Genomic DNA, 144,179 nt, shown 5'->3' with positions numbered 1-144,179 from the left:
CGTAGAAATTGTGAGAAAGTGCCATCTTTCTTGCATGGTATGCCCCCACTTTTTGCTAAATTGCTGAATGTACTTTGACTGAGTGTACCCTGGGTTCCTGCCAATCAGGTGCCCCGGGGCCTATGTTCCTTCCTTAAACCACACAAACTCCAAATTGGCAAACCCTAGCCACATGTCAGCCCCTAGTAAATGGTACCCTAGGTACCCAGGGCCTTGTGGCCAGGGAAGGTCTATAAGGGCTGCAGCACTCATTGTGCCACCCTCAGAGGCCCTGTACCCTTACACACACACACACACACACACACACACACACACACTGCCCTTGCATGCTGAGTGTCTGGGTGCGGGACAAAACAAAAAGTCGACATGGCACACATCACTGTGTACCATGCCCATCACCTACACTGCCAAGGCATATGTCAGCCACCCCTCTAGCTGGGTGCATTACGCCTATGGTGTGGGCACAGGAGCAGGAGCCCTGTGCCCCTACAGTACCCGGGTCCATTCCTGGGCGCTGTAAGTGCAGTACTGTCATTTAAGAGTACATGGTGCTGAGAGCTCGTCAAACACGAGCTCCACAGCACCATAATGGCAACACTAAAGCCTGGGAAGTTTGGTATCAAACTTCTCAGCACATTGAACCCACACTGATGCCAGTATGGGATTTAATGTACTAAGCACCCCAGAGGGCATCTTAGAGATGCCCCCTTACAGCTAACTTACAATCCACGTCTGCTCTGAGGCTGCCCAGGCTGCCACACAGCAGACACGTTGCTGGACCCCTGGGTGGGAGAGCTCCTGCTCTCCCGGGCCTGCAACAATGCACATCCTGGGTGAGGTGAGAAATTTCCTCCCCCAGGACGAGCAAAGGGAAGCTTCAAAGGCCTTCCGCCATTTGGAGTTTCCCCAGGCCACTGCAACCCCCCACTCTGGCGGGAAGCTTGGCCGGAAACCCCATACAAGGACAGGGGATGTGCCAGCCTGCCCACCCCACCCCTCAGGTGGGGGAGGCGAGGTGAAGCACATCTCCGGGCTCTCGCCATCTTGAAGATGGGAGGCCCTACCCTATCAGGATTAGGCTACTGCCCCCCTCCCACAGGAGAGAGGCAGGATAGGGGGTGTACCCACCCCAGGGCAAGGACCCATTGGTCCCTGGCCTTCACCTACCTGTAACGCCCCTAAATCTAGTATTTAGGGGCACCCTGAACCTTCCTTCCTCAGATTCCAGATAGAAAACTACAAGAAGAGCAAGAAGAACAAGGACCTGCCCTGCAGCTGCTAAAAAGAGAAGAAGACACCAACTGCTTTGGCCCCAGCCCTACCGGCCTGTCGACTCTCGAACCTGCACCAGCGCGGCATCTCTCGTGGCCAGCAACCTCACCAACCCCGGAGGACCTGGCTACCTTTTGGCTCTAAGCCCCTGGGACTCCCATGAGTAGAGGCTCTACTCAAGAAACCTATTTTTAACCCCTGGCAGCAGCCCGGAACCGCGGACCCAACACACTCTGCACCAGCCAAGCCTGGCCGGTGCCGGAGTGGACAAAGACCCTGAAGACGACCCCACGGTGACTGTGACCCCGAGTCTGGCACCCAAGGACCCCCCTCGACATTCCGGAAGAAGCCTGCAGCCTCAGAACAGAGTGCCACCCCAACCGCGATCAACCAGAGGGTAAGATTTCCGACATCAAAAGGCACCCCTGCACCCGTCGCCCTGCGGCCCCCTGTGCCCAATCCCGGGGTACCCACCTAACCTACAACTATCCAACTTACCCCTCGAAGTGGTGGTGGCACCTGAAGCATCCTCGTCCCCGAGCTTGCAGCCTTTTTCCAAACCGGAACATTCCCATTGATTTCCATTGAGCGCCCGAAGGCTCAAAAGCACCCTGCACCCAGCCGCCCGAGTGGCCCTGGCAGGGCACTCTCTACACTAACCTACTTCCCCACTTGCCCTGAGTAAGTGACCAGGAGCCCAGCTCCCACAGCCGCGTGGCTTGCCAGACAGCAGCCACCAACCAAGGCCCCCCTATCCCTCATAGGATAACATTGGGCCTAACTCTCTCTGCACCCGGCCGTCCTGAAACCGCTGAGGGTGAACCAACTGTACCTACCTGACACTGGGGGACCCCTGAGTCTATGCCCGGAATTTCAACTCTGCCAGACGAGTACTTACCCTTAAACCGCTAACTTCATTTTCCTCATAGGGTAACATTGACTGGCTTTTTCTTCAAAAATCTTCTGTGAACTTTTCAAAACTGCAAATATTCACCAAAAATCAGCCAAGTGACAAAAACGAATTTACTCACCTGCTCCTAGGTGAGCTCCCAGTGCTGGATCTTGGTGCCCAGCCCTGACTCTGAAAAGTGTCCACAACTATACTTACCTCTAACTCATTTTTCTCCCATAGGAAACCATTGTCTGCTTTTCTGTGAAATTTCTTCTAAGTGTCTACTTTTGCAAATTTGAAATATTCTTTTAAAATCGTACCATTTCTGCAAACGAAATTACTTACCTGTTTTTGATAAGGACCCCAGTCCTGGGTCTAGGTACCCAGTCCTGGATTACTAAAGTAACGATAAAGTACTCTACCTGTAATTTGAATTTCTTGCCATAGAGATCCATTGAATGTTTTCCTTGAAATATTTTCTAAGTGCTAACTTTTGAAATAGCTAAATATTATTTAAAAATCATTACAGTTATTAAGTCGACTTTCATCACTTGATTCTGAATACTGACCCAGGGCTGGATCTAGGAGCCAGACCTGGAATTCCAAAAGTAATCTGAAAAGTAAATTATTACAAATAACCTGAATTTACCATTGAGCTCAATGCATTGTTATGTTTAGGAAATAGGATTGTTTATTGCAACCAACTGTGACTGTTTACAACAATTTATTGCTCAAGACACAAGTATTTATATTCAACCTCTCATTCTGAGAAAGTATATTTTTATCCCCTTTGTGGTTCTAAAAATAAAACAAGCATATATTTTATATATATAAACCATTGGCCTAGAGTTCAGTTATTGAGTGTGTGAAACCATTTGCTGACTGAGTGTGTACAATAAATGCTTTACACTGTCCTCTGGTACTGCCTTACTGCTCGACCAAGCTACCACTTTTGAGAGTAAGGTCATACCTAACTTTGACCTCTATCAGCCTCTGGGGGACTGTGGACTCTGTACACCCTGTACCTATTAGGGAACAGTATATACAGAGCCACTTTCTCACAGAAATGTATTGCTGTAATCGTTTAACATAGGGGTGATTAGAAATGTAATAATGCTTTTGTGAAGAGTAACGTTGCAAGCTATCGTGAATGTATTTAGTAAATGCATAATGATTAGTTTTTGTGCAATGCAATGTATTAGGTTAAACGGGTGCTATGTTAAAATTACACACGTAGGTTGCTTATTTACTTATATGCAAATAATGAACTAATGCTTAGAGTGTGATTTAGCTGTGTGTTTAACAGTGTAAAGGCCTGATCGCATATACGGTTGAAGAGAAAGGCCTGTTCATTTTCTTATGTTAGCTAAACGTTGTAGGCCGAAAATGATTTCCCTTGGTAAAGGCTTTGGGTTGCAGGGAGATGTAAAATCTTGGAGACGTGAAATGTTTTTCGTTCCCATGCTTCTGTTGCAGGTGCAAGGACATTTAGCTCATTAGTGAGACTAGGTCTTTGTTTTAGGAGTTAGGATGCTGCGAGAAGCCAACAGGGGAGTACATTGGAATGTGAGGATGATACTTTCAGCGGAGAACGTGCCTGGGACCTAAGGTCAAGCTAACCGTCGTTGGACGCCAGACAAAGTTGTAGGAAAAGTACTGGACGAAGACCTGGCTGAAGAGGTGTGCTGAAGGGCGTGTTCTATGATTTTGGGGTTTTGTTTTAGGGACAGTGCCCCGTGGGTTGAGCAGTTGAGGTTTTGACAGGAAGCTAGAAAGAGCATCTTAGAACGAGCTCTGACTAAGTCAATGTACTTCTTAGGGAGTCTTCACTCCTGACACCTTTATACTCCTTGCCTGGGAAGGGAAACGTTAAGTAGGGATGTCACCTTAGAGTTAGAGTAGGAATAGACAAACTGTTTTTCTTTTTAGACTAATGATATTGGCTTAACCATTGCTTTCTTGATGATCTTAGAATCAGTGATTCTTTTTGTTTTGAGTTGGATGAGAATCCTCCGTAGACTTGCCTTTGTATTAGAGCCCATTTATCTCTTACACCTTGTATTGAGGTGTCTGTATGTTCAGTTATTTTTGGTTGTAATAAAATCCTATACATTTTAGATTCAGAGTCAGTGGTCCTTTCTCAATGAAATCTAATTTTGGCGATTATGTGTTGATTATTGTTTTTCCTCCCCTCTACACCATTTAGCAGATAAAATGATCCTGGCGACCTGAGAGGATTCTTGGAAATAATGAGGTAGTCAAGAATCCGGCCCTATCAGTTGGTAGCAGAGTAGGATGGTTATCTCTGATAGTGAGGGGAGATCTAGATCAGGATAAGAGATTCTTGAGGCCCATAGAAGTCAAGTCGGTTGATGGAGATTGATTGAGAGTAGCAGTGCGGAGGAAAGCAGCAGTTTGTGGAGGAGTGAGTATGAATAGGGTAAGATGTTTGTAGATTGCGGTGTTGATTTATTGTGTGATGTCTTGCGGAGTTGGAGTGAGTGTTGAGTGATTGTGAGATCAGGCTGTGAGTGCGCGCAGCTCGGGAAAATCTTAGGCTCGACGAGTAGCTTAAGTGATTGTGGTGTAGAAGACATCCAAGGTAGATTTTGTTGACCACCAAAAGGGGATCGTGAGATGTCATCGATTGCCCGGACTGAGATAGGGGGAGCGAATGTGTGAGTGCGTGAGGAACCGACGCTGGTCGTGGGTTGTTGTACATGGAATTGAGTATTTGTAACCTATCAGAGGTGATTGTCTGGTCATTCGCGGACAGACAGTTGCCAGCCGAGGTCGACAATTTAGAGAGCCTGTGGAGGGACAGTCAGAGAAGTAACTTGTTTGGGACAAACGGTTATTTCAGCATATGAATGGGACGAATGCAAGGGTGAGACGTGAATTGTGAAGGAGGGGAATTGCTGCGAGCAGGGGAAGAGTGATGTCAGAAGGTGCCACGCTGCGATAGGTCGGTTGGGGTGAGTCGCGCTGCTATTGGTGGGTTTGACATCAGGAAGTGAACGAAAACATTGTGTGCAATCGAAAATTGCTCATCATGAAATGTTTTAAAGTTTTCCGAGACTTATGTAGAGGTGACAAACATGTGGTTACTCGGGGGGAGAGGAAGCCCCTCCCGAGGATACTCCGGCACATTATATGGCAAGAAATGTGGGATTGCATACCATAATTTGGATTGAAAATTGGCAGGGTGAATTGGTTTTCACGTGATATGGCTCCTTCAGGTCGGAAGTGTTGTACCAGTTGAAATCTGTGATGGCGGCTTTACGACCTTTGCCAAGAGCTACACAATTTGAGGCGTTGCATGCATGGATTAGAGCAGCGCATGATAGGAAAAGAGACCGAAGTCAGGAAAGGGTGAAGAAATCAATTAAGGCATTTCAGGATGCAAGATGGGACGCAGAAGAGAAAAGGTGGAGAGTGCAAACAATAGAGGGAGACAGGTTGTATCCATTACTGGTAAGGACTGATGGCTCGAAGGTAAAGAGTGCGGATGATGATGATGACAGCAATATGGATCACAGTTTACTAGAGAGGTTGTTGTCTGAGAAACCACCACCATATAATCCAGGCTCCTATGAAGGGAAATCAGCTCCAGCAGAAGGGACTAGTGGATTACAGACTCAGTCAGAGGTGAGAGTAGAAGGGAAAATCTCGACAGGGACAGAGGATATGAAAAATCAGTCTGTAGCAAACACTGAGGTTGGACGAGGTGTGAGGTTACCGGACGCATTAAAGGTACCGGTTACCATTGGACCCATTGTTTCTGTTTACGACCAGATCAGGAGAAGGTTGGGAGTTCAGTACAGTCAGCTGTAGGAGCGAGGAGTATGGTCGAGGGAAATGGATCAGTGAGCGGAATGGAGCACACACCAAAGCCTATAGAATGGAGTACGCCATTACCAGCTACAGCAGATTCCTCTAGGGGACAGGCAGAGGCGAGACCAGTGAGGCCGAGGTCTTTGGCCGAGTCAAGATCAGATTTGCGGATGTGGGCACCGCCAGTGAGAAATCAGAATCAGAGTGAGAGGACGGTAGAAAGTGAACGAGGCACGATAGTAAAGCGTTCTGTTCCTATGAGCATGTCAGAAGAAAGTAGGTCTAAGGAAAGGGAATGCGATTATGATGAACGAGATGGAGCAGTCTGTCGAGAAATATTGAAGGGAGCTTTGAAAGGAAGAATGTTGGATGTTGTGAGGCTGAAAGCAGAAGTAGATGAGATAATAAGCGGAAACTTGCCTCTGGAGAGAACGTACATGTACGAACAAGATGAGTTACTCTTTGTAGCGAAGGATGTGTCTCGCAAGACAAGAAGTATGATGTGGACCTGTCTAAAACAAAATCATTGCAGGGAAGCCATAGATTGCAGTATAGCAGAAATTGGAAGAGAAGAGGGTCATGGGATTGAGAACCCATATCAAGGATTTGATTATAGCAATGCGTGCATGGCTGATGCTTGATAAGTGGGAAGAAAGGTGGTCCAAGAAGAAGAGTTCTAGAAGAACGATAGGAGAGACGCCACCTCCAGGTGGCGGGATGACGGGGGTAGGGAATTTCCCTTTACGAGAGGTGACTTGGCCGCATTTACGAATGACTTTCCCCATCTAAGGGAAAAGCCTGTGGAGTGGTATAAGCAGTGGTATAAGCAGGTCAATCGGTTTGTTAAGATTTCGAAGGTGTTGTGGGTCGACTTGAATACATTGTTTGACATTGTGGTTGACTTATGGTCGGCATGCAAAACTGTCGTTGAGTGGCCAACTTCAGAGCCAGACAGGGATCCAATTTCAAATGGTCCGTCACCTATAGTCATGAAGAAGTTTGAACAGGTGATCACATGGTTGAAGTCGAAAATTTCACTGCAGGATATTGATTGGGTCAAGATAGATCGGACAGTGCAAGAGCCAAAGGAGACGTGCATGCGTTTTATGAGAGACTTTTGCAGGCTTTTAAGCAGTACAGTGGACTGTATGTGTTAGATACAAAAGACATGGGACAGTTTGTTTCAAAGTTTGTGTTGGGATTGAGACCAGAGGTTAGTCTCATGATACAACAGCATTTGATTTGTTGGCAGAACAAGCCTGTGGATGAGATCTTACGGTATGCCAGGTACTGTAGTGATGAGATAGAATCGAAACACAGGAAGTTGAAAGACAAATTGATGATCGTTCTGATGCAAACGGCTCAGGGACAGCCTAATGGAGGAACGTTAGGAAGGAAGCAGGGAAATAACCAAGGAGGAAACCAGAATTTCCAAGGTCAGAGAAGACCAAAGTCAATTGATCCTAAGACAGGAATGGATGTAGCGACATTGAAGAAGACCACTGCGTGTCATCTTTGTCACCAGATTGGACACTGAAAACGTGAGTGTCCTTTGAACCCGATGAATTAAGTGCAGCAGGAAGGAGAGATAGTTCAGGTACCTGTACCTGAAATGGTTCCCACTGTGACTAGACCTAGGATGGTCAAAGGGGGGGCTAATAGCCCACAAGTGCAAGTCCCTCAACCTACTAGGGTTCAGAACATGCAACAAGGAGTCCGAACTTACATGCAGATGCCCATGTTCGAGGGAAGTGAGTAGTTTGGTCCGGATCCGTTGGCATGATGGTGCCTGAGAGGGGAGGAAGACTGTACACTTGGAGCAGTCTTAGAGGTAGACCAGAGGGGACCATTTGTGGAGGCAGACATTGATGGTCACCCTACCACCTTTTTGGTTGACACTGGTGCTACCCGGTCTACTGTAAGATCAGCAGTAGTTCCCAACCTACCCCTCTCGGGACAATACATCCAAGTTGTAGGTGTAGCAAATAAGAAACTGACCAGCCCACTGATTGAGCCAATTCCAGTGAGAATAGGAACCTTCAAGGTTCGACACCAGTTTGTGGTGTGCGATTCGAGTCCAGTTTGCCTGTTAAGAATTGCACCATCTATTGCACGCCAAAGGGAGTGGAAGTACAGACAAAGGATGACGATGCGACCTTTAAGGTTGCAAATCAGCGTGTTTGTATAGAAATGTATCCAGCGCTGACAGTGGAAGAACTTCCACTAGATCTGAGGGATTCTGTGTCAATTGATGTGTGGGACCTTAGTGGAGAAGAGATCGGATTGGTCAAAGGTGTAGATCCAGTAAAGATACAGGTCAAGCCGAATGTAGAATTCCCTAGGATGCCCCAGTACAATGTGTCACCTGAGACAATTGCAGGGATCAAGCCTGTAATTGAATCTATGATTAAGCAGGGAATTCTGAAAGAGATCATGGGTTGCCCATGTAATTCACCTATCATGGGACTACAGAAACCGAGTGGGAAATTCAGGATTGTCCAAGACCTGCGAAAAATCAATGAGATAGTTGTTCCATGTTGTCCGGTGGTACCGAATCCATCTGTCATCCTGTTTCAGATCCCATGTGAAGCTGAGTGGTTTACAGTGATCGATTTGTGTCAAGCATTCTTTTCGATCCCACTCCATGAGGAAAGCCAATTTCTTTTTTCTTTCCGGCTGGAGAACTGTGTGTTAACATGGTGTCGTATCCCACAGGGGTACACAGAGAGTCCATCGATTTTTAATCAGATTTTGAAGAAGAGTCTTGAAGGTCTTGTGTTGCCGCAGAACTCCGTTCTGGTGCAATACATTGATGATTTGCTCGTAGCGTCAGAAACTGAAGACGCTTGCAGGATCGATACTGTTGCCTTACTGAATTATTTGGCAGAGAATGGACACAAGGTGCCTCTGAGGAAATTGCAGTGCTGTTTGAGTGAAGTGCAGTATTTGGGTCACAGAATTGAGAAAGGCAAGAGAGAGGTGTCACCAGATCGTATTGAGGCTATTATGAATATGCCTGAGCCTACCAATCAGAGAGAAGTCAGAATGTTCTTGGGGATGGTTGGCTATTGTCGCCAATGGATTCCCAATTTCTCCTTTGAAGCGAAGCCCTTGCAACGGCTGACGCACAAAGATGTGAGGGATCCGGTACCATGGGACGAAGACTGTTTGAGATAATTTTTGAGGCTAAGAGAAGCCCTGTGTTGCGCTCCAGCCTTGGGGATGCCTGATTACAACAAGGAATTCACATTGTTCTGTTGCAAGAGAGAAGGTTGCGCATTGGCAGTTCTGACTCAGAATCATTGAGGTGTCCGTAGACCAGTTGCCTACTTTTCCGCTACTTTAGATCCAGTAGCTTCTGCGTTGCCCGGATGTCTTAAATCTGTTGCTGCAACAGGTGTCAGTATTGAAAGATGTGAGAGTATTGTTATGGGACATCCACTTACAGTTTATGTGCCACACTCTGTTGAACTGTTGATGACAAGGACTAAAACACAGCACCTCACGAACAACAGGTTGACACGTTACGAGCAAGTTATACTTGCTGCAGAAAATGTGACTTTGAAGAGGTGTTCTATTTTAAATCCTGTGACATTGATGCCTATTCCAAATGTAGATGACGAAGATTGTGAGGACCACGACTGTCTCGACGTGAATGAACTGTGCACCAGACCGAGACCAGACATTGTTGATGAACCGCTCCTTGACCCTGATGACATTTTCTTTGTGGTCGGTTCTTGTCTAAGAGACAATGTCGGTCGATTGAGGGCAGCGTTTGCTGTGTGTACCATCACAGGGGTGGTGGAAGCTGCTTGCTTAGAGGGAGTACACTCCGCACAGGTAGCTGAAATCATTGCCTTGACCCGTGCCTGCTTGGCTGCTGATCAGATTCGGATAACGATTTATACCGATAGTCAGTACGGGTTTGGTGTCGTTCACGACTTCGGACAGTTATGGTCACAGAGAGGGTTCATGACATCTTCTGGTTTGCCCATTAGAAATGGGGAATATGTAAGACAATTGTTGGAAGCATTGCAATGTCCGAAAGAGATTGCTGTTGTCAAATGTTCAGCCCATTCTAAGGGAAGCTACTTTGTATCTATGGGGAATAGCTATGCTGACGAAGTCGCCCGGTTTTGTGCAGAACAAGGATGCATATTTACTGGAGGGTATACTGGAGAAAGCCAAGAAAGAACCGATCTCAGCATGATGTTGGCCATGGCGATACATGGGAGGAGCTAAAGCGACTGCAGGATGAGGTTGCCCATCAGGAATGAGATAGCTGGATACGAGCAGGATGTGAGAAGGGAGATGTAGATGTGTGGGTTTCGAGTGATGGACGAGCTGTGCTACCAGAATGTCTGTTGAGTCAGATGGCAAGATTGATACATGGTGCAGTAAATCTTGGTAGAGATGCGATGGTGCAATCCGAAGTTTTGTGCAGTAGCTGAAGCTGTGTGTCAGAGGTGTGTTACCTGTCAGCAGATGAATGCAGGAAAGAGGACTGCTGTGACATTAAGCCACATTGGGAGGTCAGGAGGGCCTTTTATTAGGATGCAGATGGATTTTATTGAGATGCCTAAGTGCAATGGGCTGAGGTACATCTTAGTTGTGGTATGTGTCTTTTTAAGATGGGTGGAGGCCTACCCAACACGCAGGTGTGACACACTCACTGTAGCTAAACTGTTGCTAAGGGAGCTTATCCCGAGGTTTGGTTTCCCGACCTCTTTGGAGTCAGATAGAGGGACACATTTCCATAGCGAGATCATGAAATTGCTCTGTGCTGCCTTGAATGTGGACCAAAGACTACATTGCAGTTACTGACCAGAGGCTTCTGGGATAGTGGAACAAGTTAACGGGACATTAAAAGCACGGATGGCAAAAGTGTGTTCTTCGACATCCCTGAAATGGCCTGACGCACTGCCCTTAGTTCTCATGAGCCTTCGTAGTGTTCCTGATAGGAGGACTGAGTTGTCACCTCATGAGATACTGATGGGGAGGTCAATGCGAGTACCAGTGATACCTGCCACTGCTTTGATTAACATCACTGATGACTTGATTCTCGACTACTGTAAGGGACTGGCTGACGTAGTCCGTTCTGTGTCCCAGCAGGTGCAAGTGGTGCAGATCAGGGCATATAAATTCTCCCTACTCATACACACTCCTTTTATACTAGGAATATATCCCTAATAGTAACACACGACGATGTCACTGATTCCGAACCCAGACAATGTGACGCGCAACTTCAATTGTCACACGTTTTTCCTGCATACGTACAGGTAATTCCAACAATCCCGTCTTTCCCGAGAGCAGTATATACTTCCCTCTGCCCTACTACGGAACTGCTACCAGCTCCCAAATTCCAGAAGCACTACATAAAACTCAACACGACGATTCCAACATATAGTATTAGTACATATACCAACATCAATCAATAATCAATAAATCAAAAAGCCAATGTACAAGCAATCTAATCAGATCAAGACAATAATAAATAACCATCAAATTCTGCTACCAGATAATTGGTGCAGATCAGGGCATATAAATTCTCCCTACTTCCACGGATAGAGTAATTTCACAGATACACGCACATACACTCACCATACGCTTGGGCCCATTTCACTAACATATACTCAGATTACTCTATCAGTACCAACCATGGGAGAGGAAACCTCCTAAACACCCTACATCTACAACGAGGTCAATGAGACCTAATTGATACTGTCTTGAGTCATGATTTAAACAACAATAATCACAATAGAGTACTCAATAATTGACAAGAAATAACCACCAACACTGAATTTAAAATTATGGTACTTTATCTAAAATTAGTTCAAATGGAAAGGCAATCAAAATAAAATCATTATTCTCATAGTTACCTATTCTAGCTAAATGTCATAAATGGGTTAGGACAGGTCTCTTAGTAGAAGTCTCCCAAGTCGCCGTCCTCACAGCATCGATCCTCACCAACGCAAGTTCGGGAAGAAGTGGCCTCAAAAATCCAAATGCAATGACCACGGACCCTCTCTAGTCTAGTATATTTATAATAAAAATTACAAAATAATAGCAACATAAAATGTTCTGAATTTCCGTTGAGCCGCTGAGCAGAGCGAGCAGGAAAGGATGTAGCATCGCTACATTTGGAAAATCTCCGCTCAGGAAAAAAATCACAAAAATAAAAAGACGGAAGAAGGAAACTCGAGTTTACAAATGTTTCTTTCGAAGCCGCTCTTCCTTAATATCTCTAGCAGAGCCACCGCAGCATTGTCATTGTTCATTGTGGCCTTATCCTTGTCCAAGGCACTTGGACTTACGCCCAGAACTGCTGTCCTCACGGAAAACTTTTAAACCAGGCGAAGGCTGTGGTCAGGTGACTCTCGACCATGTTCAGCAAGGCCCTCTCATCAAAATTCGATCACTCGAATACAGGCTGTAAACGGCAGCCATTTTCGTTTAGGCCAAAACGAACCATCTTAATCGAAAGAAATACAAACAACGTTACTACATCATCGCAATGATTAAACAGTGTTAATTCCCACTAATACCCTTATGTGTATGTAATTAACTAGCCATCTGCAACATATTTAAGCATTAGTACACGTTATTTCAAAAGCGTTTTGTGCTTTAAAACAAACAACACTTCGCAACATTCATTTAATAAAACCTGCACATTATTATTAAGCAACATGTATGCTTTCCCACGTGTAATTTCTCTTGTTAATCAGGTTGGTTAATTAGAATTTTCACACAAAACAAATAATTAATAATTATGGATTAATATTTTTAATCACGACTTATAGACAAAACTGGAGCTTAAAAACCCGATAAATTTTCAACAGAAAACTCTGCTCCAGCACAAGCAGCAACTGTTCCAGCCGCAAGTGACCTGTGCCACGACTTGTGCCCGGGAGATTGGGTGCTCGTGCATAAACACGTGGGGAAGGGTTGTCTGGATATTCGTTGGCGTGGTCCGTACCAGGTAATACTGGTCACGAACACGGCAGTGAAGTGTGGGGGACTGCCGAACTGGGTGCATGTCTTACCCGCATAGTTCCAGCCCCCTTGGAAGATACAGCCCCTCTCGTAAATGAAAATCCAGCTGAGGTGGCAGGGCCATCTGAGAGGGCAAGTCAAGCTGTGAGGGTTGCTGATGAAGTTGGTTGTGCACTAGACCGAGCAGAAAGGAGTTGTGCAAATCGAAGCCCCGAATTTGACTCAGACGGAGAAAGTGTTGCTGTGGGTGGAGTAGAGTCAAATTCTGTTGAAGAAGGAAGTAGTGCACAGGGTATTTGAAGGGAGAGCAGAAGTGCCACAGAAGCAGAAAGAGTTTGGCCCGTGAGTCAGAGGCGGCTGAACTTGAAGTTGGCACCTGAAAGAAACCTTGCCCCAGTTTCTGAAATGTCTGAATCTGAGCAAAGTGACGGAGAGCAAGCTCGAGTCAATTTGAGAAGGTCCAGGAGAACAAGAGTGCTGTGTCAAAAGTACGCCTCACCTGAGTTGAGTGGACTTACGTTGTGACTGATGCCAGGCGTATTGAGCACGGGGAGGCTGAGGTCCTTGACGCTGATCAGCAATTCTCCGAACCTGAAAATAGACAAGTTGTTACTGGTTCCAGGGGTGGAGATCGAAGGAATACCGACTTTTGGTATTGTACCACCGCATCAGGAGTTAGTGATACTTCGTCTTGAAATTCTGCAAGGTGTCTTAGAGATTTTGGGGGCTGATCTTATTCTGGACTGAAGGTAAAACCTCTGTTGTACATAAAGGTCTAAAGAAGAAGATAATCTAGGCCTGAGTATAAGAAGAATAATGTTAGGAACTTTCCATCGAAACGATGAAAGAGGGCTAGGGAAGTCTTTTTGTGGACTGTGTAAATAAGGAACTGAAAATTGCAAGGGGATTTCCAGCTTTGAGGCGTTGTTTGAACTGGTTGACAAGCAGTACCCAGAGGAGATAAAGACTCTTACTTGTTTCTGTCAAGCCAAGAACTTTGAGAACGTTGCAAAGATGGCAGATGCTGGAAATACTCACTGTAGGGCTAAATTAATGATAGGTACACTCTAAGGGGTAGTGATAGTCACTACAGTTGCGATAGTTGTAGCCTCATATATGGTTTCACATGAGCAGGAGGGGGAGGTACAGGGGACACCTACACCTACCACCTCTAGCCAGAAAGAGGTTACTATAGGAGCTCAAAGAGCTTTGTTACTTGAGGAGAGTTGTAGATTTCACATAGATCTGTTTTGAGGTGACTTTAAGCTTAATGCTTATGCAAAGCTGTTGTATGAGTACGTGGATGCAATGGATGCGAAAGACTGCCATGTGTGCATGCAGTTACCTGTCTCAGTGGACGAGGGTATTAGATATCACCATCTTCCACTGACGTATGGAATTTCATGTAGTTTGTTGCTTAGTATCTTTTATGAGAGAAGACAATTTGAGTATTTCTTTTCCAATTACGATGCAGTACTTCATGAAGTTCCAGCTTATAAGCATTTGAACAAATACGACTAGTACAAGTCAGAAGACAGACTTCGGAAGTATTTCATACCGACTTTGGAATTGGATACGGCTTACGCTCACCGACATAATTTGACATGTTCATTGTCAGACACAGAGAAGAAGTTCATAGGTCAAGTAGATGATAGATATAGAAAACTAACACAGACACGAAATACAGGAGAGAATCCAGTGGATTGGACAGATGAGGAGAGATTGCATAGATCCAAGGAGAGATATGGACCCATAGCGTTAGATCAGGTGCAAAAGGGGAAGTTGTGTGTGAGATGTCCTCAGACCTATTATGAAAAGGTTTTGGTAGGACAAAGTACGTGTGACCATATCTTTACCATGGAGGACTCTGCTAAGAACTTTTTGCAAGGTCCGGTGCAAGTGATTCCAACTGTTTATTATGTGTGCGGAAGGAATGCCTATGTGAGGTTGCCTGCAAATTGGTATAGTACATGTTACTTGGCCATTATTTTTCTGAAAATCTATCATGCAGAAGATTTAAATCTTCTGGAGACTGGACATCATTCAAAAGTACGGAGAGCGGCAAGTGCAGGAGCAGTGATTGGTGATATCTTTGGAGCGATGATACCAAGTTTGGGTGTGATTTTAAATGATTTGAAGATTAGAAGGTTGGCGACTGTGGTTGATGAGTTGTCGATGAATACTGCAAGGTCTTTGATACTGGTGGATGGAGAGATGTTGTCGATAAGGACAACGGTTTTGCAGAAACGCCTTGCTTTAGATGTATTATTGGCAAAGGAGGGCGGAGTCTGTAAATTATTGAAAGTTCAGGAATGTTGCCCGTATATTCCAGACAATAGCAGGATCTGGAGAAATATATAGACAACATTACCACGATTCATCAAGAGATTGCGGATCTGACTGAAGAGGGCGTGTGGGAAAGGATTGGTAAAGGATTTGGTCGTGTGGGAAGTTGGTTTGCGAGTCTGGGAAAGGGGTTCCTTGGATTCGTGCTGAAGCCTCTTATTATTGTTGTGGTTTGTGTGATCTGCTTGTGGGGTCTCATCAGAGCTTATAAGTGGTACAGAGGAAACAGAATTGAGAGAGCTCTCAGAGCGAGTGAGAGGTGAATGGCTAGACTGCAGGACAGTCAATATCAGAATCTCAAGAATATGGAGAGGTTCCTACGGGGGAGGATGGCAACAAGCACTGTTTAGGTCGGTTCTTTCTCCAAGGGAAGTAATTGTGTGATGGTGTGATGACATTTGTCATCAACGGGGGGAACTGATAGAGTGTCATGTGATTCTGAAATTTGTAGGGGTGCATCATATTCACCGTTAGTCAGCACCCGCATATTATTCCATGTAGGTTAAGAAGTGCCGTAGAAATGTATTGCTGTAATCGTTTAACATAGGGGTGATTAGAAATGTAATAATGCTTTTGTGAAGAGTAACGTTGCAAGCTATCGTGAATGTATTTAGTAAATGCATAATGATTAGTTTTCGTGCAATACAATGCATTAGGTTAAACGGGTGCTATGTTAAAATTACACATGTAGGTTGCTTATTTACTTATATGCGAATAATGAACTAATGCTTAGAGTGTGATTAAGCAGTGTGTTTAACAGTGTAAAGGCCTGATCGCATATACGGTTGAAGAGAAAGGCCTGTTCATTTTCTTATGTTAGCTAAACGTTGTAGGCCGAAAATGATTTCCCTTGGTAAAGGCTTTGGGTTGCAGGGAGATGTAAAATCTTGGAGACGTGAAATGTTTTTCGTTCCCATGTTTCTGTTGCAGGTGCAAGGACATTTAGCTAATTAGTGAGACTAGGTCTTTGTTTTAGGAGTTAGGATGCTGCGAGAAGCCAACAGGGGAGTACATTGGAATGTGAGGATGATACTTTCAGCGGAGAAGGTGCCTGGGACCTAAGGTCAAGCTAACCGTTGTTGGACGCCAGACAACGTTGTAGGAAAAGTACTGGACGAAGGCCTGGCTGAAGAGGTGTGCCGAAGGGCGTATTCTATGATTTTGGGGTTTTGTATTAGGGACAGTGCCCCGCGGGTTGAGCAGTTGAGGTTTAGACGGGAAGCTAGAAAGAGCATCTTAGAACGAGCTCTGACTGAGTGAATGTACTTCTTAGGGAGTCTTTACTCCTGACACCTTTATTCTCCTTGCCTGGGAAGGGAAACGTTAAGTAGGGATGTCACCTTAGAGTTAGAGTAGGGATAGACTAACTGTTTTTCTTTTTAGACTAATGACTCCTAATTTGGATATTGGCTTAACCATTGCTTTCTTGATGATCTTAGAATCAGTGATTCTTTTTGTTTTGAGTCGGATGAGAATCCTCCATAGAATTGCCTTTGTATTAGTGCCCATTTATCTCTTACACCTTGTATTGAGGTGTCTGTATGTTCAGCTAATTTTGGTTGTAATAAAATCCTATAAATTTTAGATTCGGATTCAGTGGTCCTTTCTCAATGAAATCTAATTTTGGCGATTATGTGTTGATAATTGTTTTTCCTCCCCTCTACACTATTTAGCAGATAAAAAGATCCTGGCGACCTGAAAGGATTCTTGGAAATAATCAGGTAGTCAAGAATCCGGCCCTATCACGGTGATAGACAGAAAAAAGCCCCATCCCACTGTCCACTCTAAGTAAGGCGGATGCAGGGATGGCCCTCTCCATCGGGCCATTGCTTGAAGGTTTCTGTCGATGGAATCAATTTCCCTCTGCAAACAGAAAGCTGATGGCCTGCTCATCCCTAAATGGGCTGGGCAGGACACCAATCTGGTGGACTCTAAATCTGCTCCTAAGTCCTCAGCTTAGTTTAAGTTTAGTCTCTGGGTTAGCATCCTTTTCAAGCCAACTCCATGATAGAGCGCTCTGGCAGATCACACTTTTGCCCACTACAACAGACTAGCATTTTTTTTACTTTACATCTCACAGTCTCTAGATATGGGTCTCCTGCTCATAGCACTGGTCCCAAATTTCTGAGTCCTCTGCCCCCTCATCATATGCTTGACCATGGTAGGGCCCTATTCCCCTTATATTTGTTTCTGCTGCCAAATTAGGTCCCTCTGCCCCATAACGACCACTTGCCCTGTAGAAGATATCGGGTGTCCCACACATTGGCCTCTGCCAGTTTAGGAACCCCTGCCCTCCGTATTAGTCACTGCCCATGGTTTTAGAGCCCTCAGCCACTTATATCCAGCAATACCCCAATTGCGGTCCTATGCCCCCAGCATAAGAAATTCCCGGGATGCTTCCTGGCTTCGGAGCCTGGCATACTGTAGTGTGCAATCTGAAATATATGCTACACTTCAAATCCCAACCTCCAGGGCCCAGGACATCTGGTGCGTTTACCGCACACATGTGCAGCGAACACTCCTCATGCCACAGGCTATTTCCGCTCCGACAGCCTCGCCGACTGTTGGGTGAGCGATAGACTAGTCGTCACCGCCATCAGTCAGGTCCTGTACTCCCATTGCACATCCCTCCATGGGCAAGAATGCTACAACACAGCCATCCCATATATCATATTTTGTCACAGCTAGTCATGGCTCACAATCCAAGTATTGGAACTCACTTATTTTCCTTTTTTCGTTTATATATATTGTGGTAATTGTTTTATGTGATTTATGGTCTTTGTAAAGTAATGATGTACCGTCTTTATTTTATTATAATTTTTTGGATTTTTGGATTGATTTATGATGTTTTTTGGACAATATGCAATTTTTTTCCCGTGCTATTATGGTTTTGATGTTAATGGTGTTATTGTATTATGTGTTTATCTTTTCAATAGAAATTTAAAAAAAACATTTTTTAAAAGAATTTCCCGTCCTGGGATAAAAGGCCTCTAAGCTTTTGTATCAAATTCTTCCCTAGTCTAAGGCCCACTGTCTACACTAGAGCACTCTACCCTTCATCAGTCTTCCCCCAGATCATGACCCTCTCTGTTATATATCATTGAATGTCCTTCCAAAAAAAACAAAATACAGCCGTCATCCATCATTTTGGTAGTTTCCATCAAAAGTCAGGAAGCTGCCCAGATGGGGTGAGCAGCTATCTCTAAACTGTTGTTTTTTTTTTAATAAAGTTGTGTATAGTGTGGACAAGACACAAGCGGGTATCAGAGCACTTGACATTTAGGGTAGGTAGGATACAGTAGTAGGAAAAGAACATTCAGGACATACATGTGCATAGCATGCTAGCGCTGGGATTCCCAGGAGTACAACAATGTAGTAGTCAATCAGGGCATCATAATAGAGGGCAGGTTAGTAAGCAGTAGAGCTAAGGCCTTTTAGGGCAGAAGCTTGTTCATTAGGATTTTTTGCACTTCCTTTTTTAAAGAATCGTGGATGAGATTCCACGGAATTCCGGTGGAAGGGAGTTCCAAATCTTCAGGGTAATGCCTGAGAATGCTCTGTGACTCGTTCTCTTTTTGTGGAAAATTTGTGGTTTCAGAAGCAGTGACTTGCACTTCATAACTGCCTGCAACCCTCAGATAATTCTAGCTTTTGAGCCATATAAATGGGGTTCTTGAAATGTAGGGCTTTGTGATTCATGCAGGCAATCTTGAGCCGTATTCCTGCTTCATATGGCAGCCAGTTTAGGGATTTTAGGGCTGGGTATATGTGATAATTTCATTTTGTACCAGTAAATAATCTGTCTGCGGCATTAATGGAAGCCCTTAGTGGGGCCAAGTTATGTTTGGAAAGACCACACAACGTGGAGCCACACTAGTTTAGCCTAGGCAGAACAAGAGCTTGTACCGCCAGCTTAAAGTCTTCATGTGGAAGGAATGGTTTGAAATTCCTTAGTATACTCATCTGAAGTTTAGCTCCCTTGGTTGCATTGCTTATATGATTCTGCATGTTCAAGTGCCTGTCTAGTGTAATTTCAAGGGATTTAGCTGACTCAATAATGTGGGGAGAGCAGTTAAAGGTTGTAAGATGTTTCATCAAGAGGTCGATCTTGGGAGTGTGATTAGGGGAGGCGATGAGAAGGAATTACGTTTTGGGGATGTTGAGCATGAGGCGGTTCTCAGTGAGACAGTTTTGAGTGTTCGTCAAAGTAGAGTTGAGTGAAATGAAGTCTTCTGGGGAGGTGATTTTCAGATATAGTTGATTGTCATCCGCATACATGCAAAAAAGAATGTTCGCGGAGTTCAAAGCATTAGCTAGTGGTTCCAAGAATAAATTGAAGAGTATGGGTGAGAGGGCAGACCCTTGAGGACTCTCCATAGCTACTGTAGAGGGCTGAGATAGTGATTGATTCACCTTGACTTGTTGGGATCTGTTGTGGAGCAAAGACATAAACAATTGCAATACCAGCCCTGAAAGGCCCATCCTGCGTCCTAGAATGGATAGTAGTTTGATGTGATTAACAGTGTCAAAGTCTGATGATAGGTCAAGGAGAATCAGGAGGCATGATTAATTTTGGTCTAGCATTTTTAAAATGTCATCCATAATGTGAATGAGTGCCGATTCCACGCTGTGACCTCTGCGAAAGCCTGATTAATGTCGATCCAAAAGTTGGAATTTCTCAATGTTTTTTGATTTTTGAGTTTAGAATCTAAGTATGAAGCAGTCTGTGAGTGACATCTCTCCACTCAGCACATGCCCTGTGCTCTCTTGGCAAAATCCAAATAACCATGATTCCAGATACCAGAACAGAGCCAGAAGATTCCGGGTCAAGAGCCCATCTTGATCATGTTATCATCCTGCTCTGTGCCCAACATCCTCCTTTTGCTTGCACTTATCTGAATTACAAATGTTCATGAAAGACTAATAATGCATTTGTGAGACGTGTCAAATAACACTGGTACAATGCCGAAATCTGCCTGCCTTATAATGTAATGGTTTATTTTGCATTGCATACTGATTGACAGATGAATGAAGAGGGAGTATTGAACCTGATGAGCGCCTTCTGAGCAAAAAATGATGGGCAAGGGAGTTAGCAAAGGAGTGAGTGGTGAATGACGATTGACTGAGGAGCAAATAATAAATGAGTGAGAGCTGACTTAGGATGCAATAAAAGATGAAAACGAAGCAAGACAAAAGTAAGTGAACACTTTGGGAATGCAGTATGAGTGAGAATAGTTGTGAAAGAGGAAGGAGTAAGCAAGAGAAGATTTTATGTGGAAGAAGTAAGCGAGACAGAGGTGTGTGCTGTATGTATGTATGTGTGATGAGCAAGTACATTATCTGTGACTTTTGAGTGACTGAGGACTGATTTAGGAGACAGTGAGTATTAAGTAAGGATAAGTATAGATTGTCACTGTGGGGTGAGTGAATGGATATGTGAAGAGCAGAATTGCCAACTGGCGCAATGTCATCAGTTACCTAAAGACACTTGAGTTGTTTTAAACAATACCATTTTGAATTATAGTTCTTGTCCTATATATCATAATTTGGGCAAGGAACATCAAAGGTAGTAGAATTTTGTTAGCTAAAAAGGCAGGACTTGTCTGGAATGACTGGTGGTTTGGAGCTAATTGACAACTCTGATGCCCTGTGTGTATGTTAAAGGAGTGAGTAGGGAGCAATGAGTGAGTGAGTACTTACAGAAGATTAAGAGATGGACTTAGTAAATCTGTGAGAGATTCAGTGAGTGGGCAGAGAGACTTGCAAGTGTGTCAATGCACGAGTGGGCGAGCTAGGAATAAGAACTGAGAGCAGACAAGTGAACAGTGAGCTAATAGTGAAAAGCAAATGAGTGGGTGATTGCCATGGGCATGTGTTGGTGTATGGACCAAAGGGTGGCACTTGTATGTGGCCATGCTCCATCACTTCTGGGGCGGGGCGGGGCAAAGCCAACACAGAGTCACATTGCGCCACATAGCAGCCTGCGGAAGCACTGTTGAAAACATTTCCAGATCCAGTCTGGTGCTTCCAAAAGTGAGGAATCTACGGTTAGAAGTATCCATCAGAAATATATATTTTTTATTTTGTACTTCTTAACTCATTCCTTGGTCATCATATCTGCCTCATAGGCCAGCCCCTCTCTCCATTAGGAAAAGGCTGATAAGGTTGCACAGTCTCCTCAGAGAAGGATCTATTATTCTTAAGATGTCTGTCCCCAGGTTAGAGCTCTCTGCACACAGTAAAGGTTATATATACCTAGTGGTTAAAGACTTCTGCCCCTTATATCAGGCATTACGTCTATCTAGGGTTTCCTGCCCCTTACATCAGGATCTAGCACCTACATTCTGTACCCTGCAAATAACTAAACTCTGCCTTTCATATCAAGATCTGCCCCTATAGGTTCCCTGGTAAGAGTTCTCTTCCCAGATTGAGCCACTCTGCATGTCCCATCCGGATCTCACTATGAGTTAGAGGTTTCTCTCCATTATTCTATGTTACGCCTTCATATTTGGTGCCCTATATATTAAGATCAGCCTCCAGGTTAGGGTCATCTGACCCACATATTGGGATCTATCCTAATGGCCCTTTCTCCTTGCAGCTGCTTGCAGTCCCTGGTTCTGGTCCCCTACCTTTTATTTCAGGTTCTTTCTCAGGTTACAGCTCTCAGTACCATGTTTGTTACATATATTTTGCTCCCAGGTGAGGACTCTCTGCATCAGACATGAGTGTCTGACCTAAGGTTAGGTGTTTCTACCTCTTGTTCCAGGTTCTGCTCCAAAGATTAGGGGTTTCTGTCCTTCATATTAGGATCAGCTATAGGTAAGGGATCTATGACTTAATATTACAATCTGACTTTGTGCCTCTGGTCTTTACATCAGAGTCTGCCTCCAGATTAGGGCTCGCTGGCCCTTATACAGAGTCATTTAACAACACGAGGGCATTCTGGTTTTTTTATTATAACACTTTTATTAAACATAAAGCACAGAATCACCATTACATTATCACAGTACGAATCAGAGGTTATACATCATAGTATATTGACGTTTGTTACTACAAATACTAAGGATGTAGGGGGTCACCAAGTTCAGTCCTTCTCATCGCCATATCTTCTGTGGGAGAAGTACAAATTTCCCCTCTGAAGGCGTCCAACCTCCACATTGTTTATCCCGCTTTTTAGGGCAGCCTCTGTGTTTATAGACCTCCTTCTCTCGATCATACATCTGTCCATCTCTGCCACCCACCCGATCGTCAGCGACGGTCTGTTGGACCCCCAGTGCCTCGCTATAGCCCGTTTCACCAATAAGTATCCTAGTGCCACCCATTGCTGCTCCACTTCCGCCAAGTAGGTAGGTTCCCATATATTTAAAATCCCCATTCGCGGTGGGGCATTCTGTTTTTAAACGAGATGTTGCCCTCAGGTTATGTCTTTCTTTAGACTTGTACATAAATAACCTTACGTCTAGTTATACTTAATGTTATAGTGTTAACCTCAACCTGTATTGCTGCAGAATAAGATATTAATTACTGAAGGATGTGGTGGGAATTGGCTACTAATATCTGTAATCTAATGCACACACAGGTCATCTCATTTATGAGATGCAAAGTCTACAGCCCTATATTCAAACCAAGGCCACTGAAATTATGTGATTCTGTAGCCCCAGCATATTTTGCATAGTTATGGATTTGAAGCTTTTGTACATAATCCACCATCTACTGCATATTTGCAGATTTTAACAAAAAAATGTATCTCAAATGAAACTTTGCACATTGGAAGTCCTGCTGCAAAGACTGGTCACCTTTCAGTTGCTAACTGCTGTTTTATAGTAATAAATATGTACTACTGAGATTAAAACTTTCGCGCAAGACTGGTAAAATTTATAAAAATGACAAAAAAATGAAAATAAAACTGCCACAATATGCAACATAATTTGTATTTTCTTGCCACATAATTTAGCCAACTCTGCCAGATAATTTGGCTTCTCCCTGCCACAGAATTTCAGTGCCCTGATTAAAATTTAACAGAGGTTGGAAAATTATGCATATTAAACACTTTGTGGGTTAATGTTCTTGGGCCCGATTCACAGAACTAACTTAAGACAAAATCCTAAACTTACTACCATTTTGGTATTCACAGAAGGCACTTACTCATTTCGGTATTCACAGAAGTTAGGAGTCCTAACTTTAGGACTCCTAAATGCCTTCTGTGAATACCGAAAGTCTTAAAGTTAGGATTTTTCTCAGTTTAGGAGTAGTAAAGTTAGGACTCCTAACTTTAGGACTCCTAAATGCCTTCTGTGAATACCGAAACTCTTAAAGTTAGGATTTTTCTCAGTTTAGGAGTAGTAAAGTTAGGACTCCTAACTTTAGGACTCCTAAATGTCTTCTGTGAATACCGAAAGTCCTAAAGTTAGGATTTTTCTCAGTTTAGGAGTAGTAAAGTTAGGACTCCTAACTTTAGGACTCCTAAATGCCTTCTGTGAATACCGAAACTCTTAAAGTTAGGATTTTTCTCAGTTTAGGAGTAGTAAAGTTAGGACTCCTAACTTTAGGACTCCTAAATGTCTTCTGTGAATACCGAAAGTCCTAAAGTTAGGATTTTTCTCAGTTTAGGAGTAGTAAAGTTAGGACTCCTAACTTTAGGACTCCTAAATGCCTTCTGTGAATACTGAAACTCTTAAAGTTAGGATTTTTCTCAGTTTAGGAGCAGTACAGTTAGGACTTCTAGTTACATTATGAAAAGTTGTTTGCTTAAGGAAAATGTTTATTGAAAATAGTTAGTCAACTTTATTGTTTGATTGGTCTGCAGCAAAAGAAACAAATAAATATTAATATATAGATAAGAATGTGGCATTTTAGAAATAAACGCATTATGTTGTTGAAAAATTCATTCTGTTTGGTATAAGGGATAGATTGTTGAAGCTGTTCTGTTCAATTTACAGCTATTAATGAACACTGAATTAAATATAGGATATATTTACGTTTACTAAATAAATTATTATAAAACAATGGACAATTCAGGACCACTGGATTTATGTGATTGTGGCTGCTATGTTTACCACCTAATTATGAATTTACTAAATCTGCCACTGCTAACCAGTGCTGAAGTGCTTGTGTTCTTTACCTAAAACATGGTAACATTGCCTTATACCCAACTGGCATATTTCATTTACATCTTAGTCCCTAGTTAAGTGGCATTACCCTTGCCTAGAGCCTGTAAATTATATGCTACTAGTGGGCCTGCAGCACTCATTGTGCCACCCACTTAAGTAGCACCTCGAACATTTCTCAGGCCTGCCATTGCAGAGCCTGTGTGTGCAGTGTAAACTGCAATGGCAACCTTGTAAAATAAACTTTTAGCCAGGCCTGTACCTCCCTTTTTATTACATATATGTCACCCCTAGGGTAAGCCCTGGACTGCCCACAGAACAGGGTGCAATGTATTAAAGAAGCATTGGTGATGCATCGGTGTCGCCTATGTAATTAAGAAAGAGCTGTTTTCACCAATCATCATCCAAAGAAGGAAAGAGCTCCCTGACAGATTACACAGGAGTGTAGAGGACGTGGCACAGTGTCCAGAGCTACTGACTCGAGAGCTCGGGAGCCTGGTTTTAATTCTCGATGGCGCCTCACAACATCCTGCGATCCTATGCAAATCACTTTATCTCGCCGGGTGAAAAATTGCTCTATAAATATGCTGCAATAGTAAAAGGCAAAACTTAATGAAAATATAGCTCCGCCGAAGCAGATGTTAACAGTATTTCGGTGCGTGAAACTGATAGGGGAAGCAGGCGAGGAGCAAGCATTCGTGAATGCAGGAAAATATACTACAGCCTAATAGAAATGGAGGAAAAGTAAGTGGCACATACAGGAACTAATGAGAAGCCATGAAAAAGAGGAGGTGGGCTGTAAGTCCCTTTTAAGCCTATATAAAAAATAATAGATTTCTCAAGCACAGCTCAAGCGCGGTGTAGGCGAAATCTAAAAAGCAGGACAACTCTCAAATTTGTTTTTCACTTCTGCAAGACCTATCTAACTCCTGCACTTTAATGCTTTAGATCTGCACTGCGCTAAGAGCGCTTAAACTTAAAAAATAATTTACTGACCTTTGGTAACGCTTTATCTGGTAGAGACAATATCTAGCTGCAGATTCTTTACCTTTGAATTCCCCAGGCGTCAGACTGGATCTGGAAACTTTTGCGTGAACAGTTACCCCTGCGCCCCGTGGAGTGGCTCCGTTCAGCTCCTCGTGACGTGCTCGCCATTGTTAGCATTGGTTATGACATCGCAGTCACCTATATAGGCACCACTCTGGCATGTGGAGGTAAGTTGCTTTTCACTTTTCCATGCCAGGAGCGCAAAGCCATGAAGTAGCTGAATTATGTGTGGCACAACTATCTCCCTGAAATTGGAGCAGCTCTAGCCCTATCAAATTAGTTCGCAGAGTGGGATGGCATGGGGGGTCTGTAAGTAATCTGCAGCTAGATATTGCATTACCAAAGGTAAGTGACTTGTTCATCTGATAGAGACTCATAGCTGCCGATTCCATACCTTTGAATGGGTACACAAGCCATACCATCCATTACACTATGGAAGGACACCTTGAAAAATCTGGCATGGAACAAACAACTTACACATGAAACCCTGCTCTGAGAGAACCCCTTTTAACATAACCTCTGTCGACTTTAGGGTTTCCGTGTGTGAGATATTGTAATGTCTAAATTGGGGGATGTTAAATTGGGCACAATTCTATGCTCATTTCAGGACCTCCAATCAAATTACAACATGTACATGCAGCAACCTTTTTGATAATTACAGTTGAGGTTTGCTCTACTCCCCTACATTAACGACCTCACAGGACTGCGCAAAGTTAAACTTCTAAAGGCCCATATATTGACAGGAGATCTGGGTTGCAAGAAGATATCTAGGTTATATCGTTCACAGATAATCCATACCCGTGACACATCTGATACTCTCAGACAAGCATGGGCGGTAGACATGAGTACACTCTCAAATGAGGACTGGCAGAACATGCAAGTTGCCATAGCACCCAATATAGAAAATCCAAATGAAGTACCTTCAACTGACATATCTTATATGACACAGGCTCTGGAAGTCTGGGAGGATTACATTAACAGATTATCTGCATTGCAGGACTTCCCCGGGGATGTTTGGCATACTATTCTCAAGTACCCCTAACTTTAGGCCCCTTTGGACCTGGGACATAACATTCTGGTATCTTGAAGATTAACCTAAACTGATCCTTCTATACATACCACTGCACCTATTTGTAACTAGTGCTCCAGCGGAAAGGGCAAATTTACACATTCTCCCTATGTCACAGACTCATCATCACACTAACTCATTCATACATTCATTCATTGGTGGGGCTCATAACACCAACACTCATACGTCTCACTCGAATCTGTGCACAGGTGAAAAAGCGCTGGACATGTGGGGGTACCTTGTTACCTATCGGGAGTAATCCTTTACATTATATACATTTTATACATCTACACCTATAGAATCCTAACTTTGACATCAAGGCACTCCACCACTTGGTCGATGGACCAATTAGTTGGACTGGTTGATGGTGATTTAGAACCAGCTAAAACACAATTAAAGTCTCGGAAACATTTAATTAACCATCAATACCTAATTTAAAGAACCACAAACTCAATTCTTATTAATCCAAATTTTGTTTATCTAATTTAGTTTGGTCTGCATTAGCATTTAAGATCTACAGTTTATTACATAATTTTTTTATTTCAAGGAGACCTGAATCTTTAGAACATCCTCATAAGTTTGCATGGCATTATATTCACCAAATCTCGTAAATTGGAGACCCTCCGATCACACAGAAGATTATTCGAGTCTCTGCGACAATCTTCAGGATAAACTGTTCAGCCCACGGCAATAATCGAAACCCTTCAGATAGAATCGCTCTCCCTCGTATCCCAAGAAACTCAGGTAATCCAAGGAAACCTCCGTGAGTTCAACGCAGACCCCATGCCAAAACGATCATCCCAAAGAAACCAACCCCCTTCTTACAGATCACTACCTTTTATGCCCTTTTCCTTCTTAACTTTAGGTCAATGTGCAACAATTTAGGGGTAGAAAGTATTCTGATTGGCTAATCCAATTCAATTGGTAAGTTCTTCAAGTGTTCTCATGTTCGCCTGTTTTCCCACGAGACCTGGCATGGCAGCGTTCAATTGTATATCTTTTTGGTAATTCACAGGCAAAGGTTCCGAAGTAACAACAAGCAAGCCTCCTCGTACAGGTCCGTCATTGTCCCCTCAATCGTTCACACCATTTATTGTTTGGCAGTCTTCCATGTTCCTATCCTTGACAAGGAACACTCTGGTTTGTGGCTGAGGTCACTTGGAGATCTCCAGAGCCATCCGATTCTGCGCAGTAGACATCGCGCTCACATGACGGTGGCACCACTGGAGCTCCATCTTAAGTACAGCAGCCTAGCAGGCCCGAATACAAACTTAAGCAAAAACAGACATAACAGCAATTAGAATATAGAAATGAAGAATCTAATGTTTAAACTCACACTAATCCCAATGTATATTAGTATTTCCTAGCTTATAGCAACATTTAAAGCAATAATACTCACCATTCCGCATTGCTGGAAGCACAAACCATCACAAAAGCGACATGAGTCGTGCAATTCTCTAATTGCCACATTCTAAAGTTAGTTTGCGTACCACAGTTAATTATTTTAATTAGTTTGCCATGCAATTAGCATTTTAGTCCCACATATATCTCATGTATATCAAAGTGCAAAAGTTGATTAGTCGTTCCCTTCCACACTAGTTAGTACGAGTTAATACTTAATATGGTTAAGTAATTAATTTCATGCAAAATAGAGGAGGTATACAACATTTTGTTTTACCTGCTCCATCAATCCCCTCTTTGGAGATTTTTAACATCACCACAAATCACAATAAAATGTCAAACAATTTCTATGGAAATGGTTACTCAGTTCCCTTGCATTTGTTAGGTAACATCATAGTGTTTCCCATATCATTCGCTCTCGTTTTCTTGTACATGTTGTCTTTTAATTCTTGTAGTTCTATATCTTCTACCTCTCTTTCTCTTATTTCCTTCTCTTTTCTTTTCTTAATTTCTCTTTTTATCTTATTTTGTAATTTTCTTCTTTTTATGCACACACATCCTAGTCTTAATATCAATACCACTATTATCACACAAGTCACTGGTATCAGTATTTTACCCACAAAAGAGCTACCTAATTTTGTTAATAAACTCTTTATAGTCGAAAATCTTTTACCAAGTTTCTCCCAAACTCTTTCAACCTCCAGTGGAACAATTTCCTCATGCAAATCAGTTATATTCTTAATGTATTTCTTTAGGTTTTGACTTTCGTCAGGAATGTAAGTACAGCAATGTTGTACCTTCAGCATTCCACAGACTCCTCCCTCATTGGCCAATATAATATCAAGGGCAAGTCGATTTTGCATAATCATACTTCTCTTGGCAACCATTTTGGTATTCCCCATTAAGAACCCTCCAGCTGTGCTTGTTGATAAGCGATCTACAACTGTGGACAATTTTCTAATTTTATGTGCATTCAGAGATATTCCAACTCCTGGTATCCGTGCTCCAAAAATATCCTCAATAATTTCTGACCAACTGTCTCTCCTCCTACGTGTTAGTTGTCTACCTCTTGCGTGCAAACCGTCCACTCCCCTTCCTAAATAAAATATTTTTGGGAAGACCAGGCCTAAGTAGCATGTGCCATACCAGTGGTCCGGAACCTCTATTAAGCCCTGTTCCCACAGATGTAATATATTCCAGGGAATACCGGATCATTTCCTCCTTTAAAGCCCCATCCTCCCATGATTTTATATAAGTCATGGCATTCACTTGCACCTACAAAATAATTATCATAACCAGTGTTATCTCTACTGATGCACAATTTCCCTCTCTGAGGCCAATCTAAAGCCGTTGCGGGATTTGTTTCTCCCTTTAAATGGTTTTCCTTTCCAGCATTCCAAAATGTTGATTCCATCTTTTCCCCAGACATTTTTCTTTGCATCTTAACTCTCCTCTCCTCTACCATGTTCAGGAATATTTTCTCTTCTTTTCTCAGTTTACAAGTAAGATTATTCTTAAACACTTCTTCTAAAGTTAATCCCCTGTTTCCAGGAAAAATTCACCCAAGATTCTACCAGGAATCACCTTTTTTATTCTGGAGCTACAGGTATCTGTGAGAAAACATTATCTATATCCGTATAATAGTATTCTAATTTCCCTGTTTTATAGAACAAACTGGCTAATACACTACAAGTTATCCCATATGTCAAAGGAAGATGATGATAGGTGACACCTTCTGACATGGATGCAGGTAACTGCATGCAAACATAACAGTCTCTAACTTCCATAGTCTTTACATATTCGTACAGTAACTTTAAAATTATTAGAAAAATCATTTATGGACTTATCTTTGTGAAATTCGGATCTATCTACCAGTTTAGTATCATGGGCATCATCAATCTTTCCTTTATTAGTCCTGTTCTCAGTGTGTTTTTCTACATCTTCAAATGTTACTCTAAATGAAACGGTTATTGCTAATATGATCCAGATAAGCATTAGTAATCCTGTACAACAAAAGCACATTTTACACCATCTTCGGAGAAACCCACATGTAGGTTTTCTACCTTCTGTGTTTGCCATTTCGGAAATGATCAGTGTCTTTTGACTTAGCCTCTTTTCATTCACAATTCACTTTGGTCTAAACCTAAGGCTTTGATTGCCTACTCGGTCCTTTCGGGTCACGTGTCTTGTTCGGAGTTTTAATTCCTTACGTTTTGCTTTGTCATTTCAACCCATAAATGGATCATCTTTGTCTCTGTTTTTACAATCTTGATTCAGAACTTCCTGATCATCCGTCTCTTCTCTGATATCAGATAAGATAACTCTCAGGATTTCCAAATCTTCTTCTTCTCAACCACTTCATGCACAGTCACTCCTAGACTTTCTTGGCTATCTGCTTCCTCTTGTATATCAGGAAGTGCCACATACGTCCATTCCGGTGACTTGTACTTCTGATTCATTCAGTTTCTTTATCCTCTTTGCTCCTTGCAGGTGTTTCTGATCAGTGTCTTCTGATTTTTCTTGACTAGACACTTAATTCACTTGTTCAGCATTGGAAGATTTCTTTCTCATTAATCGGTATCTCAATCTCTTAAGTTTGTTAGGCCAAATCTCTTCTCTTGATAGCCTCTTTAACTTTGTCCCTTTCTCTTCTCGCTCCGTTTTCCACGCTCTTTTCCTTAAAGTTCTTTCTCCGTTACTTTCTTCTTCACTCTCTTCAGATTCAGTATCGGTCTTGCTTTTACTTTCTTTGGATTTTGTTACCGGGACCTCAGGTTCACTATCTACATTTATCCCTCCTCGTGTTTCTTCCACGCAATCTTCCTGCTGACTAACTGTCCCTTTTTCTACCTGGATGTGTGTCGTCCCTACACCTCCTCGGGGTCTTCCACTATGATCTTACCCTCACTCTCTGTATCTAATTTCTCACCTTCTGTTTCTATGATTTCAGGTGGAATTTCTCTTGTGCTTGTACTTGGTGCTTCTCTATCAAAGATTTCTTGTTCAGTTTCTCCAGTATTTTCACTTATCCTTTCTTGTATTCCCACTTTTTCTGTCTCTGATTCAGAGCTAGTATCAGAAATTTCCAGTCGTCTCCGTAGTGGTATATTCTCCTGCCCTACAACTTGGCTCAAATCCGCTTCTCCTGCTTTTGTGGTTTGTCTTGTTCTTGTTTCTTCTGATTCTGACTCAGAATTGGTGTCAGACTCTTCCAATTGCTCTTCTTCAGATCGATTTACAGGACCAGGGACTCGAAGAGCGTGACTAGCATGAATCCAATTCTTTACATTTGCACACTTCACAGCAGTCATTGTGGTCAAAATCACTTGACGTAGTTTCCCCCAGCGTGGAACCAGACAATTCCTCCTTCTGTGTACTTTGATGCGTACCCAGTCTCCAGGACTCAAGTCATGAGCTGGCTTCTTTTCAAGGGTGGTCGCATCTGGTCCAACCTGATGAAACACAGAATGAACTGTATCAGCCAACCCCTTGCAATAATCCAACACTAAGTCATCAGATATAGGCAGCAGTTTGTTGACAGGAATGAAAACATGCTTCATTGCTCTCCCCATAATAATTTCATGGGGGCTCAGACTGGTGCTCTTATCAGGAATTGACCTAATAATCCTAAACACAAGAGGCAAGACATCTGGCCATTTCATACCAGTGGCCAAACACATTTTCCCCAATCTGTTCTTTATGGTGCCATTCATTTGTTCCACCACTCCAGAAGTTTCTGGTCGATAGGCACAATGTAGTTTCTGTTGTACATTCAATGCTTCACAAATCAGTTTTATAATCTCATTTTGGAAATGCTTTCCTCTGTCTGATTCAGTTGTTACTGGGAAACCAAACCTAGGAATGAACTCTCTCAATAATAGAAGTTTCGCTACAGTAACTCCATCACTCCTTCTGGTCGGGTAAGCCTCCACCCAACGTAAAAAAAGGCAGACAATCACCAGTACATCTCTTAACCTGTTACATGGGGGCATTTCAATGAAATCAATCTGCATTCTAGTAAAAGGACCTTCCTCCCGTCCTATGGTTCCAAAACTCACCACCGTTTTCCTTCCTGGATTATACTGCTGGCATATAAGGCATCTTTGACAAAGGCTCTCTGCTATAAGCCGAAACTTTGCATTATACCAGGTCTGTTTGAAAAGTCTAATCATGGCATCCCTGCCTATGTGAGTCTGCCCATGGTACATCCGTGCCATAGTAGAGATCATGCTATCAGGCATTACTGGTCTTCCATCACGATAAACCCAAACTCTGTCTACCTCATGTGGTGCACATCCTGATTTTATCCACTGTTTCTTTTCCTCTTCTCCTGCCTCTTCCTGCAACTGCCTCACCTCATTCCATGTACTCACAGTGTTAGTAAAAAGCAAGGGACATGACTCCATTTCCTTTACCCGGTTTCTGTTTCAGGAGTTTTGATTCCGCGCACAATATTGCGCTATGTCATTTGCAAACTCATTGCCAGCTGACACATAGTCCGTTCCCTTTGAATGTGCCGCACATTTTATAACTGCGATTTCCTTAGGCAGCTGTATCGCTTCAAGTAATTTTCCAACCATTTCAGAATTTCTGATTGGAGTTCCACTCGACGTCAAGAAACCTCTTTGGGACCAAATCTGCCAAAAGTCATGCACTACTCCAAACCCATACTGACTGTCAGTGACTACAGTGACTCGCAGATTCTTTCCCAACTTGCATGCTCTAATCAGTGCAAACAACTCAGCAACTTGAGCGGACCTTACTCCTTACAGACAAGATGCTTCTAATACAGCCGCTACAGTACATACAGCATATGCAGCACTCAAAATCCCTTCTCCAGTTCTCAGAAATGACCCATCCACAAACATCACATAGTCCCTTTCTTTCAGAGGGACATCTTTTATGTCCGGACGTGGTTTGGTGCAGAAATCAAGCACTTCCAAACAGTCATGACCCACATCGTCCTTCACTTCCACATTCACATCATCAGGTAGTAATGTTGATGGGTTTACATTAATGCACCTTACAAGGCTTACATTTGTGGCACCTAAAATGACCTTTTCATATTTAGTTAGACGACTATGCGTCATAAACTGTGTTCAGCTCCTGGTCAAAAGGATGGCAACATCATGGGGCACAAACACTCTCACAGGATATCCCATTACGATTCCTTCACTCTTTTCCAAACTCTTACATGTAGCAGCCACAGCTTTCAAACAACCAGGCAAAGCTACAGCTACGGGATCTAGTACAGCTGAAAAATATGCAATTGGTCGTCGTAATCTTCCATGCCTTTGTACCAACACAGAAAGTGCACATCCATCTCTCTCACTACAATAGAGCTCAAATTATTTTTCGTAATCAGGCATTCCAAGAGCTGGTGCTTCACACAAGCTGTCTCTCAATTGTCTAAAAGCCTTCATCTCTTCTTTATTCCGTTCAAGGGGATCTTTCACATCACTTTTTGTCAAGCGTACCAATGGTTTCGCAATCAGCGAAAAGTTGCTGATCCACTGGCGACAATATCCCACCATTCCAAGAAACATTCCAACTTCTCTCTGTGTCATTGGTGCTCTCATTCTTTTTATTATTCTGATCCTGTCCACAGTTACTTTTCTCAGACCCTTTTCGATCTTATGACTTAAGTATTGTACTTCTTTTTGACAAAACTGTAACTTTGATGGGGATACTTTGAGTCCTCCATCTGCCAAATGATTCAACAGGGCAACTGTGTCCACCACACATGCCTCTCGTGTCTTCAATGCCACCAATAGGTCATTGATGTATTGCACTAGCACTGAACTTTCGGGCATTTTTAAATCTTCCAAGGACTTCTTTAGAATCTGATTAAATATTGATGGACTTTCTGGATACCCCTGTGGGATACGGCACCACGCCAAAATACGCTCGCCAAACCGGAACGCAAAAATTTGTTGGCTATCGGGGTGCAATGGGATAGAAAAGAAAGCATGACACAAGTCGATGACTGTGTACCATTCCGTATCATGGGGAATCTGATATAGGATTACCGAAGGGTTCGGTACAATGGGACAGCATGGAACAACTATTTTATTCACTTTTCTCAAATCCTGCACTATCCTAAAAGTCCCATTCTGTTTCTTTAAACCCATGATCGGAGAATTACATGGACTACTTATTATTTCTCTCAAAATTCCATGTTCAATCATCCTATCAATTACAGGTGTTACTCCTGCAATCATTTCTGGTGTCAGTTTATACTGAGGAATATTCGGGTAACTTACTTCTTGTTTTACAATTATTTTCACAGTATCTACTCTTTTCATCAATCCAATACCTTCTCCTGTGAAATCCCATACTTCGGTTTTTACTGTTTTCTTCAACTCTTGAGGCAATCTACTGTATGTTGCTTGATCATTTCACCTCAGGCCATAAACCATAGACAAATCTGTACACAAAATGACTCAGATCCTTCTCACTTAATTTCTCATCCCCACTATATTGTTTAAAAGCTAACATCAACCTTTCATAGTATGCATGAACCAATTCTTTAGCGTCTTGGTGAGTTCTGTCAATTTTTACCCAGTCCATTTCCTTTGGAGGCACTTTATTTTTCAAAAAGGTAATTAACTGATCATATTTTTTCATTACTTCTGGATCAGGGGCTCCTGTTTTAGGATCCCTAGGATGCTCTTGAGTTGGCCAATCTATTGTAATTTTACATTCTGCCCATAAATCGGCAGGTACAATTATATCAAAATGACTGTTCAGATCTATCCACAGCACTTTTGACAGTTTAACAAATCTTTCTACCTGTCGGTACCATTCAACTAGTTTTTCACTTAACCTCGGAAAATCATTAGTAAATGACAAAATATCCTGTCTAGTCCAAGGAACATGTACATAACCTCCTCCTGGAATTTTCCTCATGGGACATTCGGTTACCACTGGCTTTTTTTCTCTCACTGGAAATGCTGAAAAGCCTTATCAGTCGCGTCCTCTCTCTTTCGGAACCATCTACTTTTCCACCTATCTACATCACCCCATTTCCTTCGCAAGGAAATCAGTTCTTTAATTTGAGTCCATCTCCCTGTAGTATTCAAATTTTCAATATCCTTTTCAGAAAAATCTACCCTATACGGTTTCTGTAATGATCTTATTTTCTCAAAGTCAATACCCATTTCACTCGCTGTCTCTTCCAATTTCTCATGCAAAGTTCTCGCTCTCCAAGTTATACTTTTGCAGAGGAACATTAGCTCCTCATCCTGATATGCTTTTAGTTTTTCAGTTGGAATGGTTCCTACGATTAATTCTTCTAATGTTACCTTTAATTTCGCTACATCTAACGGATGTGGTTCTGTATCTTTTCGCTGTAAACTTCTTAACCAATCACTTAATTCTTCAGAAGTGGGACCTGTAAGAGGTTGTCTCGCTTCTTATTTTATCCGTATTTCTCTCTGGGTTTTCGGTGGCTGATTCTGTTGTCATAAGTGTCTGACTTGCTGGACTTTGATTTACAGTCACATTTTTAGGAGTACTCAAACCTGATGTTCCTGCCATATTTTTCCATGCATTCCCTCCAGATCCACTTCTTTCTGTCTCTATTTGTCTACCGCTATTGTAGAGAACTGTTAAACAATGCTCACTATCTTTCTGTTTATCAAAGACAGGCATCACCGGTCCTATAGTTACAGGTACGGTCACTGCTTCCATATTTTTAGTTAATTCTCTAATTTTCTCAGTTAATTCCAGAGTGGTTCTAGCTAACCCAACTGAATTTTAATTTCCGGTTCTAACTGGTTGAGGCATTTCAGAATTTTTAAATGGATTAATTTTTCCCAAATTAGATGGCGTTTGCTCAAGATTTTTATATTTATCCTGGTTTCTTTTACTGGCACATTCGGCGTCAGTAAAGTAGAATTCGGTTGATATGGGGGCGGATTTTTATAAAACATGTCCTCCAGCACTTCATCTTCTGATTCACTCACTCCATATCTTTAACCTTCTGACCCTGTGTTATTTCTCTTTTCTGTACATTTCCTGCCACTTGTCTCTTCAGTATTTCTCAGAGGAAACATACCATCACCGTCATATTCACATTCCGCCATCTTCTCATTCTGTCATCATGACTTTCCTGACCACAATGTCTACCAAACATGTAATTGTACCTTCTTCCACTCCAATACCTTTCCAGGTCATACATCTCTTCTTGCCACTCGGTCAAAGCCTCAAACTGAGTAGGTCTGGGTTTCGGTTCTAACCTCATCATTCTTTCTCTCAATTTTCGTAATACCGCCAAACTAAGGGAACCACGTTCTGGAAACGCTAGTACTCCATCATCTTTGGTATACTTTGCCCAATTCTCCAACCAGATACATGTATGGTACCCATATTTCGCTACCATAAAAGATGCAGGCGATTTTGGTGGAGGAAGTAGCTGACCTTCCCTAGTCACAATCGGCTTATCCTTCTTAAATAAATTTTTAATTTTCCCAAACCATGATTTTTTCTCTATTTCAGGTGGATCGTAGTACATCATTTTCAACGTTCTTAATCACTAGGCTTTGTAAATCACTTCTTTTCACAACTTCTTCGTATTCTGTCCAATCCCAGCATGGCTCACACTAACGCACCAATCCTGGGCATCTACGTCACTCCTGAAGCTCTCCAATCTTAGCGCAACTCACACTAACGCACCAATCCTGGGCGTCTACGTCACACCGGCAATTCTCCAATTCCAGCGCGACTCACACTAACGCACCAATCAGTGAAAGCTTTGTCTCTCTACAGCTGACCAATCCCAGCGCGGTCTTTCTGACGTCCGCTTTTCTCGCTACTCCTGCTTCTGCTGACCCCTCCTTTACAAAATGTTATCGGCAAACGTTTTCTTACGCTTTCTTTACTCAAAATCTGTTAGTAACAACATAAAACATCTCCACTGCCTGTTTCGCTAAACCAAAGAGATAGTTTTGTCCATTCACACAAGAATTCTGTATTTCCAGTAGGCATCGCTTACCTCTACCCTACCACAGAATTATTCCGTTTCGCCGATAAAGTAGCACTTCCCTCTACCATACTCTTCTAACAAGCAAAAAGGCTAACCGTTTCTCTGGAGATAAAACACATGTGGAGACTACAATGCTCCTGAGAATTAAGACCAGAGTTTCACAAGAGAACCTGTTGCTATTTTACCCACACACATTCATATGGAAAATGTCCCTACCGATAACACACGATGATATTACCACCTTGAAACCAGACAATGCGCTGTGTGACTTCACTTGCCACACATTTCCCCCGTCTACATACAGGGCAACCAAATTCCTACTTCCGGGAAGTCCTCAAATCTTTTCACAACATAAAACGCAACACAAACTCAACATAGTGTTGGATATAAACCTTTGAATATAGGGGTTTTATATACACTACTAATAAAAATAACCATTACTAATCACCAAACAAGCCAATAATAACCATAACTCTGCTACCAGAAAACTGCTCCAGTGGAAAGGGCAAATTTACACATTCTCCTTATGTCACAGACTCGTCATCACACTAACTCATTCATACATTCATTCATTGGTGGGGCCCATAACACCAAAACTCATACGTCTCACTCGAATCTGTGCACAGGAGAAAAAGCGCTGGACATGTGGGGGTACCTTGTTACCTATCGGGAGTAATTCCTTTACATTATATACATCTACACCTATAGAATCCTAACTTTGATATCAAGGCACTCCACCACTTGGTCGATGGACCAATTAGTTGGACTGGTTGATGGTGATTTAAAACCCGCTAAAACACAATTAAAGTCTCGGAAACATTTAATTAATCATCAATACCTAATTTAAAGAACCACAAACTCAATTCTTATTAATCCAAATTTTGTTTATCTAATTTAGTTCGCTCTGCATTAGCATTTAAGATCTACAGTTTATGACATAATTTGTTTTATTTCAAGGAGACATGAATCTTTTTTTTGGCAGTCTTCCATGTTCATATCCTTGACTAGGAACACTCTGGTTTGTGGCTGAGGTCACTTTGAACTCTCCAGAGCCATCCGCTTCTGCGCAGTAGACATCAAGCTCACATGACGGTGGCACCACCAGAACTCCATCTTAAGTACTTTGGCCTAGCAGGCCAGAATGCCAACTTAAGCATAAACAGACATAACAGCAATTAGAATATAGAAATGCAGATTCTAATGGTTAATCCCCCACTAATCCCAATGTATATTAGTATTTCCTAGCTTATAGCAACATTTAAAGCAATAATACTCACCATTCCGCATTGCTGGAAGCACAAACCATCACAAAAGCCACATGAATCATGCAATTCTCTAATTGCCATGTTCTAACGTTAGTTTGCGAAACACAGTTAATTATATTAATTAGTTTGACATGCAATTAGCATTTTAGTCCCACGTATATCTCATGTGTATCAAGGTGCAAAAGTTGATTAGTCGTTCCATTCCACACTAGTTAGTACGAGTTAATACTTAATATGGTTAAGTAATTAATTTCATGCAAAATAGAGGAGGTATACAACATTTTGTTTTACCTGCTCCATCACTAGAAATAAAATGGCTATTCTACACCTTAAATTGGTTATAGCTAAGTGCAATATTCTTCGCGAACGGGAAGAGCAAAGATCTGCCGAACTTCGATGGCTGACTGAGTGAAATGAATTGCTGACTAACATTAGAGGGCCCCAATTATAAATCTCCCAGCTCTCCACAGAAGTACAAGAAAATATGAAATACTGGGGAATAGCAGCAGACTTGAGAATTGGGAACATTATTATCTCATGACATAACCTTAGGTACATGTACCTAGTAAAAGAACTACAATACTGTCAAATATGTGTTTTATGATGGCCCTGTAATAACCGACTACAAGATGATGTTATTTGAACATGCTGTATGCTTGTTTTGCTTGGTTTTCTTTTAAACACGAAAACTCAATAAAATTGTTTTCTAAAAATTAACAAGATGTTGACCACAAATGAGAAGTCAGCATATGTTTTGCTATTACTTACAGTTCCCACCCCAGAATGATTAAAGGCCATGACTGTGTCACCTGGAATCAAAAATGTCACATCATCATGACAGCATCTTGCTACTGTATTTGCCCACTGAGCCATCTTGGATTTGACATGTGACCCGCATGTCACACGAACAACCTTTGAAAGCAGCTTGCAGTTAATTTGTACTGCAGGAGCATTGGCTTACTATGCTATTTTACTGGGATTGCAAATTATAAAATGAAGGTTAGGGCCTGCCAACTTTTCGAACCCTATTGAGAAACCCTTATTTGGCAGGTTATGGGAACAAATCCCTTGTGCACATTTTGGAAAATAGTTCTTTTTAAAGATAGGCTCACATAACTGTGAACAGAATTTGATACAATTCAAAGACCTCTTTACAGTGGCACATTTTAAGCACGTAGACCCCAATGATCAATGCATCTCAACATGTAGTGACTGAGTGTGGAAAGTATGAGCAGATACATAATACATTGAATAATTTGTAAGCAAGAGATGAGATTATAGGTGTAAAATAAGAGCATGAAATAGCTCTTACAAGACCTACTGACATTTTGAGTCACTCAGGGCTTCTCCACTTCCAGCATTATCACTGAATACTGTGGGAATGGTCAATCCTTTAGCCAAGAAACGGTAGGCCATTTGCAGAATTCTCTAACTTTGCTAGTTTTTGCACACTGTTTTTTCTGCACTGGAGTCAGCCAAGTTATGTCCAGCGTTAAATATGCATTGTAAACTAAACACATTTTCTCAAAATGTGCTTGCTTGTTCATTGTAGGAACAGCCCATGAGCTGCATTCATACAGTGCAGATACGTCTACATATACGCTTTTTCGTTATTGGCGCATTATTATTTAAAACGAATTTTTCTTTTGGCCACATTCCCCCGGTAATTCGCTTTTATGTACAGGTCGACCCTTCATAATTTCATTATTTCATTTGCATCGTTACGGGCGGAACAACACTAGTTGTGAGTATTGTCTCACACCACTGGCAGTCCCATTTCTATTTTTACGGTTCTGCTCCGCGCTCAGCGTTACTTTTACGAAAGGCATGGTGCATGCCGTAAAGACTTGCTCGTCGTTGGAGCGGGTGAGGGGCTTCTTGGCCTGTCTTTAGTTATTTTCACTAATTTCTTTTGCTGTACATTTTTCCAAGTGTTTTTCTTTTGATTACAGCTTCGCTCGACTTGAGGGACCACTTAAATAATGTTTGCCTTTTGTCGGAGAGAGAAATTTGGCTTGTTCCGTGATTTAAGTGGAGTTTTCATTGACTATAAACTTCCTTGGATGTGAGTACACGTCCACTCTAGTTGATATAGACTTTTTAAGCCCTTACACATTTGATTAATTTGGGTCTTTTGCACAGTGAGCCTTGTTACTCGTTTTGTGCAACTGCACTTGGATTATAAGCAAATGGAGCCCACTAATTTCTGTGATGTGGACTCGTTTTGAATAGGTGATTGAATCTATAGGTTGCTTTCTGAATTGAATAGGGCGAACATTCTCTTTTTCTCTTATTTTTCACTTTACCTCACTTAGGGGCATATTCTCAAGAACTTATCGCCGAGTTATCGGCACTTTATCTCAGCCAAGGTGGTGATAAATTTATCGCCCCATCCACAAGCTGGTCCTAACAGCCGATATCACCAGTATTCACGTGATAGCAGCCGCAAAAAACATCGCCACAGATGACACCGGCAACTAACATTAATGATATGCAGAGTAGGCGTTCACGTGCAAAAAGCTGCGACACCACTTCACAACATTCTCAACGACCAGCCAGATCGGTGATAAGATCACAAAACATGCGATAAGGCTCGTTAGCAGAGGGGATTTAATACCTGCTCTTACCTGGATGACAACCTACCTGCACCATAAAAGGGAGCCCAGCGCCACACCTGAAGAATAACAGATGCCATGGAGCTACTGATCATGCAGCCCGGACACCCAAGAGGGCTACAACACCCACTGCCACCACCCCCAGGACCCCCAGGACCCCCCCCCCCCCCCCCCCCCCGGGTCCCTACCCCACCTCCCGCCCGGACAAAGATATTTCACATCAACTTTACAAAATCATGAACAAAACAATTCGCCTGATGTCGCACAATTACAGCAATTAACATTCATGTGTGGTCAGAAAAAGGAGACTCATTCATTCACCATTGAAATTCAAATAAAACATTCTAATTTAACTCAAATCCACTATTTGGAAGAGTCATGGCGGGTCTTCCCTGGACAATCTAAGTCACAGCCTCCAAGATAGAATTCAAGATAAGAAGGTGTGTTATGTGCTCATCAAAGGACAGACAGAGAGAGAGAGAAAGAGAGAGGAAGAGAGAGGGAGAGAGAGAGGAAGAGAGAGAGATTGTACAAGGAGCGCAAGGCCGCTTGGCTCATACATGCCAACTGTTTTGTGTGAATTGCTATTGGTGCACCATAAGCCTAAGGCCTGGCATCAATTGCAGCGCGAAAGCTACATCACATTTCCAGAATGCAAGCATTAGTCAGACTAACATTAGGGATGAAAGCTCCTTTGTCTCAATACATGTGGAAGAGGTGTGGCGCAGCGGCCGGGGTGCCTGACTCCTGACCACAGGGTTCACGGTTCGATCCCCGACTGCGGTGGCAGGTGAGCCCAGCACCATGTGACTCTGGACAATAGCTTGCGTAATCTTCCCGACGGCACCCAGCGTCAGGACACCTCTGTCGGAGGTAGCTGTGCGCTTTACAAATGCTGGTATTTACATTTACATAAGGCGGAAGGACATCTGCACCTCCGACCTTGGTCCTGAATGCGGCTGGCCCCCCCGAGAGAGATACCATAGCAGATAATGACTACTCCCACACCACGAACTGCACTAATGAAAGTCCAACGTATCCTCACCCAACACACAGAAGTCCCTGCTTGAGGTACTCCTGCATGGGATGCCCTTGACACTTACGTACACAACAACCCATACGTCCAAACGTTGCACACACATATGGCTCATTGCTCCGAGCTGTGGCATATCTGCCACATAACTGCCGCAGGTCAGAAGAGTGCTGGTTCTACGAGACCCACCAACGCAATGGCAGGACATCCCGGGCACATGCACAATCCCCGTCACGTGGGACTGTACTGTGCACGTATGCTGCATTTGTTGGGAGCACTGACAGTGTTGCGCATGAGTTACCACTTGAGCTTCCGTCTTGGGTACGTCACCTGCGTCCAGCCCTGGTTCCACTGTCGATCATGCACATTCGAGTGGCCCATGGATGTTGCCTATCCAACACAACGGTAGCTGAACTGGATTATGACTTGTGTGTGCGCGCCCCCTGTTGGCCCACGAACAGGAGTGTAACTGGGATACCTGTACATGGGATGCCTTGATATGTGGTGTATGTGCTGGCAGTTGTACATGGGAGATTGCACAAGTCCTCGTGTGCAGTGACCACATCAAGGCGCTCCCCTATTGGGCTGTGTTAGAGATTAGTGAAACTGCGTTGACGGAGCGCATCTGTCCGCACCAGTTAATGGATTGGCTCTCCCTCGTGTTCATTGAACTCGACAACGACGTACTCTTGGAACTGATTGCCCATGAAGCTGCGCTCGCATTCATGGATGAGTAACTACGTTCTTGCAGCCACAACTGATTGCAACTCAGGGCACAGGTCCCAACACCCTGTTGCATCTTGGAGGAATGGTCACATATCCCACCACAACAGTGGACATATCTGCATTCGCCTGGACTCAGAATGCATGTGCGTTCACCTACGCGTGTTGACACACACCTGTGCGAGGGGAGGCAGTCCCATGGGCGGAGCTGCACAGCGTCGTTTGGCAACGTTCCTAAATCTCACATACTGCTGGAGGGAGAGTACACACATGGCAATGTAGTATTACATGTGACCTTGTTGGACCCTTTCACCTGCTCACTGTCAGCAGAGCAGACAGTCGGCGCAATCCGGTGGTACAGCACTATGCAGATCCCATGGTCTGTGAGTCGTGTCCCCTGACAGGTGACAATGAGCAGACGCCAAACATCACATGACTCGTCCAGCAAGGCAAGGTGGGCTGAGACCGTTGCCATCCGTAATGATTGTTGTTCATTTTTTCCTCCCCATTCCTTGCACCTCTATACTTTCCTGTGCTGCCTGTTAGTGCCTGAAGCAATGGTCTGCATGATGTGGCCCTTGTCTTGCCCGTACTGACACGCACATGCTAATAAAGTCTTCGTAACTTCACTAGTGTTCAACTGTGATGAGTGTTGATTAGAATGACAAATCGTGTTCCTCAATGAGCTTTGTCCGTTCACAGGGAGGGACTTACTGACGCATTGCACTTGTGGGTGAGTCCCTATTGACAGCTCCACCTCTGTGAGCCAGACATTGTGGTTGGGATAGTTGCTGGTAGACCTGTGCTCTTATGTGTCTTCAGCAATGTGAGTATGGTGTCCAACTTCTTATCATGTGGATCAATGTGATCCATCAAAACAGGATGTGTCCACACAGTTGAGTGTGAGTAGGTATGCGAAGAGATGTTCTGTTGTCACATGTGATGGGGGACACTACTTCAGGGCTGCTACCGAATTTGACATTTTTACACACAGCCCTATTTAATACATGGATGTGGGGCTACGTTGGGGGGTTGCGAGATTGTTGTTCATGAGCAATGAGGCCACAGCTAGTTCACACCTTCACAGTCATCTAATTGACCATGTGGGTCAGTGTCAAACATGCGCATTGATGTCTTTTCCCAGTGTGTACCTTATTGTGCAATCAATGTCCCTACAGTCATCAATACTGTTATACTTGATTGAACATAGACATGTCACATCTGTGTGATTTGTAATGTTTTATTCACATTCTGTGGAGTGTTGGAGCTGGAGCAGTACATGGCCATGCAAAGCCCACATTACATGGTTGCCCAGTGGAGGGCCAACCAGAGTCCTTTGGGGAATAACATGTTACTTGGAAGAGGAAGAGTTCAGTCTGCAGCCTGATTGCTGTGTCATTTTACTCCTCTGATATGTCTTCTGTGTCTGGTGTGTCAGGTGTGTGTGTCGTGGTGTTCTGGCTGCATCATTGTGTGCCACTGACACATCAGGGTGAGGAGGTGTAATGGCTGCATCACTGTGTGCCAATGACACATCAGGGGGCGGAGATGTGTGTGTCGAAGTTCCTGCAGCAGTCATCTGGGACATGCTCTGTGGCAGCAATGGCAAGATGAGGATCTGCAGGGCATGGAAGATCCCAGCTACATCTCGCTGGTGTTCAGCCGTGGAAGCCATCCTTCCAGCCTGCATCCGCTCCATGTTCTCCATTGTCCTCCGCAGCTGTGCCAACTCTGTGCTGTCCTCGCTGGAGCCTGTCTGACGAGACAGTTCTTGTATCCGAGTAATGGCTCCAGCAAGGTCAGCCAAGAATTGTTGTAGTACGAAAAACAATGGTCCTGGACCTATTTTTGTTGGATGATACAAATCATAAACAAATTATTCAGTAACTTGTAATTAATTCATGAGCCTGTATCCTATGGGCTCCTAGTAATTAATACAATTAATATATTAAAGTGCAACAACCAGGAGGTTTTTTTCTTTGCAAAACAAGAATTTTAATAACAGTTTAATCAAACAGTAGATTCCTTACTGCGAGCAATTAAGAGGAAGGGGAGGTTGCTCCAGGGGGCGTGCAGAAAAGGAGAGAGGTTGCTCTAGTGTAAAGAAAGAAAGGAAGCAAATCTGAAATAGTGGTACGAGGGATTATTTACAATTATTCACTGGTCAGACTGATCAACCATTTCTCAGTCTTTTTCCACTGGCCACATATATGTCATTTCAAATCCAATTTCCATTAATTTAGACAATACACAGATCAAAGCTTGTGTTGCACGTTGCAGGAAGGGCTTGTGGACCAGGTGGGGTGTAGATGGCCATCGACGTTCCGACCCGTCTTGGGGCTCAAGGGGTACTTATGGGCCTCGGCTTGCGGGTCTTCCTCAGGACTCCAGATATTCAACTTACCATGCGGTCACCTACTCAGACCACTCTTTTTTGTGGTCTGCTCAACGTTCGCTCTCTTGTTAAACATCATGATGAGATCGCCTTGCTAGTCAAGTTCTCCAAATTGGATATCTTATTCATTACCGAGACCTGGACTAGAATGGACAGTGGAGTGGAGCTCGGTTGGGCTTGCCCACCGGGCTACTTCATAAGACATATCCCCCGAACTTCGGGAAGGGGTGGCGGAGTAGGATTCATCTGTAGGGACACGCTCTCCCTTTCACAGCTTGAAGTAAAAGAAGTGATAGGGTTTGAGCTCATGGGCTTCTCCATAACGGCTCGGGTGGTACAGTATTAGCAGGTCTTCTATGCTACAGACCGCCTTCCGGAACCGCTTCGTCCTTCCAGCAATTTATTGATCTAATCTATGATCTATCTAACTCCCATGCTAAGTTCATAGTGCTGGGCGATTTTAATCTATGGCCCTCTGGCCCTCAAGATCTGGCCTTTAGAGAAGTCTGCCAAGCGTGTAGTAATATACAGCTAGAGCAGCTGGTGCAGTCTCCTACTCATGCGAAGGGGCACACACTGGACTTGGTATTTGCTGACAAGTAGCTGGTTGTAGTTAATAGGGTCATGGATCAATGCTGGACTGACCATGCTCTGGTCCTCATGTCTATCTTTTTGCCGGGAGGACTGCGAAGTGAAGGTGGTCCGGATAGGCCTAAATTCAGTAGGCAATGGTCTCGCCTGTTAAGGGGGTCAAGTCTACCTACACTATTGCCCAAAGCATTCTCTGTGGGGGATACTGTGGATAAGAGCTATGCTGCCCTTAGTCAGTAAATTTTGACATCCTTAGATGAACTGGTCCCCCTAAGGAGGGTGAAGGACAAACCCATGAGAGTTAATGCCTGGTTCACTAGCGATCTTAGTCAGCAAAAACTTCGCTGTAAACAGGCAGAGCGCGCTTGGAGGAGAGGATACGGGGAACCGGACCGTGTGGCTTATAAACAGGCCTTGCAGGAATACAAAGTCCATCTAAGGATGGCCAAAGCGAAGTTTTTGGAAGTTTCCCTGGCTAAGGCCTCTAATAAAGTACAGACCCTTTTCAAACTGGTGAATAATTTGGCTAATCCAGCCTGTGCTGTACCAGTCACTGTAGCATCTCAGGAACTGTGCGACTCTTTGGCCTCTGCGTTCGAGGAAAAAATTAAGACAATCCTAACCGGCCTTTCGACTTCGGGCCAGCCGGTCTCGGCAAGGCTCTCTCCAACAGAACCCCTTTATCTTTCGGGTGCTGAGGGGATCGAGGTTAAAGTGGGGCAACTTCAATTGTCCTGTTTTCCCACCCCTTCCTTGGAGGAATTTTATGCATTGGCTAATGGTGTATCCTCGGGCTCTCCACTTGACCCTTTGCCACATAAGATCTGGAAAGCGCTTCAGGCAGAGCTGCTGCCCCCGTTATATACCATCTGCTGCCAGTCACTGGCGACAGCCGTGGTTCCAGACAGCTGGAAGTTGGCAGTAGTGATACCTCTGCTAAACAAGCATTTGCAATGCAATAGGTCTCGCATTTATACAAGTTTGAGCTATTGGCATTGTAAATGACAGTGCCTTTTATTTAAGTTTAAAAAAAAACAAACTTAAATAAAAAGCATTGCCATTTACAATGCCAATAGCTCAAACTCGTATAAATGCGAGACCTATTGCATTGCAAATGCTTGTGTCCATTGAAACCGCAGCCTGAAAAGTGCAATTAATTTCCGACACCCCCCATTTTCCTTGGTCACAGGATAGTTCCTGACGCCAGACAGTCTGGGGGTCATACGGGCAGCAAATTGAGGAACAAGGCGGCACTAATTCCTTACAAGATCCCAACTGCACAGCCCCCTGCTCTCCATCGAAGTTTTCAAAATCCTACAGTATTTGGGGGCGGGGCGTGGGCGGCGCTTCGCTGGGCTGTGAAACTATGTGAAAGACTGCAGACCTGCACCGAGGCTGCAGGAATGTGCACTTTTACATGATATATGTGTGTAGATTATTTTTGTACTTTCGGGTGGGTGGGGGCCACAGAATGCAGGGCTGCAGTGCAAATAATTTCCTAAAAACATGCAATATACAAATTCAGACTGGGAAACGAAGTGCTCGAAGTTCTGTGGTTCGTCTGCGTGTGAATTCTGTGTGTTTAAAATCGCAGATTAGGGTTCTAACAGGTAAAGTATTGCCTCGCTGGTGTGAGTTCGTTATAGTCAGCGGGAACATGTGTAGGGTTCCACCCTGGTTTCATGCGTCTGGTAAAGGACCTCTCTGAATGTTGCTCACTTGTAAGGTCTTACATCCCTGTGCATCTACTTGGGTGGTGGTGGCAACGAAAGACTGGCTGCTTGTTACTGCCTGCGGCGTGCTGTGATGCTGCTATGCGGTTCGCCTAGGGGACAAGGGGCGTCACAGGTGCCTACAAGTTGCGGATCAGGTAATTGGAGGGATTTGAGCTTTTTAAAGGCAGCAAGACAAGCGGTCATATGTAGGTAGTCAGTGGAATAAAGGGTGCCCCCATTTATTTACCAGTTGCTTTAGATGAAAATTCGGAAGAGAGTGGTGCGCGGGGGGGGGGGAGGTGTTTTCTGTAAAACTTGTAAAAGAGAGGGGGTGGCAAGGTGTTTTCTGTCCCCAACCTCCAATTGTAACAAGCTGTCGCCATTGTGAAATAAGCAGGAAGCGGGATAAGGGAGGGGGTGGCAAATGGTGAGCACTTTCGCGGCGGCTTTGATGTTTTCAGTGGCCGCGCGGCTCACTGACAACATCAAAGCGGCCGCGAAATGAGCTTTTGTAAACGGGGGATTTGAAAGTGCAAAACTAGTGCTTTCAGGCTGCCAAATGGTGCGCGCGCCCGGCGCACATGCACTGTATTTGGAGGCCTGAAAAGCACTAGTTTGCACTTCCAGATCCCCCTTTTACAAAAGCGCTGGCTCAGGCGAGACCTAAAAACTAGACGAATGGGAGAGAAACTGAATTAGGTCAAGCAAAATATTTATAAATGAATTAAAAAACAAACCAAAAAAAAAAAAAACACGACATTTCACCAAAATAAAAGTACTATCATTTTCCATCAGCTAAGAGGCACAGAATGACAGAGCATCAACCAGAAAAATCAGACGAGGCACTTTGGGAAAATAAATAAAATGCTATTTTTAAACCCACTTTCACACCTGTTAATTAAATTACTTTCTGAGAACAGCTGCTAACTTATCCTGCTTTGGAACATATAAAAACGTGCCTCCCTTGGTTTTCAGTTGACCCTCTCTGATAACCGGAACATGAGGCAAGCTTGCTGAAATCTGCCAGGACAATTGATGGAAAGTCGAGATGTCCCTGATCACCCTGCGAAAGGGGCAACAATAGACTTGGAAATGATGGAAGTTGGAAAATGGGAGATAAAACTGAACTCGATGAAAGGAAAGAAAATGTCTTCCGATGCAAAATGACAGAGGAAGAGGTCAGTAGTAAGGATAATGGCGAGGGGAGATCTATTCAGGGGTGAAATGATGAATGTAAAAATTGAAATGCATATTGCACAGCTGCAGGTTGTCAGAGGAGTTCCACATTTTCAGTAACAACGTGACATTCAACACGTCCGTGCACTCTAAGAGCTGTATTTGTTGTTTGCTTCAAAGAAAGGGTTCTAACCAAGGATATTTCTAAAATAAAAATACCAGCATTAAGTATACAAAGCTTTCAAGATTCACAGATCTATGACAGAATAACTCCTAAGGTTCAATTGCCTTTGCATTCTGGAACTTGAAGTCCTTTAAATCCCATTTTAAAATCAGACCTAAAATGCCTAAAATAAAAAGCAGAAATTCCTGTAGTGGGTGAGCTAATCACTCGTGACCCTGGGAAACTTCACAGATCTGGAAACATATGTTTTCCGACTTGGAGGCATCTAGCTACCCATCTGAATCTAGAGGAAAAGATGTGGCTAAGGGAAACACCTCAGCTAAAGAGTCGGAGTAAAAGCGAAACTTGTATTCCTGTTGTGTTTGTTGAAGTGCAGGAAATGGAAATTCATTACTGTGGGATGTCATTACATGGGGTCAAGCAATCACAGCAGAAATGTGTGGAGGTACAAGATGTGGAGCGAAGAGGAGAAGATTGACAGTGAGCTTAGATGTTTATTAAAAAAAACTCTGCCCAAAGAAATTGGAATATAGAACAAATGTGAAGTTAATCTATTTTGACTGACTTCATAGGTCATAAAAAGACTGCAGATTAAAATATCTTATGGGCGAAGGCAGCTGCTGCAGACACCTTTGTGTGCCCAGCAATTTCCAAAGTATAACAGTAAGATAACAGATTAGTGGGTCCCTGCTTTTGCACCCGATATCACCGTTTCTTGCAGGTCACAAGTTATATTTTTTTGCAATTTTGCTCAGAGTTATTATGAACCTACACAATTGAGCGTTGTGCAAACTTTGGATAGGAACAAAAGCTATAAAAGTAGTGCTATATACAATTGTAATTACTCTTATAGACATATCAGACCCTCTAACAGTGCATGCATAGACACCCCACCCCCAATACAAGGCTTGGGAAAAGTCAGAAACCTCCCTATCACAGATGATCTCTTAAAAAATCTGTGATGTGACAATGCTTGTGTCTTGTTTCTGGCATCAAAGGGTTAGGCGCTACCTTATTTCCAGGCCAGGATGAAACTTAAATAGGGTACTGAGGGCCCTTTTAATGGGGCATTTGCGTTGAGCTCAGCTAGATCTGAAAAAAGGAGGTATCCCTCACCGACTGAAGCCCTGAACAGAAAACACTAAGGGGCATATTTACAAGCCCCTTGCGCCACTTTTAACATGGGAAAAGTGACGCAAAAGTGGCGCATGGGGCTTGTAAATCTGCCCCTAAGTGTGGGCCCCGCTGAATGAGTCCCGGTGCCGGGCCTGTCGACAAAGTGAGCCAAGACACAGCAAACTTGAGGGAAACCGGTCTGGATCCACAGTAACTCGTGTTTTTCCACACTGTCCATCGGTTCTGGAAGTCTTCCCATATAAATCACATATAAAAGTGTCAAAGGTAGATTGTGAAGAAAAAGAAAAAAAAAAATAGAACACAGAAACCTGCTCAATGTGGCGTTGCAGCATTCTTCTTTTCTTAGGGCTATTTTTGCAGGCTGGTCGAATTAACGTCAACGATGCGCTACGCTTCCTATTCATGGTCTCGCTCTTCAGTGACCCTTCCAAAGTAAACCACTGCAAACACAAGAGGAAATATCAGAATACTTAATGGCCAATTAAAAACGCTCAGACCCTCACTGCAAGGAAGAGGGGCGAGTTACAGGTAAAACAAATAGATTTAAAGGAAACAATTACACTACAGGATAAACATTTGCCTTTCTCACAAAATAAACGTTATACTTTATTTGCGAAGTAATTTCAACCAACTTAACAACGCAGTTCATACAAGCTGTTGCATGAACAGGCTTCAACCTTTACGGAGAAAGAAACAGTTGCTTAACCTTTAGCAATCGCAAAACATATATATTCCAAATATTTAGCTAATGTACAAATAATCCTTGTCATTTCTTCACATTATTTTGTCAAATATTCAGTCGAGTTTTGTTTTTTAACCTCCCTGCTCAGCAAATAGTTGTCACCTGCTGTTAACGAAGCGCACGCTCAGCAGTGATTCAGAAACTAACCGCTTTACCACGATCACCGCCGCTCTCGCGAGATTTCAATTTAGAACTGGCAGAGACGGGAGTCTGCCTCCGGCTGCAGGATGGAAGACAGGGGCTGGATCTTTGGAGCTGCAGGGCGTGCACACTGCACTCAGGGCTGGAATCTCATTGATAGTATTCAGATATTCTATGATGGTCTTATTTCAGATCTGTATTGATATAATTACCCCACTTAAGCTTCGGGTGTTAACAGGGTCACCCTATTAGCTCCATGTCATCAAGGTACTAGGGATCTGGTCCAGAACTTCTGTCAATGGAATGGCAGCTTTAGAACCACGCTTCCAAGTGAAATGAAGTTTAAAGAGAAGTCTTCTTTTGAAATGTGTACCTTCGGGGTCTTTTATGCTGAGCAAAAACTATGAAACAACAAGCATTGGCCGCACGTGCGCCTCGCGCTTTAAGTTTAAAAAAAAAAAGACAAGCCCGGCGGAGCGTGGCGCGCGCGCTTGGGGGCGGGGGAGCGGACCCTTTGAAGTGCTCCCAAAAGGCGGATTGCATGGCGGCACGATGCGTGTGATTGTGCGCGTGCTAGCCATGCAATCCGCTTTTTGGGAGCACTTTTGAAACCCGTATTCTATAGTCTCGCTTTGCAATCGCTTACGCGATAGCAAGGCGAGACCTAAAAAGGATTCTTTAGACCCTCTATGCCCGGCCAATTATAGGCCCATCTCGTTGTTACCATTCCCTATAAAAGTCATAGAGAAGTTAGTCACAAGAACCTTATCCAACTTCCTAGAAACCAGCTCATGTCTGGATGCAGCCCAATTTGGATTTAGGCCGACCCATGGGACTTAGACCGCTTTGATCACCGTATTGGATGATCTACGAACGCGTGTCGACACGGGTAAGGCAGCATTTTTAGTGCTGCTTGACATGTCGGCCGCGTTCAATACGGTGGATCATGCTGTCCTATTGGACCGCCTTCAGAGAGCGGGCGTAGTTGGTTCGGCCCTAAGCTGGTTAACATCCTACCTCTGCAATAGACAACAAGCAGTGGCATTGCCACCTTTTCGCTCAGCCGTACGCCAGGTGAAGCAGGGTGTGCCTAAGGGGTCTGCGATTAGCCCGATCCTTTTCAATCTCTACCTCCGACCCCTAATCAGTTTGATAAAGTCATTCGGCATTTCAGTCATCAACTATGCCGATGACACTCAACTGATTTTCTCTTTTGAGGGCAAGGAGGCGGTTCTGAGGGACACCTTTCACCAGTGCATGTTGGCAACAGCAGAATGGCTCCGGCTTAATTCGCACCAATTTAATGGGTCAAAAACCGAGGTTCTCCACTGCTCCTTGGATCGGCCCCCCCGCCCGCTGCCAGAGGATTTTTGGCCGGCTTCTATCTTGGGCACAGTGACTGCCGCTGAGTCGGCTCGCAATTTGGGGGTCATGTTTGAGCCTAGTCTGCAGCTCGATGCCTCTGTAAACAGGACCACGGCAACGTGTATGGGCTTGCTTCGAGCCTTACGTAAAATCTTGCCGATACTTCCCTTGGGAGCACGAGCAGAAGTGGTGCGCAGTACCATCCTCAGTAGGTTAGACTACTGTAACGCACTGCTTCTGGGGGCTCCTAACACTCTGGTATCTAAGTTGCAGAGGATTCAGAACATGGCAGCCAAATTGGCCCTAGCTCGTTCACGCCCTGCGTCGTCTTCGGCGGCACTATTCGATCTCAATTGGCGGATCCTCTTTAAGGCCTCGTGCCTTGTTTTCAGGGCTGTGCACGGGCTAGGACCTTTGCCGCTCCAAAATCTTTTCTCCTGGTATCATGCTGCCAGACCTTTGAGATCCTCCTCGACGTTTTTGGTAAAAGTTCCTAAGATCAACAGAGTGAGGATGGGCGGCCGTGCTTTCAGCTTTGCAGCCGCTAAATTGTGGAACACCCTCCCCCTGTCGCTGAGGAGTAAGCAAGATCTAACCTCTTTTAAAAGAGATTTAAAGACCCACCTCTTTCCAAGAGCAATGTAGTGTTTTAGATCTGATGAACTGTGAAGGTCATAGCGCCAGGATACCCTTGGGGTGGCAGTTACGCTCAACAAGAATGTATTACTTACTTACTTACTTACTTGTATGGGGCAACTTGAGTGCAGATGTGTTGTCAGAGTCACACACCTGCAGGGTCAAAAGGAGGGGGTCAAAGGTTGTGCACATAAGAGTTTGAGTTTAAATCACTTCTAAAGCGCACGTACACCTAACGGTTTCATGGCGCTGTGGTTCACTGAACCTCAATTAGCAGGTGGACCAGGGGGCAGGGGGAAAATCATTGGGAGAAAGCCTGAGAAAAAAGAAAGGTTTTTAATGCTTTACGAAACAGAGGATAATGGGTGAGGGACCTGAGGTGAAGCGGGAGAGAATTCCAGAAGGTGGGGGCATAAGGATTGAAGATATTACTTAGCCAATTATACTAGGGCTTACCCGCTTGAGACAGCTGGGCTGGGGGTATCCTTTCGTCTAGAGTAGCGTCCTCAACATTGTTTAAGAGGCGCTGGAGTGAGGCTTGTAGTTCTGTTTGCAGATAGCCAAATTTACCAATTAATCACACTTGCTCGTGTGGGGATAATGCAATGCCTGTTGCAATTTCCTAGGAATGGATCCAGGAGCTGCAATCATTAAAATTAAAACGTGGTTAGTGAGGGGTCTAGACCACGAAAGAAAACGGGGGGGGGGTGGTGAGGGTGAGGGTGAGAACCAGGAGCCGCGAGGTGCTCCTCGTATTTCTCTTACCTTGGTGAATCCCGTATCCGGCGTCCGCAATCCGCGTAGGATACTGGAAGCTGGCGGGCCCACCGCGAGGACGTTATTTGAGGCGTCCCGCTAGCGTGAGTCGTCACGCTGTTACAGCGGTTTGTTAGACATAGAGAAAAGACTCCCAACATAGGATCCAGCATGTGTGCATGTATCCTAGGGTAATTGATGTATTTTATCGGCATCAAGAATTGTGTGCCACCAGTAAATATGGATGATCCTACCCCGTGAAACAGGACCTGTATTCACATCTATACATATTTACATAATGCGCCCGTGGCATCAAGGATTGTGTAACTCCTGTGGTTATGGGTAATTCCTGACCCGTGAAGTGGGACATATATTTCACATATATACATATTTACATATTGTGCCCGTAGTGGTGCAACAAATACCCGTGGTCTTAGCCAGTAACTGTTGTCAATAAGGTGGCCGGCTGTGCAAATGTCCATTTCTCATGTACATTGTGTAAACATTTCGACAGCACATGCAATTGCCGAATTGGTGTGGTTACATGAATGCACCAATTCAGGTGGTTGTCAACAGTTCATCAATGGACATCAATTGTAAAATCGCCTGTGCTGCAGTGGGGGACCGCAGCCACTCACCTTGGAGTTCAAGGTGCCTTGCTGCCTCATAGCTTTCCCTCCCGCCGCCGCATCCAGCATCTCTAAGCAGCCGCTGTGAGGAGGGGGGACTTCAATCCTCAGGATACCCTGCAGGCGGCAGTCATCACCGCCAATTAAGTGCCCGGAGGCGTTTAAAAATCAAGGGAAGCCCCCGCGTCGCGGGAGCGTGCAGGGCAAGCGCCGGGCTAAGCCCGGGCAAAGGTCGGGCCCTCTGTGGCCCTCAGAGGCCTGATGAGGCTGGGCTGGGCCTGAGACTCTGTTCCTACTAAGCTGCCGGACTTAACGTAGCCTTGCACAGTGAGACCCTTTACACTATATTGCGTTGGAACTCTGTGTATTGGCTTGTATTTGAAATTTGCTATTTCACCAGTTGATGGTGTGTAAAATCTAGTATAATTCTGTAAGCTTTATTTTGGTATTTATTTTGGTATTATTGTATTCTAACTACTTTTGGTAGCATGCCGAAGCAGAAGGCCCCCCCTGGGCCGCGTACCTTGGATAATTATTTGGTGCAGGTGGTGAGCAAAATAAATACTGAAAGGCGGCAGTCACTAGGGATAAGCATATCTCCACCGCCGGCAACCCCTACCCAGTCTCTGTTAGCCCCTTTATTATTGGATGATAATAGTTGCATTAATGCTAATAATTTGGATGTTTCAGATGGGGAACTGCCCGAGCCTGAGCAGATTCCCCCCATTTTAGCGGATTCAGATGATTCTACTGATAGTGTAGTACAACACTCTCCGGCCCCAGTAGCGCGGCTAGTTAGAGCATGTAGAAAAACTCAAAATAAAAGGGGGGGAACTCGCACAGTAAGGAAACGGGCAGCCTCACCATTAAAACATTTTGACATAGATGAGGTTGCCAAGCCTAATGATGTCAAAATAGACGCTGATTTAATGAAGAACTTAGCGGACATTATTGACTTAAAGATCAGAGGTATTATACACCCACTTGTGTCAAAAATCGAACAACTAACTGCAGAAGTCGTTAGACTGGGCGGTCTTCTTAAAAAGGCCATTGAAGAACCAGGAAGAGTAACTACCGCCACAATTAGTAGTAAATGCAATACCCAGGACGTTCCCTCTATGAAGACTACAGGCAGTGGGGAGAATGTTATACCTAACTCCACAGCCCCCCCAAGCGTCAACCTGTAGTGACAGTCAGACTGCCACTATTACTAAAAGTAGCGAGGGCTGGAAAGAAATAAGAAAAGGGCATGTTACTAACCTCCCGCCTGAATGTGCACCATATGTGGTAGTACTAACGAATGTACCGCCACTAGAAATTGGGGGTCACCAGGAAACACATGCCTCCTTAAAAAACAAAAGTATATCCTGGTTGAACAGGCAATGCGGTTTCCCGTTAAATTTTTCTGACCAAATCCTGACTACCAGGAGAGTTAAATGGATAGGGAGTTCTAGGAAAAGCTCAAGGGGGGATTGTGTGATTGTAAACTTCAAACATCCACAACATGTTGCCACTGTTCTCCTAAGAGCAGCGTCTCTCCCGACCTCTGATGCTAACGTATGTGCTCGATCGTTGGGTTTCTTTTACAGTTACCTCAATACTAATCATTGTGAGAACAGAGGTAATATTACCTACCCGGCTACCTATAGACCTTACCCTGGTATTCCAACTCAAAATAGATTTCATGCCTTTAGCTCCCTGGACTCTAATGATTGACTTATGCAGGGGGGAGAGATGTATCCAGAGAAGGCTAAAAGTATTGGTGTAGATGACTGTGTTAATAAAACTATAGTCATGGCTACACAACCTATGTCCTCATTGGCCGAGGGAGGGACTGTTGTTGAGGGACATAAGGATCTGTGTAATATGGGGCAGCCTATCGGGGGGGCTGTGTCACTGGACCTGTAACTACGAATGTTAGCAGAAGAGGCACATGTACCACATTGGTCTGCTGGAACGTGGCCGGCTTAAAATCGAAGGGCAGAGATCCAGGCTGGAAAACTTTTATTAGCAAGTATGATATTTTATGTTTCCAAGAAACCTGGTGCAAAGGCGATGTTAATTATGAGGGATTTGTGTCCTATAACTTACCTGCACGGGGAGAGAGACCTGGTAGAGCCAAAGGGGGTCTACTTATACTTACATCGGTCCTCCGCCGGATAGTGGTAAAAAAGCACATATCAGTAGGTGATCTTGTACAGATGGTTTGGATTTCTGAAGGTAAAGGCCGCAATATCCTTTTGATCAACTATTACAATAATATCTTCGACTGCACCAGGAGTAAAATAGTAACAGACCTGGCCAGTACCATTGATACTCTGAGTTTGGAATCCAATGTTGTATTTGATATTATCTGGTGTGGGGACTTTAACACCACGTTGTGCGAACTGTCACCGTTAAAGGCTTGTGGGGTTACTAATAATGCTGGATGGGATGTACTGCACTTTGGTCATGATACCTATGGGGAAACCCTGCATAAATTAATGGGTTGTCATGACTTGGAAATATTGGAATGTTGTAAGGATGGAAATGGCTTGCCCGTTCCAACATTCAAAAATTGGCGCACTGATTCTGTGATTGATCATGTGATAGTATCTTCCAGTATTATCGATTGCTTTGCCCCTCCGGAAATTGAAATATCAGCTATAAGTGACCACAATATTATTATTATGGCCACCACTTTGTGGGAAGATAGTGCTATAGAGATGGGAATTACAATTGATAATGTAGAAGCTCACAGGGCCAATGGGGTAAGGCTTAGGTGGGTAGGGGAAAAAGCCTCGGAATTGATTATCTCTATAATAAAGGGGAATTTGGTAGACATTGTTTTTATTTTGGAAAATAGATTTGACCATGAGCGGGTCTTATCTTCTTTTAAAGGAATCAACACTGCCATTGATGCTAAGTTTACCGGTCGCAATAGGGGCCGTTTAAGGATCGGACCTGGTTGGTTTGACCACTGTTGTTCGGCAGCTCTAACCAGCCTCAAGCAGGCTTTAGCGAAGAAGCCCAGGGATAAAAACTTAATAATAAATTTGAGGACAGACTATAAAAACGCTCTTAAACATAGGAAGGGGGAATTGCAGCAGCAAGCCTGGGACTCACTTATCCAAGCTGCAGAATTATCTAATTGCACATTGTTCTGGGCGACGGTTAACTCACCATTTCTTAGAGAGGCCAATGTACCCGAGTTAACTGCAAATGTCTCCAGCGAAGGGTGGATTACCCACTTTTCGATTATTTTTGACTCTGGTAAAATTATTGATGCTTGTTCCTCCAGTTGGCCTATTTTGCCACTTGATATCTCTGTTAGGGAGGTCGAAAGTGGCATTCGGGCGAGTAAGGGAGGGAAAGCCCAAGGCCCGGATGGGGTGCCGATTGACGTTTATAAAGCTGCACCTGAAGTCTGGAGACCCTTGTTGGCCGTCGGTTTTAATGCTGCTGTCTGTACTGAGCCCCCTCCAACCTGGGGGGAGTCTATTATTGTCCCAATTTATAAAAAGGGAAGTAGGTCTGATGCAAAGAATTATCGCCCTGTTTCTCTATTGGACTCCTCTATAAAGGTTAAGAGTAGAGTCATGCTTGTAAGATTGGAGGAATGGGTGGAACAGGATTGTATTCTGGCAGACAGCCAGTACGGATTTAGGAAAGGCAGGGGTACGCTTGATCAGTGTGTCAATTTAGAACTGCTGATCGGGAAGTACACTGATGCAAAACCAGGCCTTGTGTACCTGTGCTTCGCAGACCTGAGCAGCGCATTCGACATGGTAGACCACTCGATTCTGTGGCCAACCTTGCTGAAAATGGGAGCACCAGAGGGTATAATATTCTTTCTTGCCAGAATGTACGAGAAATTAAAAACTTGTGTCCGCTTTGGTAATAAGGGAGAATGTACCCCAAACTTTAGCGTCAAACGTGGTATTAGGCAGGGCTGTGTTTTAGCTCCTCTTTTATTCATTTTATTTATTAATGGAATTGATGCTATTTTAAAGGATGTTAACGCAGATGCTCCTGTGATCAATGGTGTTCCAGTGCCGGTGTTATTATACGCCGATGACGCTGTTTTGTTATCTAGAACTTCTGTGGGACTGCAGCGGCTGATGGATAGTTTTTGGTCCTTTATTAAAAGTTAGGAAACTAGTTATTAATAAAGGAAAAACATATACCATGACCTGTGGTTCAAAGAATTTAAAACATACTAGTAAAGGTTATTTTATTGATAATGAAAAGGTGCAACAAGTGGATAAGTTCTGCTACCTAGGTATTACCTTTTCTTGTGATAAGAAGTGGATCTATGAATTTAATAATATACGTAATAAAATGGCTAGAAATGCCCACGGCATCTTCAGATTTGCCGCTAAAATCGGGGACCGCAGGACCGGGGACATGCTTAAGATTTATCAGGCCAGATGTGTAACTATTGCACTGTACGGGGCAGGAGTTTGGGGCTACTGTTGTGCCCACAATTTACAGCTGGAAGAAAATCTTTTCTCAAAAAACTTCTATGCTTGCCTACCTTGGCCTCTAATGCTCTGAGTCACCGTGAATTATCTGTTAATTACCTACTTGACTTTTTATCCCTTAGGCCTTTGATGACCTGGCGGTCCATCTGGCTGAAGGATGAGAAGTCTTTTACTAGATCTATTATTCAGTACTGTCTGCGATTAGATAAATTTGTAGCAATACCCTGGATCAAATACATTATTGTATGCTTTTCAGATATTTTTAACCTGAATATTGTAAAAGATCCCAAAGCAGTTTTATCGATCCCTAAAGCTGAACTAAAAAGGGCTTTTCTGGATTTTGCAGGGAGAAAGAGGGCAGTTGCAGACGGAACTTTGTCCACTGTTGTGTTTTACAACAGGTACCTATCTATGGAAGGATTTCCTGTCTATCTCACCTTGGTTACAAGGCCCTCGCATAAATTTGTGTTAACAAGACTCAGATTTGGAACGGCACACCACTTGGTGGCCCATCCGACTGCGAGGAAACATCCATTTGGGCCCTGTAGATGTGATGGGACTTCCACACAAAGCACACTGCACTTTATCTTGTTCTGTAAACTGTACACTAATTTTCGTATTGCTTTTCTTAAACCATTGTTTGTTAAAAATGGAATACGTACAGTCGAGCATGCAATGAAATTAATATTTAATTTGCAATCTGCGGACATCTGTTTTTATACTGCAACTTTTTTAAACAAATGCATCAATTCCAGGAAAAGTATGTGTTTTTACCAAACTGTGTTTTTATGTTTCAACCAATTTATTGTGATTTTTATAATATTGCCAATGTTTACTGTAACTTCCCCTTTTGTACTTCTATAATGTGTATTCTTTTGTGCTTTTATGGTCATTAATTTGAACCGAATAAAGCTTAATTGATTGATTGATTGAAAAAAGAAGAAAACTGCAAAGTGTGCTGTCTAGCTTGAGTGATAAGGTCAAATCATGTGGGTAAGCGTTAAAAAATGGAAACTACGAACCCGTTTGCTCTCCTGCAGCATATTAATATTGAGCCACGCCTTTTGTCCTATATCCGGCTGCTATATTTGGATCTCACGGCTTCAGTTAGAGTGGCAGGTGCGGTCTCAGAACCCTGGCACTGGAACCTCTTGCCTCATGGGTCCGGATTGACGCACAGGTTAAGGGATTTGAGTGGCCAGGCGGAATATCGGATCGGATTGCACTTTATGCGGATGATGTCCTTTTCTTTATATCAGAGCGGACAGGACCACGGTTGCTCTGCATACTACAGATCTTTGGAGAGACCTCGGGATTGTGTATGAACGCCCGGAAGTCTATACTTTTGCCTCTGTGTCGGAGCTCCGAAATGGATACATGGGCTGCGTACGTCACAATGGCTACATCGAGATTTAAATATCTTGGGGTTCATCTGGCGTCATCCCAGTCGGTGTCATGGGATAAAAACATTGTCCCCATCTGGCTGCGCACCCAGACTGAGATGAAGTCATGGACTCGTATGCCCCTTTCTATATTGGGTAGATCGGCAATATTTAAAATGGTGTCACTTCCTCGCCTTCTCTACCAGCTGCAGAATCATCCCTTTCCAATACCACCCTCCTGGTTCCGACAGCTTAATTCCAGACTCAGCCGTTTCCTTTGGAATTACCAAACCGCTAGAGTCGCGCTCAAAATATGCTTTCAGTCTACTTATTTTGGGGGGATAGTGACACCGGATATCCAATCATATCATGCAGCATCCCATCTCTTAGTGCTCAGCGATTGGTGGTACGGCAAGAGAAATGATCCGGCATACCAGGTGGAACAATGGCTCATGTGTAGCACCTTGACACACATGCTCCTCCATGCCCCAAGAGAGCGTCGTCAGCTCCCATCTGCTACAAGAGTGGTCTGTGGAGTATGGCAGAGTGGACTTATGCCACAGGTATCTACCTTGTTGGGGTTTCGAGACTGGGATATCATTGGCATCTCCACATTGGGGGACGTGATGCGTGGCTCCATTCTAAAGTCCTTTCAGGAGCTCCAGAGGGACTTTGCGATGCTGCGTACTCAATTTTACAAGTATTTGCAATATCGTTACGCTGTAGCTACCCTGGAATCTATCCCCGATAACACGACAGAGGGTAAGGTCTTTATGGCGATTTGGGTGATCACAAGAGGGCATAAATATATAAATTGCTTGTGACGAATCTCTCTACAACCCTGGACTCAATCCGGGAGAGATGAGAGGCTGATCTTGGGCCACTAGACAACGACAACTGGATATTAGAAACCCCGCAGGGAGCTGCAATAGCGTCCCGCCAAGATTCATTCAATTTAAATATGTGCACCGTGCCTATTTCACAAGACATAGGTTGTGGAGAGCAGGACTGATATCGTCCCCTACGTAGATTCTGGACCTGTTTGTCAGAAGTACTGGGGTGGGAAATAACCCTGTCCCCTAGGCTTGCACTGCTGCATGTCACAGATGAGATTGGAGGAAATGTATATAAAAGGCATCTTTTGTTCCTGGGCCTTACTCTGGCCAAAAGGGATACAGCGAGGGCATGGAAAGACTCGACCCCGCCTAAACTTGGGGCATGGAGGGCGAGTCTGGATTGGTGTATGAACATGGAGCAACCTATATTTAAGGCACAAGGCTGCCCGCAGAAACATTTCAAAATATGGAGAAGTTGGGCAGATTTTCGAGGTCTTATTTTGGAACCCACTCCACCACGCTGTACGGATGCTGAGATCTATGGGTGATGGATCAAGGGGTCAAGAAGTGCTGCAGGGACCTACTTTAAATGAGAATTGGCTCGCAAGATATGTTACTCAGATTTTTATGTTGTACATGGCACACTTGGTTATAAAGTTGAGGGCTGCTGTTTATAAGCCCAAAATGTTTATTACCTTATTTTGTAAATGTCATATGAAAGTCACCAGATTGATTCTTATAATGCTGAGCAGAACTAACTGTCTTTCTCCTGTTCGTGATGCAACTGTTTTATCTGCTGACTTAATAAAACTGTGCAAGCTTTATTCCTACAAGCCAATGACAGGGAATGTGGGTGTAGGAAGGGGACAAGCATTTCAACTAAGTAGAAGGCCCAAACAAAAGTGAGAGAACTTGTTTGGGATACCTAGAGACTGAGTATGAAAAGTCACCTCCCACTACAAAAGGATTGGGATGGGGCGATTTAACATATTCTTCCTAGCCTTCCCATAATTATTTTAGATTTTCCTGTGCAATAGATAATCCAGTGCTCTGAAACTGGCAAAGTGGTTTGGTGATTACCAATAAAATACCTTCAGACTGTTTCTTTCTTCCTCTCTCTCTGCTCACCCAAGTACGTAACACTGCAGTGGCCTGGAAATCTCAGAAGTCACTATGTAATAGGAGGCCACACCATCGTCCACAAAAGCTCCCTACGACTAACAATCACCAACTCAGACGACGCCTTGCCCCCCCCATGGAACACACCCACTTCCAGATTCAGCCCAACACCAAAACGACGCTCTGCAGAACACTCTTCTACAGACTGCTGGGACCCCGCTCCGGGTTCACCAACGCCATCGCATACTACATCGTTACCCACGCCCTCGCCTCCACTGGCTAAATACTGCTTGGGGACCTGAACTTCCAGCTAGACAACCTCAGTGACCCCAACACTTCCACCTACCTAGAGAAACTCACCAACATTGGGCTGAAGCAACTTGTCTCCACCCCATTCACACCACAGGACACACTCTCGACCCCATCTTCGCCGGAGGAAACAATATTCGCTTCAGTCACACCATGAAACCGCTCTGGACGAACCACCACTACATCCATTTCTCCTTCTCGAAACCCACCACACACAAGCGCACGCCACTCCTCCCACGCAAAATCACTTAAGAATACCTCACCCCTCCCCTCAGCTGCACTCTGCCCCCTACCAAGACATACACCAATACAGCAGCAAACAACCTTCACCAATGGATGGCCAATTGCGCCAACACTCTCGCCCCCCTCCAGAACTCTGCCAGACGACACAATGCGAAAGCCACCTGGTTCACCACTGACCTCCGAGACTCCAAGTGCTCTTGCCGACGACTGGAGAAAACATGGAGAAACTGCAAAACTCCGAAAGCACGCTCCGCCTACAAGGCCGCAACCACGGCACACTACCAACTCATTAAATCAGCTAAGAGAAAATTAATCCAAGACAGAATCCTCTCCAGTGCCCGCAACTCCAAAGAACTTTTCGCCACCATACAAGAATTCACCAGACAATCCAGCGAAACGATCGATGTCCCTCCCTCCCTCCCAAGACATCTGCAACAAACTCAGCTCCTTTTTCCACCACAAGATCAAGACGCTCTATGACAATTTCAATGACCAAGACCATGGCACCGAACCTACACTCCCCACCAGCTACGCCATCCTGCCAACCCTCCTCACCTGGACCCCTCTCGCCACAGAGGACTCCTCACAGACTACGAAAAGCATCCCCTCCGGAGCACCCACTGACCCCTGCCCACCTCACGTCTCGCACCTGAACTACGACAAACGATCAATTACTCCCTCGAGACAGCCACATTCCCGATGACTGGTAATGCGCTGAAGTCAAGAAGCCCTCCGCGGACCCATCAGACCTAAAGAACTTCTCCCCTTTGCCGCCAAAGTCATCACCCAGTTAGCCTACTTCATAGAAACCAACAACATCCTCAACTCCCGATAGTCCGGATTCCGTAGCAACCACAGTACCGACACCGCCCTCATAGCCACCACTGACGACATCCGCACCCTCCTTGAGCAAGTCCACATTGCAGCCCTCATCCTCCTAGACCTGTCAGCAGCCTTAGACACCGTCTTCCATTGCACACTAGCTGCCATACTCCACAACGCCACCATCCAGGGAGCTGCCTTAGACTGGATTCAATCTTTCCTCTCAGGCAGAACACAAAGACTAAGACTCCCGCCCTTCCTCTTCGAACCTACAGAGATCAGATGCAGAGTACCCCACGGATCCTCCCCACGCTCTTCAATGTCTACATTGCCCCCTTTGCAGCCATCGTCAGAAAACACGGACTAAACATAGTCTCATACGCCGACACCCAACTCATCCTCTCCCTCACCAAGGAACCTGACATCACCAGGCAAAGCTTCCAAGAAGGGATGAAGGACGTTGCATCCTGGATGAGCAGCAGCTGCCTGAAGCTCAACTCGAAAAAACAGAAGTCCTCATCCTTGGATCCACCCCCTCCGCATGGGACAACACCTGGTGGCCACCACGCCCTCGGAAGTCCACCCACTCCTATGGACCACGCTTGAAACCTTGGCATCATACTCGACTCTTCACCACCCTCTGCATACTCCACAAGACCTTCAAATGGATCCCCCCGACTCCAGGAAGACCGTCACCCACGCACTCATCACCAGCAGACTGGACTACAGAAACGCGCTCTACACCAGAATCAACAGAACACTGCTCCGCAAACTCCTGACCATCCACAAGGCCGCAGCCAGACTCGTCCTCGACATCCCATGACATGACCACATCACCCAACACCTCCGCGACCTCCACTGGCTCCCTGTCGAAAAAAGAATAACCTTCAAACTACTCACCCATGCCTATAAAGCCTCCACAACACCGGACCCAATACCTCAATGATAGAATCTCCTTCCATGCCCCCAAGAGAAACTTCCGCTCTGCCGACCCAGCCCTGGCCACGGTCCCCTGCATCCAAAGGACCAGAGCAGGTGGCAGATCCTTCTCCTACATCGCGTCCAAGACCTGGAAAGAACTCCCCCCTCCGCATCAGACGAAGCCCGACTCCACCTATTCCGAAAGGATCACAAGACCTGGCTCTTCGGATGACCACGGAGCTGTTAGAGATTCTCCCCCCCACCCCAGCGCCTTGAGACCCTAACGGGTGAGTAGCACGCTTTAATATCTCTGATTGATTGATTGAAATCACTACTTTAATGTATGCAATTTAATATGAAAATACTTGTGTCTTATTTAAAAGTATTAAAAGAAGAAACACTTTTCAAATATGCAAGTTTCTGAAGATATAGTGCATAACAAGATGTGGTTATTTTTGTTTTCAGAATGGACAAGTCTTGTTTTCATCAGCAAGTATATCAAAAGGTGGCTTTAATGTGGAATATAGAGGAAATCATGTAAGTACTGAACAGTCTTGAGATCTTGGTAAAACAAAAATGGGCTCAGTTTCATACTTATGCATACTTCTTCACACATCATGACAAACATCACTGGTATGTACTCAACATTTTGTGCATTGAAGTATGAATGGAGATAGACCAATTGAGAAAATACCAAAACATGAAAAATGAATGGGAAATAGTAAGATACAACAAGGGACCCATTTATATGTTGATGGTAACATACAAAGGCAACAGAGTTTTCTTACTGCCAACATAATGGTCTGCCCACCAACATTAGATGTGGGTGGACCATAGTCTGAGCACAGCGGAGACTACTCTGCCTCTGCCATGGCCAAACGTCCCCCACAGCCTGACGGAGTCTATCAGAGGATTGGCTCTATCTCCGTCCACCCAATTAGACTCGCTTGATGAGGGAGGCATTGTTTCTTTTTTAAATTTCAGAAACAGAAAGCCGCTTTGAGTTTTGTTTTCGAAAATAAAAAAAACTTTGGAACCATCATGTTCGATGAAGCTGCAGGGTAAATATCCAGTGCATTCACATGAACCGCCTTGATTGCAGTTTCTGTGAGTGCCTGAAATGTCTGTCTGGCTGATCAATATTTCATAATTTGTTGGTTGGGACCTGTGCTAGATTTCTGCTGTCGAGGACAGCCCAGCTTCAAAATAATAAATTAACCCCTTAATCATGGACAAGTAGCATTGAAAATTAGTACTTTTAACCAGTTCTTTAAGTGGGCCGGTACGGTCCGGAATACTGGCACTTTTTTTATTTTGAGAGGGAGAGTACAGGCACACAGTGCTTTAAATGGGCCGGTACTGTCCAGTGCATAGCACCTGCACTTTTTTATTTTGCGAGAGAGAGTACCGGCACTGCTCAAGAGTGACGTAATATTTTTAATTGGAGAGTACCAGCACTTCTCAGAAACAAGCAGGTACTCTGGTGCAGAGTACTTGTACTTTTCCATTTCAAGCGCTGCTTTTAACCTTAAGAGAGCATACACAATATATTAGAAGTACGTCAGTAGATAAATTCTATCCAAAGGAAATTTCATTCAAATATACTTTTAAAGTAATCCTATCAATATATCAAAAGATTGGAAAATATAGCATACAACTAGGTGTGTACAGTGCTAGTCACCCAGCCATATTTTCTATTGTATTGTACCAATCTTGCTGGAGTTTAGCTGATAGTATCGATACTATTATTCTAGTTTAATGGGTAGTTAAGATTAACTACTTTTTATTTAGTCAAAACGTTCATGCTGAAGTAAACTATTTGGTAAATGGAAGAGACTATCAGTGTTCCACTTTGATTTGTTAGTCCTGCTAGAGACTTTCTGCATTGTAATGGAATCTGTCACTTAACAAGTGAGGGTCAATTACCCTATGCGTGTTCACTTTTCCCCCTCAAATTATGGACCTTAGCCATCATTGGGTACCAGCCAGGGAGTGGAGTAGAATATTTGGAAGAAACAACACTGTGAAAACTAAAGATACATAATTTGAGTATGGCAAACATTGGCAGAAGGCCACAAGTAAAGTAAAATAAACTTAATGCAACCCATTTGTTCTCTGTTTTACATCATTGATGCATCTCTTGAGGATGGAACATATGGAAGATTAGCAAATGATATTCCAAAATCAAACAGTCATATGAAAAAATTGAAAATTGATGAAGTACCTCACCTTTGCGTATTTTCTTTGGAAGATATTGATATAGGAGAAGAAATTACTTATGATGATGGTGGATATGATCTTCCTTGGCGTTTTGCTAACCAAAATTGGGTGAGTCTTCTGTCTTCAATTATGAACATAATTTCAGTTTCCATGATTTGTAAAATTGATGTAAAGCTACGCTATTTAAGTCTATCAGACGATATTGGTTTTATGAATAGTCACATATAATATTGTCTGGTGTTGAATTCTAACCATGTGTCTGAAATTTTCTTTACCAGTTCTATGAAGATAATGAGCAGCCTCCATGTGCTCATACTGGCTTGACTGCGATGGCCAATGTATATGAGAACTCTAAAGACAATGCAGTGCCTCAATGTTCCGAAACTGACTTAGTTGCTACGTCACTTGAACATGGTAAATCTGAAAATCTAAAGTCATGGCATTAAAGAAAACTTTCTGCATGCAACGGGAATAATGCAGTAATCGTAGATCAGGGGATAGGGCAATAGTTTACAAATATGCACTTCAATTCACCCCAAAAATGCCTATATATAAATGTCATATGCCAACTTGGAGTCTCGGTGCTGAAGCCCAATAATCATTTGACCAGACAAACTCAAATACACAGGCACAGATGTTCACACGTAGCCCCAAATGCCGTACCATAGTCTGAAGTGAAGTATGACATAATCAAATGGACAGGTAGACCAAACTCCCAGGCCTCACCAGGAGCAAACTCAAATGCCCAGTCACTGCTTACATGCCTAAGCATAATTTCAAGTACCCAGGGACATATTCAGATGCCCAGTTTACAACCTCGAATCCACAATTACAACCCAGAATGCTCACATTCAGCAAAAAACACATATACAGTCAAGAATGCAAAGGCACACATACAAATGCCTAGATGCTGGCACAAACTGTGGTGTAATGTTATTCAAATCCCGATTATTTTTTAGTTCTCATTTGGCAAGCAATTACATTTTGTATGTTTTGTAAGACTGACTCTTAGATGCATTATTTTAGCCTGATCAATAATTTGAATTTGTGAAGATTCAGATAACTCATTAGTTGACGTTGAATTCTTAATGTTTAATTAAATTACACTTTTCCAGAATTCTGAAGTCATTGAACTGCTTCCGTGTTCTCATACTGACTTCATTGAGAGGACACCTGTATAAGCAACTCTGAAGACATTGCGGACTTGTCTAAGGTAACACCTTTATCTGGCAATTCTGAAAACTAGACTATGCTTTTAAGGTTCCATAGTGAAAGTCTGAGAAGTCAACTGTATGTGTTTAACTATGTAAAACCAAGTTTATTGTATTAAAAATTCATCTTGTGTAATTCAGAAAGAATGCAGGGGATGGTGAATCCTTTTCAAACATGGATGACAAATGAACAATTGTCAAAGGTAGCTGAAGTGATATCACTCGCCCTTTGTCTTCCACCTCCCTCTCATAACAGCACAGGACGTTATGTCACATGGAAACTGAACCAGTTGAAACATGAATTTCCATTACTGTAGATAACAAAAGATTAATACTGTCATAGGAATAAGAAAACAATAAAAAACATAGAGGCAGCCATAAATACATTTTAAATGCCACTATACATTAACTACAGTGATGACACATTATCCCAAGATAAAAGCCATTATATAACAGGGATGCTGGCATCACCTACCCAAGTGCACACACCATATGCTAGGCTTAGTGAAGTTGACCGATATAAATGCTATTTGCTCATATGCAGTGTCAAAACTCAGAAACTACCATTACATGCCCATACACAACACTGATTACCAAGACAGAGCCTCAAATGCCAAGACATAGCCCCAAATGTCCACACATTCCTAACCAGCTAATTCTAGAATCAAATACCAAAATGTCCATACACAGTCTCAAACTGAAAGGAAAAGACAAAGCCTCACAATGTACAGGTGTACACATAGAATGCCCAGATGCGACGTCAAGGCTTCACATACCCAGTCATACCCTCAAATGATGCTCAAACAAAGCCACAAGGTCCTCGCAAAGCTGCAAAGGCCCAGGTACAAGCATTGTATGTTAGGGAATTGCTTCAAATGGCAATGCACAGCCTCAAATCCCAAGCACAGCCTCTAACGTCCTGGCTTAGCCTAACATTCAGGGACATAGCCTTCATTTGCTTTGCTACAGCAAGCACATCTAGCGGTATAGCCTTATCATGCTCCGGTATATCCAAAAATAGCCAGTGCAGAGAGATGATCTATGTTAGTGGAGCCTCCCAAAGTCCAAGTATAACCTAAAATACAGTCCGCTCTGCCCAGGCACAAGAATAGTCTGAATGTCCAATGCAGCCTATTCTTCTGCAAATATACCTGTTCCACCCTTTCCCCTTCTTTCCCTTTCTGGTACTGCCTTGAAGAATGAAGGACCACAACAGGTGTACAATTGGTGCTCCCCAGGCACAGATGCCCACACATAGCCCCAAATACTGTACAACTGTCTGCAGGGCAATATGGAATAATCAAGTGGACAGGTAGACGAAATTCCTGGCCCCCACTTAAATATCCAGGAGCAACACCAAATGCCCCGGTAATGCTTACATGCCTAAACATGGTTTAAAGTACCCAAGGACCTATTCAAATGCCCAGTTTTCAACCTGAAACCGACAATTCCTGCCTAAAATGCTCATGTTCAGCACAAAAAAACTCAGGGACAGCCATAAAAACAAATCCCTAGATGCTGTCTGAAACTGGTGTAAGGTTACTCAAATCCAGGTGTTTCTTTCTAGTTCTCATTAGGTAGGTGTTTGAAATGGGGGTCTTTAGTTGGTAGTGGCTTGCACCCTGTCTAAGTAGGGACCCTTATCCTAGTCAGGGTAAGGGGATTACACAGCTAAGCCAACCCCTGCTCACCCCCTTGGTAACTAGGCACAAGCAGTCAGACTTATCTCAGAGACAATGTGTAAACACTGCCTGTGTCCCCTGCCAAGCAGCACTGCCTAATGTATAGGTAAGTCGCCATTCTAGCAGGCCTTACGAACACTAATGCAGGGTGTACTGTATCTCAGGTGTGGGCGTATCTGCATGAGTAGATATGCCCCATCAATATCTAAACCATAGAGAGTACATGGGGCGGAAACTCGACAACTGGAGATCCCCAGGACCCTGATGGCTTTGCTGAATCCAGGATTGTATGGTACCACACTGATGCCAGTGTTGGATTTATTAAAACATGTACTCAGAGGGCACCTCAGAGGAGCCCCCTGAAAACCTACCAACACTTTAAAAAAAAATCTTTTATTGATTTTCCCAAAAATAAACAATACAGAAAACAAAAGGCAGCACGACACCATACATAAGAAATTAAAGGCCCATTTCATTTAAGGTTACAGCATTTCTTCATAATATAACCTAATAAAATAGAACATACATCAAAGAGTGGCACATTCCAAGTACAAAGAGCCAGGTGGAAATTAAAGTGCAGTGTTCAGGGGGCTAGAGAGAGAGTGAGATGGGGAGGATTCAGCAGCGGTACGATCCGTAGCTGTCGATGTATCGCCAATGGGGGAGTCGGGTGAGGGGCTGTCAGTAGCCTGTGTACGATGAAAATAAGAAACAAGAGGGGCCCAGATGTCCGGGGGTCGGCTAGCAGCAGGCATTAAGTCCCAAAATTCACCCAGTAGCGTTAGACAATGAGCAGCGTTGTCCAACCAGCCGGCTACAGTGGGTGCCGGTTTGCGCCCCCAGTGGAGCGAAACTCTGCGTTTGGCAAGGACCAGGAGCATGGCGGTGAGTTTGCGGTTAATGTTGGAAACTTGTTTGACATAGCCAAGGAGACATACCAACGCATCAGGGGTGACGCGCTCTATTGTGATGTCGCTGAAAGTCTCGCCCACAGCCAGCCAGTAGGCATAGACCTTAGGACACAGCCAGGCCAGATGCGAGAAGTCACCAGTGGGGCCAGAGCAGCGCATACATCTATTGCTTTTGAGGAGCCCAATTTTATGAAGTGAAACAGGAGTGCGGTAGAGCCTATGCATATATTTAAAATGTTTGAGCCACAAGCGATAGTTAGGAGACAAACGCTTAATCTGATTGCAACAGTACAGCCAAATGTGGTGGGGGAGGTCACGACCCAGGTCCGCGCTCCACGCGGTGCAAACCCTATCGGTATTTGCGGGCGAGGCGCTTGACAAATGATTTCCCTACTTTCCCTCAGAACTTATCTGGGCAGCTGTGGGTTTTGTTCATCCATCCTCCTGGCTGAGTCTGCAGCCTTTCTCCAAATCTGATCTCCCCCTCTGATTTACATTAGGTGCCTGATGCTGTGTTGGCACTTTGCACCTGTCTGCCCCTTTGCCGCTGAGGGTGTAAGTTTGGTGCTACCTTGTGGCCTTCCTTGTGCTTATCTTAACTCCAGGAGATCGACCCATGACACTGCTTTACTCACCTGTGAGCAGCGCATCTTGGATCACCCCCAGTCTCCATTAATTAGTGCCATACCCCAAGTTTTACCTCTTCACCTGGCCACCCTTGTGCCACTGACGGTGCAGTCTTGGTGCCAATTTGAACCTTGCTGGTGTTGACCTCAAACCCCGAAAACTGAATATGTAAGTTGTATACTTATCTTCAAAACTGCATTCTTGTTTTCCTCCAATAGGTTAACATTGCTGAACTGAAAAATTGCACTATCTATTCTTGAAAGTGAAAAGTTTTTTTCTTGAAAAACGTACCTTTTAACGTACATCTTGGTCTTATCTTGAAAGAAGATATTTTTCTAAAATTGGTGTGGATCTCTTTTTTGAGTCATGTGTGATATATTAGTCACTGTGTGTATAACAAATGTCTTACACTCCTGTGTGCTAGGCCTAAGGCTGCTCGACCACCTTACCACAAATAGAGCACGTTGGGTTTACAGTGACCCTGTACACTTCTGGGGAAATCTCTGGTTTTTTTACACAATATACCCAGTTATTGTTATATCGAGCCAGCTTCCTACAACATGGCAGTTAAAAACTGCAATCACAGACACTGCAGTGGCAAGTCTGAGACATGGTTGCTGGGCTACTCGTGGGTGGCACAATCAGTGCTGCAGGCGCAGTAGTATCATTTGATTTACGGGCCCTTAGCACACACAGTACACTTTACTAAGGACTTCCCAGTAAATTAAATATGGCAATCATGAATAACCAATCATAATATAATTTAGACAGTGAGCATATGCACTTTTGCACTGGTTGACAGTGGTAAAGTGCCCAGAGTCCTAAAGCCGATATAAACAGGTCAGAATAAATAGAAGGAAGAAGGCAAAAGGTTTGGGGATAACCCTGCAAAAAGGGCCATGTCCAACAGTATGCAATGACATTTTGTATGGTTTGAAAGACAGTCTCTTAGATCCATTATTTTAGCCTGTTAAATAACCTTGATTTCATTAAGATTCAGATAAACCATCAGTTGACGTCAAATTCTTACTGTTTTTGTAAATGACACTTTTCCAGAATTCCATCCGTGTTCCCATACTGACTTAAAATAGGTGACACATGTGTACGCCAACTCTGAAGACAATGTGGACTTGGCTAAGGTAACTTTATCTGGCAATTCCGAACACAAGACACTGCCTTTAAGCTCTTGTGGTGATGAGTGAGACATCACTTGTACGTGTTGACTCTGTGAGCCTAAGTTTATTGTATTGTATTAAAATCTATTTTGTTTGATTCAGAAATAAGGTAGGCAGTGAGGTCAGTGGATAAGGATTCTCCTCCAAACATGGCCGACATTCACTAATTGTCAAAGGTAGCAGAAGTGATATCACTCAACCTTTGTCTTCCACCTTCCTCCTATAATGTACACCCAGAATGCCCAGATGCAAAGACATGGCATCTCATGCACAGTAATAACCTCAGCTGATGCCCCGACACAGCCACAACCTCCTAACAGCAGCAAATGCCCAGGCAGAAGAATGTTATGTGAGGGAATTGCTTCAAATGACAATGCACAGCGTCTACTGTCCAGGCTCAGCCTAACCTTCAGGGGCATAGACTTCATTTACTTATCTACAAGTATATCCAGAGGTATCGCCTCATCATGCTCGGGTATATTCAAAAATGGCCAGTGCAGGAAGAAGACCTATGTTAGTGCAGCCTCCCAACGTCCAGGTATAACCTAAAATGCAGTTGTCTCCCACAGGCACAAGAAGAGTCTAAATGTCCAATGCAACCTATTCTTCTGCAAGTATACCTTTCCCACCCTTTACCCCCTTCTTACTATTTCTGCTCCTTCCTTGAAGAACCAAATTCCCAGGATCATGATGGAGGAGCACAGTGGTGCTGGGGCAATGTCATTCCTTCTAATAGTGTCTCAGGCTGCACAAGCAGGTTGTATGCTCCATCTTTTCCAGGCCTTTACATCCTCCTATTACATAGAGGATATTATTCTGAGCCCTGTAGCTCTTCTAGATTATTGCAGCCAGTTTGGAGGCTGCTGAAGGTTAGAGATGCGACAAGGATATTTTTCCAAACCTACATACTTATGTGCTCCCAATTTTCTGCTGAGATACAAGAGTTGGAACAAGGGGTGGAAACTACACATGCTGCAAACGTCATTTAGAGCCCTCTGTTCCTCATGATGCCAACTACTCTCTACTTGAAAGGCAGAATACGCCAAACCAGGGACAGCACCTGCAATGCATGACAATCCTGTTCTTGTTTCGCTTGCCACAAATCTGCTCCTGGGTTTCCGATGTTAGGTCAGCTATATCTGCTGCCTTGTAATATAATTCATGCATGTGCAGCCTTTGTTTTGGGTCCTATCGTAGTCAGCGGTTACTGGGTAGGATCCCCGGAGGCTCAAGTCTGTTATGTCTATCCCCAGCAGATGACTTCCTGAAAGGGGCTCAAGCACACATTTTGTAATAATGTATGGGTGGCATCCACTTTACCAAGAATTTTTCTGAATCTAAACCACTGCTCCATTGTATCACAAGTAATTTTCATTATGTACTCGGAATCACTAGGAGTACTACTGAGCAACAATGACAAAAGTATAGCATTTTCTTCTTCTTCTTCAGTTGAACAAATAGCACAATACAATTCTTACAGTGACCATCGCCCGTGAACAATGCCGTGTAAATGAAATACATGGTCATCATGAACAGGGCCACTTCCTCCCCCATTAGATTGACTCGAGTTTGTATTTTCCAATTGTGACCACTCATTGTGTTTGTATGGATTTAATCGGAATCGGGGAACAACCAGGGACGCTGCCAAGGATAGAATTCTGTCGGGTCCCCGTGTGGAAGTCTCCTGTGTCGTTTGCGTTGTGGACTATTGGGTGTGTCCTCCCATGTCCAGCCCAAAACGTCTTCTCCATGGGTACCAAATCTTGTGGAAGTTCTTAGGGCACCCCCCTGTTACGATATGTGGTGTGCTCCGCCGCCATATATATATGTCCATTCCTCTTGTCCAGTACTGATAGTGGGTTTATCAGCCACCTCCCATCGCCTAGCAATTTCCCTCTTGGCGACCACCAGCCCCAGAGATGCAAAAATTAATTGTGTTCTAGTGACGTCTACCTCGTTTGGAATCCCTATTAGCACAAAGCGTAGTTCCATCGGCAGCGTCACTCCCAGGACCGTACCCAGCAGCTCGACCACCTGCGCCCAGTATGTCTGAAGATCAGGTCAGGCCCAAACAGTGTGAAAGGAGTCGCTACGTGCCGTAGTATAAGTCAGGCAAAATGGTGAATCTCCCCTCCCCATTTAATGTAACCTATCCCTGTCATAATAAGTACGGTGTTATATCTTGAATGAGCCGAAGCCTTGCTTTTATGGCAACCTCTCTGGTGTGCGTCAACGCCGCTTCCCAATCAGTGTCCTCCATGGAACCCACCTCCCCTTCCCACCGTGCCCGGGGCCCAACCAGTCCGTCCGGGATGTTGTTATTGATCATTTTGTAGGTAAAGGAGACCGCTTTGTGGATCAATTCCTCTTGCAGAAGCCGCCCTTCTAAGGGTGCGTACTCCGGGAGGTGCTCACTGGGGATATTTTCTTTCTGCCATGCATGACGTAGTTGCACGTATTTAAGAAATTGGGAGTTGTTCATATCGTATTCCTGTTTCATTGTCACCCATGTTTTTAGCTCCCCTTTTTCGATTGACACAAGTATAACATTGATGTGGTGACTCGCAGCAATTCAAGCATGGATGACAAAGGTCTAATACAAGCTCTTCCTACTAAGGCCCTGATCACACGTTAGGTACATATATGTATGGATATTCCATGTGGCTGGAATTTCCGCTGTCTCCTAGTATCTCCACACATATATCTACCTATTAGTATATAAAGTCCACAGAGCAGTAGAATTTCTGTGCCTACCCAGAGTTACTGGGCAGAATTACACCTGTAATTCCCATTTACAGTGGGTTTAACAAAGACATTTACCACCTGCTCTGCCGCAATTGGTAACTACATTTTCTATCATTTTGAAACTATATTGCTTTTTGCCTTTTCCTTGTACTCCTGTTTCTCAAGAGATTTAGGGCACTATTTAGATGGCAGAGAATGTTATTTATTCCGTTAACCATACTCTGGATTTAGAGAACTCTGTAGCCCCACTGGACAGAAATGCCATAATGGCGTCCTATAAATGCACTGAAAATGTACCATGCGGCTCCATCAACATGACTGCCCACTTTCAATTTAGTTTTTTATTTTCAACAACAAAATTCCAAAGTGAGATTTTCTGTTTGAAAATAGAAAACGCAATGACCCCTTGCCTTGGGAGTTTTATTCCATAGCGTGATTGATCATTAAAATGTGTTTGCTTTTTTAATTACCCCCAAGTTTTGGATGGTTATGTGTGAAAGTAAAAATAAAGCCATTTGTCCACCCAGTCTAAATAGAGCAGCCGGCAAAATGCCAAATCTCCGACTGCAATACTACATTGGGTTGTGAGAGGAGTATTTTAGTAGCAGATACCGAGTAGTCTCCGTCACTGAGATACTTGAGTTCCACCTGTCTCTAATTGAGGCGGGCGGAACTTCAGTTTGGCCGGACTGGTACTCCTGTGCTGTTCACTGGAGTACCTTCTCTGCCAAACTCTAAATCAGGCCTTAAGATTGCAACGGCTGAGCTTTTAGAGGCATTTTCTCCTCCTAGTTATAGCACCGTCGGAAAAAGAGAAGTCAGTCCATACCTTCTGTAAAAGTCTTAAAACACTTTTAACATTCTTGAAAAAGTGAAACTAGTGATAACTTGTAAGAATTGCAGAGGCTCCATGATAAAAGTCATCACTTTACAAAACACATTGCATAAATAAGCATATCACTGATTTTCATACAAAGTTCTATCTAATTTCATCTCAATTGTCCCTGCCGAGGCATGAGTATCACTAGTCCAGTTCGTGAAACTTTATTCGATTTTTGATAAAATCATGGAAGTGTACATTTTATTAATTAGCAGCAATATATCACAGTAAAAATACATTGAATACAAATACATCAGCTAGAACTTTGAGAGGATCTTACATAAAAACAAGCAATTGATGATAAAATAATTTCTAAAAAATACCATCATTGTCCTGATAAAGCTAGAGCCTATAGTCCCGATACTTAATAACTTGCAGATAGAACACCAGACAAAATAAAGGAAACAAAAAAAACACATTTTGTTTTTCAGTAAAAGCTGTAAATAATGATATATCGGTCTAATCTGTCTGAATTATTCAGAAATCAGAAGAGGACTTATATATTTATGTTGGAGATTAAAAAACTTAGGGCAAATGAGTAACACATGCATAGTGGCACAAACTGTTATCACAGTTACAAACAAGCAAATTGGATTGTTTATACCAAACTCTCTTCGGGAACAAGAGCTGTCGAACCTCAGGAATGTCAAGAAGGGATGTTACCAATTTGGCATATCCAAGAAGAGGTAGGGCTCGATCCTGCTGACAGATATAACAAGGACATACTTGTGCATGGATTGCTTTGTCAGTCAGCTCATTGCTTTGATTCCTCGAGACCGCAGAGACTCATCTCCTGACATCCGCAGGAAGACTTTGACACTTACTGAAAACCGCCTTGAAAAAGCCCAAGGCCAATGGGCCACTAGGGCGAAACACGTGTCGGCTTGTTGCTTTTCCTCTCACAATCTATACCTGCATTTTTTGTCAAAAAATAAAAACAACACAAGTAATTTCATTTTGAGCAATGTTCTTGATGTTGATTATCTACTGACGTGGACCAATTAAGAAGGCACTACCCTCCACCGTTTTCTAACTTTACCTTTTCAATGGCTCTTGGGTGTAGCCATTCACGAGGATTGTGCCACATATAAAATTGGGCCTTAACAATTATAGCGCCGCAAGTCCCGAATTTTCCACCCATACAGTGTTTCATACCCTCTGAGAAAATGCCTGCTTGAACCATGCAAGATCACTTTTCAAAATATCCCCGGGGTTGGTAAATAGTCCAGGTGACCCTAGATCCTGAAATGATTTCTTAATGTATTGTATTCATGGGATCTGAGCTACATTGTCTAAATGCAAACAGTCCTGGAGAGTAAGTCTGTTAAAATGTAATTCTTTACACCATACAGAACACCACAATAAAAGTGGGCAAACACGAATAAAATCTATATTATAAGACGCACCCAGTTCTTCGTGAATTATTGCAGCAGGAGTTCTGCAGCCCAGGGCCAGTAGGTTTTCAATCACTTGAACATAATCAGTGTTTGCATACCCCCCAGATTTCACAGCCAAAGGTGGCCTTTGGGATGCATTTAGCCTTATATACATCTAATGAAAGTTTAGAGGGTTTATGCCCAAAGCGTCTGGCAAAGTCGTTTCGCCCCAAGATGGCCCTTTGTAAAACACTTCATTTTGAGACCTGAATAAAGTAGTAGACACAGATAAGAAAAATGTTGTACTTTAGATAGAACCTGACCCTGTACTGTGAAATTACAGGATTTTGTATTCTTGAGACCTACTACCACAAAATGTGATTTCTGAAAATTAGTAAATAAATCCAAGCTATTCATAAAATCAAGTCATTATAGGCTCTTAGCTGTACAAGTGATTAAAACCACATCATCGGCATATAAGAGTACTGGATCACTCTTCTACCAACTCTAGGAACATCTGAGCCGATGTCTATAAGTACCTACTCTAGCTGATTTATATACATGATAATTGAAAAGGGGGCAAGAATGCAGCCCTGCCGAACACCATTTTTCAAGATCAAAGGATTTGGCGCGTTCATCATTAGAACCAAATCTAACTACCCCTGTTGGGCCACTGTACAAGTTTCTCATGAAGGAGACAAGTACCTGATCCACCCTGAGTATCACTAATATAAATATTCACACTATCCGCTCCCCCTTAGTACAGAAAGATGCATTCCAGTACTTTTGTTGTGGATACTGATACATGCAAGGCATACTATTTGTCCTGCATGCATCATGAAACAACTGGATGCTCCTATCGATCCATAAGAGATCCATTATTCTTGAAGAAGTAAGAACCAATGTCCTAAACTACTGTTTTACATGTAAGTAAAGACCTTTTCTGTTTTTGTAACTTTTTTCAATTAAAACTGCGTTGGATGTTGCAAATATGGTCACCTAAATTAACCAAAGCTTTCTTTGCAGATGTCTTACAGGAACTATATGTTCGATCAAGAAGAAAGCAACTGTGATACCACTGACTTTGACAATAGTAATCCAGAATATATGCCATCTGAAGAGGAATGTGAAGAGTCTTCAAATGACAGTGGATTGTCTGATGCTACGATACCAGTTCCGTTACTGAAGTTCCAAAAACGAACATACATAAAGCCATAGTCAGTCTTTCGGAAAAGCTGACAACAAATGAAACAGAATCAACTCAATGGAATGTAACCAATAACAATATCAATGACTGTTACAGATATTTATCCTAGAAACAAGCTCAGCACGCTTGTAGTTGAAAACTTTGAAATATGAAATAAATAGAAGCGTAAAATTGATTCGTAACAAAAAAAATAGTGCTATTATTGAAAAAACCACAGCTTCTGTGCTACCTGTGTAGGAAACATCAAACTGAGAAAGAGGTTTTCATGCAATGGTAGTAAAATGTCAGAACGAATGGTTGAAGAGGTTTGCTCTAATTAGAAACTCCGGAAACTACCAACATAACCAAGAGGTAAAACAAACGGGAAAGGGAATTATTATTCCATTCAGGAGACCAGAGAGGAAGACAGCCCACACAATTATTTGCACTGTGTGTATTGCAAAGTATGAGTGAAAAGATTTGAGTTATGGAGACACATGAAGACCTGTGCTTTTGCTCCAAAGTCTGAAGTAGAGGAAAAGAGACAATGTCCTGTGCAAGCTCTTGCTGCTTTTGTTTTGATAATCAAGTTTATTGGTTTTTAAAGAACAAATCACAAAATACATTGGCAGCGAAATCAAGCACATTATGTAGATAAAATACATTTGAAAGAGAGACGACAGAGACTTGTAAGGCACTCTTTGGGATGGATAAGAACACTTGCATATGGTTATTCCTGTATGAGACACCCATTCGCCCCTTAGGACAGTATATTGAACAATTTGCCCCATATCTTGCCAAAAAGCTCGGGACAGCCCCGGTTCTCAAAGAGGAGCTCCTCTTGAGTTCCACACCAATCCACTCCCCGTCTCCATTTCCGTATAGTAGGGGGTTTGGCCTGAGACCAGAGTGCCGCTATATCGCGCTTCGCTACTGCCACTGTTGTTCCTAGGAAGCGTTTATCGGCCCGAGAGCCGTCGAGGCCATCAAACACACCCAGGACCAAGCGTAGCGGGTCATGGGGCACCGTCCATCCCAGGGTCTGTGTGAGTTCCAGTTCCACCCCGCCCAAAAGGGTTCCAGGACAGGGCATTGCCATAGCATGTGGTAGAAGTCCGCAGGGGCGTGAGTGCACCCACGTGCAGGCCGTGGAGGGTCGCATACGGGTGCTGAATAGGCACGCAGGAGTGAGGTAGGCCGTATGGAGTTGCACTAGACGCAACTTGGAGGAGGTCGTCGAGGTCTTGGGGGCCATGGGAGCATCTCTCCAGTCTGCGTCATCTAGGGGGCCCAACCAACCCTCCCAGTGGGCACGTAACAAGTCTAGGGATGCGGGGCCATTGTTCACTAGGGAGCGGTAAATCCGCGACACCCCCCTCTACCCAGGTTCCCCATCATCACTTGGGCCTCAAGGGGGCTGAATTCAGGGAAGGAGGTGGGAGATGGAATATGTACTCGAAGGGCATGCCTTAGCTGTAAGTACTTATAAAATTGGGAGGGGTGGAGGGAATAGCGCTGCTGTAATTCTGCAAAGGGTCAGATGTGGTCCCCAACCCAGACGTCCATTAGTAGCGAGATCCTAATGTGGTCCCACCGACGGAAGTCCCGGAGAGACGGGGCCTCTTTCAGCCAAACACCACTCCACAAGGGCGTCTGCCTAGTGAGTTTCCCGTCCCATTTCGTGTGGTGTAAGGCTGTGTGCCAGGCCATGAGCACCGTTCGGGTGCTGGGGGGAAGGACCTGCGGTATAGGGGCACCATACAGGTAAGCCTGGAGTTGTGGGAAGTCCAATGATCGGAGTTCCACCTGGTACGCCGGGTCGGACCAGCCGCCTGCAAACCAGTCATGAATCGCGATGAGTCTTATGGCCAGATAGTAGAGGTGGAGGTTGGGTACCCCCATGCCCCCATCGTAGGGGGGTATGCAGCAGTGTGCCAGGGACAGTCGTGGTCTTCCGCCCCACCATAAAAACCGGGTGAGGGTACTGTCAAATTCACGAAACCAGCTCCCTGGGAGGTGAAGAGTAATATTTTGTAAGATATATAAAAAATGGGGGAGAACCATAATTTTAAAAAGGGCACTTCTGCCAAGGGGGTTGAGAGGGAGGGATTGCCATTTCCTGAGATCCGCCTTGGCAACCAGGGGTGTAATATTCAGGGCTCATTCGAGTTCTGGAAGGAGGGCGACCCACACCCCCAAGTACTTGAATGACTGCCTGCACAGGGCAATGGTCGTTTGTCCCGGGATGGGTGGCGGGGAGTGGATTTTGCCGGTTTGAGCCGGAGACCCGTTCAAAGGCCGAGAGAGCGTCCAAGCACCTTGGGCCGGAGCTCTCGAGGTCCGCCAGGAAGAGGAGGATGTCATCGGCGTAGAGGGTGATCTTGTCAACCTTATAAGGGTCCCAAGCCCATCCTTGGATGTGGGGGTTCTGACGTATGAGAGAGGCCAGGGGCTCCATTGCTAACGCGAATAGGAGCAGCAAGAGCGGACAGCCCTAGCGAGTGCCCCTCTGAATGGGGAACGTCTCCGAAATCGCACCGTTAATTAGGACCCTGCCTTAGCACTGGAGTATAGGACACGGATGAGGCGCCGAAACGGGGGGCCGAAACCCATCATCTCTAACACATCTCCCAGGTAACTCCAATCCACCGTATCAAATGCTTTTTCAAAGTCAATGAAGAGCAGGGCCAGATACGGGGTGAGGAGATGGCGGTGTGCAAGGGCAAGGTGGAGGCGACGTATGCAATGTCGGGTACCCCGGGCAGGCATATAAGCGCACTGGTCTGGATGAACCAAATCTCATAAATGGGGGCGGAGTCGTTGAGCCACTGCAGTGGCAAACATTTTAACCTTGGTGCTTATGAGGGAAATGGGGAGGTAATCCACGCATGCAAGGGAGGGTGGCTGTGTCTTTGGGAGGTTCACGATAATGGTCATGTCTGTCTCTGGGGGAAAGGACCCTGTGTCCACCACATGCTTAAACAATTCCACTAAGTGTGGGACCAACATGTCACGATAGGTCGCATAGTATTCTTGGGGATAGCCGTCTGGCCCGAGGTGAAGGGGAGATCCAGAGTCTCTGAGACCGTCTGGGAGAGGCGAGGCAGCTGGGTCCCAGCTTCGGACAACAAATCAGGCAGGGAGGTTTCAGGAGGTCGGGCCACGTAAAATACCGCATAATAGCCCGCGAAGGTTTGGACAATGGCCCGAGAGGTGACATGATGAACGTCGGTCCCATCACGGATGAGGTATGAAACTAGATTGTGAAGTAATTTGCCATTTTTATCACCCCAACCGTACACGCACGCCACGGAGGAGTGCCATAGCATTTTAGCGGACTCCAGCGAGATCTGACAGATCTCTTCGCGGAGCTGTGTAACCTGCTGAGCGGAGTCATCGCTTTCAGTATACGCCTGGGCCATCTCCAACTGTGCAGCTTGGCCCTCCAGCTGCACAAGGCGGGCGGCCTGTTCTGTGCGCTTCACGTGGATCAAACCTCTTGCCACTCCCCCCCCCAACCCCCCATATAGTAGCCTTGTCCCACAATGTTCCCGGCGAGGAGACCAAACCCATATTAATCGAAAAATTGTGCCTCAGTTCCTGCCCCAGGGACTCAACGAAATCTGCGTCCTGCAGAAACCAGGCGTTCATCCGCCACACCGTGCGGATGCCATCAGGGGAGTTCCCGAGACAGAGGGAAACAGGCGAGTGATCCGAGATGCCTCAGGCAGGATAGTAGACCCGGACATCAACTGACAGTCGGGGGCCGGCAACAGGAGCAGGTCGATACGAGAGTGAGTATGGTGGGACACCGAAGTGTGAGTATATTGTTCCAGATGGGGATTCCAAACCCTCCATGCATCGCAGAGACCCAAGGCAGAGGACCAATCAGATAAGCGCTTAGCAGAGGCAAGATAGGACGTTGAGGGAGTACTTGTCGCGTCGTGGGAGGGTTGCATAACGGCATTGAAGCCACCTCCGATGACCGTCCGACCTTGTGGAAAGCAGGAGACTACGAGTGTAAGACGGCGAAGGGCAGAAGACGTGGTGGGGGGATATATACACTCAGGAGATTAAAAGGATGCCCTTCGATCTTGCCCGTCAGGGCCACGTAGCGGCCTTGTGTGTCCGTCTCAGCCTGCGCCAAGGTAAAGGGAAGCCCCTTACGAAGCAATATGGCAACCCCCCGGCAGCCCCGTGTGAAACCGGAGTGCCAGACCCTGTCGAACCCATACTTGGCGAGGAAGGTGCATTGTGTACCCAGAAGGTGTGTTTTCTGTAGATAAAAGGATATCGGGCGCATGTCGCTGGGCGCTGCGAAGAACAGCAGTACGTTTTATGTGGCCTAGTAGGCCGTTTACGTTCTACAACAGAATGTGGAGGGATCTATTTAAGGTGGACGTCATCCGGGTGGACAGTGTGTGGAAAGAACATCGCAAGCGGACCCGGGTCCCAGGGGAGGCAACACCCCGTGGTCGGTCCTTTGGGTGAAATTCGTGCGGTCTGTTAAGCCTCATGTCGTCGTCGATGGCATGCGTGCATAGATAGCTACCAAGAGAAACAAAGAACGCCGGCCCGTAGGTGGCCATAAACAATAAACAATTGGGAGACAACAGTCTAACCCCCCCTCCCACGCCCCCAACACCCCTACACTTCCGAAGATAAAGTATCTGTCGCCATGAAAAGAAAAACTGTGATACAACAACACACAAATGAGTGCTAAGCTAAAACGATTAGCAGAACATGGACTTTGCAGAGATGGACCCCCCCTCCATGGAGTAGGATGAGAAATGTGTTAACAGCTGCAATTACATTTAGAACAGATATGCAACAGAGGAGTACAAATAAGTCTGGGAGTTGAGCAATGAAACAGTTCGCAGAACGTGGTCGCAATGAAGATGGACCGCTCCTTCTGTATGAATATGGTAACAATCTCAGCTGCAGAATCAATTTGGGAAACAGATTAAGGGTCCCCTGCCGAGGGCCCTGAGTTCAAGCTCCCTCGTCGTCTCCAGTTCCATGAAGTGCGGGCTCGGATATGGCAGGGCGCAGGGTCTCGGAGGGTTTTGGGATACGGCTCAAGTCAATCAGGGAGCTAGTGGAGCTGGGAGTGGCGGACCTCTGAGATGAAGCATGGGGAGGAGGCCGCTGGGACGTTGCACCCGGCGAGCGGGAAGCTTCACCCCGACGGTCACCTTTCTTGTGGGACCTAGTCCAGCGTCTCTGGGGTTTAGGCAGGGTTGGGTGAGGCTGCAGGGGGTCTCGCCAGGCAGGGTAGGAGACCGGCCGGCTCAGGAGGGGCCGTTCCTCCGTGAGCCAGGTCCAGGCCGCCTGGGGACTATCAAAAAAGAATGTCTTGTCTTGAAAAACAACTCTGATCCGGGATGGAAAAAGGAGACCGTAGGGAAGACCAAGAATACGGAGCTTCTGCTTGACATCATCGTAAGTTCGACATTGGGCCTGCACCTCCCTGGTGTAATCTGGGTAGACCATGATCTTGTTGTTTTGGAACGCCAGTGGACCCTGCGCCCTAGCCGCCCTCAGGATGGCGTCACTGTCCCAGGAGTTGAAGACCCTCAGGATAATGGGACGGGAGGGAGCCCCAGGTGGAGGTCGGGGGGCCAAGGAGCGATGGGCACACTCGATTGCGAACCAGGGTGAGAGGGACTCTTTGGGCATCTAGGATTGCACCCACGTCTCCACAAACGTGTCCGCATGGCCATGTTCAACCCCTTCGGGAATTCCTATGAGGCGTAGATTGTTTCTCCTTAACCTGTTTTCGGCATCCTCAGCCCGGCGGTGGAGTTCCGAGGTCTGGGTCTGGAGGCCAGCCACCTAGGTCTTGAGTTGGCCAATGTCATCTTCGGCCGTGGAGATACGGGATTCCGCCTCCGTAATTCACACCTTGGCATTGCGCAGGTCATGGCGGATAAGGGCCATATCTACCCTCACCTCACCAATCTTGTTTTCGACTGAGGCCTGCAAAGCGCCTATCGCCTGAAGAATAGTGGAGAGATCACCCCCAGAGGGGGCAGGAGTAGTAGACGCCCCTCCTCCAGGATCCCTGTCGGACGTGGTATATTGATCCATTTTGGTTTGGGTTGGAGGGTTAGGGTTCTGCGGAGTGCGAGTCCTGCCCATCGCCACCAAGGGTGAGGTCCGGCCGTTGCATGGGCAAGGGGGTGGTCAGCGATCCCAGAGAGGAGGGGGGACCCCCCGGACACCGAGACCGTCCATACACAGGCCCGGGCGTTCAGGTCCACCCCCCAGGTCCCCGAGAACCATCGTAAAGAACAAGTAGAGATCCAGGACCCCGGGGTCGTTGGCGGGGCCCGTAAGGAGCACTCTATTGGGAAGCAGGGGCGCACCACCAGTCGATAAGGACACTACTGCTGCTAGGTAAAGGCGGCCAGGCGGGCCCTCAACCCCACACCGGCCAGCACTCCCCAGGGGGGACCATCCAAGACCCAAGCAGTATCCGGGTCTCCCTCACCGCCACCCGACATCGGTGGACGGGTTAAGATATCGCAATGGGGCCGTCCCTGGGAGCCCAGGATCCTCACCAGTCGCAGGCAAGTGCGAAAGCGTTAATTGAAGCAGGGCGGGGGCTCCCTAGCCGTTACATCGCCCCCACACCAGCCCCCAGCCAGTCCAGCGGTTCACTCCCCACTTACCAGAGGCGGAGGCCGAGCCGGGAATTGCCTCCTCTCCTCAGGGCAGCCCTCAGCGGTCGAGACGAGGCTCCGGCTTCACTTCAGAGCGGGGCACCATAGAAGTCAGTACAGTAGCAAATGGTGGCAAGGGGCCACCAAGGGTGTAGGGCCTCAGGTGAGCCCCGGCGGCCCCGCAGGCCCGGTTCACTCAAATGGGGAGGTTGGGCTGTGCCGCAGGGGGGAAAACGGCCCAGGCACACAGAAGAGGCCGGGCTGCCGGGAGGGGGGAAAAAAAGGAGTCCAGGACCGTCTTGTCATTCCTCTCTTCTCCGCTGCCCGACAATGGCAGCCGTTCTCTGCAGATCAGGCCGAGCAGGAGCCCAACATTCCAGCACCCAAGCCGCTGGTGCAAGACCGCCAGCCGGCCCAGGGACTCCCCACCTCCAGCGCTTGCAGGGTGGCACAGGCCGAGATTGCAGGGGGAAGAACAGGCCCAGGTCAACCACTTCAAGCCGCTGCCCAACAGCGGCAGCCGAGCCCAATTGCGCTCCCAGCCGCCGCAGACTCACCGCCAGGGCGATCCAGGCCCCACTCTGGAGGTCCCGAGGCAGCCGGGCGGGAACTCCGTCCGCGATCCTCCACAGGAAGAGCAGGCCTCGTCTCCCGGCCCTGAGGCCCAGCACCTCTTCTTCCCACACGGACCCCAGGCAGCACTGGAGAGAGGAGAGCACGGCCGCCGCCCCAGAGCCACCAGGGGGGCCTCAAGGGGTGGAGCGGTGGAGCGCAGGCCAATCGGGTCAGGAGTGGGACGCCGAGGGAGCCGCCATCTTACAGCACACTTCCTCGGGTAAGGGGCCAGGACAGGGCAGCGGGGGCTCCAATCCGCCTTGAGGTTAAACCGGAGCACAGCGGCCAGCAGGGCTCGATGGCAGCTGTTAGCGGGGGATTCCGGGCGGATGACGGAGGGGGTCCGTTGCACTCTTAGAGTGCGACCGCCATCTTGACGCCTCAGGCCACGACCCCCCCTTTACTGCTTTTTATGAAGCAAAACTAAGTAAACAGTCTTTGGGAGTTACTTAGCGATATTCATAACAATGATATAATGTATGCAATCCGAAGTGATTTGTCAATAATAGAATATGGGCAATATCTGTATAATATATTTCTACATAATATAGATGATAAAAAGGAATACATCAGATGTAAATTACTTGAGCTAGGACGACTAATTCTTCAGCTCAGAAAAGAAAAACATGTGCATAACCTTGAAGATGCCGTAAAGTCAAACAACCTTAAGTATGTCCTGTTAGCTGTTAAAGGTATTGCAGGTATACATTTTACTACATGAACACTGAAGACACCATCACTTGTTTTAAAGTTAGGATATTCACTGAAGCAAATAGCTTATCTTACGCAGTCAAAAGCTCTAATGAATGGAGATGATGAACTAGTAAAAATGTCTGAAAACTTTTTATTTTTTATTTTTTAAAACCTTTATTAAGGATAGTCAATACAGACACATTACATTGCGCTACATAGTAAATCTAAGGACACAATGTTGTACAAGTCAGGACTTATGGAATCAAAATCAACTGCACTCTGCCAGCAACAGGAAAACATTAGAGGCTACAATCACATCATTACTTCACAGGGGGGTCCCTTCCCCCAAGGGGAACACAGACTCGGCCACAGCATAGGGGGTGCGTATTACAAGGCAGGGGGGGAACGAAAGAGGACGGGGCGATCACTGATAAGCACCGGCGGCCACTGCGGGCGGGTTGTCAGCGGGGAGCGCGGGAGAGGCAGCGCTGCTGGGAGGGGAGCGGGCGAGGAGATAGGTCACCAGAGGACCCCAAATATCAGCTGGACGGGACTTGGCGGGTAAGAGATCCCAGAACTCCGATAGCAAAGTCTGGCAGCTAGTGGCGTCCTCCAGCCAACTCTCGACCTTAGGAGCAGGTCTACGACCCCAACACATGGCCACTCTACGTCTGGCCAGGATCAGCAGCATAGCAGTCAGGCGGCGAGAAGGGCCCGGACAGAATTGAACAAACCCTAGAAGACACATGGGGGGTCAGGGTGATGTTAGAGATGACAGAGCACACCGCCTGCCAGAACTCGGAAACCTTAGGCCATAACCATGCCAGATGCGCAAAGTCCGCAGCGGGGGCAGCGCAACGCATGCAGGAGTCACTAGGTATGAGCCCCAGCTTGTGGAGCTGAACAGGGGTGCGTTACAGTCGGTGCAAGTACTTAAAATGTATCAGTCGCAACCGGTAATTTGGTGAGTTTCTTCGTTTGATTACAGCAGTAAAGCCAGTCAGCCTGCGCAATGTCCATGCCAAGGTCCGCACCCCATGTCGCATGCACCCTGTCCGTGGAGACTGCTGTGGACGTTAGCGAGAAAGCGTATAGTTTGGTAACCAATTTGTGTGGGGTCGGGGATGTATAAATGAGATCAAGAGCCGGCATAGTGGGAAGTGGCCGAGGGAATGTGGAGTGTAGTTTCCGACAAATCGCACGCAGCTGGTAAAATAAGATAGTGTCCAGCGGACCCGAGGCGTCTGGAAGGGAGTAAAAGGTGTTCTCTGGATATAGGTCCACCGCCGTCTGCAGACCCAAGCGCGCCGCGTGTCTATGCATGCTGGAAGGCTGAAAGGGAGGGAAATCAGGGTGTTATACTATCGGCATGGCGTTCGCAGATAGTAAATGAAGATTGGAGAGCCGACGCAGACCGGACCAGGCCCAGCATAATGTCTCGACCGTATTCACTTTCAGCCACGGGCGCACCGCCGGCGCAAACAATGCCGTGGACAGAAGCCAAGGGATGCTATATCCGTTTCAACCGCTACTTGTGGCTGATAGGGGGTGGGAGGAATCCAGAAATGAAGAAAACTGTCCTGGGCGCATAGGGCGTATATCTTGAAGTCGGGAGCACCCATGCCACCGACCGACATGGGGAGAGTGAGGATGTCATATGCCACTCTTGGCTGTTTGCCTGCCCAAACGAGTGAAATAATTAAAGAGCGCAATTTACGAAAAAAGTGAGAAGTGAGAGGGATGGGGACGTTTAAAAATAGATAAAGATACTTCGGCAGGACCACCATCTTGGAGACTGCGATCCGACCGGCCAGGGATAGCGGAAGACGACTCCAAATCGGGATCTTAGACTCCAGCCAATCCAGCGTGACCAAAATTGGATCTCCACAGTTAGTCAAGGTCTCTACTCAGCCAGATGCCCAGGTAGCGCGTGGGACCAGATGCCCACACAAAGGGAAAGTCAGGTGTGACCGGCGTTGTGGCGTCCGTCAAGGGGAACAACACCGACTTGCTCCAGTTGACCTGAACACGAGAAAGGCTGCCAAAGCGTATAATTTCCCGGACCAGGGGGCTTAGGTGTTCCTGGGGATGGGGGACATACAGGGTAACATCGTCCGCGTACATGGAGACGAGGAGGGAGCGGGCAGAAAAACCGATTCCCCTGTGAGTGTGGTGCTGTCGGAGACGTGCAGCCAAAGGCTCCATCGCAATAGCAAAGAGCATGGGCGAGAGGGGGCACCCCTGCCGGGTACCCCGCTTGATGCAGATAAGGTCCAAAATCTGTCTATTGATGCGGAGGCATGCAGAAGAGTTGGTGTTGAGGAGCCTAATCTTGCGTATAAAGATTTTGCTGAAGCCCATGCGTGGTAGGAGGTAGAATAGAAATGGCCACTCGAGCGTGTCAAACGCCTTCGTGGCGTTTAGGAGGGCAGCCACAACAGGAAGATTGGGATTGAATTGGTGTAGGACTGAAAAGATTGTACGGAGGTTGTACAAGGTAGTTCTGCCGGGAATGAAGCCAGATTGGTTTGGGAGAGCAATGAGGGGCATGAGTAGCAAGAGACGGGAGGAGATCAATTTGGCGAAGATTTTATTGTCAATATTAAAGAGAGAGGGCAGTAGGAATCGCGACGATCGGCCGGCTTATCGGGCTTAAGGAGCAGAGTTATCATGGCCTCACGGAGAGACTGGGGAAGGAGGCCATTATCGAAAGATTCATTATACATGGCAGCCAAGTGTGGTTCTAGGATGTCCGCGTAAATTTTGTAAAATGAAGCCGGTAGGCCATCAAGGCCAGGAGCCTTATCTCCGGGAAAGCCACTGATGGAGGCGAGTATTTCTTCCCTAGTGAATGGCACGTCCAAGAATTCTCGATGGTAATAAAATGTCTGAAAACTTTATCAAATTGTATGAAAATAAATGGGTAGAGGTAATTTCTTCAACAGCTCATGCACAGCTTAGGGAAGCTAAATGGAACACACCTCTTCTACCTTTTACAGAAGACATCAGACTTTTACATGCACATTTGGATCAACAAATCAGGGATGCCATGAGATAGATTGCTCAGGATCCTAAGTCCTATGTGCCCCTTATACCATGACTAATTGTTTGTCAAGTCATTCTTTTTGACCGGAAAAGAGCAGGTGTAGTTTCTGTTATTAAACTGGACACTTACATTTCCCATTGTAGGTCAGAACTCCATCCTGATGTTGCACTTGCTTTAACTGACTTTGGGAACAAACTCTGGGGCATATTATCAAGCCAGTCGATAAAATTATCGCTGCTTTAGCGGCAGAAAACTGCCGCTAAAACGGAGATAATGGGCTTGATAATATGCTCTATGGAATTCCAATTGAAGCCCATGTTAGATGTCCTTCACATCTAACATGGGCTTCAATTGGATCAAAAACAACTTGTGACATTTCTTGAACATGACATAAATATACATAAAGAGTTCTACCGGCTCCTTGAGCACATACTTCAAGTATCAAAACTTGGAAAACTGCTATTTGCTATGGAGAAATGATTGCTACCCAAATACAGGGGAATTACCTTTGATGCCATTCAGATAAGTGAAAATGGTAAGTTGGTAACTGAATGAAACTTCCTTGGTTGACCTCTAGTAGTCTGTTTATGTTAAAGAGAGGCATGGGATGCCAAGCATCTATAGTATAATAATTGCAAGCATATATGTTGTACTATATCTAGGTAGGAAATAACCTACATGACAATTATACTTAAATACTGATGCTAAAATTTAGATTATAATATGGTAAGGGAGAGAATGCAATCATTGTAGTTTTATGCTTTCCTTTTATTTAAAGAGGCAAACAACACATTTTTTAAAGCATAACCTCTACTGTTTTTTTTTCAATTGAATGAATGTTCATAAAAAGCCTACAAGGTAAGACAAGCACAGATGACACTGGATTAAGTGTAAGTGGTACATTTTTCAGAAAGGTCATCTAATTATGCTTTCCCAAGGCCGCAGGTCTTCCAGAATCACTCATTAGACACAAGAGTCTACTTCATCGTGGCTGAGATGAAAAAGTAACCATAGTGAGAAAATGAAGAAAATAAACTAAAACTTTCTTTTCTTCTTGCAATTTACCCAGAGAAAGCATCAGAGAGATCCTCAAATAATGTTTAACTGAGAAAGTGTCAATACCCCCAAAGTCCTTTATCCAAAGTTGCAAAATATGTTGACAAATTGCGACTATCAGAAGTAGATCTAAATGTTGAAACAAACTGTAAATGACTGCCTTCACAACATGTGTGTAAAAGATATGGCCGTAATATTATTCTATTTTTTGTTGTAATCTAGCAATGATTAATGCACCCTCCCTATGGGTGTCCCCTGCTCTGCTGCTTGGCCTACATGATGTCATCGGAATGTTGAGAGGGTTTGAGTGTAGAAGGAATCAGTTGGTGTGAAGGGCTGAGCAGCGAAGTGGCTGCTCCTGGTGGGGCCTATAATATGGATCTGATCTGAAGAATAAAGCTGTGATCCTAATATACATCTCTGGACTATGTATCATTCATTTAATTACAACATAGAACTTGTGGAAGAAGGCACAAGTCAAATTTAAGTGATAAAGATCAAGGTATGCTACCTATATTACAATATACGTTTCATATGCTTCCAATTGTATAAACATACACATGTATCACGTTAATTGAAGTACTCACTGTACGTGGAGATGCTATATGAGAGGGTTTCTGTTTTAGCTGTTAATTATTCACTGCTCATTTATGTCTACAAAGTTACTTAATATCCAAATATAAGCAGGTAGCTGCCTTTTCACTGCTAGGCAAGGTAAGGAATTCAAAAACACTTTACGAAAGACAGTCCCTGACATATGATTGAGGATTGGAATTACTCTGCAGGTCCCAAGACCACCCATGTATACTGTCCAGTGTATTACTGCTATACTCACTGACATCGCAGGTTTTGGCTGTCCAGACACTAGTAGTGTGTGAAATATTGCAGGATCAACTTGGCTGGGAACAGAGCTGTTGTGTCTAAACACAACCGATGAGTCCCATGCAGTGAAGTGACATCCTCTGACTAATGCCTCATGCATTAGCTACTTACTATTTCTTCACTTTCTCTAACATTGGTACTTTTATATATTCTCATGCTTGAATCCTTCCCCGTCATCATGCTGGGAATCCCCGGTACACTCTCACCAAATTTTCTGCTCCACTTACCAGCGACTCATTCATTGCATTCCAATCAGCTCTGCCATATCATTCAGTTCCTCATTCCAAAATGGCCACGTGAAGCGTTGCGTGACAACGCACATATTAAATCCCAGGTGGTAAAACAGCAGAATGCTAACACAAAAGAAGCAGCACGCTCTGCAATGACAAGAAATTCAAAAGAGTACAGTTGCTCGCGTAGCCAACGATAAGCGCCACTTCAAATTTAGATTAGAAATAGTTAATTTTCCAGACAAACTGCCAATCCATTCAAAGCTTGTAAGTCACCAAACTATTCCATTCAATACGAAAAATACATTATTCCATCCAACTTGATGAGTGAGACGATGTGGTGATGGTGAGGATCAGCATGAGCCCCCATGTAGGAATTGTCACCAACATTTATGTTAATGTTGTACCCTGCCCAACTTCGTAAGTTTTATGAGGCAATGCACCTCAGTTTTAGGTCTCGCCTAGCGTTGCAGCGCGAACGCGCTGCAACGCTTTGCGAGGCATGCAGTATACACTATGGTGTGGAAGCTCCGCCCACTTTCCGGCCCATCTTTTTCATTGGCTTAGGTCCTAAATGCTGCCTTCCTATTGGTTTTGGGCATTGTTAGTCCCCCCTCCTGACGAGCATGTCTTAATTTGTAGTCTTCCACAGCTATCGGCCCCTTTACTCCTGCACTATTTTCTTCTCTGTCTCCCCGCCCCTGCACTCGTAACTTTTCGGACCCCCCCTTGCCACCGGTACTCTAGTGAAAGAGGTGCCCAGGAGCAGCTGCAGAAAAAACTTGCGGCTGCCACTCGAAGTTCACATGTATCTTGACCATAAATGAGCTTTACATGCTAAACAAAGAATGCTGCAAGGTGATTGGTCTCCGCATCTTGTATACAATATTTGTTGACATGTTTAAATGACACGCACACTCTGGTGCCATTGGTTTGAGAACTTCCGACAGTCCACTAGCCTGGCCAATAGAGAAGAAGCAGTCGGCCCGGCAATAAAATCGACATTGAATCAAACGCATGTTTCGAGTAGCTCGCCTTCCATTCGCCTACAGTCACAGGAGGTGTGTAGTGGGCGGAGCTTCAGCTGGTAGCGTATACCTCACGTGCCCCTCTTCTGACATAAACGAAGGACAAAAACATAGTTGAAACTTCTTTTGCGTATGATACCTTAAACAGTGGCTTTGCAGGCTTACCGTGTCAAATACAATAAAAAACAATACTTTATTTTTATTTTCAGATGTAAACAGCATGATTTAAAATTGTAATATTTTCACTTTTTCAGTGTGAAACACCAATTATATTATACCTCCATTTAAAAATTTTTTTTTTTTAATTTGCGCTTTCATACAATCTTTCATAAAATCTTAGTATCAGCTGTAACATTACCACATCACTGTTTAGCATACCTATAGCGGCGTTTGCTATGCTGCCGTTGAACATCTGGTTTAGACAGTTCTCACATTTCAAGGTAGCTCCCCTCGCCGGTGAAGAGCTGACATCACTTCAACAGGCTTGACACAGGCTAGTCCTTCGTCCATAGCTATGGTGTGTCATCTGTGCGGACGCTGCTGATGGTGGCGGGCACGCGCCTCTGTGTGGATTCGGGGAGCTAGTAGGTGCTCCCATGCTTTGTGCCCATGGGCCACCGGTCCGCGCTGCGGGTGACTCTGCTTACCTTTTGGCTGCTGCGCTGGGCGGTGGCTCTTGTCAATGTATTCCTAGGGGAAAGTGCCAGCGAGAGCCGTAACCTAAGCTCCCTCCCTGGCTCAGGCGCTGATGTGACAGTGGAGGACGACGAGACGACGGCCGAGCAGGAATACTACGAGAGTGGAGCCCATGACGACCGGCCGTCCAGGTGAGCGGGTGCTCTGGTGTTACAAGCCAAGTGGGTCACCTACCCTAGAGGTATATGCATCCTCCTACCCTCCTCCAGGGAAGGGGACGAAAAGTAGAGGCAAAGGTTACAACAACATGCACAAGATGGGGTGCAGTCAACGTGTATGTTGGAAGTGCAGGACAAACTGCAGTAGAACGTCACATGAGTTTGGGGTAATTGATGTGTCTAAGAATACATTGCAGTCCAGTTTAGCTGGGTGTGCAGCCTAAATAATGTCTATAATGCAGAAGGGGGATGCAATCAACACACCGGCATGGAAGATCGTGTACATATGCTATGCACCAGGCTGACGTGGGGTGATGTCATAGTGCAGTGGTCATTTGACATGGGGCCAGGGCAGCTTCTGATGTGATAGGGGTACAACCCAGCTGAGGCTAGGGAGTGCATGCAATCTGGCATTACTAACTTGTTTGAGGGGTGGGCATAGTGTTTGAAGGGCATGGCGGTGGTCGGAAGATGTACAGCTGACTATAGAAGGATGAGTGCCGTGCTGAGCCCAGGTAAGGTACGTGCACCGTTGTACGGCTCTATTCGGCATTGTATTCCTGTTGCCTAATATGTGCGCCATCCTGACTCGTCATGGCCAATTTTTCACAAACATTGACCCTGCTGCTTTTTTTCAGACTGCTTATTCTTCCTGTAGAGGATGCTCGTATGGTCACTGCAGCTCCCCCTCGCCACCCAGGCCAAAGATTGATCGTGAACCCCTTACAATCAACTTCTGTCTAGACTAGAGTAACAATCGCCAAAGCGCAGCCAAAGCAACCCCTCCCCCATCCCCTGGCACTACTGCCGCTGCTGGTCCTGGTTCTGGTGTTGCTGCAGAAGGGCACCTGTGGGACCAACAGTTGGAATAAGAGGGAGTGGGGATGGGGTGAGTGAGATTACGCGGGACGAAGCAGGGTGGGTATGTATGCCTGGACGCAACTCTTAACTTGTATGCAAATACTGAAGCACTTTTATAGCGCGGCTCTGTGGAGTGGTCTTGGACTCCACAGCACCAGCGACATTGAAATGCTGGTTCAACATGCACATTCCATTGGACAGGATGGATACAGTGTGGGAAACAGCTGTATCATTCATGTGAAGGCTACTTTACCACTGTGCACAGGGATGTGAGGCATGCAGGGCTGCAAGAGTTTGTGATGTCAGCGCATGGGGGTATGTGTGGCAGACCGTAGGAATGCAGGGTAGGGGGAAGGGGTGCATGCTTAATATGCATTCAGGACATGGCTGAGGGTATGCAGTATTAGGGACATGGCATATGATGCATGGGGCAGTGATGCAGAACACCTGAGTCTGTGCTGAGGGTGGGAAAAACGGCCATCAGTGGAGAGTAGGCAGGGCTGGGAGGGAATGCCATGCAAGAGGTACACTGCACAGAGGGCATACTGGGTGGTGGATGCTTGCGGTGATGTACTTTAGAGAGAGTAAATACTCTGGATGGAGAGAGGCTAGGGGTTTTGGAGTGAGGGCTGAGAATCGGACACATTCCCTTATATACAGTAGACAACAGATATCGGTGATAAACGCTCTCGGAAGTGAGTGTTTTATGCTTTCTCCAGTTTAAAATTATAGCCGAACACTATAACTTCTTCCACAACTGTTGGAGGTCTTGTGGCGTCAGAAGAGAGTGCACGTTTCTCAAACCTGTGAGTCAGGACCACAGTGGAGGTCTGCAGACAGGTGTGCTGGGATCGCATCGCCTAGACCCTGATGGAGTTGGGTCATACCTCAGAGAGCAGTGAGCGCCGTGAGGTTAAGCCTACTAATTAATTTAACCACGATCTTTGCTTTTAACAAACTGAAATAGTAATTGTGCTTTTAAACATTGTGATTCTGCTGCTGAAATAGTAATTGTTCTTTTTAAACATTGTGATTCTGCTGCTAACTACTTACTGGGCATTTTGTGAGTTCCCTGTGCCCCGGTCCGTCATGGCTTGCTGTGCCGATTGAACGGAGGGGACGCGACTCCTCCCCCTGAATTTTCCCTCACTTCCTGCCATCGGCTATGACGTGTATATAGTCAGATGGGGACACAGCCACACAGCAGAGAGCAGTGAGCGCCGTGAGGTTAAGCCTGCTAATTATTTTAACCACGATCTTTGCTTTTAACAAACTGAAATAGTAATTGTGCTTTTAAACATTGTGATTCTGCTGCTAACTACTTACTGGGCATTTTGTGAGTTCGCTGTCCCCCGGTCCGTCACGGCTTGCTGTGCCGATTGAACGGAGGGGACGCGGCTCCTCCCCTTGCATTTTTCCTCAGTTCCTGCCGTCGGCTCTGACGTGTATATAGTCAGATGGGGATGCACGCAGCAGGGGCGCCCGCGGCGCACCGAAGGCATGCCAAAGGCAAGCCTGTCTGCGCCCGTCCGCGGCCGTACGGGCCCAGGCGCCAGAAATTCTGCCCTCTTTTTAAGATATTCAGCCATGGAGTTGAGGGAGCTGCATGGGAACCATGATATTGGTGACCATATCCGCCTTAGTTTAATTGAGTCGGGTGTCTTTAAACACAGAGCCACCTTTCCTGAAGTCCTACCCAATTCTAATCTCATCATACCCACTACATTGCATGCCCTTAATACCCACAGTAGTCAAGGAAAAATGGGACTCTCAGTCATTTATCTGAACACACGGTCCATGGTGAAGCACCAACTTGAGATCTTCCAACTTTTACAGTCGGAAAAGCCTGATTTACTTCTTCTCACGGAAACTTGGCTCACTGAAGAGTCTACTCCTGACATCTTAGCAGCTCTGCCAGATAATTATTACATCCTGCAAACTAACCGCCCCCCAGGGAAAGTGGGCGGTGGGGTGGCAGCTATCATCCTTAAGGATCATCAGTTTAAGATACTAGAGATTAAGGGTGTGCCCTCTGTTGAAACCTTAGTCTTTAAACTGGAATCCCCCAGTCATCTTTTACCTGCGCTCTTTTTTACAGACCCCCTTGCTATATGCCTACCTTTCCCCAGGCTTTGGGTGAAATGATCTCTCACTTGGCTATCGTTCACGCTAGAATTCTTATCATTGGTGATTTTAATTACTGGTCTCAAGATGTACTGGAGAGTGTCAGGTCTATTGAGCTGACAGATCTTTTGTCCGGAATGAATTGCACTCAACATGTGCATGAACCCACCCATATCAAGGGACACATTTTAGATCAAGTCTGGACAGTTAATTTGATAATTCCGACCCCTTTGATTTCTCCATGTATTTGGTCGGATCACCACTTTGTTTCTTTTACTCTCCCTGATGTTCACCCCACTAAAACCAAAATGACTAAAAACTGTAAGTCTAGAAATTGGAGAAACGCCACTATTGATCATTTTTGTTCTCTTCTAACCGCTACGGCTCCGCTTGCCTCAGAGTCGACCCACACTCAGGCTGTAAACCTTAAGCTGTGGCTTGAATCCGCATGTGATCATGTCGCTCCTCTTAAGCTTACAAAAACTATTAGACCTCATGATGCACAGCGATGGTTCTCTGCTGACCTTAAAATTAAGAAGTAAGCACTGAGACAAGCAGAACGCAGATGGAGACTTCACTACCATATAGCTGATAAAAATATGTACACCAACCTGCTGAAAGAATATAAAAACTCTATTCTTCAAACCAAAACTGATTATTTCTCTAATAAAGTCTTAAACTCAGCTAGTAAATCTAAAGAAATCTTTTCAATAGTCAACGAGCTTTCCAAACCTGACAGAATTGTACCTAAGCCAATCCCTTCACAACTTCTCTGTGACTCCCTCAATTCACACTTTATGGAGAAAATGACTGCCATTAAGGCTAGCATTCCGACCTCTGCTACTCCAGTAAATGCTTTCAATATCTGTGGTTTGTCACCTTTGCTGACTCTGTTTCCCCATATTTCTTTAGAGACTTTTCTGGCCTTACTTAAAAGAGTTGGCTCTGGGTCCCCAACAGACTGTTGTCCCCACCATGTCCTCCAGGAGGTCTTCTCCAAATGTCCAAACCCTCCACTTTCTCTTCTTAATAAATCACTTGAAGTGGGTATAGTTCCTGACCTCTTTAAAAGTGCGGAAAACATTCCCATCTTGAAGAAGGCAGGTGCTGATCCTTCTGCTCTTGGCAATTACCGCCCAATTTCATTATTACCTTACCTTACGGTAAGGTTTTAGAGGCATATGTCTCAACTCAATTACGTGCCTTTGTTGAACAGTATCAAATTCTGGACCCCCACCAGGCCGGTTTTCGACCCTCTCACTCCACAGAATCAGTCATCTTGACAGTTATGGACGACATTAGAGGGGGCATTGATAGAGGGCTCACCCAGGCCCTGGTTCTCCTGGATCTGTCAGCAGCTTTTGACACGGTCGATCATAACATCCTGATGGACCGTGTCAGCAACGCCGGGATCCAGGGCCTGGCTCTCAAGTGGCCCTCCTCTTTTCTTAGTAACCGATTTCAATCGGTATGCCTCGCTAACTTCTCCCCAAAGAAGATGGAACTTTCAGTACCTCAGGGCTCCTCCCTCTCACTGCTTCTTTTTAATCTCTACCTCCTCCCTTTAATTTCTTCTCTTCGGGACAGGAAAGTCGTAACATATAATTATGCGGATGACCTTCAATTGGTCTTCGACATTAATGTCCATCCATCCTCTGTGTCTCATTTTCAAGACACTATGATTTTCATAAGTGAGTGAATGAATGAAAATCAACTGAAGCTCAACACTGACAAAACGGAACTGATCCTCACCGGTGGACTTGCTAACCCATGGAACTCCAACTTTTGGCCATCTACCCTAGGCAACCCTCCCCTCCCGGCTAGTTCTGCCAAAAGTTTGGGTATAGTGGTAAGCAACGATCTATCAATGAAAGCTCAGATCAGTTCGGTGGTCTCTGCTGGGTTTTTTCAACTACGCAGAATTAAGAAAATTAGCAGATTTTTGTCTCAGGAAGCTCTGACTTTAGTGATCTTGGCTTTGGTCATCTCCCGACTGGACTACTCCAACTCCCTTTATGTAGGCATCCCGGCGTACCAACTTAGACGCCACCAGCTAGTCCAGAATCAGGCTGCCAGATTGATTTTCCATCAGCTTAGATGGCATCGTATCCGGCCCCTGATGAAAGGCCTCCATTGGCTCCCTGTGGCTATGCGCGACCTTTTTAAGGTGGGATGCACGATCTTTAAAGCTCTTTATGGTAATAGCCCAGCCTTCGTTTCATCTAAGATTCTACGTTACGTCCCCACTCGTAATTTACGATCTACCCATTTGAATCTGCTAGTCACCCCCACCTTCAAACGCAAAAAACTTGGAGGTTCTCGATTTGGAGTTTTAGCTCCTCAGTTCTGGAACTCGCTCCCGATGGAGCTGAGGATGGCCACCTCCTATGCTCTGTTCAGGAAACAGCTGAAGACATGGCTGTTCTCTCAGGCATATGATAACTAGCTCTCTTTCCTCTATTGCTGCAACACGTCTCCCTCAGCGCCAAGAAGCCGTTCGTGAACGAGCACTTGATAAGTCTCTTATAACATAACATAACATTCCATTCTAGGCTGTAACCAACTTGTAAATCTGCACTCAACCTTTAATTACAAAAGGAACACTGGAGCGTAATTGGCTCCGGTGCCTCAAAGGGCGTCACCAGAAATTGCTTCATTCATCTCCCGACTGACAGAAGCAGCAAGGTCCAGGACATATTTCACATCCAGGCTGGTTTAATCACTGCATTAAGGGTTTATAGGAGAGCCACTGAGCCAGGGTCTTATTACCAAAGTTAAACTGTTTGCTCTGCACTCTCCACTGCTTCTGAAGCTAAAGAGTGCTGACAGTTCTGCTAAAGACAATCTTGCGACTCCAGTGATATTAATTGCATTCCCTTCTGTTTCTTTGAAAGAATGTCTGACGCACTCTTCAACATTTAAAGCCACTTCACAGAAAACAACATGAGGCTGAATCTGTATAATGGCTTACAACTTCAAAAATGTCCATTTGTTCGCATTGATCCAAGATAAAAAATGTTTTTTGTATTCATCTCGCTTATAGTCTGTGCAGGTAAAAACAGCTCTGTTTACCTTATTAGCTCGCTTTGTGACCACTGCATAAACAGCACCGCTAATTTTTCAGTTTTCTAGGTGCACATTTATCTTAATGCAGGGCCAAAGATGAAAATGGGAATGTTTCCTCTCATCCGGAGCTGATCTCCGTTTTACTTTTTCACAAAAATAAAAAAGGATAACACTTTTTTCTTAAATATTAATTGCAGTTGTAAGTCACACTGCATCACCCAATGTGTAATAATTGTCTAGCTATTCAATCCCTGGCGGCAAAACATCCAGGATATTGTGCTGCATAGCTACACACTTATAAGGTCACAAAGGCGAGACTGATTGCATTGCAAATGCTTGTTTAGTGGGATGACCCCTCTTGAGTGCCTTCAGGCCCCATGTGTTCATTGAGTGTCCCCACTGGATTTTCACCGGCAGGTCCACCCTTGGCGCTAGTCTGACCCCCTGGATCTGCTGCTGGATCCAGAGCAGCTCTGATCATGAGACTACAACCTACCCTGGAGCTCATTCCAGTTATGTCATTCCCAGTGCTACCTACACCCCACGGCAGCACCGATCCCATCATCATACCCAACTCCAGTATGGAGCCAGAACTGCATCATCCGATGCCTGTTCCGGCCCCGGCCAGAACTCAACCAGAGTCATTGCCTCCTTTTTTCAACAGCCCTGGAGGGTCGTATGATTGGGGATGATCATACAACCCCCTTGAGGAGGGCGATGACAACTGGTATGAGGAACTGGTGAATGCTAATGGTCTGGACACCTCTCCGGACATTGTCCTGGGCTCTTCTACTGTGGCTACAGAAGAAGGTGCCTCATTTGCTATGGTTGTGAGGAGGACGGCTGAGGTGCTTGATCTTCAGCTGCCCTCAGTGGCAGATGATGCCAAGGAGTGACAAGGAAGTCAAATTTATAGTAAATATTTTCCAAAAAGTACTTTTGAAAAGCCACCTTTTGCCTGCCTGAAGCCTCTAGAAGCCCATCTGCCCAAGTTTCCAAATGTCACCCAGGAGCTGAATGCCTTATTAATGAGGTATGAATTGGCTCCCAGAGCTGAAACACAGGCCTTGCAGGTGTTTTGTTCCTCTGACAGGATGTGCATCTGGGCAGCGCCCAGAACCTTAATTATCTTCAAAGATATCTCCCCGTCACAGGCAGCTTTATTAAGACCTGGGCTTGACCCATCTCTTGTCCTATTAGCCAGCCAGACACGAATCCCAGTTGGAGAGGAGCTGCCTGCAGAACCGGTTTTGAATGCTCACAGAGGAGGGGTTGCTCATTTCCCTAGCCATACCTCTCTGGTAGGCACAGGAGTTCTGCAAAAAAGAAGAAAGCCTCTTACATCTTGGTTTTAGGTAGAGAGGGGCACTGTGGGATTGGTTGCAGTAGGGCACACAGAAACTGCTGCAAAATAAGGGTAGAGTTACCCCTAGGAATTTGTTCCCTATTTATTAGGGAGGGGCCTGGATTCACCCACACCCACAGTCTAGTGCTAACCACAAGTGGTGCATCCCTAGTACCCTCATCAAAACAATACTTGGACCTGTGGAAGACAGAAGGCCTGTACCAGCTGTTGAGACTTGTGAGGAGAATCCTAAGAGCTAAACCTGCTCCCACCTGAACCCAGGATAAGAAGTGGACTCCAAGGGTCAATTGGATGACCCCCTGTTAAGCTACAAAGACACACAAAAAGTAAGAAGCCCATTTTCATGGAAACACCCAGCTGACCAGTTCCAACTGGACCTGCCTTGGGTCCTGCTGATGGCTTTTGTTGAAGTGAGTCCTTTCCCCGTGCCCTGTTTCTGAGGTCCTGGTACCCTCGGCTGGTGTCAGAGTGTAATCCTCCTGCCTAAACCTAAAAGCTGTTACTTAAAAAAAAAGTCAAGACTTTTTTCCTGGAGAACTGTTGTGGGACTGGGGCCAAGCTGCCATCTGTTGAAGGTGCTTCTCCAGTGGGCCTGACTTTGCCAAAGCTCCAGCTTTGTTCTTCTCCACAACAGCAAATCAGATTAACCATGGCCCACGCTGTCCGGCATCCGACAATGTCAAACCCTCTTCAGCTACAGCCTGCAGCCTTGCCCCACTGGGGAAATCGGAGGGCCAGAAAATAATCTAAGAACAAAAGTATAAATCTTCAGGAGAAGCATGAGAGAAATCCAACCACTTCTCACTCAGCCTCCTCACACTTTGACAGGAATAAGGTAACTAGCCACCAATATCTGTGTAACACTGAACATGCCTTCATCTCTCCCCATTACTGATGAGTTGAATCACCTACTTGCTTTCTTCAACCCTCTGTGGAAAAGTGGGTCGACTTTGAGATTTAACATACAAGACTATTGCAAGTCAGATCAACTCCTTTATCAATTCTAAAAATGCTGACCTCTTCCAAAGCAACATATTGCTTAATTCATCACAGCATGTGTTTTCATTTGCCATGCCACATCCAGCAGAGATTAATGACACAAAGTAAGGGCCCGCTCAAGAGTAATAGCAATCACCACTGAGCTGTTTGGCCCACAAACACTGCCGTCTTTGAATTTTATTCAAGATCAGAAACAGCAGTTGGATATGTGGTGCTGCACAACCAAATTCATGAACGTATTCCCCAATTCTGCCTTTTGTCTATATGCTGTTTATCTTACTACATTGATAATCATTATTCTGGCATGTTAATCTGTGAGATCTACTGTCTCTTCCAGGGGATACTCTGCAATAGTCATGAGCATAGAATAGTTCCGCCCATGTGTGGGGACCCCGGAGCACATATTAAATATAATATAAATGTATGTTTAGCCTCATTAAAGTATATAGTACTCTTAAAAAAAAATACATATATATGTTTATAAAGATCCATGTACACATGCAGCCTATAGAAAAGGCTGAAAAAATGGCCAAATTACATTGAGTGTTTCATTTAAAAAGCCCCACAGCCATTCAATATTTCTGTTATACAGAAAATGATACTTTAGAGTGTAAAACATAGCCTTTATTTGAAAGGAACAAGCAATGGAATGGCAAGCATTGCTAGCCAATAGGTCGCTTTGAACCCATAACAGAGAAAACTGGCAGTGTGCCTTTAAGAACTCACAGGACCTCCTGCATCCCATCATGCCCTACTAGTGACCGTTAGGTCAATTCTTTTTTCCAGCTCCTTCAGTGAGAATACTAGAGCACTAAGCTCTACAGTTGTTTTACATTCTTGCCAGGAAATTCTCTTTAAAAACCAAAGATGTTGGCTACACTCAACCGTTTTTAGGACCCTGTGTACTTTCAACTATTTTTCAGACTGAAACATATTTTTTCTCATTCACATAATTTACTTTATGTATAGAGAATGAACATGACCAGTGAGGGATGCAGCAAGATGTGTGAGATAGCCGGCAGGAGCTCCCTTGCTGACTGCAGATCATTTTCAATGATTTCCATTTTTTCCAACAAGAAGGAAGCAAAGTCCTCGCAGTTTGGGAGTGTGTCGGCCCAGGTGCCAAGAGGGTTTGGTATGTTTATTAATGCAGTTTCTTTTCATCAAGTGCCCTTAGTGTGTCAAAAATATGGGACAATCTGATTCACACCCAGTCTGCATTGTTTGTTTGCCTTCCTCCCATCGTCCAGAGACATGTTATCACTGTCAGAAGTTTTCTAAGAGGACATTGAAGAACAGGGAAAAGATCAGACTGCATGCCGTTCAGGAGAGAGGAAAGGTAGGACCTTGAGGTAGCATTTGGGGGTCCCATTCTACTTTAAAGAGCTCTACTTTCGAGAAAAATCTGTACACAGAGGAAGAACAGAAAAACCTCATGAAAATCGGCATTAAGGGAAATTCCTGTGTACTCGCCAGCTGCGTTAGGATCAACATTGAAATTGCCTCCCAAACACCCGTTGATATCAAAGCGGACAACATTGGAAAGATCGCCGTTGAGGAGCTTGCCGACAGCCCTGTGGACTTAAACAAAAGTCGACGTCAAGGCACCATACGTCGATATCAACACCAAAATCGAGGCATTAGCCGTCAAGCGGTCAGTGTCTCACAGAAGATCGATGTTAAAGCGTACATCAAAATCACCCGGCTTGACATCGAGGCACTTGCCAACCCACAGGCAGTTGACATTGACACCGGCACTATGGGCCTCTTTCCCACGTCAAAGGAAGGATGATCTCCGTCGATGTTGAGAAATGTACAAGAAGATCGAAGCCGGTTTCTCTCTTCAGTAGTTAGAATTTTGCAGCAGCCTACTTCGGGGATACTGGGTCTACAGTTGCCGAAAAGTCTCCTACTGACCCACACATTAATCTATTTCCCCATTGGCTACAAAGTCTGAGCAAATGGCGTGACCCTCCTCAGAGTCCAGGTGATGACTACTCTCAGATCTACTCACCAGGGTCTCTGAATGTACGCCACCACCAAAATGTACTCCTTCTACATTTTCTCCTGAGGCTACATCCCCAACTCCTCAGGTACAGACAAGGTCTCTGAGAACATCTAAGAGTCCCCGCATACAAAAATCACCATCTAGGACCCCAAAGAGGCGGAGGTCAAGATGTAGGACACCATGCAGAAGTACATAGTCCAGATCACGACGTCTCACCGATCTAGATCTCACAGAGACAGGCACAGGACTCCTTCCTGGTCCACCACCTCTCGCTCATCAGTGAAAGATTATTCAACAACATTATCGGACTCACCCCCCGGCGAGGGTCTCCCCGGTAGATGATCGCATCTGTTTCAATGATGTACTCATCAAAGGGGCAGCGAAGCTGAATATTGACATTCTTGTACCTGTCACTTCATCATCAGTCATATTCGAGATTCTCCATCACAGAGCGGCATCCAGACCACTGCTACCTTTGGTTCCAGGTCTACTGGAGCCTGCTATGCACATTTTCCTGACTCCAGCTTCCCTACAGTCTGCACCATCACAAATTAAAAAAGAATTGCAAAGCTCCCGAGCAAGACCTGCTTTTCATGAGATCTGAACTTCCTCCAGAATCTGTAATCGTAGCTGCCTCAAGAAAAATGCATACTGCAGCATCATCTTCGACTGTGCCTCCAGATAAGGACAGCAAACAAATAGACTCTGTGTGCAAATAAATGTGCAGTACGTCTGCATTCTTTATGAAGGTGGCCAGCCGCTCTGTATTATTAGAGACGTACGATAGATCACTCTAGGACTCGCTGTCCAGGTCTATGGAAAAGGTGCTGATGGTAGACAAATGAGACATGTTTTCATTCCTGTCAACAAACTACTGCATCTATCTGATGACTTCGTTTTGGATTATTGCAAGGAGTTGGCTGATTCCGTTCATTCTGTGTTTCATCAGGTTGGACCAGATGCAACCACCCTTGAAAAGAAGCCAGCTCATGATTTGAGTCCTGGAGACTGAGTGCGGATCAAAGTGCATTAAAGGAGAAATGGTCTGGTCCCGCGTTGGGGGAAACCACGTCAAGTGATTCTGACCACGACGACTGCTGTGAAGTGTGCCAGGGTAAAGAATTGGATTCATGCTAGTCATACTCTTCGAATCCCTAGTCCCATAAATAGACCTGAGGAAGAGTATTTGGAAGAGTCTGATACCAGTTCAGAATCAGAAGAACCAAGAACGAGACACAACTCAAGAGTGGGAGAATCGAAGTTGAGCCAAGTTGCGGAGCCAGATAACATACCACTGAGGAGACAATTGGAAATCTCCGACACTAGCTCTGAATCAGAAACTGAACAAGTGGGAATACAAGAAAGGATAAAAGAAAAAAGTGGAGAAACTGAACAAGAAATTCTTGATAAAGAAGCACTAAGTGCAAGCACAAGAGAAATTCTGCCTGAAATCATAGAATTAGAAGGTGGGGAATTAGATACAGAGAGGGAGGGTAAGATTATTGCGGAAGACCCCCCGAGGAGGTGTAGGGACAACACACACCCTGGTAGAAAAAGGGACAGTTAGTCAGCAGGAAGATTGCATGGAAGAAACATGAGGAGGGAAAACAGCAGATAGTGAACCTGAGGTCTTAAGAGTAAAGTCCAAAGAAGGTAAAAGTCAAACCGATACAGAGTCTGAAGAAAGTGAAGGAGAAAGCCAAGGAGGACGAATCTTGAGGAAAAGAGCTTGGAAAACCAAGCGAGGTGAGAAGGGGAACAGGTTGAAAAGACCATCGAAAGAGGAAATTTGGCCAAATAAAATTAAGAGATTGAGATACCGACTAACGAGAGTAAGATCTTTCAACGCTGAACAAGTGAATGAAGTGTCTAGTCAAGAGAAATCAGAAGACACTGATCAGGCACACTTGAAGAGAGAGAAGACAATCAAGAAACCCAATCAGAAGTACAAGTCACCAGAATGGATGTATGTGGCACTTCCTGATATACAAGAGGAAGCAGACAGCCTAGGAAGTCTAGGAGTGACTGTACCGGAAGTGGTTGAAGAAGAAGAAGATTCGGAAATCCTGAGACTTATCTTATCTGATATCAGAGAAGAGACGGATGATCAGGAAGTTCTGAACCAAGATTGTGAAAACCGAGACAAAGACAATCAAATGCCGGACTGAAGTGACAAAGAAAGATGCAGAGAATTTAAAATACTGGACGAGACACATAACTGAAAGAACCAAGTAGGCACTTGAAGCCTTGGGTTTAGACAAAATTAAGTTGTGAATAAAAGAGGCTAAGTCAAAAGACACTGATCATTTCCAAAATGGCAAACACAGAAGGTAGAAAACCTACATGTGGGTTTCTCTGAAGATGGTGCAAGGTGTGTTGTTGTTGTACAGGATTACTAATGCTTCTATGGATCATATTAGCAATAACTACTTCGTTTAAAGTGACATTTGAAAGGGTAGAGAACCACACTGAGAATAAGACTAATAGGGAAGAGGTTTATGATACTCACGGGACTAAACTGGTAGATAGAACAGATTTCCATAAGGATAGGCCTATAACTGATTTTTCTAATAATGTTTTTTCAAAGTTACTGTATGAGTATGTAAAGACTATGGACGTTAGAGATTGCTATGTTTGTATGCAGTTACCTGCATCGGTGTCAGAGGGTGTCACCTATCATCACCTTCCTTTGACATATGGAATAACATGTAGTGTAGTAGCAAGCTTTTTCTATAAAACAAGGAAATTACAATATTATTATACTAATGTAGATAATGTTTTCTCGCAAGCACCTGTAGTTCTTGAACTAAATAAGGTGATTCTTGGTAAAACTTTAGGTGAATTTTTCTTAGAAACTAGAGTATTAACTTTAGAAGAAGTGTTTAAGAATAATCTTACTTGTAGTTTGAGAAAAGAAGAGAAGACTTTCTTGGACATGGTAGAAGAGAGGAGAATTAAAATGCAAAGAAAGGTATCTGGGGAAAAGATGAAAACAACATTCTGGGATGCTGAGAAGGAAAACAAATTAAAGGGAGATTCACATCCTGCAATGGCTTTCGATTGGTCTCAGAGAGGTAAATAGTGCATCAGTAGAGATAACACTGTTTATGATAATTATTTTGTAGGTGCAAGTGAATGCCAGGATGTATATATGATCATGGGAGGATGGGGATTTAAAGGAGGAAATGATCCAGTATTCCCTGGAATATATTACATCTGTGGGAACAGGGCTTATTATAGGTTACCGGATCATTGGTATGGTACATGCTACCTAGGCCTGGTCTTCCCAAAAATATTTCATGTGGGAATCGGAGAGGACGGTTTGCACGAAATAGGTAGGCAACTAACACGTAGAAGGAGGGAAAGTTGGTTAAAAATTGTAGGGGATATCTTTGGAGCACTGATACCAGCCGTTGTAATATCTCTGAATGCACATAAAATTAGAAAATTGTTTACAGTTGTGGATCGCTTATCGATAGGCACAGCTGGAGGATTCTTAATGGTAAATACTGAAATATATTAAGGGTCAGATTTATGAGCCCCTTGCGCCACTTTTGCGTCACTTTTCCCATGTTAAAAGTGACGCAAAAGTGGCGCAAGGGGCTCATAAGTCTGCCCCTAAGAATATACCTGATTTGCATGAGGAAATTGTTCCATTGGAGGTTGAAAGTGTTTGGGAAAAGCTTGGTAAAGGGTTTTCTACTATAAAGGGTTTATTAACAAAATTAGGTAGTTCATTTGTAGGTAAAATACTAATGCCAGTGACTTGTGTGGTAATACTGATACTGATCTTGAGATTAGGTTGTGTATGTGTGTAAAAAGAAGAAAATTACAAAATAGTATAAAAAGAGAAGTTGTGAAAAGAAAGGAGTAGGAGATGAGAGAAAGAGAAATAGATGATATAGAACTAGAAGAATGGAAAGAAAACATGTACAAGAAAACAAGAGATGATGAGGTGGGAGAGACTATGATTTAACGTAACCAAGTGTAAGGGAACTGAGTAATCATTTCCACAAACATTTATGACATTTAGTGGGATTTGTGGTGATGTTAAAAATCACCAAAGGGGGGATTGATGGAGCAGGTAAAGCAAAAATGTGTATACCTTCTCTATTTTGCATGAAAATATTAATTACGTAATCATTCTAAATATTAATTCCTACTAATTGTGTGGAATGTTATAATTAACCAACTCTTGCACCTTAATAAACACAAGATATACGTGGGACTAAAATGCTAATTGCATGGCTAATAATTCAGTGATTAACAAACTAACGGTAGGATGTGTTGAAATAGAGAATTGCATGATTTATGTTGCTTTTGTGATGGTTTGTGCTTCCAGTGTTGCAGAATGGTGAGTATTATTGCTTTAAATGTTGCTACAAGCTAGAAAAATACTAATATATATTTGGATTAGTGTGGGTTTAAACATAAGAATATTCAGTTCCATATATTAATTACCGTTATGTTTGTTTTTGCTTAAGTTGGCATTCGGGCCTACTAGGCCACAGTACGTAAAATGGAGTTCGGATGTGGCCACCGTCATGTGAGCGCGATGCCTACTGCGCAGACTCGGATGGCTCTGAAGATCTCCAGGCGACCTCCAAAGAAAGACGATATGTTCCTTGTCAAGGATAGGAACGTGGAGGACTGCCAAAATCCTGTCCTCAGGTAGGTCGCCCCCCAGCCGCTACACGGTCCTCCCGTGACGCTGCCCTCGCTGCTCGCTGGCTAGACCACCTGCTCCTGCTTGCCTGTGAGTCCGCCACCGGTTCTGCCCTTTGTGCCCCGTATCCCGCTCCCCGTTTTTGCATTCTGTACCCCTCATTGTTGCCTTGTTTGACCTTTTGGGCCCCGTATCCCGCTCCCCATTTTTGCATTCTGTACCCCTCATTGTTGCCTTGTTTGGGGAGTACGTTTTATTTGTCTGAATGCCACTGCCCACATAGCTAGGCTAATGTGTCGCTTACAAGAGTACAACTTTATGGTGGAATATGTTCCTGGAAAAATCAATGTAACAGCTGATTGTCTTTTAAGATTGCCTTGTGATTGAAATGAGTGATGATGAAGAGATTGTAGTCAATATTCGTGAAGTTGTTTCGGGGAAATTTGTACTATTTCTGAAGATATTTGGATAAGTGCTATGGAGGGAGATGATTTACTTCTTACGGTTATTGATATATGAGTAAAGATTGGCCTCCCAAGAGTGAAATTCCTGCAGATTTGTTCCCTTTCTGGAAAATCTCAGGTGAACTAGAGATGAAAGGGGATCTTGTATTCAGGCAAGGCCTTTATCTCTTCGCAATCACATATTATCTGTGGCTCACAAAGGTCATCTAGGAATGTCTTCCATGAAGAGATTGATCGGAACAGTGTTTTGGAGGCCTGGTTTGGACAGATTTGTGGACAGAGTTGTAAGAGAATGCTCTGATTGTGTTAGCAGTGAAAAAAAATTGAAATGTGATCCTGCTCCTTTTATATCTGTGGCATGGCCTGAGTTTCCGTGGCAAAAAAATGTTTTTGACATTTCAGGTCCATTTCATTTTTTACTTCATGATTGTAAATTCGCTTTAGTGATGGTTGATTATCACTCTAAATGGCCTGACATCAAGCTTGTACTACATGCTAATACTGGTAACATGATTGAATTTTTCAAAGACATTTTTGCCCGAGAAGGCTATCCAGAGGTTCTTATTACAGACTATGGAGTACAGATGAAATCTCATGATATGGAAGATTTTCTTAAGTTTTTTAATATTCGTCACATCACCTCAGCTTTATACGAGCCTCAAGGTAATGGTCAAGTGGAGAAATATAATAGAGTCCTGAAACAAGATATTCTGTGGGCACACAATTTTGGTTCCGAGTGGAAAGATAAGTTAAGAGAGATGTTATGGCTGTACTGCATAACACCTCATTCTACTACTGAGGTTTCTCCTTTCATATAGTTAAAAGGGAGGGAGCCTCTCTAAGTTTTGCCCTTGGTGGTTTAAGAAGAAGAAAGTTGGAAATTGTGTGGTAAACAGAGAGGATGTGGCTCTTAGAGTGAAAGAGAAACAACTGAGGTGCAAACACTATTATGATGTTAAAATGAATGTGAAACAACCTCATTTTGTTGCTGGAGATTGGGTCAGAATATGTAAACCAGGCATTTTGCTTAAAGGAGAGACAACATTTGGAAGACTCATAAAAGTTGTAAAGATTTATCTCAACAGTGTTGTTACTCAGGATGGTAAGGTATGGAATTTAAGAAGAGTGGCCAAATGTGTAAATGTGTTACATTGCATGCTTTTAGCCCTTATTATCTTCTTTGTTCCTTCCCCTTTAAAACTTTTGTATATGTTTGATTCTGGCACCTATCATGTTGGCATAGATTCCATTCAGAACTAGAATCTCGTCATTGCTGTTTCTGCCCGCAGTCAGGATAGTACTGTGCCTTTTACATTCAACCAGCTTTTTTACTATACTTGGATTTTGCCTTCTTTTTTACTGGATTTTACAGGAATGCCCCTTTGTTAAACTGGTCAGGTAGATTTCTCTGCACATTCCCCCAATTCAGTTGATTGCTACAGTGATCTGCCATCTCTACAGGTTCAAGACCAGAATGATTCTCATAGCACCAGAATGGCCCCCCAGTGGTATTTCTCGGATATGCTAATCCTTTTAGAAAGACCACACAAGAGGTTACCATGCGGACAGGATCCCCTTTACAAGTTTGGAGGACAGATTTTCCATCCCAACCTGCTCTCGCTGAGCTTGACAGCATGGCTCCTGAATTCCTCCTGTATGTATGCTTAGGTCTTTCACAGAACTGTATGGACATTTTGGGGGGGTACAAGAGACCCTCAACCAGAATATTAGATGTATTAAAGTTGAAATGGTTCTATTTGTGGTGTGCCCAGAATGGTCATCATCTGATTTTGGGCCAAGAAAGTGTAATCTTACCTTATCTTTTACATTTAGCAAGGTCTGGCTTGCAGTTTTCATCTATAAAGGTACACCTTGCAGCCATTACTGCTTACAGAAAGTCTCCCACACAGGTTTCTTTCTTTTAAATGCCCGTGGTCAAAGATTTCCTAGAAGGCTTAAAGAAGATATACCCCCGGTAAGATCACCTTTCCCTTCACTGGAACTCAATGTGGTGCTCTCCAAACTAATGGCCCCCCCTTTCGAACCTATGCACAAAGCTTCCTTGCAACACCTTACTTGGAAAGCAGCTTTTCTAGTTGCTATTACTTCAGCATGTAGAGTCAGTGAACTCTAGGCTCTACATGCTAAAGAACCCTATCTGATATTTTATGCGAACAGGGTGGTCTTGAGACCACATCCGAGTTTCCTCCTCAGGGTGATTTACGATTTCCACATTAATCAGACCATTTCTCTTCCAACATTTTTCCCTTTCCCTTCCACACCAGAGGAGAGGGCTTTGCTCTTGTTAGATCTCAAGCGAGTCCTTAAGTTCTACTTAGACAAAAGAAAAGACATCAGGCAATCTGACCAATGGTTTATCAACTATGGACCAATAAGAACTGGTATAGCTTCTTCCAAGCAAACCATCTCTATGTGGATAGTCTCCTTATAGTGCTTTCCTGCCAGTAAGTGCCTACCTTCTAGACCCAAAGCTCACTCTACGAGGGCTAAGGCCGCTAACGCTGTTCTGCTCTAAAATGTCCCAATCGCAGAAATTTGCAAGGCTGCAACACGGTGATCGGTACATACTTTGCTAAGCATTATTGTCTTGACTCAGACACTCAGGCAGAGGCTCAAGTAGGGCAGGCTTCTTTAAGAAATCTCTTTGGATAATTTGTTTTAGGGGTGTGGGATGGGCTAGCTACTCTACTCAGTGATTATGACTATTGATGAGTATCCCCTGGAAGAGATGGAGAAAGTGCTTAACTGTAATCCTAACTTTCTTCCAGCGGAATACTCAAAGTCATAAGCAACCCCCCTCCCCAGGTGAATACTTACAGCAGCAGTTGTCATATTGTTCATACTCTGAATGGTCACGCCAGCGTAAAAAAGACTTGAACTAACTGTCACCTGTGGGGCATGACGGGATGCAGGAGGTCCTGTGAGTTCTTAAAGGCACAACAGCAACTGAAGGCCCTACCTTTCCTCTCTTCTGAAGGGCTTGCAGTCTGATCTTCTCTCTGTCCTTCAGTGTCCTCTGAGAAAACGTCTGACAGGGAAAACATGTTTCTGGACGATGAGAGGAAGGCAAACAAACAATGCAGATTGAGTGTGAATCAGATTGTGCCGTCTTTTTGCCACACGAAGGGCACTTGATGAAAAGAGACAGCATTATGTGAATGAGAAAAAATAGTTTTCAGTCAGAAAAATTGTTTAATTTACACAGGATACTTAAAACTGTCGATTAAAGCTGAAATCTTCAGTTTTTGAAGATAATTTTCTGACAAGAATGTCACAAAACTGTAGAGGTCAATGCTCCAGGATCCTCACTAAAGGAGCCAGAAAAAAGAACTGACCTAACTGTTACCTGTGGGGCATGATGGGTTGCAGGAGGTCCTGTGAGTTCTTAAAGGCACAGTGCCAGTTTTCTCTGTTATGGTTTCAAAGCGGCCTATTGGCTAACAATGCTTGCCATTCCATTGCCTGTTCCTTTCAAAGAAAGGCTATGTTTTATACTCTAAAGTCTCATTTTCTGTATTGCATAAATGTTGAATGGTCGTGGGGCTTTTTAAATGAAGAATTCAATGTAATTTGGGCATTTGTTTGCCTTTTCTATATGTTGCATGCATATGTGTGTGTGTGTGTGTGTGTGTGTGTGTGTGTGTGTGTGTGTGTGTGTGTGTGTGTGTGTGTGTGTGTGTGTGTGTGTGTGTGTGTGTGTGTGTGTGTGTGTGTGTGTGTGTGTGTGTGTGTGTGTGTGTGTGTGTGTGTGTGTGTGTGTGTGTGTTTTTTTTTTTTTTAGGGTACGTGTATTCTCACACGTAGGGGGCCAAAGGAAGAACTAGGCTACTTAATAGATATTTTTATCCTATATCTCTTCCAACATATATAATACTCACACCTAATGTAGGGTAGCGCTACTAGAAAAACTAAATGATAATGATAGCAATGGGGCCGAGCATAACAAACGTTATGGACGAAAACCCTCACTCACCCGAGCGTGACATGCTTTTAGGGTACTACATACTTGAATGAAGCTAAACATACATATGTATTATATTTAATATGTGCTCTGGGATCCCTTAGCATGGACAGGACTATGCAGAGTTAATGACTGACTATTGATGAGTAGTCCCCAGGAAGAGAACCAGGACTACAAGTAAGCAATGTATCCTTACTCACTTGTAACTAAGTGGCATACCAACAAGGAACAGGGAAAATTAACGCTAAGGGCGCTTAGCGTTAATTTTTTTAACGCCCGCTATCGCTGGATAATATCGCCTGGTTATCGCGTTATTAACAACGCTAACCGCCAAGGCGATAAAAAATCCAGCGATAGCGGCATTTTGGGAGGTTATCGCTGGTAATGCAGCGATAAAACTACAAGGATAGGGATATCCTTGTTGATAGCCCATGGTGGATTTAGCCATGTAATCCACCTCCCATTGGATTACATGGCTAAGTCTGAAAATTAGCAGACGTAAAAAAGCAGCCTTAACCGTGGTTAGCGCTGCTTTTTTTGTCTCTAACAGGGTTAGCGTGAAGCTTGATAATAGGAGAAATGTCGCTTAGCAACATTTCTCCTATTATTTTGCTCTGGAACGCCCACTTTGCATCTCATTAGAGATGCAAAGGGAAGTGTAGTGAAAAAGGGTGCTAACATGCGATTTTGCATGTTAGCACCCTGTTGTTGATAGGGAGATATTTTTTATCTCCGCTTCTTTGGCTTTTAAAGCCAAAAAAGCAGAGATAAAGCCCTTGTTAATATGCCCCTAAATTCTCTCTCAGGGGATCTGCATTGATAATCATGAGCATTGAACAGTCCCGCCCGCATGCACCACTATTCAGTGCTTATGATTTCAATGGAGGTTGCCCCAGGAGAGAACTAGGATTACAAGAAAGAAACCATTCTTTCCCCAGAGTTGGCATCTTTCATTGAATCACATGCTATGAGGCTATAAATTAACCCTCATGATGAGTGGATAATTGTACCTTTACCTCACTGGCCATAATTTAGTTCATAAAATGAAATACATAGACTATAGACATTCTATTGCTGATTCAGTGTATAGTAGGGATGGACGTTAACATGCGTAATTCCTCATATTATAATCGATTAGAATTACCTACAAATTCTAGGGATCCCAGCGCTTCTACACACTCTGCCGTGCTCCTCTGCACCATCAGGGCACAGCTCAGAATCTGCCGCTTCTGCTAAGAATAGGTGAGGGGGATGAGGTTGGGGCAGGTGGGAGTTGCCGGCTGATGTCCAGGTTATTGAAAGTGATGATTCTGACGTGAGGCAATGGAGACTTTGTCTGTTTGTCTGCGCCAGTCTATTTCTCTACCATCTACTGGGCTCACTGTCATGTATCCATCCATTCATCTCTCTTTGTTAGAGGTGCGCGAGCCAATATATTAATTAACAGGTAGAGCTAGCCGGAGACGAGCCAAGCGTATACAAGCCAGTGGGCGTGCCGTGAAAATGATCGGCATGTTAATCATACAGTAAACATGGTGTAAATGTTCGATAATGTCCCTTCAGAATTAAAAAAAGTGCATTTCTTTAGCGCGTCACCTCAGTACACAAGATTATAGCACTGAATTGAGAGGAAGTTATTAAAAGTACTCGGTGGGGTGAGGAGACAGGGAAGAAAATGGTGTTAGGAGTAAAGGGGCCAATAGCCATGGCAGGATACAAATGATGAATGAGGAGGGACTAACAAGTCTCAGACCAATCGGAAGGCAGCATTTACGACAAAAGAGTAGGCGTAGCTTCCACGAAGCTTCACACTACAGTATATACTGCATGTCTCGCGAAGCTATGGCAGCGCATTGGCGCTGCAACGCTAGGCAAGACCTAAAAGAAAATAGTGCCAAGAGTAAACTGGCCAATAGCCGTGGAAGGATACAAATGATGAATAAGGAGGGACTAACAAGCCTCAAACCAATCAGAAGACAGCATTTAAGACAAAAGCCAATGGGCAGAGAGTGGACGGAGCTTCCATGAAGCTTCCACACTACTGTATATACTGCATGCCTCGCAAAGCGATGGCAGCGCATTCGTGCTGCAACGCTAGGCGAGACCTAAAAAGCAGCCTCTACAAACCAGATTTAAATGGTATAAATACTTCTCGAAACTATTATACAAGAAGGTTAAAGATTTATGTTAGGATCCTGAATCTATTTTATGAACAGTTTTACCATGACGACGTATGTTTTTTAGCATCTACATTGCTTATTGTCCTGCAAATTATCCATCAATCTCATTTAATCATAATCTTTTTATTTGTTTATATCTACATAGTTAAAAGACAAAGGTGGTCCGCTGAAGAAAATAAGGTGGTTGAAAATCATTTGATGAAATTCATTCAAAGAGAGAAGGTGCCTGGGAAGAGTGCTTGTGAAAACTGCAAACGTATGGAACATGCACTTCAAAATCGACAATGGAGAGATGGGAAATACTATGTAAAAAACGCATTGACAGCACCAAAAGGTTGATGATGAAGGGAGGAGTGTACCCTTGCCATTTAACAAATCACCCGTGTGTCTTGGAGAAATTATTCTCACTGGAGTGAAAATATGTCCTCTCTACGTGAAGCACATCATGTTGTTCTATCTGTAAGCATTTAACATGAGTATTCTGAGAAGATGCCTTTGCGATGGGATTTATTGCAAAAATTACACTAGAAGTCATGTAGCCTTTTCACCAGCATGAACGAAAGCAACACTGTGCCAAAACAAAATGCGATATCAGCTGATAGTATATATGCAGATGAACACAGTGTAATATGCTATTTATTTCCATAGTTGTATGGTGGCAGGGGCCATGATTCACAAGAGACAAAGCTTGGAATGGGCTATGATGCCTCATCCTTCCCTCATCAATGGGGATAAATAGCATATTAGACTTTGAGCATCTGTGTACATGGGTTGACCTATTTTTCATGTTATATTTCTTTTTTTAATAAATTTATTTAATTAAAACCAGGATGCAAAGGGTTAGATTTGTTTAGTCAGTGAACATCACAAATACCTAATATTGTGCATTATTATCAGTGGATCAATTACGGGTGAACCACGCAGTTTTTAGCTTATGTGTGCATTCATCCAATTGTGATACAGAAGACTATGGATCAACTAAATAGAGGCCACTGTAAGTGCAGCTTATTTATTTCTTATCTAGATTTAAAGTTAGCATTGGTTGAAATAGTCAATTAATCTTGCACTATAACATTCAATACTTACTACTGTAGTATTAAATATGCAGATTGTTAGAATGGGGAACCTCTGGTTGGCACAGGTAGGTACTTGTGACAAGCAGTGGTCCCTTCTTCCATTCAGGGCGAGAGGGTTACCCCTTCAGAACTACCCCTGCTCACCCTATAGGTAGTGTGGCGCGAGCAGTCAGGGCTAAACTTCAGGGCGCTGTCGGTTAAGCATTTATGATAACACACAGTAAATCACAACGATCCCCCACAAACGGACACCAGGCGTAAGTTGTATAAAAAATACGGATGCTTTATATAAAAGATTCTTTGTTACGCAGGCATGTACAAGACCATCAATAACGGTTGCGAAATGGAAGCCACAAGATGATAATTAGGCAGTGTTCTTGTCTTTGGTAACTTATTCGATCACGAGCGCTTCACCGGGCTCGGTTGAGTCGGTCCAGTCACGATGATGCGCAGTGCACCCGGGGTACAGTGATACGGGGAAATCAGAACGTTGCGGACCCCGAGTCCGATAGAGAGTTCACTGTACCTGGGAATGTGCGATGTGCTTGGACGAGTCTTCGGGGGAGATGCAGGTTCTGCACCTCGTGGGTCTTCCGGATCAAGAATTCAGCGGGCGGCTCTCGGTAGACAGGTGCGGCCCCGGGCCCCCGACACGGACTGTGCGGGAGGTCACTGCGGAGGACGGCACGGTCAGACTCAGGCTGGGAGGTGAAGCGGGACGGCCGGATACGTTACGACGTACGGGCGGCCGTCCGAGGCTTGATTTCACTTCCCAATTCGAAATCCGGCGGGAGGGCGAGAGGGCACCAGGCACGCTCCAGTGGCAGGCAGGTGACAGGGAAGCGGGGCGGCCAGCCTCGATGGGTCCAGAGCGACTCAGGTAGAGCGGGGCTCTCGGCGAGGGGAAGCGGCCAGGCTTCTGGGTGTCACGGCCCTAGGAGGGGTGGCAAGGTGCGCAGAGCACTCCGGCGGGAGAAAGCACACGGCTCGAGTTCTCAGACGAGCGGAGACACGGTGAACCCACTGGTCCTGGGGTTCAGTTCAGGGGGCAAGCTCTTCTTCCAAGCCCTTGGAGATAGTTGAAGAACAAAGTGCAAAAGTCTCTTTTAGTCTTTTTCCTCTCCTTCCTCAGCAAGGCACCTACTGCAGGCCAGTCCCTCAGGTCAGGGAAAGTTACTCCTCCTTCAGCTTCTTCCAGGTCCTTCTAGTCGGGCAGAGTTCCTTCGTGGTTCAATCTGGATCTGATTTCTTAGGAGCCAGGCTCCTACTTTTATACAGTGATTCTTTTGTTCCTTAGCGCCAGGGGGCCTGGGCCTGGCTCAGTCCAGTTCTGGAGTACTTTGTTTTGGTGACTCTGCTCTTTCCTTTCAGCAGCAGGGCAGAGACATCAGCCGCTCCACAGGGGGCGGAGCCGGCTTTGTGGTGGCAGAGCACAGGTCTATTCAAGAGTCAGGGTCTACTCCTCCCACCCATCCTGGTGCGATCTCTCTACCCACCACCTGGCAGCCAACCTGTCTCCTGGAATCCCCCAGCCCTGCTCCTGTACTGTGGCTAGGCAGAACACACACCCACAGCAGAGGCGGACTGAGATGGTCAGGCACGCAAAGGCTAACTTTCTAAAAGTAGCATTTGCAAACCCAGGATCTTAAAATAACCTTTACTAAAAGATGTATTTTATTATCCCGAGTTCAGGCATACTAAACATGACTTTCTACCATGCTCTCTGAGTCCACTGGGGTCACAGCGTGTAGCGATCCCAGCAGCCCATACTGGCCTATGGAGAGCAGGTAGCCTTCAATAGTGAAAAACGAAAATGGTTGTAATTCACTATTAAGACATGCCACACACATCAGGGCATGTCCTACCTTATGCCTACAATGCACCCTGCGCTTGGGCCTACCAGAGGGGTGACTGACATGTAGTTAAGGGAAGGTTTAGGGACTGGCAAGTGGGGACACTTGCTCAGTCAGCGCGACGGTACCAGACCGCGCGCAGGTTCTGCAGTGGCAGATCCTAGACACATTTTACCCCGCTGCTTCGGTGGGTGGCACAATCAGTGCTGCAAGCCCACTAGCCGCATTTGGATATAAAATCCCTTGGCACCCCTGGTGCACTCTACAAGGGACTGACAGTAAACCAAATATGCCAAACGTGGAAGTGAATTCACATAATACATTTTACCATAGGGAGCACTTGCACTGTGGCACTGGATGGCAGTGGCACAGTGCCCTGAGCAGCTAACACCAACACAAAACACATTGAGGCACAGACAAAAACGGAAGGGTGACCTACGCCAATGGTGCCAGGTCTAACACGTGTCCCCTCCAGCTGAAAAGTGGGGAGAACTACCCTACCCCAGGGAGTTCTTCATCACTAAGGCGGAAAAACCTGGACAGACCGTCAGCATTGGCGTGATCTGTGCCAGGGCGATGCTCCACCGTAAAGTCCATACCCTGTAGGGAGATGGACCACCTCAACAGTTTTGGGTTCTCACCCCTCATTTGCATCAACCATCTGAGGGGCCTGTGGTCGGTCTGAACCCGGAAGTGAGACCCAAACAAGTAGGGTCTTAGCTTCTTCAGCGCCCAGACCACAGCAAATGCTCCTCGTTCTATCGCACTCCACCTTTGTTCCCGGGGAAGTAGCCTCCTGCTAATAAAGGCTACTGGTTGGTCAAAGCCCTCCTCAGTGATCTGTGAGAGAACAGCCCCTACACCATGCTCTGATGCATCCGTCTGCACCAGGAACTCTTTGGAGAAGTCAGGAGCCAAGAGCACGGGCGCCGTGCACATGGCAGTTTTCAGGGTGTCAAAGGCTTTCTGACAGGTGTCAGTCCATATCACTTTTCTGGGCTGCTTCTTCTTTTTTTTTTTTTTTTTTTTTGTTGAAACCGTTTATTGCAATCTCAAGTATATACAAGTATGGGCCTACAACCTTCCAGCCGGCCGCTAGAGTGACAGGAGCACCTGACAAACTTACAAAAGGGCACTTGGCGTTACAGAGAAGCAAATCAGGAGACATCAACGACGTGGGCCACATGACTCTAAGCTCACAATACGGTTTCATTTTATACACACGCAACAACATAGAAAAACACACCCGCAAGGCAACCCGCAATCGAAGGTAACCACACGTGCTCCTCGAATGAGGGACCCCGACAATCCACAGGAATCTGAAGAGGGGGAAGGGAAACAAGTCCAGGACTGGGGGAACTCTGTGCCCGGGGCTGGGGGAGGGGGTCAACTAGGGGGACGGAGCCGGTGAGGCAGCAGGCAGCAGTGGTGGCTCGCAAATACCCCCGCGGTAGGCGTTCCAGGGGCCCCATATTTTCACCCACGCCTGGGCTGCTTCTTCGAAGTCAGCTCTGTCAAGGGGGCAACGATGCTGCCATACCCCTTGACAAACCTCCTGTAGTACCCGGTGAGTCCTAGAAAGGCCCTAACCTCCGTCTGGGTCTTTGGGGGCTCCCAAGCCAGGATGGTTTCAACTTTGGGTTGGAGGGGCGCCACCTGGCCGCTCCCCACTTGGTGCCCCAAGTACACCACTGAACCCTGCCCGATCTGGCACTTGCTTGCCTTGATCGGGAGGCCCGCCTTGCGCAGCGCCATCAACACTTCCCAGAGATGTTGCAGGTGTTCTTCCCATGTGCCGCTGAACACTGCGATGTCATCCAGGTAGGCGGCGCTGAACTCGGTCAGCCCGGCCAACACCTGGTTGACCAACCTCTGGAAGGTGGCAGGGGCATTCTTCATCCCAAAGGGCATCACCCGGAACTGGTAATGCCCATCTGGTGTAGAGAATGCGGACCTCTCTTTGGCCCCATCAGTTAAGGCGATCTGCCAGTACCCAGACGTTAAATCAAACGTGCTGACGTACCGTGCAGCCCTTAACCGATCGATGAGCTCATCAGCTCTGGGGATGGGGTGCGCGTCAGTCTTCGTGACTGAGTTGAGTCCTCGGTAGTCCACACAGAACCGGGGTTCGGGCGTGGCACCCGGCGCTGCAGCCTTTGGGACCAAGACCACTGGGCTGGCCCAAGGACTGCTGGAGGACTCAACCACCCCTAGAGCAAGCATCTTCGAGACCTCCTCTTTGATGCAGGCTCTGACCCTGTCAGTTACCCGGTAGGCTTTGTGCTTCACAGGTAAGCTGTCTCCTGTATCCACATCATGGACGCACCAATTTGTGATACCAGGAACCAGGGAGAACAGGTCAGGGAACTGCCCCAGCAGCTGGCAGCAGTCACCCTGTTGCTCAGGGGTCAGGGTGGGTGAGAGGTTAACTCCATCCACTGACCCGTCTCGCTCTGAGGCTACCAAGAGGTCAGGAAGAGGCTCGGACTCCTCTTCAGTCCCATCATCGGTGGCCAAGAGCATGCCCACTTCGGACCTCTCCAAGTGGGGCTTCAGTCGATTGACATGTAGGACCCTTAAGGGGTTCCTAGGAGACCGCAAGTTCACCAAGTAGGTGACAGAACTCTTGCGCTCCACAATCTCAAAGGGTCCTGTCCACTTGTCCTGGAGTGCACAAGGCTCCACAGGGGCCAGGACCCACACTTTTTGACCAGGTTGAAGCTCAACCAGAGTGGCATTCTGGTCGTACCACCGCTTCATTTCCTTCTGGCTGGCTTCCAGGTTTGCCTCAGCAAGTTGCCTGAAACGCCTAGTCTGGTTCCGGAAAGCCAGCATGCAACTGTATACATTCTGGGGAGGTTTCCTGGGAGATTGCTCCCAGCCTTCCTTGACCAGACTAAGAGGTCCTCGTACTGGGTGGCCGTACAAAAGCTCAAAGGGACTGAACCCTAGAGACTTTTGTGGCACCTCGCGGTACGCAAAGAGAAGGCATGGTAAGAGGACGTCCCACTTACGCCTCATGGGTTCCTCGAGACCCATAATCATGCCCTTCAGGGTCCGGTTGAAGCGCTCAACCAACCCGTTTCCTTGGGGATGGTAAGGGGTGGTGAACTTGTAGGTCACACCACACTCTTGCCAAAGGAACTTCATATATTTCGATATGAAGTTGGTCCCCCTGTCAGACACCACCTCTAGAGGGAATCCTACTCGTGAGAAAATTCCCATCAGTGCCCGTCCCACCACGGGGGCCGTCACTGTCCTCAGAGGGATGGCTTCAGGGTACCGGGTGGCATGGTCCACCAAGACCAGGATAAACCTGTTGCCCATGGCTGTCTTGGGGTCCAGTGGCCCCACAATGTCAATCCCCACCCGCTGGAATGGGGTACTGACCACCGGGAAAGGTTGGAGTGGAGCTCTCAGCTTCCTTCCACTCTTGCCACTTGCCTGGCAAGTCTGGCATGTCCTGCAGTGAGTGTCAGAACTCCTGCGCATTTGGGGCCAATAAAAGTGGGTGACAAGCCTTTCAAAGGTCTTGTCCTGCCCCAAATGTCCTGCTAACAGTACGTCGTGAGCCAGCCCCAGTAGGAAGGCTCTGAACTTCTGGGGTACCACCAGCGCACGGGCTGACCCAGGTTCAGCAACCTTAGGCTCTGAGTATAGGAGGTCGTTCTCCCAGTAGATCAGGTGAGTTCCGGACTGATCACCATTGGCCTGGGCTGCAGCCTGCTGCCGCATACCCTCTAGAGAGGGGCACTCTTTCTGCTCCCTGCAGAATTCCTCCCTGGTGGGGCCTCCTTCTTGCTGCCAATGGGTCAGCTCAGGCAGGTCCCCCAGTTCGGCTATCTGTTCCCCGGTAGGCTCCAGGGCATCCCCCTCAAGGTCTGCTTCCTCCTGGGCCGTGGGAACTTCAGGAGCCGGATTTCCGGGCCTCCCTTGCCCTCTCTCTAAGGCCGGTTCCTGGGCCTCTCCCTCAGGCTCCAGGGTTCCTTCAACACCCCTACCGGCTGCCATTGACCGGGTGGTCACGCACGCCCAATCAGGCAAGCCCACCATCCGCAGGTGAGTTGTCTTCTCCACCTTTTCCCAAGGGGAGCTCTCCAAATCGTTACCTAGGAGACAATCAACAGGCATGGCCTCTCTCACAGCCACTTGCAGAGTACCAGAGACCCCCCCCCACTCAAAGGGAACCTGAGCCATTGGACACTGACTCTCGGTGTTGTCGGCGTTGACAACACGGCAGAATGCGTGTGGGACAACCTGCTCTTGAGACACCAGGTGTTGCTTGACAGCAGTCACACTGGCTCCTGTATCTCTAAGAGCCCCCACCCTCTTGCCATTTATGGTCACCCACTGCCCATACTTTTGAGTATTGGGGGGCAGTTGGGCCTCAGCGACCATCTCACTGTCTCCTAATGAGACTAGGGTCATCTGTACGGGATCCCCCGCCCCTTGGACATCTATCTCCCTCCCCAAGGCTACACTATTCACCTGCTTGGGGGGTGGAGCACCAGAGGGTGCTGGTTTACCATACAGGGGGCACTTGGGATCCACGGAAATGTGCCCCAGGTTGTTACACTTGTAACATCTGAGGGGCCCTCTTTGAACAGGGTTACCTGTCGGGGCCTCGGTCTGCTTCGGGGGTGGGGGTGGCTGAGAACCTTTCCCTTGGTTCCCTTGCGAATTACTTTGGGGCCCTCTGTAGAACTCCCTCTGTTTACCCTTGTCCCCCCCCTCTTCTGCTGGGGACCCTGAACACCTTTGGCGGGGCCTCCCACGGGACCCTTGTGGACCCTGGTGCTGATCCAGCGGTCCGCCTCCTCAGCAAGCTTCCTCGGGTTGGACAGCTTGCTATCGATCAGGTGCTGGCGTAGCTCAGGAAAACAATTATCCGACAAGTGCTCCCATGCAATTAAATCAAACAGCCCTTGGTAATCATTCACTTTGCAACCCTTCACCCAACCATCCAGCGCTCTGCAAAAAAAGGTCACATATTCTACATAAGTGGTACCAGGTTTCTTGGTGCAATCCCTAAATCTCTGTCTGTACAATTCAGGAGTTAACCCATACCTTGTCATAAGAGCCTCCTTCATGTGTGGATAGGATGTCTTGACCTCCGAGGGGAGATCCAGCAGTGTGTCCCGCCCTTCACTCAGGAACCTTCCCCACAACCCCGCTCCCCAATCTTTCTCAGGGACCCGGTGGGAGGACATGGCTACTTCATAGGCCCTGAACCACTGCCCAATATCATCCTGCTTATAATATTCTTTGACTACATCTTTAGGAATGTGCACCCTTGACTCTGTTGAATTGCTGCCACCAGAGGGTGAGTTGTCTAAACTCCTGGCCTTGAGATCCAACTCCCTCATCTTTACCTCATGCTCCATGGCCAGTTTTTGCCTTTCCATCTCCATTTGCAGTTTTGCCATCTCCACCTCATGTGCTCGTGCAGCACTCCTGTCGGCCATCTCCTCTGGCGATAGGCCTCTGCTAGGCTCACAAACACCTTCGGGGGTATCACCTCCCGTGCATTCTCTGGGAACTTTGATTCGTGCCAGGCTCTCAGCGCTTTCACGTACTGATCCTTGGTGCCAAGTCCACTTTGCTTAATTCTGTACTTGGAGAGATATCCTTTCAGGACATCATTTGTGCACTTCCTCAGTGCCTCTGGCTCCCAATCGATGTCATCCACTCCAGAGAATCCAGAGGACGCTCCGCCTCCACTGACTGAGCTAGGCATGGTTTCTTAAGGTGGAGATTCTTCTTTAGCAACAACTGTCAATCAATCTGTGGCTGCGTTATAGGTCTGCTCTACGTGGTGATCAATAATTCACTGTATGTAAATCATAAATGCAAATTCGGAATCCCACCGCTGCCACCAATGTTAGAATGGGGAACCTCTGGTTGGCACAGGTAGGTACTTGTGACAAGCAGTGGTCCCTTCTTCCATTCAGGGCGAGAGGGTTACCCCTTCAGAACAACCCCTGCTCACCCTATAGGTAGTGTGGCACGAGCAGTCAGGGCTAAACTTCAGGGCGCTGTCGGTTAAGCATTTATGATAACACACAGTAAATCACAACGATCCCCCACAAACGGACACCAGGCGTAAGTTGTATCAAAAATACGGATGCTTTATATAAAAGATTCTTTGTTACGCAGGCATGTACAAGACCATCAATAACGGTTGCGAAATGGAAGCCACAAGATGATAATTAGGCACTGTTCTTGTCTTTGGTAACTTATTCGATCACGAGCGCTTCACCGAGCTCGGTTGAGTCGGTCCAGTCACGATGATGCGCAGTGCACCCGGGGTACAGTGATACGGGGAAATCAGAACGTTGCGGACCCCGAGTCCGATAGAGAGTTCACTGTACCTGGGAACGTGCGATGTGCTTGGACGAGTCTTTGGGGGAGATGCAGGTTCTGCACCTCGCGGGTCTTCCGGATCAAGAATTCAGCGGGCGGCTCTCGGTAGACAGGTGCGGCCCCGGGCCCCCGACACGGACTGTGCGGGAGGTCACTGCGGAGGGCGGCACGGTCAGACTCAGGCTGGGAGGTGAAGCGGGGCGGCCGGATACGTTACGACGTACGGGCGGCCGTCCGAGGCTTGATTTCACTTCCCAATTCGAAATCCGGCGGGAGGGCGAGAGGGCACCAGGCACGCTCCAGTGGCAGGCAGGTGACAGGGAAGCGGGGCGGCCAGCCTCGATGGGTCCAGAGCGACTCAGGTAGAGCGGGGCTCTCGGCGAGGGGAGGCGGCCAGGCTTCTGAGTGTCACGGCCCTAGGAGGGGTGGCAAGGTGCGCAGAGCACTCCGGCGGGAGAAAGCACACGGCTCGAGTTCTCAGATGAGCGGAGACACGGTGAACCCACTGGTCCTGGGGTTCAGTTCAGGGGGCAAGCTCTTCTTCCAAGCCCTTGGAGATAGTTGAAGAACAAAGTGCAAAAGTCTCTTTTAGTCTTTTTCCTCTCCTTCCTCAGCAAGGCACCTACTGCAGGCCAGTCCCTCAGGTCAGGGAAAGTTACTCCTCCTTCAGCTTCTTCCAGGTCCTTCTAGTCGGGCAGAGTTCCTTCATGGTTCAATCTGGATCTGATTTCTTAGGAGCCAGGCTCCTACTTTTATACAGTGATTCTTTTGTTCCTTAGCGCCAGGGGGCCTGGGCCTGGCTCAGTCCAGTTCTGGAGTACTTTGTTTTGGTGACTCTGCTCTTTCCTTTCAGCAGCAGGGCAGAGACATCAGCCGCTCCACAGGGGGCGGAGCCGGCTTTGTGGTGGCAGAGCACAGGTCTATTCAAGAGTCAGGGTCTACTCCTCCCACCCATCCTGGTGCGATCTCTCTACCCACCACCTGGCAGCCAACCTGTCTCCTGGAATCCCCCAGCCCTGCTCCTGTACTGTGGCTAGGCAGAACACACACCCACAGCAGAGGCGGACTGAGATGGTCAGGCACGCAAAGGCTAACTTTCTAAAAGTAGCATTTGCAAACCCAGGATCTTAAAATAACCTTTACTAAAAGATGTATTTTATTATCCCGAGTTCAGGCATACTAAACATGACTTTCTACCATGCTCTCTGAGTCCACTGGGGTCACAGCGTGTAGCGATCCCAGCAGCCCATACTGGCCTATGGAGAGCAGGTAGCCTTCAATAGTGAAAAACGAAAATGGTTGTAATTCACTATTAAGACATGCCACACACATCAGGGCATGTCCTACCTTATGCCTACAATGCACCCTGCGCTTGGGCCTACCAGAGGGGTGACTGACATGTAGTTAAGGGAAGGTTTAGGGACTGGCAAGTGGGGACACTTGCTCAGTCAGCGCGACGGTACCAGACCGCGTGCAGGTTCTGCAGTGGCAGATCCTAGACACATTTTACCCCGCTGCTTCGGTGGGTGGCACAATCAGTGCTGCAAGCCCACTAGCCACATTTGGATATAAAAGCCCTTGGCACCCCTGGTGCACTCTACAAGGGACTGACAGTAAACCAAATATGCCAAACGTGGAAGTCAATTCACATAATACATTTTACCATAGGGAGCACTTGCACTGTGGCACTGGATGGCAGTGGCACAGTGCCCTGAGCAGCTAACACCAACACAAAACACATTGAGGCACAGACAAAAACGGAAGGGTGACCCACGCCAATGGTGCCAGGTCTAACACAGATCTTAGGTTATTTTTTTCCAATTTGGTTATGTGGTAGTTTATGTGCTGTTTTTTAGGTCTCGCAGACCTAGCGCTGGAGCGCGCATGCGCTTCTCGCTCTGCAAGGCTTATTGTCATCAATACACTTTCAGAAGGGGCTTGACGCCACGCCCATCTTTTTGATTGGTTGGTGTCACCGTTTATGCTAAACGCTGGGTCATGATTGAGAATGAGGCTTTTTCGTTACCGCCCTGTGTCCTTCTTGGATGGCCCATCCGGACTGGATCTTTCACTTGCGGCGTTACACAGTGGGCTTCATTAGTCAGTAGGCACCATGTTTTTTCTGTCAGTCCCTTGTTCTCTCCCGCCCAACAGTTTCCGTCCCTCGCTGCTCGTCAGGCTTTGTTCCTACCCACCCCCCTTGCACAAACGCCCGCAAGTCAGGCGCGGTCTTAATTTTAAACTTGTAGGGGGTCCGCCTCGGCCTCGCCTGTGTTTTTTCTCTCCCTCCACCTTTCTAACCCCACTGACTGTTATGGTCCTCAAGGGGTCTTTTGCAAGCAGACAGCTAAAACCTGTCTATAGGCAAAACCTAAAGATGCCAAACATACAGGATATTTTCTAATGCAACCATATCGAAGAAGACCGAGTCTCGTAATTGTTATGGAACCCCCATACAAATGTCAATGCAGTAAAGTACTGTCAATTATTTAGTCAACTTTTTGCTCCACATAGCACAGATCCTGACAATCTCTCCGCATACGCCAAAATATACGCCTTTTCCGAAGCTTTGAAGAAACATGTTTCAATCGGGAGTACTCAATACCATATCACCGACATGCTTCAGTGCGCGTGATTAGCACTGACGAGAGTGCAGGCTTGGGGGAGCTTCTGCAGCTGAGGAACCTGAGCCGGAGGAGGCGGGCGACGGGGACTGATGCGGTCCGAGAATCCCCCTTCCCCAGATCCCGAGGAAAGCCGAGAGGAGAGAGGGAAGGAGGAAGAGTGAGGCGAGAGCCACGCACGCCACCAGCGCCTCGTTCGCCACCCGGACATGTTAGGAACTTGAATTGTTCGTTAGCCTCTTCGCTCCTCTCCAGCCGGAGACCTTGTTTTCATCTTGGCTGTACCTGGTCGTTGCGGTCCCCCTAACATGTGTAGCACCGCTTCGCAGGGCTGGAGGTGCTAAGCTTGGGGTGCACTGGAAGAAGCCCGAGGAGTGGCTTATTGGCTACAGGCGGCGGTTGTCTGGTCCGGAGGGAGGCTCTGAGCAGGGCCGCACTGCATCCAGCTGGCCTGGTGAGTTTGTGCAACTTTATTGATCTTTGTGCGGAGACACGGTGAACCCACTGGTCCTGGGGTTCAGTTCAGGGGGCAAGCTCTTCTTCCAAGCCCTTGGAGATAGTTGAAGAACAAAGTGCAAAAGTCTCTTTTAGTCTTTTTCCTCTCCTTCCTCAGCAAGGCACCTACTGCAGGCCAGTCCCTCAGGTCAGGGAAAGTTACTCCTCCTTCAGCTTCTTCCAGGTCCTTCTAGTCGGGCAGAGTTCCTTCATGGTTCAATCTGGATCTGATTTCTTAGGAGCCAGGCTCCTACTTTTATACAGTGATTCTTTTGTTCCTTAGCGCCAGGGGGCCTGGGCCTGGCTCAGTCCAGTTCTGGAGTACTTTGTTTTGGTGACTCTGCTCTTTCCTTTCAGCAGCAGGGCAGAGACATCAGCCGCTCCACAGGGGGCGGAGCCGGCTTTGTGGTGGCAGAGCACAGGTCTATTCAAGAGTCAGGGTCTACTCCTCCCACCCATCCTGGTGCGATCTCTCTACCCACCACCTGGCAGCCAACCTGTCTCCTGGAATCCCCCAGCCCTGCTCCTGTACTGTGGCTAGGCAGAACACACACCCACAGCAGAGGCGGACTGAGATGGTCAGGCACGCAAAGGCTAACTTTCTAAAAGTAGCATTTGCAAACCCAGGATCTTAAAATAACCTTTACTAAAAGATGTATTTTATTATCCCGAGTTCAGGCATACTAAACATGACTTTCTACCATGCTCTCTGAGTCCACTGGGGTCACAGCGTGTAGCGATCCCAGCAGCCCATACTGGCCTATGGAGAGCAGGTAGCCTTCAATAGTGAAAAACGAAAATGGTTGTAATTCACTATTAAGACATGCCACACACATCAGGGCATGTCCTACCTTATGCCTACAATGCACCCTGCGCTTGGGCCTACCAGAGGGGTGACTGACATGTAGTTAAGGGAAGGTTTAGGGACTGGCAAGTGGGGACACTTGCTCAGTCAGCGCGACGGTACCAGACCGCGTGCAGGTTCTGCAGTGGCAGATCCTAGACACATTTTACCCCGCTGCTTCGGTGGGTGGCACAATCAGTGCTGCAAGCCCACTAGCCACATTTGGATATAAAAGCCCTTGGCACCCCTGGTGCACTCTACAAGGGACTGACAGTAAACCAAATATGCCAAACGTGGAAGTCAATTCACATAATACATTTTACCATAGGGAGCACTTGCACTGTGGCACTGGATGGCAGTGGCACAGTGCCCTGAGCAGCTAACACCAACACAAAACACATTGAGGCACAGACAAAAACGGAAGGGTGACCCACGCCAATGGTGCCAGGTCTAACACAGATCTTAGGTTATTTTTTTCCAATTTGGTTATGTGGTAGTTTATGTGCTGTTTTTTAGGTCTCGCAGACCTAGCGCTGGAGCGCGCATGCGCTTCTCGCTCTGCAAGGCTTATTGTCATCAATACACTTTCAGAAGGGGCTTGACGCCACGCCCATCTTTTTGATTGGTTGGTGTCACCGTTTATGCTAAACGCTGGGTCATGATTGAGAATGAGGCTTTTTCGTTACCGCCCTGTGTCCTTCTTGGATGGCCCATCCGGACTGGATCTTTCACTTGCGGCGTTACACAGTGGGCTTCATTAGTCAGTAGGCACCATGTTTTTTCTGTCAGTCCCTTGTTCTCTCCCGCCCAACAGTTTCCGTCCCTCGCTGCTCGTCAGGCTTTGTTCCTACCCACCCCCCTTGCACAAACGCCCGCAAGTCAGGCGCGGTCTTAATTTTAAACTTGTAGGGGGTCCGCCTCGGCCTCGCCTGTGTTTTTTCTCTCCCTCCACCTTTCTAACCCCACTGACTGTTATGGTCCTCAAGGGGTCTTTTGCAAGCAGACAGCTAAAACCTGTCTATAGGCAAAACCTAAAGATGCCAAACATACAGGATATTTTCTAATGCAACCATATCGAAGAAGACCGAGTCTCGTAATTGTTATGGAACCCCCATACAAATGTCAATGCAGTAAAGTACTGTCAATTATTTAGTCAACTTTTTGCTCCACATAGCACAGATCCTGACAATCTCTCCGCATACGCCAAAATATACGCCTTTTCCGAAGCTTTGAAGAAACATGTTTCAATCGGGAGTACTCAATACCATATCACCGACATGCTTCAGTGCGCGTGATTAGCACTGACGAGAGTGCAGGCTTGGGGGAGCTTCTGCAGCTGAGGAACCTGAGCCGGAGGAGGCGGGCGACGGGGACTGATGCGGTCCGAGAATCCCCCTTCCCCAGATCCCGAGGAAAGCCGAGAGGAGAGAGGGAAGGAGGAAGAGTGAGGCGAGAGCCACGCACGCCACCAGCGCCTCGTTCGCCACCCGGACATGTTAGGAACTTGAATTGTTCGTTAGCCTCTTCGCTCCTCTCCAGCCGGAGACCTTGTTTTCATCTTGGCTGTACCTGGTCGTTGCGGTCCCCCTAACATGTGTAGCACCGCTTCGCAGGGCTGGAGGTGCTAAGCTTGGGGTGCACTGGAAGAAGCCCGAGGAGTGGCTTATTGGCTACAGGCGGCGGTTGTCTGGTCCGGAGGGAGGCTCTGAGCAGGGCCGCACTGCATCCAGCTGGCCTGGTGAGTTTGTGCAACTTTATTGATCTTTGTGGGGCAGTTTGTTGCAGAAAGTTGACCGTGCGTTAGTTCCACGCACTGGCTCACACTGCTCTTCTCCTCCTAACTCTTCCTATGCTTTATGCTGCTTCACAACTATTACAATCCAATCCACATAATTCCACTACACACTGCAAACATACACTCCATAACACATGATAATTAAATTATGTAGCTTTTATGATTCATCCTTCTCCTAAATGTGGTAGCATATTGCCTATGTCCTGTTGTGTTCAATAATTTCTCCTGGCCTCCTCTGTGCCACTTGAGTCAAGTCCACTCCTGGACTGCCGACGTGTTGCCTGGTGCCCAAGGGTCGTCGTGCCTGACCTGTACCGTCAGTCATGTACTCCTGACAAAGAGTAAGTGTCACTGGTGATCTTCTAAATTGTTTCTAACTTAATTTAATTTACATAGGAGCGTGTCATCATCAATCATTCAGCATGTACTGTGAGTAACGTTACTGCAGCTAGCTCAGCATAATTCCACTAGAGCATACTGCTGTAGCTCACTGAACTACATCGCAGGCTACAGCACTTGAATCATAGCAGCATACTGTCTTTAGCTCACTGAAGCACATCGTCGGTCCTTAAACGGACGTGGCAAATTGCCGTAGCTCACTGAAGGATATTGCTGGCACTGTGTATGTGGGTAAGTCCTGGTTCTGCATAAGCAGCGAGTTGCGCTGTTTAGAGCAGAGTTCCATCCACTGAGCTCTGTGTTCCTATAAATTTGAGTTATGTCCCTCCTGCGTGTGTGTCAGGATGTGCCCCCTGTCCCCTTCGAGAGCCCCCCAGACTCACCTATGTCACCCCTCTCTTCTCCCTTGCAGCCCCCAGACTTCGGGAACTCGGGCGCTGACATTGACACGGCTGTATTCCCCGGGCTCTGGCCCTTTAACAAAGTGCCAGCCTCTTCGTCAGGAGACTCCGCCTCCTCAGACATTGCAGGACTGGATTCGCCGCCTTGGAAGGTGTGGGAGAGCAACGCGGAACTAGACATAGACGTGAGGAGGACTCCAAAGAGAGAACCGGGAGCCGAAGACGAACAGACGGTGGAGAAGCTAGCGGAACCAACTCCAGATGACGGACGCCACTCCGAGGAGCCGGGAGGCCTGACCCACGCTGCGCCCCGCCACGGACACGGAGGTTCGTGGCTCCAGCAGGTACGTGAGCGCTTCCTCGGGTCGGGGCGGCGGGTGGTGGAGAACCCAGTGCTCGAACATTGAAGCAAGCGGACGGCTCATTTGCTGCTCACAGAAGTGACTTGAACCTGGTGTTGGTCTTCTCTCTCTCTACTCACCGCCTGACCCCTACGGTGCTCCCTCACGTCCCCTCCCCATCATTCCCCAAAACTTGCCTGAGATTAAGGCCGTTTTTCTTTTGGTTTTGTATCCTTCTTCCCATCCCTCGAGAGCCTGGAAGAATACTCAGCGGCCAGACCAGACCCCCAAGAGGAAGAGCTAAATCCCGGAGGATTCCTGGCAACCCGTCTATCAAGACAAGCGCTACACACTGGACTGCTCTCAGAGATAAAGACATCAGACTTCTTTGCATAATAAAAGAATACCTCTTGCATTTCACTCTCGGGTCCCGTGCATCCTTGAACACATCACGACATATGGTGGAGAATGCAGGCATAACGCACCAGTGAAGAACCACATATGGAGGCGCTTATCCAACACCTCGTGGAGGGGCAGAAAAAGCTGCAATGGGCAGTCGAATGGCAGCTCACCAGCGCCCAGGCAGATAGGAACACCTTCAGGGATCAGATGAAGGCCCAGCTCAACGTCCTAGCACGTGTTGTGGAAGAGACCCCCTCCTCTGCTGGCACTAGAGGGGTAAATCGGACATCCGCCACATTCCCTACTCTGTCCCTGCAAAAGTACCTTCCCGGAGAGGATCCCGACGCCTTTCTTCTTAACTTCGAGCGAGCTGCTAGGGCCTCGGGCTGGCCGGTCTCTAAATGGCCTTTTTTCCTAGCCCCCCTATGTCAGGAGAAGCCCAAGCTGCCTACCAGGTCGCCAACGCGGGAGGCGTCACCCCTTATGAAGAAATAAAAGCCGTGATCCTGGATTACTTGGGCATGGATTCTGAAGCATACTGGCTACGCTTTCGCCGGGAAAAAGGGGCAGCAGACGATAGCCCTAAGACTTTGTATTTTAAGTTAAAACTGGCCGCAGAAAAATGGCTGAAACCTAATGAACTGACGAAAGAGGACATCATGAATGCCATGATTCTGGAGCAGTTCCTGTAAGCCCTACCGTATACGACCCAAAGGTGGTTGAAACAACATGCTGGACTGAATATTGTAAAGGCCGTTGAGATGGCCACCTCCTTTGCAAGGGCTCAACCCCGCACCTTGCTCTGGGAGCCAGAGAGAGGATTAAAACCATCCTCCGTACCCCGAAAACCGCTTCGTCCCATCAAGGACCCTGAAAAGATCAAAGTCTCAAGAACAGAACCCCTCATTTCTCGGAAGCCACAATGTTTCGAGTGTGGGGAATGGGGACATATTGCCCGGGTATGCCCCTGACGAAAGGCAGAAGAGCCAATGGATGTTAGCTACGTGCCCCGTAACTTAATGTATTCCACCGAGATGGGCGCCGCTTTTTACGTAAGTCTTAGGGTGAACAGCCATACTGTTTCGGCCCTATTGGATTCCGGCTGTCGACACTCCATGATTAAAAGTCGTTTTGTCACCTAGATACAAAAGATTCCAGGGGGTCAGGTAGCGATAAGGTGCGTTCATGGCGATGTACGCCTTTATCCTATAGCCAGGGTCCCCATTTACTGTCATGGGAAAGAGGGCTCATTGCATATTACCGCGGGTCTTATGGATGATCTCCCCGAGGATGTTATATTGGGCACCGATAATCCTGACTTTCTTTCCCTCTTCTGGAAGACCACCCAACCGACCACTAAAGACATCCCTGCCTTTCTGGTACAAGAGCCCTGGGTAATAGATAAAAACTTCCACTGGGCCCAGACTAATGACGTCACCCTTTTTCATGCCTGGCAAGAGGCCAGGAATCGACTTCCTAACTGTAAAGTCTCATTTCCATCTTTCCGAATACAGAACGGACTTCTCTACCGACTCCCTAGCCCAACTGCTCCTTCCCAGCTACTAGTACCGAAGGCCTTCAGGGACCAGGTCATGTTTTTTGCTCACTCCCACCTATTGGCCGGCCATACAGGGGCCCAAAAGACAACCGAGAACATCTTGCGGTACTTCTATTGGCCTGGCATTTACGCGCAGATAAAGTCATACTGTCAAGAATGCCATGTCTGCCAGGTGAAGAATCCATATCGACCGACCCTGGTTCCCCTACAACCTCTACCCATCGTTGGCCAACCTTTCGAACGTGTTGGTATGGACATTATCGGACCCCTACCACGCTCTTCAAAGGGCTACCAATACGTACTAGTGTTAGTGGACTATTGTACCCGGTTCCCAGAAGCATTCCCACTTCGGAACCCCACTACCCCCGTTATAGCTGACAAGCTCCTGGAATACTTTTCCCGGGTGGGATTTCCATCACAAATCCTGACAGACCTGGGAACGCCCTTCGTCTCAAAACTAATGTCTCAAGTCTGTAAACTATTAAACATTAGACACATTAAAACATCTGTCTATCACCCCCAAACAGACGGTTGGTAGAGAAGTATAACGGTACACTAAAATTAACCTTAAAGAAAATGCTAGAGAGCGAGGGAAAGTCCTGGGACCGTCCACTTCCCCTGGCTTTGTTCGTCATCCGGGGGCAGGTTTAGAGTAGTCTAGGGTATTTGTCCTTCGAACTCCTGTATGGCAGACAACCTCGAACTCTGCTAGAGATGACGAAAGAGACCTGGGAAACAGAAGACGATAACACCCAGAACCTCCTAGACTACTCCCTGCATTTACGTTCCAGGCTCGGTAAACTCCGAGAGCTGGCGCACCAGAACCTTGAAAAAAACCAAGAAAAACAAAAACGACACTATGACAAAGGGAAGAAAATGCGTTCCTTACAAGTCAACGACTGGGCCTTGGTGTTATTACCCATCAGTGCTAGCAAGGCCAAAAGCGAGTGGAAGGGACCCTACAGGGTAGTGGAGACACTAGGAAAGACTACATACCGTTTACAAATATCCCCACAAAAAACCCAATCCTATCATATTAACCTTTTGAAAAAATGGTTAGGACCTCCTCCGCAGAACGTACAGATCTCCCTTGTGGAGAAAGGTTGCCCTTGCACACTAGAAAAACTGATGGTAAACCCGAACCTATCAACCATACAGCTCAGGGACCTCCTCGACACTCTCTTCCCCCTTCAGGACCTTTTTTCCAATAGTCCAGGAAGGACAACCCTAGTAGAACACCAGATAAACACCAACCCCGGTGAGAAAGTTAAACAAAAGCCCTACAGAATCCCGGCTGCTCGACGAGCAGCCATCTCCAGCGAAGTACAGAAAATGTTACAAATGGGGGTGAATTGGTCCTCACAAAGCGAATGGTCCTCCCCTATTGTCCTTGTACCCAAGCCAGATGGTTCCATTCGTTTTTGTATTGGTTTCAGGAAAGTTAATGGCATCTCCACCTTAGATGCCTACCCACTGCCCCGAGTAGATGAGTTAATCGAAAAACTAGGAAAGGCCCAATACATTACCACCTTAGATTTTACCAAGGGGTATTGGCAAGTGCCCCTACGGAGTAGTGATCAGAAAAAGACCGCTTTTTCCACTCCAGATGGATTGTTCGAGTTTACGGTCTTACCCTTTGGTCAACATGGCGCCCCCGCAACTTTTCAACGGTTGATGAACGTAGTTCTGCGGTCCCATCAGGAGTATTCCTCGGCCTACCTCGACGACATAGTGATCTTCAGCCCCACTTGGGAGACCCACCTAGAGCACTGTCGTCAGGTATTGCAGGAACTACACACCGCAGGCCTTCACATCAACGCGGGAAAATCCTTTGTAGGGTTCCACCGGGTAAAGTATCTAGGGTATCTCCTGGGAAACGGGTGTATTGAGCCTCAGAGAGAGAAAATCCTACGACACCCTTCTCCTCGAGTCCTGGACGCCATATCTCGCTTAAAGAAGGTGATCACTAGCGGACCGGTGTTAGCCTCCCCTAACTGTGACTTACCATTTGTTCTACAGACCGATGCTTCCGAGAATGGCATTGGCGCAGTCCTCTCGCAAATCGACTCAGACGGCACAGAGAGACCCATCCTGTTTGTTAGTAGGAAACTGTTTCCCCAAGAACGAAATTACCCTGTCATAGAGAAAAGTGCCTGGCCGTGAAATGGGCTATAGAAAAACTACGCTATTATCTGGAGGGTAGACGGTTTAAGCTCTATACCGATCATGCCCCCCTCATATGGATGGGTCGGAATAAGTCCAATAATCCAAGCGTGATGCACTGGTTTCTGTCCCTTCAACCTTTTACTTTTGACCTTTTTCATCGTAAGGGGACTGACAACTCCAACGCCGACTTCCTGTCCCGAGTCCAATGTGTCCCCGAACAGGACTACTCATGGGGAGGTGTGTGTCAGGATGTGCCCCCTGTCCCCCTCGAGAGCCCCCCAGACTCACCTATATCACCCCCCTCTTCTCCCTTGCAGCCCCCAGACTTCGGGAGCTCGGGCGCTGACATTGACACGGCTGTATTCCCCGGGCTCTGGCCCTTTAACAAAGTGCCCGCCTCTTCGTCAGGAGACTCCGCCCCCTCAGACGTTGTAGGACTGGATTCGCCGCCTTGGAAGGTGTGGGAGAGCAACGCGGAACTAGATATAGACACGAGGATGACGCCGAAAAGAGAACCGGGAGCCAAAGACGAACAGACGCTGGAGAAGCTAGCGGAACCAACTCCAGACGACGGACGCCACTCCGAGGAGCCGGGAGGCCTGACCCACGCTGCGCCCCGCCACGGACCCGGAGGTTCGTGGCTCCAGCAGGTACGTGAGCGCTTCCTCGGGTCGGGGCGGGGGGTGGTAGAGAACCCAGTGCTCGAACATTGAAGCAAGCGGACGGCTCATCTGCTGCTCACAGAAGTGACTTGAACCTAGTGTTGGTCTTCTCTCTCTCTACTCACCCCCTGACCCCTACGGTGCTCCCTCACGTCCCCTCCCCATCATTCCCCAAAACGTGCCTGAGATTAAGGCCGTTTTTCTTTTGGTTTTGTATCCTTCTTCCCATCCCTCGAGAGCCTGGAAGAATACTCAGCGGCCAGACCAGACCCCCAAGAGGAAGAGCTAAATCACGGAGGATTCCTGGCAACCCGTCAATCAAGACAAGCGCTACACACTGGACTGCTCTCAGAGATAAAGACATCAGACTTCTTTGCATAATAAAAGAATACCTCTTGCATTTCACTCTCGGTTCCCGTGCATCCTTGAACACATCACGACAGTGTGTTTATTGTGCTAAAGTTTCATTTCCGCACAACTGCTGCCTGCTATAAAACAACACACTGATGCTGGTCTGTTATAAATAAAATAGAGATAGCCCCGAGTGCAGTGGTCGAAGTGGGCGGGATCGGAAGGGCACGGCGTTTCCCTACTTCTTCAATTCCAAGGATTCCGTTCCCCTAATTTTTAGGTCTCGCCTTGGCAGCGCATGTGCTGCATGCGCTGTCTCAGCGAGACCTAAAGTAATCTGTATGTTGGCTCAAACTCCATGTAATTTGTTTTTCCTCTTGTGACTGGTTTACCTGTATCATTGCTGTTGTTATCTAGCTTTCGGTTTGCTCTTGATCTTATGCTGACTTCCGTGTAGTCCCGAAGCAGCGGCGCCTAACTACAGTTCTCATCCGCTCTGCTCGCACTTGTTTTAATTGCGTGCAGTGTGCAGCGTTGTTTATTTATTTTGGAGATCACCCCCTGCGTCTGTAACTGGAGATGCTCCTTTGTGGGATCAGCCTCTGTAACTACAGCAGCAGCATTGGATGATAGAATTGTGCCGGGCGGCCGCGCTTTATGTTTGCCATAAATCACCTAATTTCCCCGGGGCATCACCCACCACCTCCTGCAAGTCGCAGCTACTCCGACAGAAGAATGCTTAACAAGATGATTTTAGAGGGATGGTGGTAGCATTTACAAATAATTTAAGAAGAGCCCTTTCTTGGCAATTAAAATGCTTACTGAATAAAAAACATTTTTGGCGCATTCGCTTATCGGGTAATATTGGCGCTGGGCCGCTGAACCGTTCACGTAATCAGAAGTGGCGAGGACGGGCACATAGGTGCCAGCGTCCCTTAAAAGCACACTTCCGAGCTGTTTCAGGAAGACCCTTGCTAAACTCGAGCTAAACGCGGGGTCAGAGTCCTGGTGCGGGACTCGGGCTGCAGAGGAAAGACTCTCCCCTCTGTGAAATGAGCGCGGACAGCCTTGCGGGCTTCAGTGAGCGCGGCCGAGGTCTCTCGGCTCTGCAGCACAACAAGGGCCCTCTCACAGGATTGCGGCATTTACAAGCGCTTTGGGGTCGTGAGCCGTGGACAGCGCTATACTGATGCCAAATTAAACTATAAAGCCCTGAGAAGAAAGCTTGCGCTGAACGGGAGTCAGGGTGTGCTGCGATGATACCTTCTCCCTGTCACAGGCCAGGCGCTACTGGTGACCCCCGTACAAAGTGCGCTGCTCCCCCCCCTACTTCTCACCGACCCTCACAGCCCGCAAACCTGCAGGTATATTTTCTATACAGCACATTCATCGGGTAATATCGGCGCTGGGCCACTGAACCATTCTAGAACCGGCCCTGGCCCAGAGCCCCTCCGCTTCTGCAGTGCGCTCTCCAAAACATTATCACTTTAGTTTTGTAGTGCCTTGTGCTTGCTTCAGCCCGACATAAAGGGAACTTAGAACGATTCTTATTAACCCACACGCATGCATTGTTGAGAAGGAGTGAATGAATTGATCCAGTAATCTCCTCTGTTCAACACTTTTCCATGCAGCGCAAATGTTTATCACGACTGCCAAGTTGTTAATGTGTTTTCTCTGCTGTATTTATTTTAATTAGGCATTATATTGAGGTTTACTTAACGCAAATGTTGGTTTGAGGTTAAAAAAAAGTGGAGATGTGACGTAACAACCAGAGCTACCGAAGCGTTGGCTCAACATCCTGTGATTCTAGGCAAATCACTTAAAGCGTACGGGGAAAGCCTCGGTGCGACAGTAACGGGGAGCTGATGCAGTGAGTGCAGTAACACCGGTCACTGGTACAGCCCAAGAGCCTGAAGTACGTACCGGGTGGGTCAATCTATGCTACAGTGCCGAAATATGAATGCAGTACCAACTGCCCACTGCTGCCCTATGGCTCAAGGGATCCGCTTGTGCGAGGGCAGCTACTCAGTGCTGCAGAGTCAGAGCCGAGCAGTGAATGCAGTAACATCTGATCACTGCTGCAGTGCGAGAGCTCGACATACGAGGGCAGCCTGCCTCTGCTAGTATCAGAGTGGAGGTATGAATGCAGTAACTTCTGGCCCCTGCTGCTGCGTGAGGAAGGCTCGATAGGAATATAGACACAACATCACTGCTTTTTGGTGAGCGCTGCTCGGTTAGGTGAGCAGTGACTCTTCCACCCCGCCACTCCCTTCACTTTGATTGCTGCTGTTGTAGTGTGAGCAATGCAGGTACATGTTCAGTGGCACCTTGTCTCTGATGTAGTGATGTGGGGGCATGGTATGGTTCAGTCACCGCTTGTCACTGATGCACTGTGAGGGCCTAGGCAGTTTCAAATAAAACGCACATGGGCGGCCCACTGCTCTGTCAGTTTTGTAGTCCGCGAGTGCAGTGACACCCACTCTGCTGCCATATGAGGAAGCCCCTTGTACAGTGATGAGCATTCACTGCAGAAGTGAGGGAGGCAAGGGATGGGTTCAGTACTGTGCGGGTACCAGTGCGCAGTGCAGTAGCCTCACTGCAGCAGAAAGGGAGGCAAGGTGCAGTGCAGTGAGGGACACTGTGTGCGATGCATTCATCTCCACTACAGCAGTGAGGGAGGCGACGTATGTTGCTGTACAGTGTAAGCTACTTAGTTCTTCATTGCCATCTGTTTGGTAGTTAGGGAAAATGTACGTGGATACCTTATCTCAGGGGTGTCGTGTGTACGACAGAAAGCCACACAAACTAGTTTTATTTAGATTAAATGTATATAACTTTGTCGTGTCTAAATCTAGAAAACCTGTTACAGGGAAGTCTTCCTGGTACTACGTTAGCAACCCCTGCCTTATTGGGTTGATACTATGCAGAATGACTGAATAGCCACCAAATAGCTTGCTCTGAATGGGTACACAATGGATTAAGGGCTCAAAAAAGAGTCTTAACTAGCTTACCCTGCAATAGGTCTCGCATTTATGCAAGTTTGAGCTATTGGTATTGCAAATAACAATGCCTTTTATTTTGTTTTTTGTTTTTAAAACATAAATAAAAGGCATTGTCATTGACAATGCCAATAGCTTAAACTCACGATAATGCGAGACCTATTGCATTGCAAATGCTTGTTTATTTTGAAAATGCGTCCCGGGACGCACCAAATCACCATCGCCTTTAAATAAAGCTCGGCGTTTCCTGGCGTTCGAGGACGTGCGGCAGAGAAGTAACAGGTCTCTGTCTTTTCCTTCTTGCTCAAAGAAGAAAAATACAGTGTCCACTTCTGCTCTGCCGCTTCAGCTGCCCCCCCCCACTCTTTCATTCTTCCCTCTCTTTCTGTCTAGCAGTTCTTCTCTTACTGAAAACCGTGACTTCAAGATGGGGTTCTCACTCTCTTTCCTCTCCTTTCTTTTATTTGCTCCCCTGTGAAACGGATCCAAAAAAGAAAATAATTTTTGCTGGAAATGTCGTATTTAGTTCCAAAGTGCAGCATCTGTAATAAAAGGTTAAAGATATGAAAAATAACTAAATAAAGTAAGACAGAGTGGTAGCAAACTGGCCAGATTGATTTTATTCACACGCAAACACATTAGCACCACTTTTGCAAAGTTTGTGAGTGAAGCGCTATTTTTGTTTTCTTGTCTTTGTTATCCATGGGCTTGCAGCTAGTGCACCAATTCTGGAGGTACTGCAAAGTGTGGATTGGAAAACAAAATGTGTACTGCAACTCTGCGTCCAGGGATGTGGTCTTTTTACCATACTGCTAACGTTTTGTAAGGATATCAGCAATGGACATTGAAATGGGTCCATTCATGGCCCTGTAGTCAGTAGTCAGTAGTATAATGAGTGTAAAAGCATTAAGGTAACCATGTTGTTCCTGCTTACATTTCCTATGGTTTGCTAGATTTTGCATTCCCTATGAGGGTTTGCTTTTTCCAGGATGTTGTTACTTTTTTTTGTAGGCCGCATATTGCTCTTGTCTATTGCGTCATTTAAATTGAGCCTCATCCAGGTGTTTATAGCCGGCAGCAATTGGGTTGTAGTTGAAGGCAGTGTGAGTTTTTCTCCGTGGGGAAGTATGGTGTTCAGTGGGGGAGAGGATGTGGCACTATGGCCAGAGCTGCTGAATTTGGAACTGGGGAACCAGGTTCAGCCTTAATAACCAGTCCACCAGACGACTCTCCTGAGAGAGCACAATCCCATGCTAGACCTTAGAAGGCTTCGCAAGACCTTAGATGCGCTGGTGTCTTAGCACCAGCAGGTGGACCCCAGCACAGGCAAGTCTGGGTTAACCTTCAAGGTTTGTCCACCACAATCCATAATGAAGTTCACCTCCAGTCTTGCTAGCAGGCCTATGAAGCAGCACAGCCAAGAACAACAGTGACTGTCACTGAGGTCACAGGACCCTTGAGAAGGGCCAGCTCTAGGGCAGTGCAACCGGTGTGACCGGGCGCTGACTTTGGGTGGAGGCATTATGTTTGCAAGTATATTAAGGTTTTAAAAGCGCTTGCTGCCTCCTTCCTGGCCTCCAGCAATTTTCAGCAACAATACAAATGTCATGATGACTCTGGTGTTTAATGTTCTTCCTAGAGAGAGATCGGAGTTTTGTCTAGTGGAAGTTTTGACTCATGGAAAGGTAGCACATAGTGTTAATGTGCCTGCTGCAAAGAACATGTACCATGCAGATCACAAAGTGCACATAATGTAAATAGGTCAGTGGGCTGCTGCTTTTGTCACAGAAATCCTTTTGTTGCTTGCAGTTTAAAAGTTAAAATCCTAACATAGAACAGTGCGCTATTAACTGTCATCAAAGAGCTGCATACAAACTGCAAGATATAAATTAGAGCATTGTGTTTTTCCCCCAGTCTTTGGTTATTCTAATTTTGCAAAAAGTGTTCTTTTGGACAGAAATCAATTCTGATTATTAAAGAGAACCGCCAACCACGGTATTACGTTTTAAATTCTGAGCCTGTGTTTCTCCAGACCAATCACTATTAGCCTATATGGCCTACTAGTATGGTTGTCATGTGACTCCTACACCTTGTAGTCTCATGCAACATTTTCTATACAGTGATTTACACACATATTGATTGTCTCTGAGTAATGTGTGGGATGTAAAGTGCTCTGACACCCTAAACTGGTATGAACGGCGCTGTAAATCAAATTAAATTTATCAGAGTGTGGTTATGGAGACTTGAGGGGCACTGCTAAAGGGTGGTAGTGAGGGAATCCATGGCAGAGGTGGTCATGAGGGTGCAATAACAAACATTAATGCACTGGGCACCACCAGTGCTAAGGCCGGACCTGCCCTTGAGGCCAGTCTGCTTCACCCATAGATACCTCCATTGGCCTTGTTTCAGAGGTAGTAGCTGCAACTTACCAGGGATTGGCAATGCAGAATTTGCACGCACACCAAATTAAGTTCGCAAACTTCAGTCTCTCTGCTTCATTCACAAGCACTTTTAACATGTGCTGTTTGCTGTGGGACCACTGGAATTAATAATGCAGCAAGCAAAGGAGAACAAAATTATGCCGCAGTGTTGACTAAATTATGCATTAAAAAAAAGGCTGCAGAGTAATGCAGTATATTTTCTGATATTTTAGTATTTTGACATGTGTACACATGCTAACAGTCTCTGAAAAGATTTTGCCTTATTAGTACCAGTGTAACATACAAATGCAACAGTGAGAAAGGTGATCAGTCAACCTTTGCAGTAAGCCATCTACTCCGCAGCAAAACAAGTCTAATTTTTTATTAACGTTTGATACGTTTGAGCTATAAACAATTTATTAGTTTAAATGGTCAGATCATGCAGCAGATCTTGCATTATGAGGCAAACATGGCAGATATTGCCAAAACGGGTGACCTTTGTGCCCCCTGCTGTTGCACTGCAGTAATGAGGATACTCCCCTCTTGAAGTAAACCAAATTGACCACTTATTTCCATGTAATCCAAAGTAATCTGTGGTGATCCACAACATTAATCAATAATTCATCCATCCTTATTGTAATCACTCCAGAGCCATAATTATATAGAAAACATTTGCAAACTAGGATATTTTGACATTCATGTTTGAACTGCTGTTGTGGAAAAAGGAAGAAGTGCTGATGACATACTCCATGGCTCGGCAACAAATGGCTTGGGCTTCCACATTTTATCGTATTTGGGACATTCTGTGATTAGAAGCATATCCCAGTTTGTGAATGTGTTTTAATGTCAATAACTCATTATAACCTTAAATAATCATGTGTATCCATTGGTTGATTAAACTGGGCAGTGAAATGCCAAACAAATACAAAAAATTGGGATGTTTGCACATTCTGGCCACACCTCCGGCTCCGCCCACTGATCCAATCCTTGGGTTATTCCCGCCCTCTGATTCTCCGCCCACAGTTCCCCTACTTTTTTTCCCTGACTTCGACCACTGCCCGAGTGTGATGCAAAGTTGCTCAAGGTGCAGCGTTAATCGTCCTGCCTAATCTCCCCTTATTCCCATCGCAGGGAGAGGGAAAGGGGCGGGGTCGCTGCTGTGTCCTGAACGACCTCATTCATATTATGCAGCAAAATCTTTTTACAGAGTTCCCATGATGCTCTAAATCCTTAATTCGGCCTGCTCGCCGTTCTGCTTCCCCATGATACATCGGAAAGATAATTGTACTAGATTTAAAAATATATTGGAAATTCTATGTCCGGACCGTAGGCGAGGATTATGCTTATCTTCCTTCGCTTTATTCAACAGCAGCCTAATTTAAAACTCATTATAAAAAACTACTGTTCCCATGATGCTCTGGGAATGGAGTAAAAACATTAACATCCAATGGGAGAAGAGTTCCCAGTAATCCACCAATTGGGTCACAATAGTCCACAACATAGTCCATTGTCTGTTTCCTCCCCCTCTTTCTTCGCTGCTCGCAGCCATGAGATGAGTGCCCCTTCATTGTCTGTTGTGATTTATTACAGAATTCATTGGTATTACTGCATGTATTGATGTAATTGTTTTCTTGTATACCAGTGCTTGTATTATTGCCACTCTTAGGGCTATTTTCTCCGACCATGGAACACTGCTCTCCTTTGCAGTCATTCTGGGTTGGTGCGGCTCCTGACCGCCCTCCGCTAGATAGTGCTCGAGTAACGAGCCTGTCAGGCTCCGTCGCATGACTCTTATTTCCTCTCACAGCGGTAGCAGCGCCACTCGCCTTCAGCCGAGGAGCCTGCCCCGTGGAGAGGGATGTCCCGTCACGGAGTCTGTACAGCCGGATCTGGCTTTAAAACATTTACATGGGATCCTTCACCCGCGATCTTCTGAACGGGGCACTTCGGACAAGGTCGCCAGCTATGTAGCGGGCCTCATTCTCAAGCCACTGGAGAAGGAATCTTGCAACTGCCTAAGTGATTCCCTTTACCCCTCCCTGGATGGGAAGGCGGTGCTCACCCCTGTGCTTGACCCCTTAATGACCACCTTCCTCCAGACAAACTCCTGGATGTCTCGGCCCATTAACGAAGATTCTGGTTACGGCCGAGGATGGCAAGTCCTTGGGCTGTTTGATTTCTCTGGAGGTACTGTGTGGCTGGGCGCAGTGTGCCATCATATTTCTAGGCAATGAGAACGGTGCTCTTTCGACTGAGCGCCACCGCTCCTTGCTAATCAATGTGGACCCAAGCTGGGTAATTTGGCTGACTCTGAGGCAGGGGCAGTTGAGCAAGGCGGCCTTTTCGGGGAGCCCTTTATTAAAGAACTGGGCACATTTGTGATTGCTTTTAATTCTTTGGACAAGGCCCAAACGTCTATTAAGAGAGTATTTCACCCAGTGTTTTTCCATGGGACCAGACGAGGTAGGGGCTGCTCGTTTGGCTGTG

At 45.7% G+C, this 144,179-nt stretch overlaps 1 long non-coding RNA gene across 2 annotated transcripts; it reads left to right on the top strand.

The window, feature by feature from the left end:
• The first annotated feature begins 40,010 nt into the window (after positions 1-40,010).
• On the top strand, positions 40,011-78,359 carry LOC146830360 (uncharacterized). Of its 2 annotated transcripts, XR_014961152.1 has the most exons (7): positions 40,038-40,078; positions 58,860-58,914; positions 64,611-64,682; positions 66,397-66,473; positions 66,644-66,779; positions 67,481-67,578; positions 77,999-78,359. It is a non-coding gene; the product is annotated as an uncharacterized LOC146830360 (long non-coding RNA). The 2 variants fall into 2 exon arrangements; XR_014961151.1 differs by lacking the exon at positions 58,860-58,914 and having other exon boundaries at positions 40,011-40,078.
• The last annotated feature ends 65,820 nt before the right edge of the window (positions 78,360-144,179 follow it).

The sequence above is a fragment of the Triturus cristatus genome, chromosome 5_1 (genome assembly GCF_964204655.1).
Source record: "Triturus cristatus chromosome 5_1, aTriCri1.1, whole genome shotgun sequence".
NCBI classification, from domain to species: Eukaryota; Metazoa; Chordata; class Amphibia; order Caudata; family Salamandridae; genus Triturus; species Triturus cristatus.
This window is presented reverse-complemented; position numbering and strand designations above follow the sequence as displayed.